General features: G+C 36.1%; 11 protein-coding genes and 1 non-coding gene across 16 annotated transcripts in view; 6 read left to right on the plus strand and 6 right to left on the minus strand.

Annotated features, from left to right (window-relative positions):
- The window catches only part of LOC140820243 (calmodulin-binding protein 60 D-like), a 5,087-nt gene extending 1,320 nt beyond the window's left edge, over positions 1-3,767 (minus strand). For both annotated transcript variants that reach the window (XM_073180580.1, XM_073180581.1), the window contains exons 1-4: positions 3,664-3,767; positions 705-856; positions 165-634; positions 1-65 (exon numbers count right to left, since the gene is read on the minus strand). The exon at positions 1-65 is cut by the window's left edge and continues 96 nt beyond it. In XM_073180580.1, coding sequence (XP_073036681.1) covers positions 1-65; positions 165-634; positions 705-856; positions 3,664-3,693 — 717 coding nt within the window. In that variant the 5' untranslated portion in view covers positions 3,694-3,767. The remainder of the gene's footprint in view (positions 66-164; positions 635-704; positions 857-3,663) is intronic.
- Positions 3,768-22,932: 19,165 nt separating this feature from the next.
- On the minus strand, positions 22,933-23,823 carry LOC140820244 (uncharacterized). 2 transcript variants are annotated; one of them, XM_073180584.1, is made up of 4 exons: positions 23,714-23,823; positions 23,570-23,617; positions 23,408-23,450; positions 22,933-23,258 (listed from the first exon to the last, which is right to left on the minus strand). In XM_073180584.1, exons 1-4 carry the CDS (start codon positions 23,765-23,767, stop codon positions 22,972-22,974), a joined length of 432 nt encoding a protein of 143 aa, XP_073036685.1. In that variant the 5' UTR covers positions 23,768-23,823; the 3' UTR covers positions 22,933-22,971. The 2 variants fall into 2 exon arrangements, with proteins under 2 accessions (XP_073036685.1, XP_073036684.1); XM_073180583.1 differs by having other exon boundaries at positions 23,408-23,453.
- A 9,711-nt stretch (positions 23,824-33,534) lies between these two features.
- LOC140820282 (uncharacterized) lies at positions 33,535-36,372 on the minus strand. The gene has a single exon (XM_073180621.1). It carries the CDS (start codon positions 35,960-35,962, stop codon positions 33,989-33,991), a length of 1,974 nt encoding a protein of 657 aa, XP_073036722.1. The 5' UTR covers positions 35,963-36,372; the 3' UTR covers positions 33,535-33,988.
- A 17,704-nt stretch (positions 36,373-54,076) lies between these two features.
- Positions 54,077-58,344, plus strand: LOC140820240 (putative late blight resistance protein homolog R1A-3). 2 transcript variants are annotated; one of them, XR_012115386.1, is made up of 4 exons: positions 54,077-57,155; positions 57,262-57,305; positions 57,480-57,666; positions 58,073-58,344. XR_012115386.1 is itself a non-coding variant. In XM_073180577.1 (3 exons), exons 1-3 carry the CDS (start codon positions 54,514-54,516, stop codon positions 57,530-57,532), a joined length of 2,739 nt encoding a protein of 912 aa, XP_073036678.1. In that variant the 5' UTR covers positions 54,077-54,513; the 3' UTR covers positions 57,533-58,344. The 2 variants fall into 2 exon arrangements, 1 of the variants encoding a protein (XP_073036678.1); XM_073180577.1 differs by having other exon boundaries at positions 57,480-58,344.
- A 1,629-nt stretch (positions 58,345-59,973) lies between these two features.
- LOC140819572 (uncharacterized) lies at positions 59,974-63,081 on the plus strand. 2 transcript variants are annotated; one of them, XM_073179711.1, is made up of 7 exons: positions 59,974-60,358; positions 60,478-60,670; positions 60,794-60,903; positions 61,682-61,760; positions 61,856-61,923; positions 62,176-62,242; positions 62,824-63,081. In XM_073179711.1, exons 1-7 carry the CDS (start codon positions 60,107-60,109, stop codon positions 62,934-62,936), a joined length of 882 nt encoding a protein of 293 aa, XP_073035812.1. In that variant the 5' UTR covers positions 59,974-60,106; the 3' UTR covers positions 62,937-63,081. The 2 variants fall into 2 exon arrangements, with proteins under 2 accessions (XP_073035812.1, XP_073035813.1); XM_073179712.1 differs by lacking the exon at positions 62,824-63,081 and adding an exon at positions 62,536-62,814 and having other exon boundaries at positions 59,975-60,358.
- A 1,773-nt stretch (positions 63,082-64,854) lies between these two features.
- Positions 64,855-66,461, minus strand: LOC140820315 (protein JINGUBANG-like). Its single transcript, XM_073180663.1, has one exon. It carries the CDS (start codon positions 66,366-66,368, stop codon positions 65,148-65,150), a length of 1,221 nt encoding a protein of 406 aa, XP_073036764.1. The 5' UTR covers positions 66,369-66,461; the 3' UTR covers positions 64,855-65,147.
- A 9,638-nt stretch (positions 66,462-76,099) lies between these two features.
- Positions 76,100-79,079, plus strand: LOC140819850 (endoglucanase 5-like). Its single transcript, XM_073180088.1, has 10 exons — positions 76,100-76,309; positions 76,404-76,616; positions 76,724-76,924; positions 77,038-77,124; positions 77,254-77,418; positions 77,612-77,735; positions 77,825-77,991; positions 78,088-78,424; positions 78,520-78,576; positions 78,674-79,079. The coding sequence occupies exons 1-10, from the start codon at positions 76,100-76,102 to the stop codon at positions 78,961-78,963; spliced, it is 1,851 nt and encodes a 616-aa protein (XP_073036189.1). The 3' UTR covers positions 78,964-79,079.
- Positions 79,080-85,054: 5,975 nt separating this feature from the next.
- LOC140820019 (alpha-N-acetylglucosaminidase-like) lies at positions 85,055-92,113 on the plus strand. Its single transcript, XM_073180317.1, has 19 exons — positions 85,055-85,541; positions 86,136-86,212; positions 86,571-86,782; positions 86,854-86,975; positions 87,614-87,699; positions 87,844-87,938; positions 88,085-88,166; positions 88,471-88,577; positions 88,688-88,718; positions 89,217-89,334; positions 89,493-89,540; positions 89,666-89,775; positions 90,079-90,181; positions 90,315-90,413; positions 90,526-90,636; positions 90,781-91,028; positions 91,110-91,347; positions 91,430-91,508; positions 91,582-92,113. The coding sequence occupies exons 1-19, from the start codon at positions 85,269-85,271 to the stop codon at positions 91,884-91,886; spliced, it is 2,544 nt and encodes an 847-aa protein (XP_073036418.1). The 5' UTR covers positions 85,055-85,268; the 3' UTR covers positions 91,887-92,113.
- Positions 92,114-92,178: 65 nt separating this feature from the next.
- LOC140820385 (U12 minor spliceosomal RNA) lies at positions 92,179-92,338 on the plus strand. Its single transcript, XR_012115460.1, has one exon. It is a non-coding gene; the product is annotated as a U12 minor spliceosomal RNA (small nuclear RNA).
- Positions 92,339-96,476: 4,138 nt separating this feature from the next.
- On the plus strand, positions 96,477-107,558 carry LOC140819397 (pyridoxine/pyridoxamine 5'-phosphate oxidase 1, chloroplastic-like). Its single transcript, XM_073179478.1, has 14 exons — positions 96,477-96,636; positions 96,741-96,938; positions 97,027-97,065; positions 97,666-97,833; positions 97,918-98,023; positions 102,381-102,547; positions 102,659-102,901; positions 103,218-103,306; positions 103,485-103,535; positions 103,640-103,730; positions 104,162-104,266; positions 105,722-105,792; positions 106,349-106,444; positions 107,361-107,558. The coding sequence occupies exons 1-14, from the start codon at positions 96,487-96,489 to the stop codon at positions 107,425-107,427; spliced, it is 1,641 nt and encodes a 546-aa protein (XP_073035579.1). The 5' UTR covers positions 96,477-96,486; the 3' UTR covers positions 107,428-107,558.
- Positions 107,559-107,810: 252 nt separating this feature from the next.
- Positions 107,811-110,924, minus strand: LOC140819399 (E2F transcription factor-like E2FE). Its single transcript, XM_073179481.1, has 11 exons — positions 110,511-110,924; positions 110,291-110,358; positions 110,125-110,177; positions 109,937-110,014; positions 109,768-109,821; positions 109,564-109,672; positions 109,383-109,453; positions 109,222-109,297; positions 109,070-109,133; positions 108,531-108,913; positions 107,811-108,197 (listed from the first exon to the last, which is right to left on the minus strand). Exons 1-11 carry the CDS (start codon positions 110,609-110,611, stop codon positions 108,106-108,108), a joined length of 1,149 nt encoding a protein of 382 aa, XP_073035582.1. The 5' UTR covers positions 110,612-110,924; the 3' UTR covers positions 107,811-108,105.
- A 1,993-nt stretch (positions 110,925-112,917) lies between these two features.
- LOC140819398 (E2F transcription factor-like E2FE) lies at positions 112,918-116,244 on the minus strand. The gene is made up of 11 exons (XM_073179480.1): positions 115,917-116,244; positions 115,684-115,751; positions 115,517-115,569; positions 115,329-115,406; positions 115,172-115,225; positions 114,840-114,948; positions 114,658-114,728; positions 114,497-114,572; positions 114,347-114,408; positions 113,806-114,190; positions 112,918-113,471 (listed from the first exon to the last, which is right to left on the minus strand). The coding sequence occupies exons 1-11, from the start codon at positions 116,015-116,017 to the stop codon at positions 113,380-113,382; spliced, it is 1,149 nt and encodes a 382-aa protein (XP_073035581.1). The 5' UTR covers positions 116,018-116,244; the 3' UTR covers positions 112,918-113,379.
- Positions 116,245-122,221: the final 5,977 nt, after the last annotated feature.

Genomic DNA, 122,221 nt, shown 5'->3' on the forward strand with positions numbered 1-122,221 from the left:
TCTTTGTATGTTTTTCAGTTCCCAAATCTTAGACTCCAGATTTGGGAACTCAATTTTCTTGGAATCTAAAGATCAGATGTAACAAATCAAGTGATAGTAAAGAGAAAGAAACCGACGATTTGTTCAGATTAAGGTGGGATGACAGTTCAAAAGACGAAACTTACATTTTCTGCGATAACTCTCGACTTCAAAAGATTCAGTCTTGGCTTCTTTCACAATGATCCCATCAAATTTTTCAGCAACTCTTGCCCCTAATCGGAACACCGGTGGCTTCACATCGGTCGCATGATGTCTGAACTTGACATTCCTCAAAACACCTCTGCCACCTTCTAGTTTGCACCCATTTCCTACAAGAAGAGGCAACTTCCCTTCCACTCTCACAATTTTTTCTTCGAATTCTCCTGCTGTCGGATCATCGGATCCATTTTCGAGTGCAACTATTTCAACACTCGAAGATGCTATGGGTCCAGCATCGACTATGGCCCGAGTGCTGCTATCAAGTAGAACCAGTTCAATAAAAGTGGAGTCCATTCCTTTTATTTCTTCACCTGTGGAGATCGGCTGACAAATCTTGTTCAAGAACAGGAGCTCCATGTTTTTCGGATTGGGTACTGGAATCGGATCCTGAAGCATCCTGTGGATTGAATGGAGGCCATTTCATTATTTTATCCACAATTTGTATTGTTCCATATATAATTTCTTACCTCATGGCTTGTGTTAAAATCCCAGTCTCAAATTGTTTCCATCGATTTTCGAGCTCAATCCTTTCCAATCTCATTGTTTCTTGCATCCTTGTTTCTCTCAACTTCCATTGTTCTTCTATACTTGCCCTTTCCAATTTGATCTTTTCCTCCACCTGGTTGCAGAAGTTTTTAATTTTGCTGAGGTACACTATGAATATAAAATTGAAACGAATATTGTATTCCGAATTCAATTAAGATATTATTTCGATTTTGCACTTCTAGACAAATTTAATATATTTGTTTTCCGAGATATATTGAATCCTATTATTATGAATTATTTAATTAATTTGGAAACTTATCTATAAAATATAAGGTATTTGCTTTGTATTAGAGTTTGATTCCTATTAAACTCTAGTTTTCTTGTTTATAGGTGGGGAAGGATCTATGAAGATTTAGGTCAGAAAGGGAGTATAGAAAAGTGGGTCAATGATCAAATAAAAGGTAGAGGAGTCGCAGGAAAGTACTTGGATGGCTACATGAGCTTTGCTGAAGCATTTTCAGTTCTTGAAGATTGGCACAAGGAGCAAGGGTGGTTCGTCTACCTTGTGACTGTGTTGTTGATCGGTGTTGTCAACACTCAAGGACAACACTGTCGCAGAGTGTTGATCGAAGAGTGGACTTCGTTTGGTTTTATGCAACACGCTTTTTGTTTCATGCATCTAGTATTTACTTTGAGTGTTTGATGCATGTTAATTCCTTGGAGTGTCAAGGAATTTAGTTTTGTTTCTTTCACTAGTATTGTTTTTGGGTGTAAACAATTTACATAATTTTTCTAGTGAAATTTTTGCCATGAGGCATCGCACAAGTCTTTGTACTTGTGCAAAATTTAATCCAAGTGTTTATTTAGTAAAGTTATATTTGTGTTAAATAATAAATTTCCGTTGCCGCGTTGTGTACAGTGTTGACAACACCTGACACAACACAAAATTCTGATAAACTAGTTTTAATATATTTACTCTCTACACGTTTATGCGCAACAATCCTTTCAAAAATATTATTGCTTATTATGTTGATGATATCTATCTATAATATGTCACGCTTTGAGACCGGGGGTAGTCGATATCGGCCACACAATTGAAAACAAAAAGTTTCTTGGTATACAGTATAAACCAAAAACTAGTTTATTTCTTATCATCAATCATAAAATTATCTTTACAACACAAATTTTAAAAACGACAAAAATATGCAAAAACGTTTACAGCTTATTAAACGAAAACTAAAATAAAATTCTTGATTCAATTAATATCATCCCCAAATCTGTCTTGTTCATCTTCCTCGATTTCCTCTTCTGGCTTATCTGGGGAGGTTAGAGTAAGAGGTGAGTGATATCGTCGTCACTCATTAAGTGGGGACCATTCGAGCACATACATAACAAATACACATAAATTTCGAAAACCACATATCATATCATGCAAAACATGATTTTCATAACATGTCATCATCATAACCATAAGCATAATTTTGGCCAAGGCACTGAGATTCTCTATTTTTCACGATTTAATGATATCAGTATCTAATTTTTACTTCTCTAATGGGACGACGCCGTATAACGGTCACAATCCCACCGTTTAAGGGCCATAAACATATTATGCATATTGAGATTCACACACATATCCAGTTGAATCATCACAGTGCTCAAAACATACATAATGGTATCAAGAAGAAGAATTGCCCTTAATCGGAACACCAGTGGCTTCACATCGATCGTGTGCTGTCTGAACTTGAAAACTAGTTCATAATCGGCCGGACTGGTTCTTTATCGAGTTTGACCACTAAAATGGTTTTTAAAAGTGTTTCAGACAGGAATTGTGACCGGTTTTCGGTCAAACAAGTCAAACAAACCAGTCTAGGTTATGCCTCGTAGTCTAATAAAAATATAAATTAATAATAATTCAATAAATAAAATATAATCATTTTTCTTTTTGATAGAATCAAACCAAAAAATATAATTATTTATATTAGAGACGAATGTACGAGTGTTAGTTTTGATATTAGAAAGTTGCACCAAAATTTAGTTAGGTATCTCCCTTAATTAATGGTATATATATAAATACTAATATTTCTTTAATTATTAATTAAATAAAAATCTAAAACCTTAAAAAAAAACATTGTTAATGATAAGTCGGGTATCTGAACCCGATCGGATACTAATTTTAGTACCCCAAAAATAACCGAGTTCGGATTTGTTCCCTAACCCGACGTTTTTGAAAAATACCGCTCGATCAAGTGGTTCAAGTACCCATTGTTGGATCGCGGTTTATGGGCTTTCCCCAACACCCATTACTAGAACCCGAAGGTCCACCCCCCCGCTCAAGCTTTCTTGCAAAATGAGGCTAGGTCATAGAATGGCCCAAATCTAAGTGGGCTATCGCAATCTGTCAAACGAGTCGACCCGTAAAGTATGGGTCTTATCTGGGCTATTTGGATCTTGATCCGATTGAATAAAAAAAATCTACCGGAATAATTCGATACTCGAGTATATGACTCTTCCTCAAAACCTATGATAATGTGCTCTAAAATATAAAATTAATTATCATAATAAGTAGATATGGTAAAAAAAACTATATGGTTTTAATAGAAAACCAAAACCAATATATAGAGCTGTCAAAATAAGGTCGAACCTGGGGCCGGCATCCCCTCGCCTCAGGTAGTGGCAGAGCCACATGCATGTATACCCGGGGTAGATCAATTCAAAATATTAAAGGATTTTAGAGTTCAAAATTCTAGTTCGGACATAGTCATATTTTTGGCTCCGCAATTTGCCGCAGTTCATGGGGATGGGGTCGAAACTCGAAAGTAAATGTTTAGGGATCAAAAGTATTTTTGCTCGTAAAATATAAGTGCTAAAATTATATTTTTCCCTTTTTTTTATAGATATCTAATTCTAGTTATTTGATATGCATGAAATACACGTACTCACCATATTATAGATCCACTGTTCATCCCCCATAGCTAGCTAATTGATTTCCTGATAGATTTTTACCAGCATGCCTCAGTCATCCTCCGCCCCTCTCCAGAAAAAACCTCAAAATGCAGAAAACGAAAGATCTAAACAGACAACAGATTGAGATTGAGATCAAGATCAAGCCGATGACAAATTCAAGAACTTAATATCACCATGGTTTTAATAGAAAACCAAAACCATAGAGCTGTCGAAATAGGGTCGAACCTGGGGCCTCCTCTCGCTGCAGGTAGTGGCAGAACCACATGCATGTATACTCGGGTAGATCAATTCAAAATATTAAAGAACTCTAAAGTTTACAATTCTAGTTCGGGCAGAGTCATATTTTTGGCTCCGCTACTTGCCCCGCAGGTCTAAGGGGATAGGGCCGAAAGTAGAATGTTTAGGGATCAAAAGTAATTTAGCTCGTAAAGTATACGTGCTAAAATTATATTTTTCCCTTTTTTATATAGATATCCAATTCTAGTAATTTGATATGCATATAATACACGTACTCACCATATTATAGATCCACTGATCATTCCCCATAGCTAGCTAATTAATTCCCTGATAAATTTTTACCCGCATGCCACAGTCATCCTCCAGTACCCCTCTCCAGAAAAACCTCAAAATGCAGAAAACGAAAGTTCTAAACAGACAACAGATCGAGATTGAGATCGAGATCAAGTCGACGACATATTCAAGAACTTAATATCACCATGGACAGACGGATCGAGGCAAGGGTGGGGAAGTTTTAAAAAGAATATATATATTATACGTATAGTTTTTTGTGGGAAAAAAAATTATATTTAGATATGATATATATATATATTTTGGAGGTATTTTTGCCAAGAAGTTCGTGTGATGTTTCCACATTCACACAACGCACACAAAGACAAATTCAGGCGACATAGATATACAGAAGGTAATAAGTATTAATTTTCTCTTTTTAAGGATTTGACAGGATGATCAACAAATATTTTCGTCGTAAAAATTCTTATGAAATCGTCAAATGTAATTTTGTGAGACGATTTTCAATCCGACTAATAAAAATAGTTATTTTTTGTTTGTAGTTTTTGTTCTTGTCATTCTATATGTCAATACTCTGTTTTCACGTAATTTAAGAAACAAATAATCATAATTTATGAACATATCTGATTATGCAATGATTTTAATTTTTTGTAAAAAAAAAATTATATATAATCATAATTAATGTTAGAATATAATAGTAGAAACTGGTTTTTTTTTTTAAAAAAAAATATTTCTTAAACTTGTCTTCTTGTTCGCAAAACACACGGTTTCTATTTTCTAAATATTGACAAAATTTATCAAAAAACAGAAAAGCTCATATGAGATCGTCTCACTTACGGATCAATTTTATCTGACCTATGAAAAATATCATATTTTTGTAAAAAAATATTACACTTCACTATAGATATAGACCAGTTCGACAAATCACGAATATATATCCATGAGATCGTCTCACATAAGATCTAACTAATAAATTTAAAAACTGAATCGGTAATTAATATACATACGTAGTATTAAGTATAAGAAGACACTGTTTGAAACTGAAATTATTTTATTGATTGAGCTTTGTTTATAGTTATGCATCAAAAGATAGATTTCTAGATATATTTGAATTCAATTATTTAGCGAATTTTCCTTTCGTTTTTGAATTATATTATTTCAAAGTTAACGTCAAATTTCGTCTATATTTCTCGACTTTATGACAAGGGAAGTTTCCTACATTATATATTGTTCCATTTAAAGTAAAAAAAATATTATATATGTGTGGAAAATGGAAATTACTCTAGAAATCACCAGGATTCTTCATTTTTTGGCTGAAATTTTAATGAGCGATCGAATTCTATGACCTTTCAATTTGTCAAAGAGCCCCACTCTTGATTAGATAGAATCTACTCGTTTAAAATAAAATATCAAGGCAAAAACTTGTGTGAGACGGTCTCACGGGTCGTATTTGTGAGACGAATCTCTTATTTGGGTCATCCATGAAAAAATATTATTTTTTATGCTAAAAGTATTATTTTTATTGTGAATATGGGTAGGGTTGACCCGTCTCACAGAATAAGATCCGTGAGACGGTATCACATGAGATTCACTCAAAAATCAATCGCATACCCTACTGATACCCTTGAAAGGGCCCGGGTCATGAATGACCCGGGAAGTCTCATTGCATGGCCCGTGTGAGAACCAAGGGGCCGGGTATTTTCTACATGACCCGAGATGATTAACTAGGACCCGGGTTCTCATGTCAAAGCCGAGGGCTCAATACCCGAGTAACTTCCTTAGAGGATCTTATAGATTATAGGAAAGAAAGGGACTGGGCGGGAATTCAACGTCCTTTAGTCTGAACGTATCCCCGAAAATATTGAGAAGAAAGGGACTGGACATGCAGTCAACGTCCTTTATTCTTGGAATACCCACGAAGCTATCGGGAAGAAAGGGACCAGACATGCAGTCAACGTCCCTTATTCTTGGAGTACCCACGAAGCTATCGGGAAGAAAGGGTCCAGACAAGCAGTCAACGTTCGAGGGTACAAGTAGTAGGTGAGCACGCGTATCAAGGTAACCCTAGCCTTCCCTCCTACAAATAGCAGGTATGGTTGTCATTTAGAAGGGGCTAGAATCTCTTCATTCTCAAGCATTCATACATATTACTCAAGTTTTCTTCCTTGACAACCCTGCTGACTTAAACATCGGAGTGGTCACGCTAGACACCCCTCCGGCGCCCATTCACGAGTTCCTTTCATTGTTTGCAGGTCACAGTGGAAGCCATCTACCTTGTTCATTTTCCTAAACAACACTATAAATTCTTGATTTGATCCGGTGGAGCACCCAACCCTGCTCATCCATTTCACCCGGATCTCATCATCGGCGCCGTCTGTGGGAAAATTGAGACTAAGGCGTTGATATGGCTCACACGAGGAAGACTAGCCAGATTACTTCCCGGGTTCAGGGAGTTGACGCAAATCATTCAAGACAAGAGGATGCTCCTCCTGATCTTATTACTATGACTCCAGCGGAGTTGGATAAGCGTATTAATGAAGCCGTAGAGAAATCTATGGCTAGGCGGGAAGCTTCTCACCATGATATACCACTCGAGAAGGAACCAGAAAAAGAGCAGGAGCAGCAGCAGGAATTGAGGGAGGAGGAGAAGAGGGGAGAAGTGGAGGAATCCTCTGCTGGATCTAAGTCACCAACGATAGTCGAGGAGATGTTGGAGTTAAAGCAGAAAATGAAAGTCTTGGAAGGACAGCTGGAAAATCGTGGAACTTCTCGAGCGTCTGTCAAGGGACGCCCGTTTGCCGAGGCAATTATTCGGGAACCTCTTCCCGGGAACTTTAAGTCTGCCAAAGTAGGAACGTATGATGGAAACGAAGATCCAGAGGAACATTTGGCCAGATTCGAGAATATGGCTATGTTGCATTGCTACACCGATAGGATCAAGTGTAAAGTGTTTTTGACTACGCTGGTAGATTCGGCTCAAAGATGGTTTGATGGGTTGGCTCCATTGAGTATTAAATCGTTTGACGATTTTCAGAAAATCTTCTTGCATCATTTCAGTAGCAGCAAAAAGTATAAGAAAACTGCTTTCAGTTTGTTCGAATTAAGGCAAGGCCCGGAGGAGAGTCTGAGGATGTATATTAAGAGGTTTAATAAAGTGGCTTTGGATGTGCCTACTTGTGCTGTGGAGACAAAAACCACTGCCTTCACTCAAGGCTTGAAAGAGAGTGAGTTTTTCAAATCGTTAACAATGAAAGTGCCTGAGGACTTTGAAGATTTGTTATCTCGGGCAGAAAAATACATTAATATGGAGGAAGCCCAGAGGCAAAAGAGGGAAGCCATCAGAAAGGAGAGAGGGGACCGGGCATCTAAGCCCGAGGAGAGAGGACCAAGGCGGGGTAATCCAGGGCACTTTTCCCAGCACGTGCCTCTGAAAATTATCCGGGAGAGAGAGGTACAGGAATGCAGTAGGGACCCAGTTCCCGATCACCCGTTGTCTCAGCCCGAGAGAAGTGGAATTTGTACTAGGCACGGGGTATGTCAGCACAGTACGGAGAATTGTAAGGCTTTAAAGAGAAATTATGTTCCACCCACCAGTCAAGGATATAATCAATCGGTCAAGAGGTCGAGAGGTCCACTCTGGACACCTCGACCACCAATGCCTAACACCCGGATAAACGCGAGAAATAGCCCGAGGAACGATGTGGGTAGGAGGAAGGAGCCGGAGCCCGAGAAGAAAAGATCTTCCTCCCCTGCGGCGGGACTGATCAAAATGATTTCGGGAGGATCTACTGATGGAGATTCAAATCGAGCCAGGAAGTCGAGAAGTAGGCGGGAGTATATGGAGGTGGAAGGATCTAGGAGGAACGAGGCCGTGATCAGTTTTGGTCGGGAAGATCTAAAGGGAGTAAACATGCCACACAACGATGCTCTGGTCATCCAAGCCCGGGTGGCCAACTACGACATTTTGAGAGTTTTTGTGGATTCAGGCAGTTCAGTCAATGTGATTTTTAAAGATGCCTTAGCACAGATGGATTTGCAAGGGTTTAAGTTGGAGGTTGTGGAGACTGCCCTTTTCGGTTTTGCTGGACATGCGGTTTATCCAGAGGGAGAAATTGTTCTGCCACTCACTCTAGGCTCCCGGGATGTCAAGAAAACAGTCATGACCACCTTCACAGTGGTGGATTCCCCCTCATCTTACAATATCATTCTGGGGAGGCCAACCATGAATGAGTTGAGGGCAGTAGCATCTACTTACCATCAAAAGATCAAATTTCAGTGGGCAGTCAAGTAGGAGAGGTCCGTGGAGATCAGCCTTCTTCCCGGAAATGTTATGTGGAGGGTATCCGGGCGGATCAAAGCAAGTCTAGAAAGGAGGGGAAGAAAGCCATGACGGAGGAAGTCAGGGGGAGAGTGGTGGAAAAGGGAGAAGTACACTTTGTGGCAGAAGAGGAGCCGGAGGCTGTGGAGATAGGACCGGGCCAACAGATCCGGGTAGCTCGGGACCTCAATATATCCACCCGGGTCAGTTTACTTAAATGTCTAAAAACTAATATTCACGTGTTTGCCTGGTCCCAGCAGGAACTAACATGGATTTCACCCCTGATATCTGAGCATCGATTAAACATTCTCCCTGGAGCTCACCCGATCAAGCAGAAGAAGAGAAACTTTGGTCCCGAAAAGGACAAAGTTATCGATGAACAGGTGAAGGAGTTGCTGCAAGCCGGCCACATTAGGGAGGTACAATTTCCTACATGGCTCTCGAATGTGGTGCTGGCACCCAAAGCCACCGGGAAATGGAGGATGTGTGTTGATTTCCGGGACCTCAATAAAGCCTGTCCAAAAGATCATTACCCATTGCCCCGGATTGATCAGTTGGTGGATTCTACCTCAGGTTTCGAGCTGCTCAGTTTCATGGATGCCTATGAGGGATATCATCAAATTCCTTTGACAAAAAATGATCAAGAAAAGGCCAGCTTTATCACCTCGGGAGGTACATTTTGTTATGTTGTAATGCCTTTCGGGTTGAAAAATGCAGGGGCCACGTATCAACGTTTAATGAATAAAGTCTTTGAGAAGCAGCTGGGAAGAAATCTGGAGGTTTATGTGGATGACATTCTGGGAAAATCAAAGGAGATGGCGGATTTTATTGTTGATTTGGAAGAGACCTTTGCCACCTTAACATCTTATGGAATCAAGCTCAATCCTGCTAAATGCATTTTCGGAGTCAGGAGTGGCAAGTTCTTGGGCTTTATAGTGACAGAGCGGGGGATCGAAGTCAATCAAGAAAAAGTAAAATCCGTGCTATGTATGCCTTCTCCTCGATCTGTCAAAGAAGTGCAGAAGTTGACCGAGAGGATTGCCTCTTTATCTCGGTTTATATCTCGGTCAGCCCACAGAAGCTATCATTTCTTTCAGGTTCTCAGAAAAGCCCAGAAGTTCGGTTGGGATGATAAGTGTGAGCAGGCTTTCCAGGATCTGAAAAATCATTTGGCTGAGCTCCCAGTGCTGGTAAAACCCGAGCCCGGGGATAAATTATTTGTATATTTGTCCACCACAGAGTATGTCGTTAGCTCAGTGTTAATCAAGGAAGAAGATTCTGACCAGAGGCCTGTCTACTATGTCAGTCATGCCCTGAGAGGTCCCGAGCTACGGTACAGTGAAGTGGAGAAGATGGCCCTGGCTTTGGTTGTGACTGCTCGGAAGTTGCGGCCTTATTTTCTGTCACATCCCATTATCGGCCTTACTAACAGCCCGCTTGGAAGAATTATGACTCATTCAGAAGTGTCCGGGCGGATGATTAAATGGAATGTGGAATTGGGGGAGTACGATATTGAGTACAAACCCCGGGTGGCCATAAAAGCGCAGGCTTTATCCGATTTCCTATCTGAGATGATTCAACCAGCTGAGAAAGAAAGATGGAGAGTGTTTGTGGATGGGGCTTCTTGCCTGGCTGGATGCGGAGTCGGAGTGGTGATAATATCCTCGTCGGGAGAGAAGATTAAGTTGGCAGTAAAAATTGATGCTCGGGTGACGAATAATGAAGCAGAGTATGAGGCTGTTCTAGCCGGTATCCGAGCCACCCGGGAAATCGGAGCGGCCAGAATTATATTGTACTCCGATTCGCAGTTGATTACTCAGCAGATAAAGGGGGTGTATGAAGTCAAAGATGATAGGATGCTCAGATATTTGCATCTCATCAAAACCCAGGCAGAAGTATTCATGGATTGGAGTATTGAGCAGATACCCCGAGAGGAGAATGGAGAAGCAGATGCCTTGGCAAAAATGGCCGCCTCTTTGTCAGAAGACAGTACCCGGGAAGTTTTGTTCGTCTCCCGAGTAATTTTGGCTACTGAAGAAGAGGAAATGTTGACAGTACCAGAAGATTCGTGGATGGTTCCTCTGATAAAATTCATCCGGGACGGTGAATTGTCCGAGGAGAAAGCTCGAGCACAGAAGATAAAAAGACAAGCTCCCAGGTTTGTTCTCTTAAATAATGTTCTATACCGGAGATCATTCCAGGGACCATTATTGAAGTGTTTGAGCGGGAAGGAAGTAATTTATGTTCTTCGAGAGATTTATGAAGGATGCTGTGGTGAGCATTTGGGAGGAACATCTTTGGCTCAAAAAGCGATGCTAGCCGGATTCTGGTGGCCGACTCTTCACCATGATTCCGCCCGAGTAGTCCGGACTTGTGAGGGATGCCAACATCATTCCAACTTTCAACACAGCCCAGCCACTCCTATGAAGCCTATCTGGGCATCTTGTCTTTTTGATCAATGGGGTATGGATATAGTGGGTCCATTTCCGGTTGCCCGAGCTCAGAAAAAATTCTTGCTGGTGGCTGTTGATTATTTCTCTAAGTGGGTAGAAGCTGAGGCCTTGGCCAAGATCACCGAGCAGGAGGTTCTAAAGTTCCTATGGAAGAATATAGTTTGTCGTTTCGGCGTACCCCGGCGATTGATCTCAGATAATGGAAGGCAATTTCAGGGAAAGGAGATAACATCTTGGTGCCGGGAAATGAAGATCACCCAGTCCTTTACTTCTGTGGCGTACCCTCAGGCCAATGGTCAAACGGAAGTTGTAAACAGAATTATTGTGCAAGCCTTAAAGACCAGACTGCAAGGCAAAGGGAAGGACTGGGTCGAAGAATTGCCCAGTATACTGTGGGCATACAGGACTACTCCCCGGGCACCAACTCAAGAAACTCCGTTCAGCCTGGTATATGGATCCGAGGCCATCCTTCCTGTTGAAATTGGGCAAACATCTGCCCGAGTAGAATCTTATCCGAGCAATAATGAGGATAGCCGTGCAGTGGAACTGGATCTCTTAGAAGAGAAGAGGGATCAAGCCATGATTCGGATGGAAGCATATCGAGGCCGGGTCATGAAATCCTACAAAAAAAAGGTCCGAGTTCGAGATCTACAGATAGGGGACTTGGTTATGAAGAAGGTCAATCCGGCTGGGGATGTGGGCAAGCTGGAAGCTCGATGGGAGGGGCCTTACAAAATCATTAGGAGAGTTAGTTCAGGATCTTTTTATCTGGAAGATGCTCAGGGGAAGCTTCTTAAGAGACCTTGGAATGTACTTCATTTAAAGAAATATTACCCTTAGCCAATGCGCAGATGTAATTTTCGTTTTTCAAGAAATAATAAAGGATCGCTTTTCTCATATTTCTGTCTACTTTAAGTTATTGATACATCCAACCGAGAAGAATTAAGCCCAGGACATTACACCCTGGCTCGGGGCTCCGTACCTCGACCATTCCAAAGTCCCGGGACCTGTTCCCCGGCCTGAGGTTCCGTACCTCAGCTTTACATAAGCCCAGGGCATTACACCCTGGCTCGGGGCTCCGTACCTCGACCATTCCAAAGTCGCGGGACCTGTTTCCCGGCCTAAGGTTCCGTACCTCAGCTTTACATAAGCTCAGGGCATTACACCCTGGCTCGAGGCTCCGTACCTCGACCATTCCAAAGTCCCGGGACCTGTTCCCCGGCCTAAGCTTTTGTTTGTTTCAGATAGTTGCATCACAAATGTTCAGTTAGTATACAGGGGATCGGTGCCTAATTTTCTATCTCGGTTGAGTTTTTAACACTGGAAAGATTTCTAAGACTTGTTAAATCTGGAGTATCCTAGTCCTGCTGAGATCGAATGACTAAATTTCTATGAAGATGGCGAAAAAGGATAAAAGGAAAGGAAGTATTACATTACTAATAAGCCCGAAGGCAGGAAGTGAATCCAAAAATAAGAAAGAGATTACAATCCTACTTTATATCAACAGGATCGGTGCCTGGCTCTTTCTCCTCTTCCGTCGGCCGCTCCTTTTCTTCTCCTTCCTCTTCTACAGGTTTCTCTCCTCCTTCCTCCTCTCCGGATTCTTCTTCTCCTTTGTCTTCCGCCCCGGCTCCTGCAAGGGACGCAATGGCTAGCCCGAAGTCTGGAAAGTTGGCCCTATCCTCGGGTATAAGCCCAGCTTCCTTAAATTGTTGACGACATCTATTGAAACCGACTTTAAAGAAAGGATAGGCTCTGTGCTCGACTGCGGCCTTGAATTCTGGGGATTCCAGGAAGGAAATCCTCAGTTGCTCCTTTTGGCTCTCAGACTCGGCCAGGGTCATCTCCGTTTTCTCAGCCCGGGACATCTGCTGTTCTATGGTGTCCATCAGGGAGAGGTTCTTGCCTTCAAGGACCGAATTATGTCCTTGGAGAGTTTCCTCCCTGATGTGACCTTCATTTATTTCATCCCGGGCTTTGGCCAGTTCCGCCTGGGCATACTCTACAGAACCCCGAAGAGCAGCCACCTCTTCTGCATGAAGTCCCTTCAATCGGGAAAGTTCCTCCTGGAGGCGCTCATGTGCTTCCCTAATGGCTTGGAGTTGGGGAGCCTGCCGATTGGTTAAGAAGGTCACTTCTTCGTGGGCCGACATTATCATGTGAGCACCCTATTTAAAAGAGAAGACAGATCAAAATAAGTAAATAAAGAAAAACGATAAACAAGGAGAAAAGAAGCTTACAGCCAGGAGCTTGTTTACGCCCTCCTGGTATCGAGGGGTCGGCGGCACACTCTGGAGGAAGGCCTCATCAGTAGGAAGGAGCATCTGCTTGAAGAGGTTTGCTACGACTCTAGAATCTTTTTCAGTAAAGAAACTAGCCCGAGCAGATGGCACAGAGAGGAGAGGCCCTTGCAAGGGCTCTTGGAGAGGCCCTTGGAGAGATTCCTGGGAAGGTTCTTGGAGGGGCGCCTGGTCATCGCGCGGAAGGGGAAGCGTGTCTGACTGAATCGCTTGAAAGGAAGCCTGGCCTCCCGCTTGATCATCTTCACTAAGAGTCACCACCGGGATGGTCATGACTCTTCGTTGCCTTTGGCTAAGGGGGAGGAGGTCTTCATCATCTTCCCTGGATTCAGGCGCCGCTCTCTTAAGTTCAAATGGCACCCGGGCCGTCTCCTTCGCCCGGGCAGCCACATCCTCCGCTCTCTTTTCAGCAGCAGCCTTTCGGGCTGCCCTTTTCTTCTCCTTGGCTGCCTTCTCGGCTGCCCATCTTTTGGCAAAAACCTCTTCCATTAAATCTGCATAAAGAGCAGGAAAGGGTAAAATCCAAATGCAAATATAAAGCAAGGGAACAATCGCATAACAGGTAAAGAGAAGTTACCGGGTTGAAGGTCCGAGCCAGCAACTTCATCAATCACTTGGTCAATCGGATCCTCAACTCGGGCACTTAAATGATGAGTAACCAGGTGCTCTTGGGCAATAAGGACGGAGGAAAAAAACTTTCTACCCTCTACCAAGACGAGGCTTCGGGTATAAAATTCTTCAGATTTATACGCCTGAGGAAGTTCTGGCTGAGGGGGAAGAGAAGGGAGGAACTCGGTTGAACAATCAAGAGAACCCGGGAGGCGAATGAAAAAATATCTTCCTTTCCACCCTTTTTGAGAGGAAGGGATGTCATCAAGAAAGCGGGCATTAAGCCGGGCAGAAAGGGAAAAGGCATTATCTCCTAATCTACAAATAAAGAAGTAATGCAGAACTTTGGAATTTATTACCAGATCATGCGTACGGAAGAGAACAAAAACCGAAGCCATGATCTGGAAGGAGTTGGGGTGAAATTGATTAATAGGTACACCAAAGAATTTGGCAACCTCGATGTAGAACGGAGCAATTGGAAATCGAAGACCATTTCGAAGCTGGTCCCGAAAAAAGGTAATATAACCCGAGAGGGGTTGATCCGCCCGGTCAGAAGATCCGGGTATGAGAATAGGATAAGAAGAGGGAATGACCCCTAGGGTTCGAAGTTCTTTCTCTGCTCCGGGGCGCAAGGAGCTTCTCAGAGAGGAGAACCATGGAATCTCGGGGACCTCGGTTAAAGGGCGGTCGGAAGCTCGGACCCTGCATTTACCCTTATCTTTTTTAGGGATCCGGGAAATGCCCGAAGAAGAGGGTTTAGCAGGTCTGGAAGAAGACGGGGGTCTAAGGCTTATAGGTTTTCTGACAGTCTGGAGAGAAGGGCGGCGAGAGGTGGGAGAAGGAGACGAATCAGAATGAAGTGCGGCAGATTCATACCCTGACGAGCCTCGAGCATTGGCCCCGGAAGTAGAAGAAGTAGAATTAGACATAATGAAAAGAGGAAACTTACGAGTATTTAGGGCGGAGATGGCGGGAGATCGTCGGAATAGGGAGGCTTCGAACGCCGGAAACTGCGAGAGAAGAATTGGCAAGGGCTTCGCCGACAATGGTGATTTAAAAGTGATTTTTGAAAAAACCTTGGGTTGCTATATATAAGGGACGAAGGACGATCTGAACCGTCAACTGAGTGAACACGTGTGCGGTTTCGATGCGCCTCGAAAGTCGCGACGGGCAGAACGAAAAGACAGTTACACGGATTGAGACGTCATGATGGCTTATCTCCTCGGAATATGAAACGCTACTAGCCGTTGGGATGGACAAACACGTGTCGTTATAATGCTGTGTGGGTAAGCCGGGAGGATTGGGAGAACCCGGCAGGTTTGTTTCATAGCTCGGGAAACTTAGAGTCCCGGGATGGGGATTTCTAAGTCCGAGTAGTCCAAGACCCCGGCAGCTTGTTACAGTCGAAAGATTTAATAGCCCGGGATTATATTCTAAGTTCAGGGGGTGCCAGATCCGGGAATCATATTTTGATCAGGAATGTCACAAGGGCGGTTTCAGTTTTAAAAAGATCGGGTTATTACAAATAACTGTAAGTCTATTGTTTCGGTCCGCATAAATTCGCACAAGATTTATTTGCAGAAGAGTAATAAAGCAGTAGAAGTCGATAAAATTTCCATTACATAAAATAGCGGCGAAAAGTTATGGGATCCATTATGTTAGATATAGAATCCTGCCACTCCGTTATCCAATTAGTTAATTCATGAATGCGGAGGTTGATGAAGGATTCATTCTTCATTATCTTGTTCAGGGCATGCCACTCTTTCCACAGCATCATATGCAGCAGAACTTCTTCATCAACCAGATCTGTCACCCGGTCTACTACGAATTCTCGGATATATTTCCTCGCTTTGGCTCTTTGCGCTCGAGTAGTGGCCAAACGGTTGCGGTAGGTATAATCCAAGTCATGAGCCTTGTCCCGCACGGCCATGACCTTCGCCCATATGCGTTCCTCAATTTTCTTCTTCAGTTCCTCCACATGAGGACGCATCTCCGGGGTCACCAGGACATGTGTACTGCTGCAGGCACTGGAACCGCTTGAACTCGACATTTTGAATTGAGGGTCACTTTGCATCTATCCCCTCTTATTTATAGATGAACGTCTTTAAATGTGGAGGAAGTACAAGAGTCTCAGCCAGCTGAATCGTCACCTCTATGATTCAAAGGTAAGAGTTGATTAAAACCGTCGAATCTAGACATGTGTACGATCAGGATGCCCTTCGTAAATTGTGCGGGGCAGGTGGAGGGTCTGAGCGGTTATCCAAACGTCAAATCTGATGTGTCTTGGAATACGGAACGTTTAGCGCTTGACAGGAGTTTAGTAAAATGCATATCATCACAACACCACGTCAACAAACTGAAAGATTTTCATTCCCGGCTTATTCCTTTTCTAGGATTACAAGTTCGGGACTCGGGCATGCTGGTTGGCAACCCGGGCGGTTTAAGACCCTGGAAAATTATTTTAAACCCGGGAAGTTCAACGCCCCGGCATGTTGTTTTTAAGTCCGGCGGATATACTTGAGTCGAACCTATTAAGGTATTATAAATAATCATTCTCAGAATGCTAAACGGTGGTGACAGTCAGGTGGGAGAGGAGCGTGTCATTAACACATCAATTAGTACGAAGCAACGTTTTTTACGCCCGGGATGTTGCATCCCCCGGTCTTTTTTCATAAGACTTGAAAGGATGATGCCCCGGCATTCCATCCGAAACCCGGGAGATGCGAGGCTCGAGCATCCTTTTTGTTGGTGATACGAAACCCTTACGTCCCCGGTTGTTACGTATTATTAGTTAATCTTGTTAGTTGAGTTATGCAGCTCGGGGAATATGCATTAAATCAAGTAGTACAGAGACGGTAAATTCAAATAAGATTTTATTTGAAAGAATTATTGCGCATTACAGCAAAATACTCCTCCTCTACACGGGCTTTCCACAGATGCATACAGCGTCTTACTTCTCTGGTAGCCCCCCTTGCGTAACTCTCGGTGTTCGTGATGTTATTCAAAATGCTCCTCTCCTTGCGAAGCATCAATTCGTAGATACGATCCTCTTCTAAAGGATCCGATGTCTTGGGAATGTTTAGGTATTCCCGGTATTTCTCCAACTTCGCCGCCAGCTCGGGAGTGGTAGCTTCGCCCCAGTTGTAGAGCAGTTGTAATCCTTGCAATGCCTCCCAGAAGACAAGGATCTTTTCGAAGACCTCATCTTCTATTGCGGCCTTGTGTTTTTCCGCAGCCATGTCCATGAATTCCTCGGACATATCTGGAACTCTTGAACTGCTTGCATCGGCCATTACTTTTCTTTTTGGATGATAGTTGTTGTTGGAATGATTGCAAGGAAAGCGGATGATTATTTATAGAGGCAAGGGGATAAAAACCACCGTTGATCTACGAATGTGTAAAGGGTTAGGATGCATACTCGGAAATTGTGCCGGAAGATGAAAAGACGTGCGCAATTATCGAAATGTCAGACTTATTCATTTCCTGAAATACTAAGCATTTTCAGACAGGAATTAATGCTGACACCTTTCATCATAATGATCGTGACATCCAGGGAAGCTGGATAACAATTTATTCGGATCCGGGAGACACACCATTTCGACGTGACATCTCATCTATGGGACACATCGGTGATACCCTTGGAACGGCACATTATTTTAAGTCCGGGAGGTTTAAGGCCCCGGCACATTATTTTAAGTCCGGGAGGTTTAAGGCCCCGGCACATTATTTTATGTCCGAGAGGTTTAAGGCCCCGACACATTATTTTAAGTCCGGGAGGTTTAAAACCCCGGCACGCTATTTTCAGTCCGGTAAATTCAAGGCCCCGGCATTTTATTCCAAACAGAGCTCTAATACTTTATTTAAAGTAGGTGAGATTTTTGGTCTTGATGATCCAATCGAAGATTTACGAACTATATTCGGTTTATCATTGATTGACGTGCGAAGAAGAAAATGAAACAAATAAATAAATTTTATTAATAAAGGAATCGCTCATGCCTAGCACCGATTATTAGTACACCTACGACATCCTGCCACTCGTGGATCCAGTGGGTTAGTTCAGGAAGCTGGATGATGTTAAAGGACTCAGAAGATGAAATTTTTTCCAGTTGACGCCATTCCTTCAGCAACATCGCGTGAAGCAGGACTTCATCAGTAGCTAGCTCTGCAACATGGTTTACTTCAAGCTCCCGTTTATACCTCCTCGACACCGCTCTCTGTGCCCGAGTGAAGGCCAAGCCCTCCTGGAATGTGGTATTAAGATCTTGAATCTTATACCAAGTAGACATTACCTTCGACAGGACCAACTCTTCAATGGTCCTCTTCAGGTCCTACAGATGAGGATGTAGTGTATTGGGCGCTGGGACGTATGTGCCACTGCAGACCGTGGATTCACTCGAGCTTGCCATATCGAAGGTGTTATTTCTTACCTCCCATTGTCTTCCTGTATTTATAAGCACGTAGCATTTATTATTGAGGTAGGCGAAGAGGTTATTACAAATATCGAGGTACTATAGTACTAATCATCAGAAGACGAAAGGACATACGCGATTCTCGAGGTGTCAGACTTATCCATTCCCGAAAAACGAAGCGTCTCCAGGAAGGAATTAAGGTTGACCCTTGTCATCATAACAATCGGGACATCCAGGTAAGCGGGATAACAAATTATTCCGGTAAGCCCGAGAGACATGAGGCTTCGGCACCTCGTCCCGTCTCTGGGATATTTGAAGGCTTCGATGCTGTTATTCGCCGCAGATTACTGTAGACTAATCGGGACAGCGAGTAAGACTCTAGCCCGACTATTTTAGGGATGGGTGGTGATACCCTTGAAAGGGCCCGGGTCATGAATGACCCGGGAAGTCTCATTGCATGGCCCGTGTGAGAACCAAGGGGCCGGGTATTTCCTACATGACCCGAGATGATTAACTAGGACCCGGGTTTTCATGTCAAAGCCGAGGGCTCAATACCCGAGTAACTTCCTTAGAGGATCTTATAGATTATAGGGAAGAAAGGGACTGGGCGGGAAGTCAACGTCCTTTAGTCTGAACGTATCCCCGAAAATATTGAGAAGAAAGGGACTGGACATGCAGTCAACGTCTTTTATTCTTGGAATACCCACGAAGCTATCGGGAAGAAAGGGACCAGACATGCAGTCAACGTCCCTTTATTCTTGGAGTACCCACGAAGCTATCGGGAAGAAAGAGACCAGACAAGCAGTCAACGTTCGAGGGTACAAGTAGTAGGTGAGCACGCGTATCAAGGTAACCCTAGCCTTCCCTCCTACAAATAGCAGGTATGGTTGTCATTTAGAAGGGGCTAGAATCTCTTCATTCTCAAGAATTCATACATATTACTCAAGTTTTCTTCCTTGACAACCCTGCTGACTTAAGCATCGGAGTGGTCACGCTGGACACCCCTCCGGCGCCCATTCACGAGTTCCTTTCATTGTTTGCAGGTCACAGTGGAAGCCATCTACCTTGTTCATTTTCCTAAACAACACTATAAATTCTTGATTTGATCCGGTGGAGCACCCAACCCTGCTCATCCATTTCACCCGGATCTCATCACCTACCTATTTGAAAATCTCGATATTTGTAAAACTCGTGGGAAAAAATGATTTGTTAACTCACATATTTTCAAGTTTTGAGTACACACACTCTTATTCTGATATGTTTTCAGGATACATGTGCTCAAAATTTGAAAACGAGAGAAGTTAATAAATTTTTTTTTTTCACGGGAGGTTTTCAGCAAGACAAAATTTTGTGTGAGACGGTCTCACGGTCGTATTTTGTGAGACAGATATCTTATTTGGGTCATCTATGAAAAAATATTACTTTTTATGCTGAGAGTATTAATTTTTATTGTGAATATCGGTAGGGTTGACTCGTCTCACAGATAAAGATTCGTGAGACAGTCTCACAAGAGACATACTCATCCAGCAAAATCCTGATTTAATAAGATAATGCATGCAATTACCCTTAAAATAAATTTGTGTTCAAGAGATAATATTGAAGTACAATTTAATTAATTTAGCAAGATTTTATATTTTTGTTGACAATTAATTAGTTAATAGCATTGTTATATATTTTATATATGAATTTTATAAATAAATAATGGAGTGTGATTAATAAGAATTGGAATGTAATTAACATCACTTGTAGTTGATGGTTGAAGAATTGATATTTGACAAGGCCCTTGATAATAGAACAAAAAATTCAGGATGTTTTCTTTAATTCCAAAGTCAATTGTTTTTTATTAATCGAAACTATTTTATAAGACGAAAGTACAAATGAAAAATTTTATTTTAAGAATAAATATTACTCGTCATGACCCAATATTCACTAATTTTTTGTCCAAACCAAATCCAATTAACACGAAAAAGATGAATCATCGCCCATGAAGGATATTCGAGTTAGTAGAAAATGTGAAAGTTTGATCAATAATAGAAGTTTGATTCTACTTACCAACACTTTATTTGGTGACTCTATTATACATGATTTGCTTAGCACTGTTTACTTATTTAGCATGATTTGCAGACTACTTACGTTAAATTTCCTCCAATGAGAGGAGCTCCTTATGCGCGGCGTAGCATAAGATCTAGCTGTTGTTGGTTGGCTGAGTCACCATGATTTATCTCCTCTCACAATCCTGTCGGGCCGGGGTGAGGGGCGCCTAAGGTGAGCGATTTCACTTTTGGAGCAATAAAAAGAAGAGCAATAGTTCTTATTTACATATTCCGAAATAAAATGGATATCTAACTAATTAAGGAAGAACTGATAGAGCCGACGAGAATATCTTTGCTGGATTTCACATTAATTTCTCAATCTTTATATTTGACTAGAAAGAATTTAATTTTGGAGTTCTAAGAGTTTGGGGCAGATGATAATTACGTTTGTCAATCATAATCAATCCTACTTTCCAAGAAGATACCTCGGAATTCCGACATCGCCCTTTACAATATTGAGTCGGTTACAAAAAGCTAGGCTACTAATTCGCATTTAGTAGCCAACCAATGAAAGGAAGAGCAACCATTTTTTAAATACAAAACTACTTGTAAGACTGTATCACGAGTCAATTTTACAGGACAAATCTTTTATGAGTAGGTCTCTTGTGAGAATGATTCACGAATCTTTATATGTGAGACGGTCAACTCTACCGATATTCACAGTAAAAAGTAATACTCTTAGCATAAAAATTTATATTTTTTCATGGATGATCCAAATAAGAGATCTGTCTCACAAAATACGACTTGTGAAACCGTCTCAAACAAGTTTTTGTCATCTTTTTTTTGTGTCATTCATAAAAAAAATTATTTTTTATATCAAAAATATTACTTTTTATGTCAAAAATATTACTTTTTATTATAAATGTAGGCAGGTTAACCCGTCTCATGAATAACCGACCAACTGTTCACGGTTCAACCCGAAAAAAATCAGGTTGGGTTTGGGGTTTTCGGGTTCGGGTAATATCGGGTTGGACCCGATAGCTGACCCAAAAAATGATCGAGCGAGGTTGTGTTCGGGTCGACCCGAGTTGACCTGAAAATTTTAATTTTTTAAAAAATATAATTAATAAATATTGTTACATTTTTATATAATGTATGTCTGAAAAAAATTATTTTATATTTATATCATAAATTTTTATAATTTAATATTTATTTCGAACATTTTTTATTATTTAAATAATTGTTTATTTGATTTAATAAATGTATTTTATTTTTTACAATTAAACTTCAAATTTTAAATTATATATACGAGGGTGATTTTGTTATCATGTGATTAAATTAAATCATTATTTTTTTGAATTTTATTTAATTTTGTATACAAAAAAATTTAAGAAAAATTCAAAATCGGGTTGATTCGGGTTCGGGTTGAGAGTTTTCGGATTGGCTCGGGTTTGTGTTGGGTTCGGGTTGGGCAATTTTTGAATAATACTATTATTCAACCCGATCCAACCTACCCGAATTGACATCCTTAGTTTTATGACGAATTGTTTTCATAAAAATGATATGTTTCATGAATTCAATTCTTTTGAAGCTCTAAAGATCCATTATGTTAAAAAAAAAAAAGTATAACATATATTTAATTGCGGCTTAAATGTACATTTATTTAATATTTATATCACTTCTTTCATATATTAACTAATTATAACATAGTTAACATACTAGAAAAAATAGTCTAAATTTTATGTCATAAAAGAAACCAACAATAAAACTTATGAATTGTTACCGAAAATCGATCAAACATTTTAAAAATAATTATTTTTGCAATTTCGTTGGCAACCTCTATAATAGCCACTTTGCTCTTACCAAGCTTGGGGTGGGGACTCTACAATTTACTTATTTATTTTATTTAAATTCTTCGTGTAAAGATCGAAGACAATAGTTTAGAGAGAATGAATTAAAATACAAATTATGTAAAATAATGCTAAGCTTAAATTATGTTAACAGCTCAAGTCAATATTCCAATTAGATTGAGTAATTTGAGCTACTAGAAATGTATTCTAAGTACGGAATCTGTTAAGATTACTTAATGAGTAAGGTATTAAAAAGGAAACAGCTCAATTTCCTTCAGCTCACTTATCAGAACAAATGATAGTCTTATCAGAACAAGTAAATAGTAGTAAATAAAGATGCAAAAAGTTGTTTATGGAAGTTCGAAGGCTAAGCAGTGTAGGTTGATCATCGTACTTGTAGTCTTGTTTAGTTCAGTTTAATAATTTACATTAATATGACCTTACGTTATATCAATTTAGTTTGTGATCACAAAAACTTAGATATAAATTTTGTCTTACAGTTCGAAATTTGAGGCCAGGGTTCGACGTTTGAATCCCGCAAACGTCTTTTCCGCTTGAGCATGTATGCCATCTTTTGCAACTTTACTTGCTGGAACAATAACATAATATTACATACTTACGAGTCGACAAATTACAGATTTAATCCAATCCCACAATTTATATTGTACATCAAAATTTGAACCAAATCCATTTTCATATTTCTTTGCACATCAACATTATCTACACACTTTATTTTATAATAATAATAATAATAATAATAATAATAATAATGTCTTTAATCAAATTAAGGGCACTTGGTCTTGTTGTGATGGGTAATCATGTCAGTGTAACAAGTCCCACACATCTCCCTATTGCCAAAAGTCCCCGGGGGCACGCAGTTGCACCTCGCACAACATGTTCCACAAGCCCTTGTGCACAAATTTGGTCTCGAGTTAAGGCTACATCTTGTTTTGCATAGCTCGTCGCAATGGATCGTGGTAGGACTCGGAGCAGGAGCAGGAGCAGGAGCAGGAGTTGGGTTCGGCTCGAGAGTAGGAGGAACAATGACATCCTTGAAATAGCTCGGGAGGTCTATTATATATATTTTTAAAAAATTCATGACGATTGATGTGAGTTTGAGAAATTATTTTTCCGGACAGTTATGTATAATTGAAGCCATTATTTATATCTTATTTAAAAAAACTCACACAATAAAAACATTTCTAAGTACAACAATTTACCTGTACTTTTATGCAGCAGTTTCCTCTCTCTTTTGCTTAGCATCTTCTGAGAAATAAATAAATAAATATTAAATGATGAAAATAAAAATCGATTAATTTTTCGACCTGGGAAAATTAGACTTTATGCAAAGATTTTATAGAGATGGAATATTAAGAAGTGACCTGGATCATAGGGCTTGTTTCTTGATGCAACTTGAAAGCAGAGGATACCTGTGAGGATAAAATTTAATTTTTTTTAAAAAAATAAAATAAAATAATTGTTTTTTTAAAATAAATAAATAAAATAAAAGTGTCTAAAAATTTTACCTTAGAAAGGCAGAAAAGAGAAAGAAATAGAGCAAGAACCACTTGTGTAGCCATATTGTGAGCTTCAAGTATGAAGAATTTTGGTTCTGCTTCTATATTTATAGGTGGGACTAAATTAATTAAAAGGTTCTTCTTATTCTATTCAGACACTATTTGGCTAAATAGTTTATAAAATATTTCACAAATAAAAAAACTTATAATTTTTAAAAACAGCTTAATAATATTTTATGTAAAAAAAAATAATAATATTTCAGATCGTGTTATTCAGTCGTAAAAGTTTTATAACAAAAACTTGTGTGAGACGATCTCACAGATCGTATTTTGTGAGACGTGTCTCTTATTTGGGTCATCCATGAAAAAGTATTGTTTTTTATGCTAAGAGTATTACATTTTATTGTGAATATCGGTAGGGTTGACCTGTCTCACAGATAAAGATTCGTGAGATCGTATCACAAGAGACCTACTCAAGTTTTATTCTAAATATTTTCAAAAAATTTTTCTTTATGTAGGTATTAGAATTTTGATTTCAAAAAATGACGATCGAGTCTGAATGAGTGTCTGAGTCAATAGAATAGACGGATATTTGATAAATGATTATAAATTTGATTCTTTTTAATATTTTTCAGACAAACATGTTACATACAATTTCCTCCATTACTTACCTAAATTAAATTCCATCCTCAACCAATTTTCGCTCTGTATTTAATCCTTTGGATGTACATCTTTCCCTGGACAAATGTAGACAGAGATCTTGTTGGAGTTGGTGGTGACAAAAATATGAAATTTCAGAAAATTCAATCGTGGCCAGCTGTGAATTGAATGGAATAATAATTAAATATTTTATGTCAAAAATTTATTAAAACTATAAAAAAAATCTTACTTCGAATAAATAATTAGGTTTGTCGGTGTAAAATTATCAAGTTTAATTTTTATATGCTAAAATATGAATAAATTACTAAATTTTTATAGAATATGAACTCAAAACCTTTGGCTACAATATTAGTGTATTAGAAATCAATCGGTTGAAGAATTAAATGTCACGCCCCGTGTCCGAAGCGTCGATGACATCCGATATTGTTTAACAATTACTTGAAAACAATTAAGCCTCGTATCGAAATGTCAAACACCGGTCTTTTTCATAAAAAAATATTGTCTTTACAATGACAACAAAATGAAAATTACATCAAAATTGTGGAAGCGAAATAAATACAAAGTCTTGAGTCTAGATATTTTGGTGTGATCACCAGCCCCAGAACGTCTCATTTTCATCCTCGTTCAATTGTTCTTCATTCTTATCTGTGGAGAGATGTAAGGGTGAGTGTTTTGGGGAAACACTCAGCAAATAGAGGTCGATCGATTACCACAAATACATATAAACAAAATTTTAAAACATCTTTTCACAGACTTTCAAAACTTATCATATCAAACATCAACCGAATCAGACTCAAAAGGATGAAACAGAACTTATCAGAACAGATTAGATGAGAACAAACGGAACACTATTATTCATCTTGTCCTCCATGGTCAAATTCTCCCTCATATGTTAGTCCTCTAAGGGGTGAGACCAAAACACAGTTTTATACCCACTGATGGGGGCCATAACACAGTTTTATAGCCACTAATGGGAGCCATAACAGAATTTACAATCGTCTTTCCATATCCAACTCGAATCATAACAGTATATTACAAAAATCAGATTCATCAAACAGTACTTATCAGAATTATGAGAGGACTCGCCAGATTCAAAGAACGTCGAGACCAGAAGAACATATCCTACATTGATCGAGATTTTTATCATACATAATATAGCATTTTTCGAAAATGATTTGACACACATACAGGCATGTAAAATCCGAGATCTCGATTTTATCGTTATAGTAGTTGTAATTTTTTTGATCGGATAATTCTACCGTGTACAATAATTTTTCTCAAGAATTTAAATAATACCGTGTATATTATTTTTCAGATTTTGAGATATGCAGAATTTTACCAGATATTGACCTAAGATTTGATATACCGGGATAAAGATTTAAGCAGGAAGATAACACAATCTTGGATCTCGAAATCCTGAAAGGGCCCAGTGTCTCGAAAATCACACCTCTCTTTACTCTCATATTTTCGAGAATTCCCCTCCCCTAGTTCCTTAGGATTTTCGAGCACAGCGAAGCGCTGCCGCAGTCCAGCCACCGGAGTTTTCACGTTTTTTCTTCAAGAAAGTTAAGGTAAGTGGGCTTGTTTTAAATGTTGAATTTTCGTGTGATGCATTTGCGGTTTTATAAAAATTCGGTCGAGTACAATTCTTCTTCTACCCCTTCTGGTTATGATTTGTGCATAAGTTTTATGTTGACACTGTGAGGTTCCAACTGGATATGGGAGGGAATCCCAACTATGACATGACCCTCATACGGTGGGGATATAACCGATTCGGCCTCGCCCCCTTAGAGGAATAAAAATTAGGGACTGACGTCAGTAAACCATTGAAAGTAGAGGAATCTCAATGTCAGGTCAAGGATATGAATGTGGTATGAGTCAAAGTATGCATGGTGTGTGTGTGTATGTGTTTCGAATTTTCTATGCATTTTGTTGTGTACTCGAACGGCCCCCACTTGCTGAGTATTTCCCAAAATACTCACCCTTTACAACCTTCCCAGATAAATCCGAAGATAAATCAGAGGAGCAGGTTGAGCAAGAAGAGTCGGATAAATTTTGGGGCTGATGAAATTATTTTAATACCGAGAATTATGCTGCAAAGATTTTAGAATTTAGTAGGTTTATTCAATTGTAAACGCTTCCGCAATTTATTCAAATTATTCAGTTGTAAAGACAATGGCTAGTTTTTTGCGATTTTATGAAATAAACTGGTTTCGGTTTATACTGTGCTACGAGGCTGGTCGTTTTTCGATTTTGTGATTGATAAGCGACGCCGGTGTCAATCCCAAGTTTTGGGGCGTGACAAAGCATGTCATACTTATACAAATTTTAAGTTACAAAGAAATACATAGCAAAAACCCATTTACCGAGTTTGAAGGTGTAGTTTTCGAAATTTCCAAGTCCGGACGTACAACTCCTGTTGAATCTCGGTTAGACGGTGACTGAAACCTTGTGGTATTTTGCCTAGATTTATAAAGCAAATCTAGCAGCACTTCGACGTATCTTCTGATCACTCGGACTGCACGAAGCCTTCTCCCTTTTCTTCTTGCCTTAGACGCCAAAATGGAGAAGAGAAGAGAGAAGAGGGACAAATTTTTGTGATGATTTTGGGTGTGGTCTCTTTTTACATACAATGGTGTATTTATTGGTGGGATTTTGCCCTTTGAACTTCCTCATGGTCAACCCCTTGCATTCGAAGCAAGCGTTAAGTGCATTCATTCATTCATCCAAGCACACCAAGAGTCACTTTGGTATATCAAGGGTCATATCTTTCGCAATAAATTCATCCAAGCATACCAAGAGTCACTTTGGTATATTCAAGGGACATTTCATGCATAATGAATTTGTCTCATCCCTTTGGTTGTATTCGCAAATTTCGGGTTCTCACATTAATACATTTAATTTAATTATTTTAAAAACTACAATTAACTGTGACGATTCAACTTAAATATTTAAAGAGTATGTCTCTTGTGAGACGGTCTCATTAATCTTTATATGTGAGACGGGTCAACCCTACCGATATTCACAATAAAAAATAATACTCTTAACATAAAATGTAATATTTTTTCATCAATGACCTAAATAAGATATATGTCTCACAAAATGCGATCCATGAGACCGTCTCACACAAGTTTTTTTCCATATTTAAAATCATCAATAGCTCAAACTGTCAAACATCATGTATTGATCGCTCTCTTTACATGGTAATTCATTGTTGCTTTCTAACAATGACATTTAAACTTGTATTTTGTTTCGGTAAGTATTCAAATTTAAGTTTTGATATTTTCAAGTTAGATTATGTTTCATTTTTTTATCCTTTTTTTATGAAGTGCTTATGTATCATCTAACACGTCGGTATTTTTTGGTCCTAGGTAAGAATTATCCAACTCTATGTTAACACTCCATAAAAAAAGACCAAAATTCAAAACATTACTCGATTTACATCACCAAAAAACAAAATATATTAACTTAGAGGATCATTTTTGTTACATTCTGTTATATTTTAAAGTAGGTCTCATGCGAGACAGTCTTACGGATCCGTGAGATAAGTTGACTTGGTTCATACTCACAGTGACAAATAATATTTTTAACATAAAAAAATTATATTTTTTAAATAAATTGAATCAGATCAGATATATGTCTCACAAAATTGACTAACGAGACAATTGTCTAATAGTGTTTTTGTATATATTTGATTTTAATTTGAATAGACTACTCAATTTCTTATCTTGATCGATTATATATTAAATTGAAAATAGATTTTATTCGACATCTCCTTATCTCCTTGCAGAGGGGAAGGTACAATTTCCTTTGGATCCCCTATTAGCAGATGGGATATCGATGATCCAGCTGTTCTCTCCTTTTGGTGGTGCATTCCAACTCAGTTTGACGGAAAGAGACGTTCAATGTCATTCGTATACCATGGGGTGGCAAACCCCGAAAATCCATATCCAACCTGAATCTCGTTTCACTCTCACCTCGAAAAAATTCAAACCCTAATTTTTTTCGTTTTAACCAATGTCGGGAGAGGGATTGGGAAATTAATACCCACCAGACGCGATTCCCGACTCGACCCGACCTGACTCGAGTTGATTATTATAATTTTTTTTAAAAATATTATTATATTATTAACACATTGCATCCTAAGATTTTAGGCAAAAACTTGTGTGAGACGGTCTCACGGATCGTATTTGTGAGACGAATATCTTATTTGGGTTATCCATGAAAAAATATTATTTTTTATGCTAAGAGTATTACTTTTTATTGTGAATATGCGTATGGTTGACCCGTCTCACAGATTATGATCCGTGAGACGGTCTCACATGAGATCCACTTAAAATTTTAATTTTAAATCAAATAATATCGGTTCAAATATCATATAAACATTGACTAACTTATTTAAAAAGGGTTAGCCCACATATGACGATTAAGGGTTTAAATAAAAATTGTTAATTGATTCATCCAAAAAAAAAAATCACATAGAAAATATTATAATTTAAATAAAATCATATATAATAAAAGATAGTTTATCATAATTATCTTTTTTTCTGTCTAACTTAGAAGAGTAAGAGATCAAATTGTTGTTTACACTCCTACATTCATCGGGATATCATTTTCTTACGTGAGGAGATCTTTAACTTTTGGGATATCCTCTCCCTACCCGACTAGATCCTAAACTTTCGGGTCCCGATGTTTTCAGACACATGATTGGAAGAAAAATTTGTTTTCAATTCTTATATGGACGATTGGGTAAGGGGTTCAGGATGGGTCCCGACCCGATTCCACACCTACATATAATCTACACAAAAATATATATTTTTGACTCATGCAACGGTCTCATAAAAGTTTTTGTGTCTGGTCAGATACCTATTTCACAAAATTAACATATGCGACGGTCTTGTTAAGAAATTATTATTACCCTAAAGTTTTGGTGATTGACAAAATCAAAATAACACCTAACTGTTTCAGGAAAACAACCGCAATTTATTTTGTATAATAGGAACACTTCAAATAGTTTGGGCTCAACCGCCTTCATCATTTCAGCAGCTTGAATAAGTTTCGACCGTCAGAAGATTTCCAACCAGCTGTTCAAAGTCTTCAACCGTTTCATTAAATAGCCATTCATTGTTCACTTAATGAAAGAAATTTTATAACCAGCTCAGGACATTCAATAGTTTTACACTGCTACAAGTCAATCATGTCATGTTGCAATCCTGAGTCCTGATAAAGATCTTCATTAATGTCACTATCCAAGAATAAAAGGATTGATTAAACATCCTACAAGTTATGATGAAGTTAACAATTACTACAAAAGGATGCTCAACAACAACTCTTCCAATGAACGAGATTCAAAGCTGCACAAGTAAAGAGAACATTAAATGTTTACTTGAATTTAATGTTGTTGCAGCTGATAGTGATACATTAGTCAATGCTACAGGTTTACGTTACACATTTTTTCGACCGTTGGAATGATAGCTTATAAAATAAGAGTTGAAGAATGGAGAATACAACATCGATCAACTAAGCTTTTCAACCGCGCGATTGCTATATTATTAAGCTTGCATACTTGAAGATTTAGAGTGCACCTCAAGTCCATACACTTCATCGCTCATCAAAGCACACACTCAATAGAAATATATCTGATCATTCAAAGATCATCTTCGTGCTACTAAAACATATTTTCTTTACATCAGTAACATTTGGTTATTTGGTTGATTATGTTGTCTGGTAAACCGATGGTTCTTAAAATCCAAAAGTGTAAAATGATTACTAAGAGTTCTAAAACAGGCAGTGTGATAAGTCTTGATTGGAGTGGAATGTTGCAATAAGTTTGTAAAGTCAAATCTTTTAGTGGGATGCTTCCTAAAGAGGAAGAAGCGGTGACATAAGAGTTTTATCTCTGAACATCCATAAAAATTTTGTGTCTTTACTTTCCGTGAGCACTTACATTTCAAACATTTTCTTGTTAACAAGTCAGCCAACCAGTTGAAGCCATCATTAGAAATTTTAAATCGTTTTCCGTACTTTTCAAGTTGTTCATATTTCTAACTGTTCGAGAAAAATGTTCAAACGTCTAAAAATATTTGAAAACAAATTTTAAAATCAAAATTTTTTAAAGAGTTTTTTCACCCCCTCTAAACTCTTTACCAATTCTAACAGGTCTCACAAAAGTATTTGTGCCATAAAAAATATTGATACAAGAATCCGGTGAAATATATAAATATTAATATTAATTAAACAATACACATATAATAACTTTAATTGTTGTTGTTGTTGTTATTATTACTATTATTATTATTATTATTATTATTATTATCGGACCGAGTTCGAAAATAGGGATATCATCCCCTTACCTAATCCAATCTGCTGCGAGAATTTTAAAAAATCCTGGAACCCACACACCATTATACGCCTCTTGAAGTATACCTTACCCGTATACCAAAAAATTAGAGATGACAATGAGTCTGGGTTGGGGCGGGTTTGACCAAACCTGGGACCTGCCCCGCGAATTCGACGAGTCCAATCCGGGTTGGACATGTTGGATCCGTCGAAAATATATAATTTTATATGTATTTAATAAAAATTTTAAAAATTAACAAATCATAAAATTTATGTCTTAATTTATACTTTTAATATTCAAGACAAAAAAATATTATCACAAGTTAAAATATATCGATTTATATTCAATTAGTAACAAAAAAAAGTTGTAATAATATATTTTAATATAATAATAGTAAAATAAAATAATTTCAATCCAAAATTTTTAAAAAACTAAAATTATAGATAATATATTAATTATTTAGTATAAAAAATATAATCATATCATTAATAATATATATTATATTCTTAAATATATATGCATATTTTGAGGGGACGAGTCTGACCAAACTCGAGACTTAGTCCAGACCGGCTTGTAGACTCGTTAGTCCGAGTATAAACCTGTTCCTTGGGACGAGACGGGTTTGATACAAACCCGACCTATTGCCATCCCTACCAAAAATTCCTCCTCTACTCCTATATAGCCATGGGTTATTCAAGTTGGGTTTTTATTTTTGGATATGCGTAACTAAAACTCCCAAGACCTTGAATGAACTTTCTTTTTACGCAAACAGTTGGACCAATCTCTTTCATAGGCCCATATATGAAAACCTTAGTTTGGTACAAAAACCATTTTACACATTCTAAAAATTAATAAAAATAAACATTTTACACTTTGACCATATCAACCAAAGAAAAATATAATATACATGCATAAAAAATATTTTGTAATATTCAATAGTGTTTTTCAAGAATTTTTGGAAAAAACTTTAGAAAATACATATATTAGTAGATTATATTGAAATATATGACATATTCTTGATTTCGTCTTTTTAGAATAGATATGTATCAGATCGTCCCAAAAAATTTATTGAATGGTGACGTCCTGCTACACATTTAATTATTTTGTTATATGAAGTATTTTAATATTTGAGTAAGTCTCTTGTGAGAGACGATGTCACGAATCTTTATCTGTGAGACGGGTCAATGCTACCGCTATTCACAATAAAAAGTAACACTCTTAGCATAAAAAATAATAATTTTTCATGGATGACCCAAATAAGAGATCCGTCTCACAAAATACGATCCATGAAACCAGTGGTGGAGCCAGTAATATGGTTAGGGATGGCAATTTCCTCCGAATCCGTTGGAGGATCCGATACCCGACCCGAATAGAAGAGGGTATGGAGGGATTTTTAGACCCGATTAAATAATTGGGTAATCGGGTATGGGGATTTTCGGGTTTGGGTATGGAGGCGGGTTTGATATAATCCGACTCACACCCAACTCGAATACCTGTTTAAATTAAATATATATATATATACATATATATATATATACACACAATATATATGTATATATATAGTAATTATATTTATTTATATTAAAAATTTATCTTCTCAAATCCAAGTAAATCATACATATATAGTAATTATATTTATTTATATTAAAGATTCATCCTATCAAATTCAAGTAAATTGATACTTTTTCTTTCATCTTTCATTTCGCTTTCACTTTTACCTTTCAAGGTTTTACCGCTATTTTATTTTTCATTCAATTTTTCATCTTCTTCATTGGTAAGTTTATTCCATGTTTGACTTCAAAAATTGAAAAATATTTTATTTTTGTTGAATTGCATATTTTTATTCAACTAATATAAACTATTTTTAATATTTTGTTATTTTTTCTATATATAAAGTTTATTTTGCAAATTTTTATCATTAATAATTTTTCATATTGTTCATTTAAATAATTTTTTAAATATTCATAACTTCATTGAAACAATTTAAATTTGAAAAAATCAATTGTATATGATAATAGGGTATTTGGGTAAGATATGGGTATCCGATAATCCGATGGGTATGGGGATGAAGATGAAATTCAATACCCGATGGGTATGAGGATGGGTATGAGGATGAATTTAATAAATGAGTATGGGGATGGATGTATGAAATCCGACTCATACCCTACCCATTGCCATCCCTAAATATGGTTCTGCCCGGGGTAGAATTTTAAACTCTAGAATTTTTTAATATTTTAAATTGATCTACCCATGCTAATATCATATTATTCCAAAATTATACAAAATTTACATATAAATTTTTTTTAAAAAAATTGGGCCAAACCCGAGTACAAGGGCATGTGTCTCCGCCTCTGCGTGTGACCGTCTCACAGAAGTTTTTTCCTTAATATTTTAGGTAATAGATTTGAATGAGCTGATTTCAAGCTACTCCTATAATTTTATTAAGTGATAAAAAAATCCCAAAGTTTTTTAAATCTATAAATAAATATAATATAATAATCAAATTATGAGTTCGAAAAACCATTACTTCCCTCGATCCAAAAAAAACGCAAGTGAGTTTTCTCACATATCACCTCCTTACCTAAAATTACAAATTAATTTATTATGGTAATTTACCTTTCTCAATCACATAACTTTTTCTTCCATATTTTTAATATATTATCATTTGTACATTATTAGCTAAATTTTGTGGCTCCCACGAGTACCATAATGTTTGGAATAACAAACCAAAAACATAGAAATATTTACGTGAAATATATTTAAAAAACAAAAGTTGAACTAAGGCAGTCATTTATCATCTTTCATAATTCATAGGGAAGACAAGTTAAAAACATTTGTTTCAAGTTTCAACGCAAACTATATAGTCTTTATTATCTAACAAAATTTACAAGATACAAACAAAGTTAAAAAAATGAAAAATGTTTCTACGCCCCAATGGGTAGTTTGGATGATAGGATATGATGAGTTCCGACAAGAGATCAAAGGTTCAGTACCGACTGCTTCTATCATCTCAGCTTTGAGTTTGTCACACAAGTAGAGCTTACCTTGTGTGGTTTTTCTGTCAACAAGATTTGCAAATTATTGCGTCGACCCTTTGGGTTTATCACATCGTACCAAAGTTAGCAGCGGCGATTCCAAAAGTAAAAAAAAGAGATTGTTTGTACGAATGAACTTGGTATGGCTACATGCCTATGCTGAGATTACTACAATACCCTTCGCGATTTGCGGCGGCGTCACATGGGAATGTGAAGAAACTATTGTGACTATACAAAACTTGAACACAATCAATGGTAACCCTTTGATCCTCTAGACTGGTAGAGTTCCAACCTCTTCTTCCCTTCATATGCCAAGGTTTCGATTTCTTTGTCTTGCATTAGATTGGCTTGCTTTGTAGCCCATTCCAGCACGATCAGCACGTCATCCTGAGCCAACGTCTCGCTATCAGGGACATGCAATGCGAGGTAACAGAGCAATACGAAGGAAGGGACCTGCACCATTTGCTCGCCGAAGTAGATCAATGGGATCAGATGTTTAGTTCCAGATGCACTGATTATGGCCTTGGAGTGATTAACATGCAGGAAGTTGTCGCTTGAGGCGAATTTGTTAAGGGCTATAGCCGCCTCACTTGTCACTTCAGGCTCCCTATCATCCAGCAACTTTACTAATGGGGCGATGAATCTTGTCTCTGTTGCACGAAAAGTTCTTGCCAAGTTTCCTATGGACCTAATGCTGGGAATGAGGAGTTCCGAGTCTGCTTTTTCGATGATTCTTAGGAACTGGTCCACGACAGCTTTGGCAGCAGGTGTGGTAGGTTTAAAGGCAGAGCGCCTCAGTTCAGCGTCTCGTTCGGCTACTGCTGTGATCTCCATTAGTGCCATTGCTGAATTGTATTGAACTTCTTCAGGCCCTTTCTCCAATAAAACAGCAAAGCATAGAAGGGCTCTTGATTCAGTTATGCTCCGACAGATGGTTATATTACCGGCACAGAGGTGGCGTAGAGCTCTAGCTGCCATGGCCTTCATCTCTGCCTTTGTTGCAGGATCTTCGAATTCCCTTCCCTTGATGCTGTTTCCAGTCAAGGCAAAATGGTGCTTGTGTTGTTGATGGTTAGTTTTCGAGTTTTTGTTGGTAGGTTTCGTGTTGCTTTCGTGAGAATGCTGGGTGGCCTTGCCTTTGAGGTTCATGCTCGATTTCATGGCAACTGTGTTTGTAACCAGATTGTGCATATGACTGGTGCTTTCATTCCCCATCGGGTGCATAATCTGGCTTTGAAACTGCTTGTCCTCGTCTTCATGCCTAATGCTACTACCATCATCATTCTTGGTTGTGTTGGAGTTGGAATTCGCCAGCACAACCGTGTGAATCGACATATTTTGCTTACTTATGAGATACTTGCTATGTTCTTGAATCGTTTCAAAGGCAAGATGACTAACCAGCAATCGAATTGTGTTGTTCTGCGCGAAATGATCCTGGCATTTGGGATGATGTGCGGCCAACTCAGAGACAGCCCAAGCAACCACAACCTGAACACTCATATGTCCTTCTTTGAGGATTTTCGCAAACACTTGACAAACTCCTGAATTCACAATGTGTTCGACGCTTTCCGGATCCCTTCCGAGCAACCCTATGGCTCTAGCTGCATTTTCTTGCCCTTCTTGTCTCCCTTCCTTAGCCAATTTCAGCAATGGAGGTACGCCTCCTTCCTCAACGATCAATTTTCCATACCGATCATTATCCCTTGCCAATGATACGAGCGACGCAGCAGCATCTGCACGTTCCTCCAAACTACCCGAGCACAAGATCGCAATTTGTTCCCATATCAAGCATAAAATTGGCTCATTCGCAGCAATAGGCGGGAGTCCAAGATACTCATCATCGCGATCATCAGCCGGGGTCGATACACGAAGCAGCCACGAGACATCCCCGATCGAGTTTTCGAGCTGTTGGGAGATTTTTCTGAAGGCAGCTGCAGGAATGATGGTGAAGATGCGCCTGAAGCCATTGGCACGGCACTTGAAAACGAGGGTCAGGGCCTTGTCGAGCACTTGCTCGGTGTCATCGATGATGCGGCGGGTGGGGCGCTCGTAGAGGTCGCTGCTGGCTCGCGCTGCCTGCCGGAGGAGGCCTGCGAGCTTCTCGGTCTTGGCCTTGATTTCCAGGCAATCTTGGCGAAAGGAGCTGGCGCCGTCGGACCATTTTATCACCTCGTCCGCCAACTGTATCGGCTTCGCGAGGATTTGTTTCACAATGTCCGCCATTTGTCACAGCGGACTCCTCAGCAAGAATCCAAGATCACCCTCCGACAAAATGATGCAAAAAACAAGAACACACAAATCCCGCTATTACACAAATCTAACCAGAGACTCTTTCACACTCGATTCGTTTCACGTGACTATATTACTTCTCTAAACACCAAAATTTTCCTTGTTCATCAGATCGAGGATCAGACTCACGAATTCCCGCTAAAAGGGTGCCAAGAAAATGTAATGACAGATTCTGGCTTGTGGGCTGGACTCTGCATGGCGATGGCAGCCACGGGGTTGGTGCGATACGGCGGCGTGACGGTGGTGGGGGAGATATTTAATGGTGAAACGCATACATCTCAGAGTCTTTTGGTTTTGCATTGCATCAAAAAAAGAACGACTGTTACATCCTTAATAATAGGATACCCTTTTGATTGGTCGACAAAAAGCATGGAGCCAAAAACCCGCGAATCCCGTGGATCCCCTACGGTGGGCATCCCACAGTAGGGAATGATGTGTCAAAATTTTTTTTTTAAGTTTTTTTATATTTATTTTATTTCTTTTTAGTTTTAATTTTTTAATTTTGAGCTTTTTGTTTTCATCTTTTTTTACTCACTCCCAAATTTACATTTTTAATCTTATTTAAAATATATTATAATTTTTTCTTTTGCTATTTTTCTTTTTGTTTCCCTCTATCTTTTTTTTTCACATTTTATTTAACTCATTTGTTTTGAAAGTAAAACATATTAATGTATCATCCCACAGTAGAGGATGTTGTGACAAAAAATTTAATTTCAAAATTGTTTTACCGTGGGCATCTTCACAAAAGAGACTGTGATGTCGTTTTACAGCCACAATCACAATTTTCTATTCTTTTATTTTTTTTGTCTTTTTATATATTTTAATCAATACTTTCTTTTTAAATTTTTTTTGTTTTCTTTTTGACCTTTTGTGTATATATTCTAATTTTTTAAAAAGTATTTTCTATTCTCTTTTTATCTTGTCAATTTTTATTGTATTGTTTTTTTTGTTATAATTTATACTTAACTTATATATTATATACTAATGTACCAACCGATTAAATATTTCAATATGGAAAAAAAATATTATATATTTTATTTCCTAAATAAATAAATTCGGTAGTCAAAAAATTAGAAAAGAACTGGACATGATCAAAAAAATAGAAATTTTTATACTGAAGTTCTCTCTTCCTTTATTTTAATTTTTTAAAAAAATTAATGAGAAAAAAAAAAGAAAATTGACGAATCAAGCGTGTGAAAGAACTAAAATTGAAATATAAATATGTTTTACTTTCAAAACAAACAAGATAAACAAAATGTGAAAAAAAAGAAAGAAAGAAGGAAACAAAAAGTCCAAAAATGGCAAAAGAAAAATTATAATATATTTTAAATAAGACTAAAAATGAAAATTTGAGAGTGAAAAAAAGAAAGATGAAAACAAAAAATTCAAAAAAAAATTAATACTAAAAAGAATTAAAATAAGTATTAAAAAAACTTTTAAAATATTTTTTTTGCCACATCATTCCCTACTGTGGACACCCCCACAGTAGGGGATCCATTCCCATCCCTTTCGGAGAGACTGACTTTGGCACACTTTATTTTTTTTTTATCTTATTCGGAATTTTCTATGCTTACACCTTATTTTTCACGTTCTCAAATGTTAGCTTTTCATCTCGATTTTTAAAAAAATTTGACAGAGTCGAATAATCTAATTAAGGCAAAAACTTGTGTGAGCGGTCTCACGGGTCGTATTTTATGAGACATATCTCTTATTTGAGTCATCTATTAAAAATTATTACTTTTTATGCTAAAAGTATTATTTTTTATTGTGAATATCATTAGGGTTGACCATGTCTCACAGATAAATATTTGTAAGATTGTCTCACACACACACACACACATATATATATATATATATATATATATATATATATATATATAAGCTAATGTAGAATGAATAATGGTTAAAAATCAAGTGATTACAAAAATTTAAATTACCATAAATAAATTTTAGATCAATGTTATTCAGACGCTACTTGGTATTTACCCACAGTTTTAATGTACAAAATTTATGCACGAAAAGAAATGTATAACAAAACATTGACGACAAATAACATCGATCTAAATTTTAATAACGACATATCTATTTATTGATTTGAGATTATAGCAATGCATCATGTTTGTTTGCTTCGTCAGAATTAACTAGGTCCTAGTCATGTATCTTTTAATTTATTTTTTTTTGCAGTTTTAGTCGTTTTTTGTCAAGAATATTAATATTGTTGAAAATAATATATTTGAATATTGAAAAAATAATAGTTGAATATTTGAATGTTGAAAATATGAGTTGTAAAGTTAGAAATTTGTGTGTGATGATGTAGGTAATGATGTATTTTATTTTTTGGATTATGTGTAATGAAACTCTATAAATAGATTTCTCATTTGTGAAGAAAATTACGATTGAGTAGAGAGAAAAATATTATAAAGTGTGTTGGTTGGTAAATTTTGAGAGTTTGAGATTTTTACTTTTTACCATAAATTTTTACTTTTTCACAACACGTTATCAGCACGAAGCTCTAAAAGTACTACATACTATTCCAAGCTCCAAACAGAAGAAAAAGGTAACAAAAGTAATAATATTTATTTTACTGTTATTTATTTATTGTGTATTTATTTTATATACAATATAATGTTATTACTAGAAATAATAAAAATAAATTTTTCATAAACTTGTTATAAATCTGGGAGGATGTTAAGACGACATCCCACACTCCCGGTAAGGGATACGACAAGTATAAAAGCCTATAAGGTTTTTAAACAAAAAGTAATAATATTTATTTTACTGTTATTTATTTATTGTGTATTTATTTAATATACAATATAATGTTATTATTAGAAATAATAAAAATAAATTTTTCATAAACTTGTTATAAATCCTGGGAGGATGTTAAGACGACATCCCACACTCCCGGTAAGGGATACGACAAGTATAAAATCCTATAAGGTTTTTAAACAAAATAAATTATGACACTCATTATAATATTATGATATGATATACATAATTATTTAAACATGTCTAATATTATATATACCATATTATTACCATAAAATTATACAAATACATACCTTTATTTTTTTTTTGTACACCAACGGTCATAAATGGTAAAAAACGGCTAGTTTTTGCCCTATAAATATGATCTCACAAACACATTCAATCACTCCAACTTTTTCTTCTTCTCTAAAAATTATTCATCATCAAATTTTTCGAAGAAAAAAGAAGATGGCTTTCTCAAGGATATTTTTAATTATTTTGGTTATCATACTCACGAGTCTTGTATTTATCGGAGAATATCCTCCTCGTGCGTTTTCTTTATTTTTACAAATACTTGTACTTGTTGTTTATCCGTTACTTTGTATTGCAATATTTATTAACTAATAAAATGCATCGTAATTTTTTTTAGTACCACCATGTCAAATTTAACAAAGCTCGAATTTATTGCGCTCGACATCACGGGAAAGAATTATATGCCATGGACTCTAGATGTAGAAATGTATCTTGAGTCATTGGGTCTAAGCGAGACCATTAAAGAAAATGGCTTATGCACGTCACAAGAAAAGGCAAGAGCCATGATATTTTTGCGTCGACATCTTGACGATGGATTGAAATGTGAATATCTGACTGAAAAAAATCCCATGGCTTTGTGGAAGGGATTAAAAGAAAGATTTGAACATATAAGGGAAGTTATACTTCCGACCGCCCGGGATGAATGGAATACACTCAGATTCCAAGATTTTAAAAAAGTCAGTGATTACAATTCGGCGATGTATAGAATAATCTCGCAATTAAAATTTTGTGGACATGAGGTCACAGAATCTAAGATGCTTGAAAAAACATTTTCCACATTTCATGCATCAAATATTACTCTACAGCAACAATATAGAGTACGTGGATTTGCGAGATATTCTGAGCTCATCGTCTGTCTTCTTGTGGTGGAAAAGAACAACGATCTATTAATGAGAAATCATCAGTCCCGACCCACTGGATCAACAGCATTTTCCGAAGTAAATGCTGTAAGTAAAAATGAATTTAAACCTCGGAACCAAAATCAAATTCAAAGACAAGATTTTGGTCGAGGTCGAGGTCGAGGTCGAGGTCGAGGACGTGGACGTGGACGTGGACGTGGAATTGGCCGTGGTCGTGGTCGAGACCGTGGTTTTGAAAATAATAGAGATAGTTATTTTTATAACTCATCTCAAAAGAGCGTCTCAAACCATCCACAGAAAAGGCATAATGAGAATACAAGTATTAATGAGAATCACTCAAAAAGATATGAAAGTTCTTGTTACAGATGTGGTGCTCCAGGACATTGGTCCAAAGTTTGTCGAGCCCCTGAGCATCTTTGTAAACTTTATAAAGAATCATTAAAGGGGAAAGAAAAGGAGACCAACTTCACTGAACGCAGTGACCGTTTGAGTGATTCAACTCATTTTGATGCTGATGATTTTATTAATGATTTCTCTGGAAATGATCAACATGTTGGTGGGATAGAAATGAACAATTTTGATGCTACAGATTTTCTCAATGATTTCTCTGAAAATGAACAATTTAATGGTAGAATATAAATGTACAATAATTTATTTTTCATGTATTCATGTAATAATGTTTTATTGTATAATTATGATATGTGTTATATTTACATATGTATTTTCAGTAATTTTATTTCATTGCATATTTTTTTGAAGTTCAAATATGGAAAATGCTATGAGCAAAGCTGAAGTTTGCATACCCGATAGTGGTACAACGCACACTATCCTCCGAGATAAAAGATATTTCTTGGAACTAAAACCAACAAAAACAACGGTGAATACAATATCAGGTCCTGTAGACTTGATTAAAGGATGTGGTAAAGCACAATTTTTGTTACCTAATGGTACAAAATTTTTGATCAATGATGCTTTATATTCACCACAATCGAAAAGAAATTTGTTGAGTTTTAATGATATATATTCCCATGGGTATGATACTCAAACAATGAATGAAGGGAATGAGAAATATATATGCCTTATCACATATAAATCAGGAAAGAAATATGTGATTGAAAAACTACCAATGCTCCCTACTGGATTGCATTATACACATATAAGTCCCATTGAATCAAACATGGTAGTTGATCTTCGATATTAACCAATTGGCATGATCGATTGGGACATCCTGGTTCAACAATGATGCGAAGAATTATAGAAAATACACATGGTCATCCACTGAAAGACCAGAAGATCTTTCAGAATAATAAGTTTCAATGTAAAGCATGTTCTCTTGGAAAACTTATTATAAGATCATCACCAGTCAAAATCCAAACCGAATCACCAATGTTTCTTGAACGTATTCAGGGTGATATTTGTTGACCAATCCATACACCATGTGGACCATTTAGATATTTTATGGTATTGATTGATGCCTCCAGCAGATGGTCACATGTATGTTTATTGTCAACTCGAAATGTTGCATTTGCAAGATTACTTGCTCAAATAATAAAATTGAGGAATCAATTTCCCGATTATACAATCAAGAAAATTAGACTTGATAATGCTGGTGAATTTACTTCCCAGACTTTCAATGATTATTGTATGTCTATGGGAATCATTGTTGAGCATCATGTTGCTCATGTAAATACACAGAATGGATTGGTTGAATCATTGATTAAACGTCTGCAAATGATTGCTAGACCAATGATTATGAAAACAAAGCTCCCTATTTCTATATGGGGACATGCAATTTTACATGCTGCTTCATTAATTCGCATCAGACCAAGTGCATATCATAAATACTCCCCATTGCAGCTTGCATTTGGTAAAGAACCAGACATTTCTCATCTGAGAATTTTTGGATGTATGGTGTATGTGCCTATTGCACCACCACAACGAAAGAAAATGGGACCTCAAAGAAAGATTGGAATTTATATCGGTTATGATAGTCCATCAATCATTCGATATCTTGAACCTCAGACAGGAGATGTGTTCACAGCACGTTTTACTGATTGTCATTTTAATGAGGAAATCTTCCCAATGTTAGGGGGAGAACAGAAACATACCGAAAAAGAAATTACATGATATGTATCATCATTGTTACATCTGGATCCAAGAACAAAACAATTTGAAAAAGATGTACAACAAATTGTACACTTGCAAAGAATAGCAAATCAAATACCAGATGCATTTGCAGACACAAAAGGGGTAACTAAATCATATATACATGCTGCAAATGCCCCTGCTCGAATTGAAATTCCAAAGAAACAAATGGAAGATACTCATGATGTCATTAAACGCCTGAAGCGTGGAAGGCCAGTCGGTTCCAAGGATAAAAATCCTCGAAAAAGAAAATTCATAGAGAAACGCGATGATCACAAAATAAAGAATGATGTTTCTGAAGAAACGCATGATGATCACAAAATAGAGATTGGTGTTCCTGAAGAAACACATGATGATGAAAATGTTCTGTCAGAACCACAAACTGACGAGAATCATGAAATCTCTATCAATTACATTAATACTGGAAAAATATGGAACCGAAAAGATATAGATGAAATTGATGATATATTTTCTTATAATGTGGCAATTGACATCATAAATGATAACGAAGATCATGAACCAAAATCTTTTGGTGAATGTAAAAATCGGCAGGATTGGATAAAATGGAAAGATGCCATCCAGGTTGAATTGGATTCGCTAAATAAACGTAATGTTTTTGGACCTATAGTCCTTACACCTGAAGGTGTAAAACCTGTTGGATACAAATGGGTTTTTATTCGAAAGCGAAATGAGAAAAATGAAATAGTAAGATATAAAGCTCGACTTGTTGCACAAGGTTTTTCTCAAAGGCCTGGAATTGATTATGAAGAAACGTATTCTCCTGTGATGGATGATAGTAATATATATATATGAAAATCCCTGAAGGATTTAAGATGTCTGAAGCACAAAGTTCAAAACCCAGGGAATGTTATTCTGTGAAATTACAAAGATCATTATATGGGTTAAAGCAATCAGGTCGAATATGGTATAATCGACTAAGTGATCACTTGATGAAAAAGAGATATGTAAATAATTCAATATGCCCTTGTGTTTTCATTAAGAAAACAACATCCGGATGCGTAATTATTGCTGTATATGTTGATGATTTAAACATCATTGGAACGAATAAGGAAATTCAAGAAGTTGTGTCATACTTGAAGGAAGAATTTGAAATGAAGGATCTTGGAAAAACCAAGTATTGTCTGGGTTTAAAAATTGAACAAAAAGAATGTGGAATGTTTGTTCACCAGACAAATTATACAGAAAAGATCCTTAAACGTTTTAATATGGATAAAGCAAATCCTTTAAGTACTCCAATGGTTGTTAGATCATTAAACATAGAAAAGGATCCATTCCGTCCATGTGAAGATGATGAAGATATTCTTGGTCCAGAAGTACCATATCTAAGTGTCATCGGTGCCCTTATGTACCTTACAAATTGTACAAGGCCTGATATATCTTTTGCCGTGAATCTGTTGGCAAGATTTAGCACATATCCAACAAAGAGACACTGGAACGGAATTAAACATATATTCCGTTATCTACGAGGAACGACAGACTTGGGACTTTTGTATTCAAAAGATGCTAATCCAAGTATAATTGGTTATGCTGATGCTGGATACTTATCTGATCCACACAAGTTACGTTCCCAAACTGGATATGTATTTACTCGTGGAGGCACTGTAATATCTTGGCGTTCACAGAAACAAACGCTCGTAACAACTTCATCAAATCATGCCGAGATTATTGCACTACATGAAGCAAGTCGTGAATGTGTGTGGTTAAAATCAATGACCCAACATATTCAAATTTCATGCGGATTATCATTCGATGAGAAGCCTGTGATACTATATGCTGCATGTGTTGCTCAAATGAAAGAATGATACATAAAAAGCGACAGAACTAAACATATTCCTCCTAAGTTCTTCGCATTCACCAAGGAGCTTGAGAAGAATAAATGTATTGATGTTCGTCACATTCAATCAAGTGAAAACTAATCAGATCTCTTCACAAAGGCACTACCTACGTCAATATTCAGAAAGCACATATATAATATTGGGATGCGCAATCTACGAAATTTGTGAAGAGTTGTTCATGTCAATATGAGGAGGAGTTTACGTGACTGCACTCTTTTTCCCTTACTATGGTTTTTATCCCAATGGGTTTTTCCTAGTAAGGTTTTTAACGAGGCAGTACAAAACACGTAATGAAGACATCATCGTATCATGATCATCATCACAAGGGGGAGTGTTGAAATTAATATATTTGAATATTGAAAAAGTAATAGTTGAATATTTGAATGTTGAAAATAAGAGTTGTAAAGTTAGAAATTTGTGTGTGATGATGTAGGTAATGATGTATTTTATTTTTTGGATTATGTGTAATGAAACTCTATAAATAGATCTCTCATTTTTGAAGAAAATTACAATTGAGTAGAGAGAAAAATATTATAAAGTGTGTTGGTTGGTAAATTTTGAGAGTTTGAGATTTTTACTTTTTACCATAAATTTTTACTTTTTCACAACAAATATGATACTATATACTTGAACACTACATTAATATTAAAACATAGCTATGTCGGTGCCACGTATTCTCAAATTAATTTATATAATTGTAAATATCAAATTTCAATGTGTATACATGTACAAGTAACGATGCATGGATATAATAATTTTAGTATTAGTTAAGTCTTTTGTCAATTTAACTAATTTTACTTTTTCTTTTTTTTTTAATTAAAAAATTAAACTTAAAAAGTAATTGGATTTATAAGTTAGGATAAATGGGCTTTTGGTTATTTGAGATATTTAGGGTTGATTTTGATAAATTAGATAAGTCTAATGTTTTCATCTTGGCAATTTGAGTTGGAATTTTGGAGTGTTAAATTGGATGAAATAAAAAATAATTATTTGGATGATTATTAAATTGTATTGAAAAATCTAGGAATTAGACTTAACACAAAAACTCTTGTGAAACAGTCTCATATGTCAATTTTATGAGACATATCTTTTATTTGGGTTACTAATGTAAAATTATTACTTTTTATACCAAAAATATTAATTTTTATTGTACATATGAACATTGCTGACGCGTCTCATGAAACCATCTCACAAGAGACCTATTCTAGACTTAATTTGTACAAAGATGTACAAGATATTATCAAATGAGTGCAATTCAATTTTTTAATAAATAGTAATATAGACATCACATTTCAATTGTTATGCAATATATATAAATAATCAAATTTGATAATGATAATAATTACTAATCACAATTCACAAACGATTTTTCTACGAACACAAGCAATAATAAAATTTATTAGGCTCGAAGACGATTGAGATATTCATCTGAGTACAGAAAACATAAAATTATAATTTTTTAAAATTTCTTCGTTAAAAAAATTAAGAAATTTTATTCGTACCATTAACTTACAAGTGCTGATAAACGCTTATGTGTAATAGATAATTCACAATATAAAGGGGGGAAATCACAATATTAGAAAAAAAATTCGATCAATATTATATAATGCCCTTGGATTCTCGTCAATATTATGATGCGATTTCATTTATTTTATATATAGAAAATTGTATTTTTGTTCCGAAATCTTTGTCTCTTTATGATTTTTTGTCTTCTAAATTATAAAATTTCAGTGTTGGTCTTGTATTTTTCGATTTTATGCAATTTTAGTTATTTTTCAGATATAATATTTACGTGACTCTAAACATTACTGGTCATATCAGATTGCATTGGTACCACATCAACACCATGTTAGAAAAATAAATAATATTATAATAAAAAAACACAATAATAACGAACTAATATTGAAATTTGACAATATAGATGAAAAAAAAAATACAAAAAGAGAAATATACATATATAACCAAAAATCTAAATTTTCCTTTTGTATATTTATGTTTGGAATATGTCAAACATTACACCGTCGCTAATTTTAACCACGGATATAAAAATCCGTCGTTAAAAATAGCGACAGTTTTTAAAACATAGTCGCTACATAAAGATTAGCGACGATGTTTAGGAAACCATCGCTATATGTAGTTACGGTTTTTAATAATCCGTCGCTAATGTAGCGACGGTTTTTTAAATTCTTCGCTAAATTAGCGAAGTTAAATGTTTGTTTCCAAAATGAGAGCTTTATATAAATAAATAAAAATTAGCGAAGGATTAATAAAAACAGTCGCATTAATGCTTTAGCTACAGTTTTTGTAATAGTCAAGCCTGGTGAACGGTACGGTTTAAGATTTTTTGTGATTATTGACTATCTGGTTAAGTTTAAGTATAGTTTGATGTTAAGAGTTGCGATTTATGGTTTATAGTATTGTTGATATTAGATGATGTGTAGTTGTATTGTAGCGTTGTTGCGATTTAATTCATGGTAATTCGTATGTTGAGCCAATTGATATGAGGCCAATTGTAGTGGTTAGATAAGATATAGAGATGCAACTTTCTTGTTGGGAGTGTTGTCAGATTGTGAAGAGAAGTGACGTTGTGATTCGATTTTAGTTGCAAAGTTTATTGTTGGCTTCAGGTGTCGCTGCACCCGCGCATGAGAAGACACCGCACCTGCGGTGGTGGGACAGAAGCAAGACCGCACCCGTGGTGTTTGGGCAGAGCCTTCAGTGCACCCGCGGTCTGTTGAGCAGCGCACCCGCGGTCGTCACTTTGGATTTTCGGAAGTGTTATGCCTAGCGCACCCGCGGTGTATTTTGGAGCGCACCCGCGGTGCGTGAATAGTAAAAGCGTGTTTTCGGTTTTAAGTGATTAAATACATGAGTTGGTTCACTTTTCTCTCATTTCTCTCCACTTTTTCGGTTTGCAGCTCAAGGGAGACTAGGGTTCCTACATTTCTTTCCTTCCTTTCTTTGATTCAAGCTTATTGTTGGATTATTGTAGTGGGAACAAGGTTCTTTTGGGTTCAAGGAGCTAAGGTAAGCTTTTGGTTTAGTTATTCTTTGGATTTTTTGTGTTGGGGAGAAATCATGGGTTTGTTGATGGTGTTGGTTTTATGCATTTATTGGTATGGTTGTTTGATTATTGGGTTATTTATGGTGCAATATATGGTTTATTGTTGTAGGAAGTGTACCAAGAGAATAGAATCAAATCCAAGTGTAGTAAGTGGAATTCATTTCTTTGTGCTCACGTGATAATATATGTATTGTGTTTCAATGGTTTTAACATGTTATTCCTTCCATTTCATTCATGCTATGTATTAATACATTTCGTTGTATATTAGAGGCATTTTATGTCTCAATTATGTCAAAAGGAAATACAAAAGAAAAGAGTATGCAAAGTGTTTGGTTTAATGCCTAAAAGAGAGTTCAAATGATTTATTTGATTGATAGATACATAGTCAGAGATTGCATGCAATTAGTTGATCAATGACCATAGGCTTATATCCCAACAGAGTATCGATTCATATCGATGGGATATAGGTACATAGACAGAGATGCTATTTAGATATCAATCTATCAGAGAAAAGAGAAATAGCATCGTTATTGTTATTCATGCTATGATATTTACGTTTCAGAGTTAATGGTATTCAATGTTTTCAAAGTCATGTTTTTCAGAGTATGTTGTGTATTCATTGCTATATAAGAGTTCCACTTGCTGAGTTTTATACTCATTTCAGTTATTTCATGTGATGCAGATAAGAGCGACGAGCCTGGACGTTGATTGGAGCCGGAGTCATTTGCATAAGAGAAGGAAGGAAGAAGGCTATTTTGCTAGCATATTGGACATGATGACAAAAATGATAATTTGTATTTTGGTGTACCATTTTATTGATCATGTATAAACTTTTGATTATATATTGAAATGTATTTTAAATCCTTCTTTCTTTTAAGAAAATTTTAAATTCCGCTGCTATTTTTAAAATTGGTCAAGGGGGTTAAAGTTTTTAAAATAATTCTGTTGCTATTTGCGACAAAATTTTAGAAATAAATTCCGTAGCTATTTTGAATTTTGCGACAGATGTTTAAATCTGACGCTAATATCCGTCGTTAATTAACGACGAACGACGGAATTTATAAGCAACATTTTTGTTAAATCCGTCGCTAATTAACCGTTGTTAAGTCATAAGTGCCTATATATACGCCACTCCATTTCATTTTCCTTAGCGAATTTCACCATTTTCTCTAATATAGGCGATTTTTTTCTTTTTTCTCCCCTCAAATTTCATGGTTTTTAATTACTGTAACTTGTTTTTTTGTTTAAATTTTCAGATCTGGCTCTCATATTCAACTTTATTAGTTCACGCATCTCACAGGTATTTTTAATATATTATGTTATATTAAAATTCTTTATGTTAGATCAATTAATTTATGCATTATTTAATTGTAAGTTAGCTAGATAGATGCATGAATATATATGTTATAGATGCATTATTTAATTGTATGTAGATAGATGCATGCATGTGTTATATTATATTTATTTATGTATGTTAATTTGATGATAATTATATAAATTTCCATATCAAGTTTTGGAGCTATGGAATTTACGCTACATAGCTTTGAGATATGATGGTCATACACCTGCGTCAATAACAAAGCTATGGAATCTCCAGACTCTAATTATTTTAGGAGATTCTTGGGGATTTATTAAAAATCGCTCACCTGTGGACATTTGGATGATGGCGCATTTAAGGCATGTAAGGTGTCATGGAGCTTATTTGTTTGGTTCCCTTGCCGCCAAGTTCGATTTTTACAGAAAACCTTTAGTTCTTGAAAACCTTCAGACTCTAGCAGGGTTATGGAATTTGAGATTCTCCGAGGAAATGTCGCAGAGCATTCCGAACATCCAGAAAATTAATGTTTTCTATGACATACGCTTGAGGAAAAAGAAATGGCCGGACTACCAACTTGAGAATCTTGCCAACTTACATCAACTCAAAGCATTGAAGATACGGGTAATTTCATTCAGAGATGCCTATGATTACTTGAATACATCCCCAACGTTTAAGTTTTGTTTCCCACCGTCGCTTAAAAAGTTGGCTTTAGGCGGGGTTGGAATTCCATGGCATGATTTGGCAATCATAGGTTTATTACCCAATCTTGAAGTTCTTAAACTGTTCGATCGTGCATGCCTTGGGACAGAGTGGGAGCCAAACGAAGAGGAGTTCCCTAAACTAAAAGTTTTGACACTTCAAAGTTTGAACTTGGAGCACTGGCGAGATTCTGGCCACTTTCCTAGCCTTCAGTGCCTCATTATTCGGTGGTGCTATGGATTGGTTGAGATACCATCCGCAATGGGAGAAAGCTCGACACTTACTACGATTGAGTTGGAAGGTTGCAAAGATTCTGTCTTGAATTCAGCATGTGAAATACGGGAGAAGCAAAAGAGCGATGGCAATGATGCTTTTCAAGTTATTTACCACAGAGATCAATTTGGCGCAATCTCACTAAAGAGGTTAAACACATGCAGGTGCCTTCTTGTGACTATCTTATTTCTACTGGCTTTAAGCACATATGTTGGATTATGTCGCGTGACGCGAATGCATCTTGATGTTGAATAAGGCTCCTACTCTGTTTGATAGGCCTGTATTTGAATCGAATTCAAGCTCTATCTAACTTTTGGATGAAGAGATGTAGCAGGCCTGTATTTGAATCGGATTCAAGTTCTAACTAACTTTTGGATGAAGAAATGTAGCCATTCAAACTTGGATTATTTCGCAACATGCGTCAGTCTCTTATACGAACAAAACAGTAAGGGTGTCAATTCGAGTGGGTTGGGTCGGGTTGAGCAACAGTACTATTCAAAAATTGCTCGATTTTGCCCTCTCAATCTACAACAAATTGGAAAGACAATTGCACACAACTGTGGAGGACTTCCCCTTTCAATTGTGGTAACTGGTGGATTACTCTCAAAAGTAGAAAAGACACAAACGGCAAGGCAATCCATTGCTGAAAATGTAACCTCATTTGTGTTTTCAAGTGATGGTGGTCAATGTTCAGACGTACTAAGATTAAGCTACAGCTTTTTACCCCGATATTTGAAGGCATGCTTCCTTTATATGGGAGTTTTTACAAAAAGTTTCAAGATCCATGCATCCAAACTCACCCAGATGTGGGTCGCAGAGGGTTTCCTACGACAAGCTCATGGTCAAAGCTCAGAAGAGGTGGCAGAGAGGTGTGTGGAAGACCTCCTTGATAGAAGCCTAATTTTAATGTCTAAGAACAACTCTGAAGGCAAAATCAAAGCTTTTAGGATCCATGATTTCTTGCATGACTTCTGCGTCGAAGAAGCCAAGTATGAGAAGTTCCTTGAAATAAAAAAATAGGTGCCTATCTACTTCCAACAAGTATAGCAAGCGAGCGTCGCATAAGCATTCATTCAGTGGAAGTATTGGAGCATAGTCAGTTTTCCTTCCATTTCATCTACTAGTTTACATGTCCGGTCACTTGTTTGTGTGGGACAATGCTCTCTTAGCTCAAGTGTGTTCTCAAGATTCAAACTACTCAGGGTACTGGATGTTATTCAGTTAGAGTTTCGTGAATTTCCATCTCAACTTTTGGAGCTTCTGAATTTACGCTACATCGCCTTGATATGTAATGGTGATATACCTGCATCAATAACTAAGCTATGGAATCTCCAAACCTTGATTATTGTTCGAAATTGGTCCCGGAGTAGCCAACACTACTTACCAGTGGAAATATGGACCATGGCACATTTAAGGCATGTAAGGTGTGATGAAGCTCATTTGCTAGATCCCAGCGCTGCCAAATACGATATTTGCAGAAAAACTTTTATTCTTGAAGAACTTCAAACTCTTTCGGGGTTGTGGAATTTGGTATTTACTGAGGAATTGTTGCAGAAAATTCCAAACATCAAACACTTTCCGGTACCCATCAAAATCCATCCACATCCGCACCGGCAAAACATCCTTCACACGCTCTTGCTCTGCCTCCGCCGCGCTAGAAGGCCGTCATTTTCTGACCAGAGACATCAAATTGGTCTCTACGTGGTTATGCATACGATTATAATTTATTATCAATGATTTCAAAAGTCTTGTAATTTACTGAAAGTTCATTGGCAGTAAGATCTTTTAATTGCCATTTTCTTGAAATTCTAGTAGTCGTGGGTGTATTGGTTATAAATTTTTAATAATTTTTATGATGTTTAAAAGTCGAGATGTATTGAATTTATACTTTTATTTACTTCAAAAAGTTAAATGGTATTCGATGCAAAATTTTATAGAGTTTAAAAAAATCATATGATATTCAAACTTATTTTTAAAAACTCTACAAAAGTTCATAGGTTTTCAAAATATCAATATATTTTAACGACTCTATGAAATTCTAATAAGTATAGGAATTAAAGCCTAATGTACCATTATAAAAATGTAAAAAAACGTCTTTGATTCAACCTAAAGATTTGGACGTAGATTTAATTGAAAAATCTCTTAAACTCGTATAGTTGCTTTTATTTCAATTAAAAATAATATCAATACAAACACTAAATTTTCATTATTTTCTCCTCCATGTATTTTTCCTTATTTTTAAAAACATATATTTTTTTTGTTGTTAACAATAGTTCAAAATTAAAATTATTAACATCGTTTATTTTATTTTTTTGAGTTCCAGTTAAAAAAAATCGTAAAATTTAAAATTATATTTATTAAATTTTTTTTAATAAAAATATATTACACTACATAACAAAAAAATTTATATTATTTTATTGATCTGTAAATTGAAAATAATAATATTTTTAAAAATAAAATTTAATTTTTTTATTAATTATTATATAACATTTGATGTTTAATTATATAATATTAGTTCATTTATATCTTAATTTTGATTATAACACAAAATTCTTGCACATGATTGCGATTAAAAAAAAAATTATTAACTTGAATGCATAAATGTGTGTGTGATTGATACATAATTTTAAAAGTTTATCAATATATATATAAGAATAACTATAATAAACTAAATATATTAATTTTTTATACAGTTAAACTAATTGCAAATATTTTAACATATTTTATTATTTATTTTCAAGTACAAATAATTTTTTTGTTTGGCATATTGTCAAAAACAAAATTGATATATATTTTTACAAATATTTATTTACAATGAATGAAATACGTATTTACGATAAAAATTATATTTTAAAATATAAAAAAAATTATATTTTTTTATGAGTGATTTAATTAAATTATTCGTCTCACAAAATTGAACTATAAAACCGTCGTACTGTGTTATTTATTTATGATCACTGTTGTTTAGTAATTAATGGTTCTACATTTTTTTCCATTTCAGTAAATATTATATATAATTTTCTCAATCAGTACCATCAAATTTAATGAATTGACTAGGAACTAATTTTAACATTAATTTATTGTCCGATTATGTGAGAGTGCTCACTCTATTTTCAGATGCATTGGCCATTGAAAAATGTAATCTGACATCTTTGATTGAGGGATAAATTGTGCGCATGGATTAACTTTCATTACGTTCTCATCAACATTAGCTCGATCTTGTATGTTTGTTTAACATCCATAGAGTGTTTAGATCGTATACATGCGCGTAAATTACGCTGGACTCCAAACCAACATGAAATTAGCTGAGATGACCCTTCTTGTATCTCCCTTCGAACAGATCTTCGCCTTTTGATCGTTAAATTAGGTCAACGATTAGAGACTGTGTTCTTTATTTGGATTGCACTAGTAATCACAAATAATTTGTGAGTTCAGAATGTGACGTCGTCTGAATTTTCAAAATCTGGAGTCGGTGCAGCATCGGCCGGATGCGGCGGCCGTTGAAGAAGTTGGTCGAAAACTTTTCCACCAATTTATGCTGATGGCCGAAACTTCGTTGGATGAGGAGGAAGGGTTTTTGGTGAACTTTTATGATTTATTTGTGTGCAAAAACTCGAGAGAGGAATTTATTAAGGTTGATTCATGATCACATCAGGAGTTCTTCTCCCATCAGGATTCTTGTCTCACCATAACTCTTAATTTTCATTAAATAAAATTTTCATATTATTATCATTATAATATCATGTATTTATCAACGTTTGATAATGCATTATATATTTATAATATATATACATGTATATATCTCCATATAAAATGTATATATAAACATTAATATACTTACACATGCATTTTTAATACACGCATATATATAAATTTAATTAAATAAACTATTATTTAATTTATCTAATTAACTTATTAGCTAGGAATACACATGCACATGTAACATGGAAATTTTAGTGCTGATATCGACTAAGAACATGTTTAGAATATACGGTATATTTCCTAATGAATTTCATAATCTTATGTTGCGAAATAGATCTCATGATAATTATTATATATTCAAGGAGTTTATATATGTTGCTTACATGTGTATATAGATAAAGCATAAAGTTATAATTTGATAAAACCTTAAAATATTATTAAAATAATGATTTTTTATATTAGAGTCAATAAAACTCAAACCACAAGTTAACTTGTTGAGCAATTATTCTAACACTCTAAATATTCCCCTTGCCCAACTAAAAAAGTTACATGTGTGATCTTATCTCAAATCTTAAAAATTAAAGATTTAATAATTAGTTTATAATGAGCTACAATGGACTTCTATAGCAACTTGGGTTAATCATTTTCGTAAAATGAAGACGAATACGAAGTAGTTGCTATAGGAGCCCATTGTACAATCGGAACGGGCCTGGGCTAGGGACATGACAACATGAATTGGTCATTGAATAATAACATAAGATCGAGCATCATTTCCAAAGAGATCAAAGGCGAACACTAGATGAAAACAATTTTATTATAATAATTTGTGTGTTATAAGTCATAGCCTCCATCTACCAAATAATTTTTTTAAAAAAAACAAAATCTGAAATATCTATTGATAAGAGAAAATTGCCTCACAATATATCAAACTACAGCTCTCTAAATTTTGGATGGTAAAATGAGAGAATGAAGAGTTAGGAACAAAAAAAAAATGTCTTTTTTTGTCTAGCAACTCTTCTCATTTGATTTCTGATAAATTAACTTTTCGAAATTTGATTTCAGCACAATAAAGTTCGTTTCCAAAGTTTCGTTTTTGGAATTACATTCGATATCATATCAGCAATTAGACCCAAATAATAAAAATCAAAAACTTAATGAGCTAAACCTAAAATTAAAAAGTTAATAAACCGAAAAAGTCATCATCCTGAACCATTCAAAAAGAGGCTGCTTGAGTGTGAATACTAAACAATTTTCCATCTATTCACATGGAACTACTCAAAACAAACAGCTTAAAAGTGAACCAGACAAACGACAAATCCAGCCAATTTTCTATTCATTGTCTGAATCAGACACAATTATCCAGCAAATTTTCTATTAATTGTCAGAATCACACACAATTATCCAGATTATTTTAATCATGTCTACCCAATTTATTCCCTTAACAAATTATTAGTTTATAGCAAACTTAATGCTTTTGTTGCAGGCTTCCGTTTTGTATGTAACTGAAGATGGCTTATGCTGCTATGATCTCGCTTAAGCTGACTCTTCAGCAAATCCTCATTCACCCTTACATATTTCTCAGACATCGTGAGAAGAAACATATTGAATCCTTCCATGAAAGACTTGAGTTCTTGCAGCGGTTCTTGGAAGAACATCCATCCCATGCAAGCGACGAGAATGAAACTTTTCTGGGAAGAAGAATTAGAGATGCAGCGTATGAAGCAGAAGATTCCATGGATCTTCATTTGGACCATCTGTGTAACTCGGAGGAAATGATTTGGCAAATGGAAATTGAGCCTGTGATGAAGCAAGTTGATTCCTTAGTTGGAGAGGTGACACAGATTGAGGGACAAATGGCCGGGTTGGAGATCAAAGGAAGAACACGTTCCTTTAAGGAAGAGAAGATAAAGACCTGCAAAGAACCTCCGAATGCTTTATGTAACGATTCATCAAGTTCTAAAAAGAACTTAATGGTGGGATTTGATGAGTACTTGATGCAGATTAAGGATCAACTAACAGGGCAATCATCTGCACTCGAGGTCATCTCGATTGTAGGGATGGGAGGTATCGGTAAGAGTACATTGGCAAGGCATGCTTATAATGATCCATATGTTTTACATCAGTTTGATATTCGTGCTTGGGTCACTATATCTCAATCATATAGTATAAGAGATATCATGTCAAGTATACTAGACTCGATGAATAAATCGTCTAAGGGTGATCAATTAGGACTTGATGTTTACCAAAACTTGAAGGGAAGAAGGTACCTCATGGTGATAGATGATATTTGGGATACTAGTGCCTGGGACGACTTGAAAATGATGTTTCCAGATGACGAAACTGGAAGCCGGATCGTGTTGACCACTCGGATTGCCGATGTGGCTGCATATGCTAGTCCTTCTGGGACTCTTCATCAAATTGGTTTACTAAATAATGATCATAGTTGGGAGCTGCTATGTGCTAAAGTTTTCGGTGATGATACTTGCCCTCTAAATTTACAAGAAATTGGAAAGACAATTGCACAAAATTGTGGGGGACTTCCCCTCTCAATTGTTGTCATTGGTGGATTACTCTCAAAGTTAGAGATGACACAAGAGGTGTGGCAATCTGTTGCTGAAAATGTAACTTCATTTGTGTTTTCAAGTGATGATCGATGTTCGGCTATACTACGGTTAAGCTACAACTACTTGCCTCAATATTTGAAGGCATGCTTCCTTTATATAGGAATTTTTCCCAAAAATCAAGAGTTGAGTGTTTCCAAACTCACCATGATGTGGGTTGCTGAGGGTTTTCTCGGACAAGCTCACGGTCGAAGCTTAGAAGAGTTGGCAGAGAGGTGTGTGGATGACCTGCTTGACAGAAGCCTGATTTTAAAGTCTCGGAAGAACTCTGAAGGCAAGATCAAAGCTTTCAGGATCCATGACCTCTTACTCGACTTCTGCATAGAAGAAGCTAAACATGAGAAGTTCCTTCAAATAATAGGAAGTCCGGCATATCTATTTTCGACAACTCCAGCAAGTGAGCGTCGTGTAAGCATTCATAAAGAGTTCAGGCGATGTCGGTTTAATATTGACTCCATGTTATCGACTTCATATGTTCGCTCGCTTGTTTCTTTAGGACAATGGCCACCTTCCCCGGATTTGTTCTTAAGATTCAAACTTCTTAAGGTACTACATGCTACTGATGTAGTATTTTCTCAATTTCCATGTCAAGTTATGGAGCTTTTGAATCTACGTTACATCGCTTTGGCTTGTAATGGGGATATACCTGCTTCAATAACAAAGTTATGGAATCTCCAAACTTTAATCATGGTTCCAGATATCAATCTATGTGGTGAAAATTACTTGCCTGTGGAAATCTGGATCATGTCACATTTAAGGTATGTAAGGTGTTACGGAGCTAATTTTCTTGATCCTACAGCTGCCAGATTCGACATTTACAGAAAATGTGTAGTTCTCGAAGATCTCCAGACCCTTTCAGGGTTATGGAATTTTAAGTTCACAGAGGAAATGTTGCAGAGGATTCCAAACATCAAGAATATTGACATTTCCTATGATCGTCGCTGTTTGATGGAAAAAGAATGGTCGTACTACCAACTTGAGAATCTTGGCAACCTGCATCAACTCAAAGCATTGAAGATACGTGTAGTTCCAGACCCAAGTTGCTCAGTGAAGTCGATGTTTACGGTTCATTTTCCAGCATCGCTTAAGACTTTAACTTTAGGTGGGGTTAGAATTCCATGGCAAGAACTGGCAATTATAGGCTCGTTACCCAATCTCGAAGTTCTCAAACTGAAGGATAACGCTTGCGTAGGGACAGAGTGGGAACCAAATGAAGACGAGTTCTGTCAACTAAAAGTTTTGGTACTTGAAGGGTTGGAGTTGAAGCATTGGATAGCCGAGTCTGATCACTTTCCAAGCCTCCAGCGCCTCATCATTCGATGGTGCTACTGTTTAGTCGAGATACCATCTGGGTTTGGAGAAAGCATGACACTTACCACAATTGGGTTGGATGAGTGCGATGATTCTGTCTGGGATTCAGCACACGAAATACGTGAGATACAACTGAGCTATGGAAATGATGATTTTCAAGTTATTAATGTGTATTCTGCAGAGAGGCATTCTAAACGTATGTTTTTTGAAGCTTTCAGGTATGAATCTATTGTAGCAACTAATTTATAGCTTTCGTGTGTCCTACATGAAATAATATCGTTTTCCGGGTTCGATGAATTTATTCTATTATCTTGCTGCTCATAGGATCATGAAAGACGCAGCAGATGATTCTGAATCATCACAGACAGGTATTAACATTGAATCATTTCAATTGCATTTTGTAAACTATTTAGCCTCACACAATAGAATAATCATGAATATGCTGGAAATTGGTTCAGAAGCGCAATAAATCAGATATGACATATGCTTGCAGATCGGACTATTGTAAGAAAACTGATGGTGTTTACCTATTTTAATCACAGATGAGGATGAGGATGAGGATGAGGATGAGGATGAGGATGGGACGATCCCATGAAAAAGACTCTGAGATAATGAGATGGCAGAACTGGCTACAAGAAACACCATGCTGAATTAATTCGGAACAACAGCTGGAGTTGATATCACTTACAAATCCAACTAACATCTTTGTGGCATAGTCAGTCTCTTGAGGTTTCAAGTATTCCAAGTCATGTTCATTGCCCCAAGTTCTGTATGTCATGCTATGAATGTCCTAAAAAAATTGCATTTATGATAGATTAATAATATAAGCGCTGCGCCGCAACAAAACCAGGGGATTGCGTGATGATTAGCGTCATGGGGCAATCTCCAATGAAGCCATTTAGCTCTGCTTCTCATTATTTGCAAACTTGTTTTTTTTATCTTATTTCTTGACATGATTATACAGACACGGAGACACTGGATTTTACTGTTTTTTTAAACTGGAAAACAAACCGATATGCGGCTTTTAAAAGCTTTTAGCTTGCTTGTCCTTATACCGGCAGTGTCTCCATCTATATCATGTTCTTTTGCTCGAGTACTCCGAAACGGAACATCCTAACTTTCAGGTCTATCCCAGATGATATCGGTGACAGTTTGATGGTAGCAGTCATGATTCTTCGTGTATCTGAACATGGGAGTCCTCCTGTAGATTTGAGTTTGTTGACATATTTTCGCTGTCGAATAATGTTGTCTGTTGCGCGGCCTTTGGAACGATGAGCCGTGATGATCATGAGAATGGGGACGGAATGAATAAGTTCCAGCATATTCTTCTTGAAGCATTTGGCTGCAGAAACCGGGAAGACAGTTGCACATAATTGGTGATGAACTTTGCCCTCTCAAATTACAAGAAACCGGGAAGACAGTTGCAGATAATTGCGGGGGACTTCTCCTCTCAATCGTGGTAATTGGTGGATGAGTGAGTCTCATGTGAGACCGTCTCACGGATCTTAATCTGTGAGACGGGTCAATCCTACTCATATCCACAATAAAAAGTAATACTCTTAGCATAAAAAGTAATACTTTTTCATGGGTGATCCAAATAAGAGATTCGTCTCACAAATACGACCCGTGAGACCGTCTCACACAAGTTTTTGTCTTGGTGGATTACTCTCAAAGTTGGAGATGACACACAAGATGTAGCAATACATTGCTGAAAATGTAACTTCATTTGTGTTTTCAATATTCCATACCTTGTGAGAAACAAACATATCGAATAGAAACTTGAATTCTTGTAGAAGTTCTTGGAAGAATACGCATCCCATGAAGCCAATGAAGAAGCAACCTGCAATTTTCCCTAGTTTATATTAGAGGATTTGGACACGGACAGGGGTGTCAATCGGGTCGGTGGGTCGGGTTTCGGGTCAACCCGCGTATTTCTTTTTTATTTTTTTCTCAACCCGAACCCGAAGCAACCTGAAACCCCCCAATCCGAACACGAATCCGTCTAACTCGTCTCAACCGGCCTAACTCGAATTTTATTTATTTATTTTTAAAAAATCAATGAAAAAATTCGAAAAATAAAAAATAATAATATTTTAATTTAAACACATAATAACAAAATTTCCGATTTAACAATTTTTTATTTGATTTAGTAAATATACTTTTAATTTTCTATAATTAAACTTTCAAATTCAAACATACAATATATAAAAATATAGGTAATATTTTCAAAAAAAAATTCGGGTCAACCCGCGACCCAACCCGAAACCCGTCTAACCTGGCACTAACTCGAACCCGACCCAAACCCAAAAAACCCTAACCCGAACCTGATTTTTTTCGTGTTGGGTCATATCGAATTAACGGGTCGTGTCACATTTTGCTACCCTTTGACAGAGATTTGTATGTATAATTTTGCAATATCTGATGATATCAGCTCATTTACTCCCAGAGAGAGCTGGGAATGAGCTACAAAAGAGGACTGTGAGACGATTCCTCAAATATGGCTAACATCAATCAAATCATTGAAAGTAAAATTATAATTTATAGTTTTTTTATTAATATTCATCGATTATTAAAAAAAGATAATTAAATTATAGTTTATCGTCTTATGCCAAATTTATTGTTATGTTGTCAATTGTTATTCAACATCTCATTCATACATTTTAAACGATCTCACAATTTTTTATCACATCCAATCTCAGCCGTCCAAAGAAACCGATCTTATAAAATATTATTTTAGTTTTCAAAATTTTTAACTTCCGATAAGTTGCTGATTTTTTTTGTTTTGTTTTGCGAATATTATTATACTTGTAGATAGAAAATTGTTTTTTTTGTTGTCTATTTGTGATCTTTATAAAATTTAAGTTTTAGTATGATATCTTTGTTTTTTCTCGTAATTTTAGTCTATTTTCTGACTTGTCTTTACTATGGAACCAATGCAGTGATGATATGATGCTGACATGAAAATTAACATATTTATATTTTATGTTCCAATAAAAATGACTAAAATCGTCCAAAATCGAAATAGCTGCAGTTCTAGTTGTAAATACACTTTGTTACACCAAAAAATTCTTATGAAAAGTGTGATGATCGTGATTAAAGTCATCACCTTTGAAAATTCCATATAAACCTCGTTGCTGGAGAATTTTAAATTTGCCTGGCGGCTGGCGCCATGATGATTGTCACCCTCAACCGCGGATTTTTGTCCGTTTCCTCTCCAGTTTCTGTGGGAACTTTCATCAAACATTTTTCGAACCCAAAAACACCAGTCTTCAAATTCATCCACATTCCAACCGGGAAAAAGATCTTTACACCCACCGTCTCTGCCTCCGCCGCCCTTGACAACCCCCATTTCCAGACCTTGACTTCTCACCAGAGACTTCAAATTGGTCTCTACATGGATTCCCTTCTTCAGTGGAACCAGGTTATGCATATTTGTAATAATATTATTTTCAAATGAAGAGGATTTCAATACTTGTCTAATTTTTTTAACCATACAAGATTAAATCATGAGCTGAATCATTGGTTTCATCCCTCGTGTAGAAAATGAATCTCACAGCCGTGAAAGATGAAAATGAGGCAATGGAAAGACACGTGGAGGATTCCTTGGCGTTAGTCGAGCCCATTTGCAGTTCATACATGTCGTGTTGCGGGAGCTCTTTCCAGAATTTGAGTGTGATTGATGTTGGAAGTGGTGCAGGGCTACCTGGACTAATTCTTGCCATTGCGTGTCCTGGTTAATGCTAAAAAATTTCTTGACACGGGAATTATTTTATTATGATTTTATATACACTACATCATATGTAAAAATTGGACCGAATTTGTAATCATTTCTTTTGTTTTAAAATTTGGTTCTTAGGTTGGAAGGTGACGCTATTAGAGTCCATGAATAAGCGTTGTGTCTTCTTGGAGCATGTGGTTGGCTCCATAGGGATGCAAAATGTGCAAGTTATACGGGAACGGGCCGAGGTGTGGATTTCATATCTTACTTAATATTGCATATCCCTGCTCTGTTTTTGCTTTCGGTTTTTATTTACTTTTTGTTTTTTCCACTAAACCAGCTGTGTGTGACATGGTAAGTCAAAGCTGAAGCCTTTTTTACTAGCATTCAGCTATATTGAAGAATATCATTCTCCTATTTTATGAGACAAATCACTTAGAACTCGTTAACAAATTTGGGTCATATTGCTATTATTTTCCTTCATAACATGTTTTGCTTTGATAAGAGGAACCACGTTGGATTAATACAGAACCAACAATGGGCGTTGTTATTGCTAATTAATTAAATTAACAACTCTATGGAGCAGTCAGTCTCCTGTGGTTTAAGCATTGTAGGTGATATTAACGAGCTCTAGTTAGTATATGTCATGCTATGAATTTCTTAGAAAATTTTCATTCATGATAAGCTAGTAACAGGAGTTCAACTGGATGTTTGTTACAGAAAACAATGGGATGTGTTTATTTTTGCATGATGATTAGCATTGTGAGGCAATCTCCAATGAAGCAATTGAGGTTCGACACTATACAAGAAGTCCCGTGTAACCTCTCGATTGTTTTACTTGAGCATTCATAATGGAATTTGTATATTCTTATGACGTGGTTTCTTTCTTAGTTCTTACTGTGAGACATTGTTGCCAGTTCCCTATCGGATATTACTAACATTGAATATTTTCACATGTGATCTGCTTTAGATATTTCACTTTTCCTCATATATCGCCTGAGCAGTGTGAACCTTTATGTAGGACAGAATTTGGGACAGAATCCTGCCTTCAGAGAGAGTTTCGACATTGCAGTTGCTAGAGCAGTTGCAGAAATGAGAGTTCTGGGTAAACAAAAATAAAATAAATAAATAACAGAATTTTTTGTGCTTGAATTGGAAGTTATACCTTTTTCTGAGCATCTGATTTTCTTTGGCTCACAGCTGAGTACTGTCTACCTCTGGTCCGTGTTGGTGGTTTGTTTCTCGCAGCAAAGGGTCATGATCCTCAGGTATTCTGCTACAAAGGGGAGTCTGTTAAATTACTTTTGCTATGTACTATTAAATGCTTGAGCTTGAATATTTGTTTCTTTTATGTTTTTACTTTTGAGTTTCAGCATCTGCGTGAATATTTGTGTTTTTTTACTGTCTTCCTGTGTGTTTATGTTGAGTAGATGATAGATGTATCATATTTGGATCTTTTTAAATGTATGTAGCATTAGTATGTAAGAACTGATAATCCCTTTGCAAAACCATGTTTCTAGGAGGAAGTTACAAGAGCTGAAAGAGCTATTCATTTGATGGGTGCTTCTCTCTTGCAAGCATGCTTTGGTATGTTTCTTTGAACCAAGTTTGGCTATTTTTTCTTGGCACGGCCTTGAAAAATAATTTATAAGAAGTTGTATGGTACTTCTTCCGAAACCTGATATTTTGCTCCTAATTTTTTTAAAAATTGTTCTTAACATTTTATTTATTCTTGCAGTCATGAAGTTTAAAGACTAATTGTAATCCATCACTCTTGTGCGACACTCTAGTACCTTGATTTCTTAGTAATGTGTGTGAATATGTCTTCCAAGTATTATAATTGAGTATTGCATGAGCCCCTTTTTCCCATCGCTCTTTAGGTTGTCTGGACCACTACGAACATCTCTTATCTGTCGTCCCACGATCCTACAACAACCAAAAGGAGTCTCAAGCACTTGCTATAGGGTCTTGATTATGATTGCAACCACAGCATACGGCCTGATATTATGCTTTACATTCAACTGATCATCCTTAAAAGTTAAAAAGTTGCCAACTGTTAAATCTTGTCTTCCGGCAACATTGGCCTGTCAAAAGTTAAAGCATTCTAGTGAAGTCTGTTGTATTGTCAACTGCTTACACTATTAACAGAAACTTTTTATTCTCTCCAGTGGAATCACATAGCAAATATGGACAAAGAACAGCAATTATATGCCGAAAAAATGGTCCCACTCCAAAAAATTATCCTCGTGTTCCAGGCACTCCATCCAGGGCACCGCTGTGAACCAGATTCTCAATTTGTATGATGTGAGCTTCCCTCATGTTGTTTGTTAGAAATTATAATTTCAAAATTATATAGGGACAGAATTTTTCTGTTTTGTAATTTAACTGGGAAACAAACTGGTGACAGCTTATAAAAGTTTGTACTTTGTCCCTTCATCGCAGCTTCTCCACATTTTCTCCCTCTCTGTTATTGTTCTCGATTACTCCGAAACAAATATAGAACATTCCGACTTTCCGGCCTATCCCACGTAGTAGCAGAGATAAATTTGTTGTGATAATTTATCTATTTACGAAATTTGATTCGAATATCCTCTTGGAAGCTAATTTTTTCTCACGCTTTAAATTTTTTGGCTGATGGCTATGTAATCTCATTTCTCAATTTCTGCTCGAAATCCCATCTTCACATTAGGTAATAAATATAATGGTTTTTCTGCTGGATAACTAAGGGGGTTTGCCTCTGTATGAATTCGTCTGCTGACACTAACTTTATAGCGGATGCAGATATATATGTGAGTTACCCTCTCGACGACTATGTCTCCGATTAGGACGTAATTCATGTTGGCAAGGTTAAAAAAAAAAATTACAGGCAAAGAACTACGTCCTGTGATAATTATATGTCTAGACGCAAACATGAAAGTGTGTATTCAAATTTTAAAGATAATGTGATACCATCCAATCCCAGCTGATATAATCTTTGAATCTTTACACTCTCTCAAGTTAAAAATATGTAAAATGGAAGGTTAATTTCAAACACGAAAAGGTGTTCTTTTGTTGAGCAATACCAAATAGTCGTTCTGATTGTGCCCGTCGGAGAACAGGCAAATGAAACTAGTTATCATAACAACAACGAGCTCGTTGTTGTTTAAACGTGAAAAATAGATGAATTTTCTTTGTTACAACACAAGCAACATAAATAAAATCTTAAATTTTGATTGTGAGTATCTTCACAATCATGATATTCGATAATGAGGTGAAAGAAAATCGAAAACCCAAGTTGCTTAATGTTATTGCTGTTTTGCTCTAACTTGGAATGTAAGATATTTATCTTACTTCTACATGTTATTGGATTTTAAGGCAAATCATTAAGCCTTCAACTTGTCGAACATTCTGTAAAAATCATTGAACATGCCAATTCTGGTTCATGTTTACATCAAGTAGAGGTGGCTGAATCATTTTCTCCCGAGAGTGAACAATAGGAGATATGTTTTCTTGACTGATTTTTGTCATTATTAGGAACATGAATTCTATAATTAAAATTTCCTGAGCTTAGATGATAAAAGACTTTAAAAGCAGGTCAAGTGACTATAATATATATTAAGTCGATGTCCAGTAGTTCTATCAGCTGGAAAAGATGAATGCTTTTAGCCAAGAAAAGCAAAAGATGAATGCTAAAATTGCACATCATAATTCTATAACTTTACTTGCCTGTATCTCCTTTTTTCCTAAAATTAGTGTATTATTGTGAACTGCTTTTTGAAGTGGACTTTTGGGTCTGCCCAAATTTTACTTTAGCCTTCCACAAATTGGATTTCTCCTCTCTTTATGATCACCAGTGAACTTCATACTATTAAAGTAAGATAACTGATCTTCCATCATCAGTTTTAGAAGTTGTAGAAGCAGAGTTGATTAATTGATTAGTCTTCTTTGTACTTGGATTAGCTTAAGATAGTTCCCAGCAGGAATTTGGAAACATTATTCTGAGTTTTAGGGTCTGTTTAGATGTTTATGAATAACAACGAAATGTTATTTAAATACATACTTTAATACATGTTCAAGTATTAGCGGAATCTGTTTCCAAGTTTGTGGCCATGTTTTGAGTTTTTATTAAAGAAATAAGTAAGGTGGCACTTTTATTAAGACGTTTGGGAATAGAAAGACTGCGAATGAGAGAACATTGTAATTGTTATTTTGCGCAAGTGTTCAGTTATATGCATTCATTAAGGTTTATATAGATAGTATAATCCCATTTTTGAGACATCCGCATTTTGGGGTGACTGGAAACTATTGACTTTAAGCCCTGGAAAACCAACTGCTTTGTGGAGTAATTGGTTGCTTACATAATTACATTCTACTCTTAGAATTACTCCTACATATAAGATGTTTATACTCGATCAGTTATAAAATATATATGTGGGATAGGCCTCGAAAAATCCGGAAACCCCGATAACAGGAGTGCTTTCTTCTAATTACAGGTTAAAAAATCTACCACAACTTATTCCGGGGGTAGAAAAATCTGCCAGACCTTAATGTCGAAATCCAGACTTGCACTATATAGGAGATATGTTGATATTGTTTCTGATGTAGGATCAAATGCCACAGTAATGCACTTGACTGGCCCTTTGTGGCCTTCAAGAACCGCTACACAAGAGTATGAATTCTCAGTCCCCCTCCAAATTCTCACTGTGTTATCAGCCGAACCACTGCACACTAAATCCGATACAGTAGCCAGACACAATATGGACTTAGTGTGCCCCCTCAGTGCCCCTACTGCCGCCATGTAGCCGCTACCGGCAGTTTTTGTCCAAACTAGGATTGATCTATCACCAGCTCCAGAGTACAGTGTCGATCCATCTCTGCTTAGCGCAAGTGCATTAACCCCAGACTTGTGTTTCTCTAGTGTAGCCACTAGGTAATGCTTCATATCACCTGGAGTCTGTTTCCAAACTTTGATTTTCTTGTCTGATGATCCCGTGTAAATATGGTCATCGCTCGATGTAATGATGGTGTTTATTGCATCATCATGTGCTTTGGCTATTGATTCCAAGCACTTGAAATCTGTTGTCCTCCAGATTTTCAGTGTTCGGTCCCAAGAAACTGAGTATAATAAGGATTCATCACTTGATATAGCTAGCGCCGAAACTGTGTCGACGTGGTGAACCCATGTGCATGTCTTGTGCCTTCTTACTTGGACATGGTTCTTGGGCAAGAAAATTTTGAGGGCACGGTCACTTAGTGTTGGGAGTGTGGCTAAATGTGTGAACTTCTGGTGATCGTTATTAAGTTTATCGACTTTCCATACTCGGATTTTATGGTCCTGATGAGCACTGATGATTTTATCTTCTGCTGCTACTAGAGCTTTAACTGCACCTTTTCCTGCCACAACCATGTTATCATCAGTCAGATTCTCAGAGTCCATCGTAGACCTTAGAGCATCATGTTTCCATAACCGAATTTCTCCATCCGAAGAGCCGGTGAAGAAGAATCCTCCGTAAAGAAGAAGGGATGATGTGTAGGAGTTTTGTCCCTTAAGAGTTGCCACACATCGATGGTTCATGTTTAGGACGTGACATTGGTTTTGGGGCGACGTTGCAAGGGACGGAACCGAGGCAAAGCTCAGCTGGGAATCCAAGAAACTTGCCTCCTGTGATAACGGATGGCTAGAAAAGACTGAGGAATCATTGCTTGAGGTACAAGTTTGGTCACATGGCTTCATTTTCTGTGGGAAGAAACATGGAGAAATAGATAAATATATAGAGAGAGGAGATGTACTTAGTGAAGTGAAAGCTGTTGGAGTAGCATGTTTTTTCAAGTAAGATGGCCCCGTTTTGATAGCGAGGGTTGGGTATTATCACAAAACAACAAGGTAAAATATAAATATTTTGTACATGTTAGTTAGAGCGGAGCGAAGCAGGTTTGCCATCTTTTTTCCGTCTCCGAATTCTATCAACACCCTCATATCCGTCTTGATCCTCACTTTTTCGTGTTCGAGGAATTCCTGAACTCGAACTTGTGGAGATTAAATCATCATCTCACCCTATTTTTGTTTTAAAAATGTTAGTGGGGCAGAGATTTCACGAACTCAAATTTATTATTATCAATTATTAGCAATGATAAAATTAATATTAATATCAATATTATTATTAATATTTTCAAAAAATATTATTATTATATTATTACTATTAATGATAATAATATTATTAAATATTATTTTTGGGGATGGGGATACTCCCCAAAAAATCGCGGATCTTCATCTCCGTTTTGGATTTTTCTCACGGAGCTTCGAATCCGTGGTAAAAATTGTCAGCCTGTGAACAAATTTTTACATGAAAATTGAGTTGAAATCGAAAACGATTATGCTTGAGAAACATGATATCAAAGCCTTGTGTGCGACACTTATTCCTACGTATAACAAAATATCACACAAAGGTTTGTATTTATATCGACTTTGATTTTGTAATATATTTTATTTATTGATTGAAAAAAATAACACACATAATTTAAATTAAATAAAAAATACTTTGTCTAGTCAAATAGACAACACAAAAACTCATATGAGACGGTCTCACGGATCAATTTTGTTAAACGGATATTTTATATGGGTCACCCACCAAAAAGTATTACTTTTTATGTCAAATATATTAATTTTTATTGTAAATATGGACATGATTTATGTGTCTCACGAATAAAGATCTGTGAGACCGTCTTATGAAAGACCTATTAAATAGACAAACATTCCCTCAAAAGTTGAGCCTATTAAATTGAATCTAATTAAGCCAAAAGTATCTCCCCTGCCTCTGTTGTATGTATATGTGTAAAAAATAATTTAATTGACATGATTAAACAACATAAAACCCGACTCGATACCGACTCGACTCGGCTTGCCTCAAAGGGAACAATGGAGGATGAAATGGATGCCAAGAAGACAGACACCCCATGTTGAATCAGTAACTCATCTACCTCTGTTGTATATGTATAAAAAAATAATAATCTAATTGACATGATTAAACAACATAAAACCCGACTCGATACCGAATCGACTCGGCTCGCCTCAAAGGGAACAATGGAGGATGAAATGGATGCCAAGAAGAAGGACACCCCATGTTGGATCAGTAACTCACAACGAAAGAAGATTTTACCAAATTCCCGTACATCATATTTGACTTCTAAAGTGGAAGACAAGTCTTTTCCACTTATGTCATGCCAACTGCAATAATTCCAATCCAACCAGATGTCACATTGTTTCTTAAAAACAAAAATTTGTGTGAAATGGTCTCTTATATAGTATTTTCTCAGACGGACCTCTTATTTGGGTCATCCATAAAAAATTATTAATTTTATGCTAAGAGTATTACTTTTTATTGTGAATATCGATAGGGTTGACTCGTCTCACGAGTCTCACGGATAAAGATTCGTGAGACTGTCTCACAAGAGACATACTCTTCTTAAATTAGGACTTTATTATTTAAAAATTATAAATTTATTTGATTATTAAGTTTTGAGAAATTACCCTTTCTTTTTCTGGTGATAGCTTTCAATTTTCACCATTTAAATAATTAAATAAATCACACTTTCAACTCCAAACAGAAAATTCAAGAAAAGATTAAAAAATAAAACAAAGTGTCTCTTCATGCACTTTCTTAAAATGTCCCTTTGCAATTCACATGCACTCTATTTTATTTGCCCCCAATTGATTGGTTTACTAGAGGTAAATAAGATTATCTTAAATTGAAAATATTTAAATTTTATTGATAATTATTACATGATAAAGATCTTTACCAACCTTACCAAACAGTTAGTCACAAACCTCTAGGTATGGTGGCACCATATATCACTAAAACGGCCGAATTTCAAGTTCGAGATTAATTATTTATATCATAGTTGGAGATTTAAAAACTATGTTATATTAATGAATAATGCTAAAGATACAACAAAGATATCATATATCGATATTTATAACAATTATATCAGAGATTTTGTATTGAATTTATCTTGAGATTTTGATGAATGAAATTTTTATATTGAATTTTTCGTGTTGTGAGAATTATAGTGCAGATCTGGTTGTACATGTAGCATTATTATTATTTTTTTTGCAATAAGCATTTTAGGTAGTCATTATGTTACTTAATTTTTTTTATAGTACTATAATTTAGGGTGAAAAAATGCATAACCATAAGAGTATTTTGTTGTTATCAAAATGATCACTTCATAAATATAATATAGTAAAAGTTTATGTTGAGAAAATTAATAAAATAATGTTGTGTGTGGTTAATTAAACATAATCAAATGTTTAGTTTCAAATCTATATATCGATAATTTATTTTACATCAATCAAATCATTATTTATTTATGACATGTTAATCAAATCATAAAACTAACATTACAAAATTTATCATTTTTATCTTTCATTTATTTATATTCATTAATTATTAGAAAATAATAAATTATAATTTATTATTTTATCCCAAATTTAATCAGTCAAACCAAATAATTTTTTATTATTCAGTATCATTCTGCATCTCATGTAAATATTTTAATAATCACAATATTATTTATCTGATCAGTTTCATCGATTCAATGACACGACCTTATACCTGAAAGTCACAAACCAAGAGACCAATTCAGTTTTATAGACATCTCTTGTCTAATAAAGATTCGTAATTGACAAGACAATGTTTGTAATTATCCAAAACATTAGAGGACTTTTGGGTATTTTAGAAGTAATTTGTCGATTGTTAATTTGTTTTTTTAGGTTAATTAGGCTTATAATTATGATTAATATAGTGATTTAGACTTTTACCATTCGCCCAACAGATGGGATTATTTCACCCTACCCCTACAGGCAGTGTCTGCAGGAGTACATCCAAATACCAGAATTTTTTCTGGCCCAATTTTTTTTTTTTAAAATTTTTTATTCCCCATGATATGAATCTCAACCCTTGATCCTGAGTGTGGCCCACACCACCCAGATCGAACCTTCCCAACAGATGTCTCCTTTAGTCAAGTTGCGTTTGGCTTTGACAATTAATATAATACTAATCAGAATTTCGACTTGTCTTTGTCAATATAATCTAATCAATATATGTAATTAAAGTCACTACAGCTGTGCATATTGATGGATTAATGCTTTAATCACACATTCGAATTCTGGTTGAACAAGCAAACTTGTCAGTCTTTTTATTTTTTATAATATTTGTAAGATCGAGCGATTGCCGCTTTACCAAAAGTTATAGCTAGTAGTAATGATGTAACTCAAATCTTTTAAACCGCACAGCAGCTCAAGCACCACGGTTCGATCGCTCTACCAAGCAAGGACAATTATTGTACCCAACAATCTCCCTCCTAATAATTGCACTCCTTGCAATCAATGAGAATCGAACCCGTAACCTTGGCTCTGATACCAATTTTGAGCACACACATCCATGTTTTAAAATACTGAGCGGACATAATCTCGTACGTATGTGTTTTTAGGAGTACATGTATTCAAGATTTGAAAATATGAGGATTTAATTGATAATTTTTTCACGAGATATTTTTAATAATATAGTGGTTTGTATATGATTAGTGATTACCCATATTTTTAAACTTTGTCCTCCCAGAAGTATTTTTGTTTTATTGGTTTATTTTTTAGGAGTATATTAAACTAAGACTAGAACAGGAATGCAAATTTTGTTGTACTCCATTAATATTTGTGTTAGGATACAATAATTATCTTTACTAATAGAACAATCGATACACACGGCCCTTAGTTTATTCACAACTTAAAATATTAGAGTTACTCTATTACCACAAACAATAGTTTTTTATATATAAAAAAACAATTTTTCAGTCCTATAATTGATATCAGGGATAAGATCTTGTATTATATTATCATATAATATTGTAAGAAGTACAATTATTGAGACGTAGATTGTTGAGATGTAATAATAAAAAGAGTACAATTTTTGAGATATGGAATGTTGAGATACAATAATAATCTCTAACATCGAGAATTTTAGTGTTTGAGCTACTATAAAATGTAAAACATGTCTTTTATAAACCGTTACCACAAATTATAATTTTTAAATAATATATTTTTTCGTAATGAAGAAAGGGCATGAATGAAAATAAATAGAAGATTTAGAGTAGATTTTTTTTAAGATGGTCTCACGAATCTTTATCTGTGAGAGTGGTCAACTCTATCGATATTTACAATAAAAAGTAATACTATTAGCATAAAAAATAATATTTTTTTCATCAATGACCCAAATAAGATATTCATCTCATAAAATACGACGGGTAAAACCGTCTCACACAAGTTGTTGCCAAAGATTTATATAGAATTTTTTTTTTTGTCTGATCTATATTATATATGATATTCCACAAAACTTTGTCATATACAGTACTGTTGTGATCTCACACCAATATTAAAGATAATTGTGGAATAATATTATTAATTTCAGATATTTTTCTGTCTGAACTATTTCGAAGCTACGCAAAGATTAAAATATTTATTGCTTTTTAACTTTAATTTTAAAAAGCCACACTTTACTTAAAATGACACTTTCGAATGTGAATCTTGACATCCGTCAGCATATCTAAGCTATGATATTACTTCTTTTAGAGATATAGTCGGGTTTAAGCTCGAGATCTCGTATCAAATTTATGATTTTGATGCCAGATAGACTAAAAAACATTGGCCGCAAAATGATTTCATAATTTACTTGTATTGTAGAAATGATTATTTTTATATGTATCAAGTATTAATTACGAAGATCTAGATATTATAAAATCGTCTTTTCGATGTTAAGAAAATTATGTTTTTGGTCATGAAACTTGCATGTTTTTAATTTTGTTCTTGTTGTTGGATGGTTAACGATATTAGTTCATTAGTTTGTATTTTTTTTTTTCAAGTTAGCCTTTTATGTTGTTCCATAAAATAATAATGTGGTGCCGGACATCGTTGACATGTCCGATATCATATTAACACTCTAATAAAATACAAATTAATGGACTAATATCATGATTTTCGACAATAAGATAATGACTCAAATAGGAGATCTGTCTCACAAAATTACTTGTAAGATTGTTTCACAAAATCTCATGAGACTATCTCACAAATTTTTTGCGTTAATTCTATATATAAAAAAAAAACGTGTCACCTTAATTGAGCTTGACTTTATATAAATGACCTTTAGGCATAAAAGGTGCTCACAACTTGAGGAACATGACATCTCGACCAAGGGCGGAGCCACCTTATGACCCACTCGGGTTGTACTTCGGGCTGATCTTTCTATTTTTAATTTTTTTTAATTAAGTTCGGATGGTTTTTCTACTTTTAATTTTTTTTATATAGATTTTTTGGTTCAAACTTGTATTTAGTCCGAGGTCACTGATCTCGCATATCTATATTTTTAGCTTCGTCACTGATCTCGCGGACATATAAACGTGCTTTAATTCAGAAATCGAAGTTATTGGACGTGGTCCAAAAGTGTATAGAGACGAAGAACTATGTCATTGTAATAATTTTATTGAAGAAAAGATGTAATTTCGATATTCAATATTATAAATATACATCCAAATACAAAATTCAATTTCCAAATTGAAATCATTTTGTTTATTAATAATTTCTCGTAAATTTGCTGACTCAGTGTCCTATATCTAAAGCTAAATTTGACATGACCTTAATCGACGTTGTAGGGTATTGTTGTCCTGTAAATGGTGGATAGTAATAAAATATATTGGAATATCCCAACCACTGCATTTTGAAAATAAAGATAAATGTCAATTTCAGTAGTGTATATATTGTATTGTTGGTGGGCACGGGTCGGGTTTTTTCGGGTTTCGGATAGCTCGGATCGGGTACCCGATTTTTTCGGGTAGCATTTTCATTACCCGAACTCGATCCGATTCTGGACACTACCCGCGTTTCGGGTACCCGATAAGGTTGGGTTCGTTTTTTTTTTTTTGTGACAAAATAGCATTTTCTCCCAGGACTACTGCTCACAATCACCGACCCTCATTCAAAGTAGAGGTCAGTAATTGCGGTGCTTTGGAATGAGAAACGTATAGGTACAGATTTGGAAAAGAATGTAATAATTGATTAGTTGCGGTGCAACATTTTCCAATTTATTAAACTGGACCGATCCAATTATAAGCTCATATTTTATTATTTTTATTTTTTAAAAACAATCGGGTACCCGATCCGACTAAAATATAGTCGGGTTCGAGTAGTACCCAAACCCGACTAGTTACCCGATTTTACCCGAAAATTGCACCCGGTCGGGTTCGGGTCGGGTAGAACCCGAAAAACCCGATCCGATTGCCCGCCCCTATATATATTGTATGGTTATATTTTTTTGGTTATGTATATTTAAATTTTAATCGTGTATATATTGTATCGTAATATTTTTTTGTTCATTATTTTTTGTTGAATCAATTATGATAATGTATGTAATTATGTCTTGACATTCAATTTTAGTCATTTTAACAAAATTTACATAAAAAAAATGATTAAAATCATTATTAAATTTTTATAATTACATTGATAAACACATTTACATGTCAAGAGAGATTTTTTGATACCGTAATTATAAAATTTTAACAATGACATCACTAATTTAATAACGCGCGTTTAGGGAAAAGGAGATAAGATTGATTATCAAAACATATTACATGACTATAATAGATTCGACATAATATACATGATTAAAAATGTCATGACTCAGTACATACATGACTAAAATTGATATTTTGTCGAAAAATAAATATATTATTATATATATTTTTGAATTTTATGTTTTTTTTTTGTCTTTAGGTTTATTTAAGTCTTAAATTTTATATTTTCAACCTTATGGATTTTTTCCTATTAATATAAGCTCTCTAAGTTTCTTTATCATTATTTTTTTTAAGGTATTGCATTGCATGTTTTGGTATAGTACTAAAACAATCCGGTTTAAAAGGTCATGGTGTTTTCTTTTTTTTAAAAAAAAAAAAAATTGACATCTTCGTTTGTATTTCAATACATAAGTGAAGGCTAAATCCACTGGCTATATTTATCTCGAGTAGGTCTCTTGTGAGACGGTCTCACGAATTTTTATCTCTGAGACGGGTCAACCTTACGAATATTCACAATAAAAAGTAATACTCTTAGCATAAAAAGTAATACTTTTTCATGGATGATACAAATAAGATATCCGTCTCACAAAATACGACCCGTGAGACCGTCTCACACAAAATTTTGTCACTTATGTACATATGAAATTGAACAAATTACAAAACGATTATATATTATGCATTTATGGTTATCTCTATATGCCATCTCAAACTAGAAAAGAATCTATCGGATAAAACCTTGAATCCGTGTGTGTGTGTGTCTATATATATATAAGTTTTGATATGATATACACATACAATGTACACTTATGTGAGCATCGATGAGGTGTGTACAACATATCAAAACTAATATATAAATATGATATGACGATTTATATAAAACATGCTCACATCCTCGATGGTCATATAAGCTAAGATCATAATCGTCGTGTCATCGTCGACACAAAGTTATAAATCATAGAATAAATCATGACTTGAAGGCATATCATGTTGCCGAAAGGTTTGCTTGGTCAAATACATTATTGTTATCCTATATAAAAGAATTTCAAACTCTAATTATCCTAAACCCTATAACCTATGATCTCATAAGTCATAATTATTTCATAAACAAATCAATCAATTTCATATTAACACGTGCCAATATAAATTTGTGGGTTAATTAAAAAAATGAACTAATTTATATAAAATGTTTACTAATAATTTTTTTCTTTGAAAATAAAATTATTAAGTCGGATCCGGATTCAATCTGGGGCATATGAAAGAAGGCCCAATTAAATATGATTTTGGACCGGTATTGTAGCCCAAAACTCAGAATAATAAGTGGCCCAGATGTTTTGCACTTCAAACATGCAAGCACGGCCCAACAGCTCCCTGTAATAATTTTCGACATTTGTGGTGTAAATTTGTAGACAAAGTGGGTAAACATTATACACCTGATTCATATATATTTTTGTTTACGACGATGGAGTTCGTAGTCAATATTTTTCGATACATATTAGATAAATCTCAAGCTAACATAGTAGTCTGCAAGTCACATTAGGCAAGTAGACTGTATAAACAAATTCTATGTGATAGATTCGTCCAAAAACGTTAAATTTTTATCATTTAGATTTTCATTATTACAATATTTATTTATTTTTTTATAAAAGCCACCCTCTCCAAGATTTGTAGTTCTCGAACATTTTTTTTAAAAATCCTAACAAATTGGTAGTATTAGAAAGATACAAAATACGGAAAATAGAGGGAAAATATTTGGTCTCTTGGCATTGTCCCTATCAAGTTTCATTAATTATCAAATTGCTCTGACCAATTATTAGTACGCCAATTGAATTTCACAAAAATATATATTTCAAATTAGAGTAGGTGTCTCAAAAATATATATTTCAAATTAGAGTAGGTGTCTTGTGAGACGATCTCACGAATTTTTATCTGTGAGACGCGTCAACCCTAACGATATTCATAATAAAAGTAATACTCTTAACATAAAAAAGTAAGGCAAAAACTTGTGTGAGACGGTCTCACGGATCGTATTTTGTGAAACAGATATCTTATTTGGATCATCGATGAAAAAATATACTTTTTTATGCTAAAAGTATTACTTTTTATTGTGAATATCGGTAGAATTGACTCGTCTCACAGATAAAATTCGTGAGACCGTCTCACAAGAGACATACCCAAAAAGTAATATTTTTTCATAGAATACCCAAATAAGGGATCTGTCTCATAACATATGTCTCGTGAGACCGTCTCACACAAGTTTTTGTCCTCAAATTAATGATCGCTTATAAATAAATAAACTATACAAATATGCCCCTTATTAAATCACAAAAAACCCATGAATTTTTTTTTAAAAAAAATACTTTATTAAAACATATTAACACATTCTCCATTTCGGCTATAAAAAAAATGCCCCTATGAAATCACAAAAAACCATTATCTCTAAAAAAAATTACAAAAATACATTCAATAAAGAAAATAAACTATTTAAATATATATTTATTTTGCATAATTATTTATTATATGAAAATATCATAAATGCATGTAATCTGTGCTCCCTCATTACACTTTCCCCTCTAAGGGTCAATTTAATAAATAATTTTAAACATAAGAGGACAACGTGGGGAGCTCAATCTTGAAAATGAATTCCAATTCTTTATTTTCCACGAACGTGGAGGCTACCACCCATTGGACTCCCCTACCTTATTATTATTATTCTTTATTTTATAATATCAAATTAATTACTAATTTTCCAAAATTCTTACATTCTCCTTAAAATGTGTGTGTGTATATATATATATATTGTCACATTAGGAAGAGTGCATAGTTAACTAAAGACATACAAGAAAATTAAACATGGTGACTTTGGCACCAGGATATGTCATTCTTGCCTTGTTAGTTTGCTCATTTGCTTTGGATGTAGCCACGGTACAAGCTTTCGACTATGCCGACGCCCTCGACAAGAGTCTCTTGTTCTACGAGGCACAACGGTCCGGTAAATTGCCTATGAGCCAACGCGTGAAATGGCGCGGTGACTCGGGGCTACGTGATGGTTATGATCAAGGGGTAAAACCTCCTCCATTTTTTTTTTTGTTGTGGCTTTGAAATGAATATAACAACATGATAATTTTGACTCCATCTGTGTGTGTTTCATGGGCAGGTGAACTTGGTTGGAGGGTACTATGATGCTGGAGATCATGTAAAATTTGGCCTACCAATGGCATTTGGTGTGACAATGCTATCATGGGCAGCCATTGATTTCAACAAAGAGTTGCTCTCTCTCAACCAGTTGGGACACACTTTGGAAGCTATCAAATGGGGAACTGATTATTTCATCAAGGCACACACTCAACCAAATGTTCTTTGGGCACAGGTACCAATTTTTTTTGCATTTTCTTGGTCACATAGTTGCTTTACAAACGACTTATATCTCAATCATTTCATGAGTTTATGATGATATCGACTACTTTTCGTGTCTAGGTGGGAGACGGGGTATCAGATCATTACTGTTGGGAACGCGCCGAGGATATGAGCACGCCAAGGACTGGATACAGGCTAGACCCTGAACATCCAGGATCAGACCTGGCCGGAGAAGCTGCAGCCGCCTTCGCTGCAGCCTCTGTTGCTTTCTTGAAATATGATTCTGCATATTCTAACCTTCTGTTAATACATGCAAAACAGGTTAGCAGTTTATTCTTTTTTTTTTTTTGGTTTTTAGATTCAGCTGAAATGTAAACTTAAATTCAAAATACATGGTGTTATCTGATATGTTTTCTGTGTTTTGTTTTTCCCAGCTTTTCTCATTTGCGGATAGGTTCAGCGGATTCTATCATAATTCCATTGACTCAGCCAAGCAATTCTACCCTTCATCTGGTTATTTTGTGAGTTGTGATCTCTCAGTTTTTTCGTCAATATCGGTCGATTTAGCGAAAAATTAATCGGGTTTTCTGTTTCTTGTTTATTATTAGATTTTTTGGGGTCTCTAATCTTTTTCTTGATATTGTGATTAGGATGAGCTTTTATGGGGGGCAGCATGGCTGTATAGAGCTACTAATGATGACTATTATTTGAAATATGTTGCGGATAACTGTGCCTCCTTGGGGGGAACTGGAATGGCTGTCAAACAATTTTCATGGGACAACAAGTATGCTGGAGTCCAGATTCTTCTCTCAAAGGTAAGTCGAGATACTTAATATCCTCGTATTTCGAGCACATGTGGATACCATTCAAAATGTGCTGTTTAAACTGTTTCATATAATTTTTTTAGAATCAGCTTCATATTTAACTACTGCGACAAACATTCGATCCTATTACCAGAATTGAAGACCAAGATTCTTGTATCACAGTGAGTTAGTTTATTTTGTGCAGATTTTGTTAGATGGAGCTGGAGGACAATACTCTTCGATACTCCAAGAATATCGCGCCAAAGCCGATTACTTCACTTGTGCTTGTCTTCAAAAGAATGATGGCTACAATGTCCCTTTGACTCCGGGTGAGTATTAATCGTAAAAAATTTACATATAAAATTTCAATAATTTTTAGTTAAGAAATGACTTTCCCTAACTCAACCATGATTTTCAGGTGGCCTTGTCTATTTAAATGAGTGGAACAATCTGCAGTATTCTTCCTCTGCTGCATTTCTCCTTGCTGTTTATTCTGACTATCTTGCAAAAGAAAAAAGTGTAGTCAACTGTCCTGATTCCCCACAAATCCAACCTCAAGATCTCCTCAACTTCGCAAAATCACAAGTATGAATACTACATCGCCCCCCTTTCGTCGTTTTTTTTATAGTTCTTTCTTTCTTCTAAACTCTGTTGATTTCATGCCTATGACTACCTGCACAGGCTGATTATATTCTTGGCAAGAATCCTAAGTCACTGAGTTACTTGGTGGGTTATGGACCGAACTATCCGGTGCATGTTCATCACAGAGGGGCTTCTATCGCCTCCATTTCCATCCTCCAGACCAAGGTTGGATGTGTGGAAGGATTCGAGACTTGGTACAAACGCCCCGAAGCAGATCCCAATGTTATACATGGCGCATTGGTTGGAGGACCGAATGCTAACGACGAATTCACAGACGACAGGTCTAATTATCAACAAACTGAGCCAACTATATCAGGCAATGCCCCTCTTGTAGGACTTTTCTCCAAGCTCCACAACCTGCCTCAAGATTCTGCAGGTAAATTACATCCAGAAACTGTCAGCAAAAACTAAATTTTCAATCTCAACATTAATGTAACGATTTTTGACCGAACGGTTGGCCTCAATCACCAGGTTCATACCATCAAGAACAACCAAAACCATACAATCCTCAGAACAACTCACCCAAAGGTAAAAAGCATACAGCATTATAACTTGGAGCCTAAGCAACATCTTACATCCGAATCAGGTGAATATTCATAGGCAACATATCCATTGTTTCTTGCAGATATCCCTGTCAAGTTTCTTCACTCCATAACAAACTCATGGGGAGTAGGCAAAGAGACTTATTATCGACACCAAGTGATAGTCAAGAACGTTTCGAAGCAGCCGATCACAGAGCTGAAGCTTGGCTTCGAAAAGTTAACAGGGCCATTGTGGGGGCTGTCTCCTACACAGGAGAAGAACACTTACCAGTTCCCTGAATGGATCAAAGTATTGGAGCCTGGTTCTCAATGCACTTTTGTATATGTCCAAGGTGGTCCTCAAGCCAAGATTTCAGTTCTGAGCTATCATTAACAAAATCTTTATAAAAATTTTAAACATGTATAATTTGATTCCCATGATTTTGGATTGAGTTTCTTAACTTTTTTCTTATTGTTATGATGCTGGAAAATGTATGAAATATTATGATAATTAAGAGACTGTATATGTAATGAAATGTTGGGATATCCAATTATATATCCTTGAGGGTTTCCTTGAGACGTCGAAAAATTACTGACATAACACCAAAATATACGGAGATAGAATTATATATATATATATATAATTCTATCGTGGATAGACAATTTTAATATGATTTATTATATATAATAGATACAGAAGTGTGTATGGTTGGCACACACCATATATAAAAATATAATATATATATATATATATATATATATATATATATATATATATATATATATATATATATCAATTAAATATGATATTATTAGGTGGAGTAGATTTTCCAGCTTGGCATAGTTTTATTTCATTTGATTTCGAAATTAAAAATTAAATATGATATTATTAGGTGGAATAGATTTCCCAGCTTGGCATAGTTTTATTTCATTTGATTTCGAAAAAAAAAAATAACACTTATATATTTGGTGATTAGATTAAGGGTAAATTTCAAAAAAATACATCTGTCATTGTTTCACTTAAAATTCAGTACCTAACCATAATTTTGTAGAAATCAATAACTGACAATCAATACATTTAGTTTTGACTACCCATAAAGCAAACTTTATATTTTTACCCTTTATTATTTAAATAAATATATTATTTTATCCACAAAAATTATATCATTTTTCTCCATTTAAAATATAATTTTAACAAAATATTGTTTCTCAATTATCATGGAATAAAACTAAATACTTATTTTGACATACAAAGTACCTATTATGGGGTTTCAGATACTTGATTTTGCTCTTTGAATACTCCAAACATATAATAAAATACTATATTTTCGAGCATTCACCATAAATTCAGTCATTGTTGCATTAGGATAACTTATTCATGTCATTTTATTTTTTTTAAAAAAAACATATGTCATCACTCATCTTGAAATAAAATTAAGTATTTATTTTGACCTACAAAATACCTATTTTGGTGTTTCAAATTCATGATTTAACTATTTGAATACTCCAAATGTGTAAGAAAATACTAGATCTTCGAGCTATCATAATAAATTCAATAATTGTTGGTCTTTTCATTGAAAATGCATTAAGATTACTTACTCATGTCATCTAATTTTTTAAAAAACATAGTTTCTCACTCATTGTTGAATTAGAAAAATTACTTATTTTGATCGATAAAATACCTATTTTCGGGTTCCAAATATTTGATTTGACTATTTGAATAATTCAAATGTGTATGAAAATACTTAAGTTTCAATTAATATTAAGTGATTTTTGATTGTGTCATTTGTGGAGTTAAAATGTGATATTTAAATTGGTACAAAGAGTATCTAATTAGAGTATATAAATACATGATTTTACCCCGTAAATTCTCATATCCAATTATTTGAGGATGCCAAAATATAATTTGAAGTTAATATTAAGTGATACCGATGATGATATTCGTGAAGCAAAAATGTGATACCTAAATTGATATACATAATTCGAGTTCACAAACACTTGATTTTACCTTTTAAATACTCAAATTCGATTGAGTATGTCAAAATATATAATTTGAAGATAATATTGAATATTTTTTGATGATGAGATTTGTGAATAAAAAATGTACTACCTAAATTGGTACAAATAGTACCTAATTTGATTTCACATGTACTTGATTTTACCCTTTTAAGACTCAACTTTGATTATTTTGGGATATAAAAAATAAAGTTTCAACTAATATTGAGTGATTTTTTATGTGTCATTTGTGAAGTTAAAATCTGATACCTAACTTAGTACAAAAAATATCTATTTTGAGTCTACCAATACTTTATTTCACTCCCTAAATGAGAAGTATTTTAATTTGAGTTTGCAAATACTTGATTTCGTAAATTAGATTCTCACAATATGTATTAAAATACTGGATATTCGAATAAGCAACGTAAGTTCACCAAATGTTGGTATTTTATGGAAGATACATTTGGATGACATATTTATCTCATTTAATAATTTAAAAAAATTCTCAACTAAGAAAAATTAGTTTTACTTGAGAAGTATTTAATTTGAGTTTGCAAATACTTGATTTTGTAAGTGAGATACTCACAATATGTATTAAAATACTAGATATTCAAATAGACAACGTAAGTTCACCAAGTATTGATATTTCCATGGAATAAGCATTTGGATGACATATTCATATCATTTAATATTTTTTCTATAAAAGAAAAAACAAATTCCCAACTGAGCATAAAAATTTTAAAGTATTTGTTTTTATTTGAGAAGTACCTAATTTGATATTGCAAATATTTAATTTGGTACATGAGATACTCATAATATGTAATAGAATACTGGATATTCGAATATGTAACGTAAGCTCACCAAGTATTTATCTTTCCTTGGAATATGCATTTGGATGACATATTCATCTCATTTAATATTTTTTTTGTAAAAAAACAAATTCAACTAAGTATTGAAATTTTAAAATACTTATTTTTACTTGAGAAGTATCCAATGTGATACCTAAATTAATACAAATAATGCCTAATACGAGTCCACAAATACTTGATGTTACCATTTAAATACTCAAATTCGATTATTTGATGGTGTCAAAATATATAATTTGAAGTAAATATTGAGTTGCCTTTGATGATGAGATCCGTGAAATAAAAATGAGATACCTAAATTGTTACAATTAATATATAATTAGATTCCACTGATAATTGATTTTACCCTTCACAAACTCAAATTTGATAATAAATATAATGAAAGAATATTGATGCATATAATGAATGATTACCAATAAATATTATGAAAGAATACTAATGAGGATGATAACAAATGAAGTATTGCATTGTCATTTAATGAATACCAATAAGTATTGTGAATGAATATTAATGATATTATAAATTAATAATCATAAGTATAAAGAAAAAAATACTAATAAATATAATGAATAATTACCAATAAGTATTATGTCAAATAAGTATAATTTTCAAATAAATCATTCAATGAATATAAAAAAGTATTGTCAATTAATATTTATGTGTATTTTATAAATCATTGATCTAAGAATCGATAGATATGCTTAAAGTGCAAACTTCAAGCTCATTTACGAACTATGTTCATAATGCATCTCCCAATTAGTCCATGATGAATAATGAACTATGTTTATTTATTTAAATGATATGAATAAGTATCCTACCCCTCGCTAATCTACTTAAATCGTTCGACAATGATTTATGCTTTCGACGAGATTTCATATCCAATTGAACACGCCCTCTTAAGCTATGTCAAACTAATTCAACTCAGTAAAGTAATTAAATCTCTTTAATTATTTATCAATGGTGAATTGCATGTCATTTTATTAAATCCCATAGCTTTCGACCTACTGGACTATGACTATCGACGTGTATTCGACTTCATATTTCTCTGTAAATTGTAAATCCACGGATTATGCTACTCGTTCCTATCACGGGATATTCTCTCGAAGAACATTGTCCGGAAATCTTCAAATCTTCGCTCTAAGCCTTTTCTCTCTTTCAAAGCTTTGTGGCTGCTGAAAAGTCTTGAACATGTCATCCAAATGCATCTTAAATGGAAACTCGAGCACTTGGTGAATTTACGTTACATATTCGAATATCCAGTATTTTAATACTCATTATGAGTATCTCATTTACTAAATCAAGTATTTTAAAATTGAAATTAGGTATTTCGCAAGTAAAACTAAGTACTTGAAAAAGTTCAATACTTATTGCGAATTTGTTTTTTTAACAATTAAAAAAACTATTAAATGAAATGAACATGTCATCCAAATGTATCTTGAATGAAAATGCGAGCACTTGGTGAACTTACGTTGCATATTCGAATATTCAATATTTTAATTCACTCTGAGTATCTCATTTACCAAATCAAGTATTTTAAAAGTGAAATTAGTTATTTCGCAAGTAAAACTAAGTACTTGAAAAAGTTCAATGATTAGTTGCAAATTTGTTTTTTTAACAATAAAAAAATAACTTAAATGAAATGAACATGTCATCCAAATGTATCTTCGATGGAAATTCGAGTACTTGGTGAACTTACGTTGCATATTCGAATATCTAGTATTTTAATACCCATTATGAGTATCTCATTTACCAAATCAAGTATTTTAAATTGAAATTAGGTATTTCGCAAGTAAAACTAAGTACTTCAAAAAGTTCAATGCTTAGTTGCAAATTTTTTTTCTTTTAAAATTAAAAAAAATATTTAAATGAAATGTACATGTCATCTAAATGCATCTTGGATAGAAATGTGAGCACTTGGTGAACTTACATTGCCTACTAGGCTATCGAGTACTTTATTAACTTTTATGAGTATCTCAATTACCAAATCAAGTATTTAAAATTGAAATTAAATATTTCGCAAATAAAAATAAATACTTCAAAATGTTCAATACTTAGTTACGAAAGTTTTTTTAAAAAATAATTAAATGAAATGAACATGTTTAGGGAAGTTACGTTGCATATTTGAATATCCTGTATTTTAATATCTATTCTGAGTATCTCATTTACCAAATCAAGTATTTTAAAATTGAAATTAAGTATTTCGCTAGTAAAACTAAGTACTTGAAAAAGTTCCATACTTAGTTACGAATTTGTTTTTTTAACAATAAAAAAATAATTAAATGAAATGAACTTGTCATCCAAATGAATCTTGGATGAAAATGCGAGCATTTGGAGAAATTGCGTTGTATATTCGAATATTCAGTATTTTAATACACATTCTGAGTATTTCATTTACTAAATCAAGTATTTTAAAATTGAAATGAAGTATTTCGCAAGTAAAACTAAGTATTTCAAAAAGTTCAGTTAGTTGCGAATTTATTTTATTAAATAAAAAAAATTTGAATTTAATTTACATGTCATCCAAAAACATTGGGAATGATGAGTTGAAAGAGAAGATGACCAACATAAATAGGTATTTATATAAATTTGTATTAATTAAAAGGGTAAAAAGGTAAAAATGCATTAAACATGTAGTAAAAACTAAGTTGATCTTTAATCAGGTACTAAAATACCAAAAAAAACTGATGGATACTGAATCTTAAATAAATGATTGACAAAGGCATTTTTCTCCAAATTACCCTTAGATTAATTGGTTACCCCTATATCTATGAATATTATAAGGATTATTTTGATAAATTTAGCATTCCTTGTACCGTGATCGTGATAATTCGGTCAAGAGTAGGTCTCTTGTGATACTGTCTCGCGAAGCTTTATCTATGAGACAAATCAATCCTACCGATATTCACAATAAAAGTAATACTCTTAACATAAGAAGTAATATTTTTTCATAGATAACCCAAAAAAGTATCTGTCTCACAAAATACGACCCGTAATACCGTCTCATATAAATTTTTGTCTTCAAACACCAGTCGATTACTTTGGTCCAATTTAATCCAATTTAAATTCCAAAATCAACATATACTTTGTAAAATAGACATGATCCTTTTTTAACATATATACTGCAGAAGAATGCATCAACATTAACTACCTTATATATTTTAATAAATTGACAAAAATATGTCTTTTATTCAATAAAAATTATCATGAGAACTTATTTTAATATATTCGAAAATATAATTAAATACTTTTTTATTATACTAAGAACTTAAATATTTAAAAATATGTAGGTATCTTGTGACACGATTTCATAGATATTTATCCGCGTGAAATGTAAAAAACTGGCTCGTAACAAAAGCTTTTGTGTTTAAAAAAATAATCGACTTTGTTAAAAAATATGTGAATGTGGGTGTCTACTGTAGTATGTATAATCTGATCTAACAGTTATTTATCCGTGAGACTTATCAAAAAACTGACTCATAACAAAGTTTTTGTGTTTTAAAAAATAATTTACTGTGTTAAAATATGTGAATGTGAGAGGCTATTCTAGTATATATAATCTCTACACTTTTTGTATATGATTCTGGGAATTGGAATTACATATTGTGTATATATATTTGAACAACATTATGTAAACAAGGTTCAGTCATAGTTTTTTGGTGGTTGATTGTCCGAATTCAACGTAAGAATCCAACAACTCTCTCTCTCTCTCTCTGCCGGCGTGCCCATTTGTCTCGTTCTCCGCCACCCAACAATCGTCACCTCCATTTTTATATACGATGATCGGCAACCTTTTGAATCATCAACCACTGTTTGGAAGCCTTTCTACGCTTCCTCGACAATGGCCGTCTCTTCCTTTTCTTCTTCTCTCCCATTTTCCAGCTCTGTTTCAGCTCCTCGGATGATGGGTTTTCTCTTATTCATCTTCTTGTTTGCGTTGGCGGTGCCAATGGCCGATTCCTCCACGTTGGGTGTGAAGTACATGTCGAGGCTTCTGGAGATTCAAGACAGAGAGAGAGAGCCGCCGTCTGTGCAACTCTCTGCTGTTTACGCCGCCGTCAACCGCATCGTTCCTTCCCATTCTTCCAGCTTTGAGTTCAGCATCATCTCCAAGGTACCCGATTTTGGTCCCGAACTGGAGTTTAATGTACTTTTTGTTACTGTAAAGTTGTAATATCTACTCACTTTTTCTGTTCTTGGGATTAACGATGATGAAAATGTAAGTTGCTAAAAGAACATTTCAAAAGTTCACTTTTTTGTGGTCCTTTGTTATTTCTACATGCTGAAACAGAAATGCAACTGTATATTGGTTTCCATTTGCATGTGGATTATTGGAAGCAAAAAACACAATGGCTCAATGCCTGTGGCTGTGGAAGAAAAAATGTATGAGAGTAGAACTTTGTTGTTTTGGCATTTTTTCCAACTTCTTTCTTTTTCTTTAAAATTGACTTCATAGTTTGGTTTGAGGGGCAAAACGCTACATTTTTTTAAAAAAAATCAACTGTGCTAGGCTTGCTTTTATATACCTCGGTGGTAGAACAGGACCACATAATTTTACTTGGATTGCTCTAGTAAAAACACTGCTTCACTTAAAAGCACCAGATTTTACTTGAATATGTAATGTTCATGAAGTGCTTATTTCAAGTCATGGAATACGTCTCACCCTTCACATTTATTTTACCCTCCTGTTCCTCTTTGTTCTTTGCAGGATTCCTGTGATGGAGAATCTTGCTTTAAGTTAAACAATCATCCTGGCGTTAGCCCCATTGGTTCTCCGGAAATTTTGTATGCATCAGTTGTTTTTCTTTTTGTGATGTTTTGGACCGAATAAGGAGTTTGGCACATTCTATCCTGTCATCATCAACCAAGTTGGAAATGCTATTGTATAGATTTGTGTTAATGTACTTGAGCTTAGTGGAAAATCATTGCAGTTTTTTTAATTCACGTAATTGGAGTAGAAATAGATGAATATATCAGGATGTTTTAAGTTTTGTGTAGAAATAGCCTCTCTTTTGTCGGAATTGGTGGAATTCTGCAAGTTAAGTTGCAATGTTACAATATCTGTGGTTCTAAAAATGTTTTGCTGTCTTCAAAAGCCTGTTTATTGCACAAAAGAAACTATCTTTACTGTTTTTTCCCACAGCATAAGTGGAACTACTGGGGTGGAGCTTTTGTCTGGTCTTCACTGGTACCTGAAATATTGGTGTGGAGCACATATATCTTGGGACAAAACAGGTGGTGCACAATTATCTTCGATGCCGAAATCTGGATATTTTCCCCGTATTCAAGATGTTGGGATAACAATTAAGAGGCTCACTCCTTGGAGCTACTATCAGAATGCTGTTTCCTCGAGCTGTAAGCCTTCATCCCCATCATATTTTCTAGCTGCTAAATATGCTCTGATAGGTGTTGGTATTCTTATAAAGATACATTTGCATGGTGGGACTGGGAAAGGTGGGAGAAGGAAATAGACTGGATGGCTCTTCAGGGTATTAATCTGCCATTGGCATTTACTGGTCAAGAAGCCATCTGGCAGAAAGTTTTCCAGGTACTTTTATCATCTATTTGGCTAATGTTCGGAAAACATCTATCGTATAATTAAAAAGAACAAAAGTGTAAAGAAAGAAGAATAACAAAGAATAACTCGTCAGATAACTTATGATATCCAGAAGTTTGTTCAAAAGTTCTGCCCATATGGATATTATCATATTATCCAAAAAACATATATGAGAAACAATAATATTTTTTTTCGTAACTTGGCAACCTGAGTTGTCAAAATCTATTATGCATAAAATAAAGCTACAATGATCAAATAATCAGTTGAGAATAAAACAACGTGTATTGGCAACGAATGTTTTTCACGTCATCTTAAAATTCTCGATCACATCCCTAGGAATATTGTTTTCATGAAGTCTAGCACATGTGGTATTCATTTTTGTTTGATATCCTATGATGTTAACAATGTTGAATAGATATAGACCTCAGATCTGATTGCTCGCAACAACAAATCATTTGACTTCATTCTACATATAAAAATATTCTTGAAAATCCCAAGTTTAAACCATAAAAACAAATTTGTCTTTTTCACTATATGCATGATTTTATTTAAACATGATGCTTATGTATCACTCTTTTCATTCTTCTTTCTCTCCTTTAAGGTTAACAATTTGCACCATCTTTATGCAGAATTTCAATGTAAGTGCTACAGAATTAAATGATTTCTTCGGTGGTCCGGCATTTCTTGCATGGTCGCGCATGGGAAATCTACATGGGTAAGCTTATAGATTCAGACTAATTTCTGAAGCAGACTGTTATGCCCATCACTGTTTTAAACCTGATAGCACGATTAGCTCGATTCCATTTGCCACATTAATTTTCTCCATCCCATCTAATGAGAACTTTCTTTTTTATCACAGATGGGGAGGACCGCTTCCACAAAGTTGGTTAGATCAACAACTGATACTGCAGAAGAAAATTCTTGCTCGAATGAATGAGCTAGGAATGACTCCAGGTACAGTAAATTTTAAAAGCACAAATGCATTTCTTTTTAACGAACGAACGTAATTTGCAAAATCTGCTGGTCATTGTATTTTCGCTTTTCAGTGAATTAAAACAAGCTTTTGATCATATTTTTCGCTATTTATACCTCCATTTCAGTCCTACCAGCCTTCTCCGGTAATGTTCCAGCAGCTCTTAAGCGTGTATATACATCGGCAAAAATAACACGCCTAGGAAACTGGTAAGTGCTGCCTCCTGAATGACATATATCATGCCAACAGACTGTTTCTTGATCTGTGTGTTTATTTCGTTGATAGCTCTGAAATAGGTCTCTAATGTTACGTGAATATGTGATTATTGGACATTGGTAGAGGGGATGATAAAATTGTTGAAGTCTAATGCATGATATTTATTGGTGATTGTTTGGTTTTGAAAATTTATCATTTCTGCTGGATCCAGTCTTATGGGATACTTTTTGAAACCTATTTATTTGTAAGTTAAAAATGTACGTGCTTTTAATTCAAGAATTCATTTTCATTCTTTAGGTATACGGTTGGGAGTGACCCCAGATGGTGCTGTACCTATCTGCTTGATGCAACAGATCCCTTGTTTGTTGAAATTGGGAGAGCTTTTATTCGCCAACAATTGAAAGGTACACACAACAAATTTCACTGGCTTACTTCAAGTAAATATCCCATAGGTCTACTCGTATAAAAAAGTTCCATATTTTTCCTGACATTTGGATATCCCCATGTTGTGCAGAATACGGAAGGACTAGCCACATTTATAACTGGTAAATTTGCTTGATCTTCTACAATCTAAATCTAGCTCCTATATAAGTAGGTGACTGCATTTTTTACAAATCTAAGCGTCACCAGGTCATAAACTTCTCTTGTACTGAGCTGCAAAAGTTGCAGCATGCGGAAAAGTTAGCATCCTGAGGACATGTATAAGTTTTCTTTGCATGAACAAAAAAAATGTAAGACCACACAAAAAAATGGAAAACTAATTGTGAACGACTAAAGAAAAATGATATTCTTTCCGTGGCTACTTCATTTAATCTCATGACCCTCATAGACGTGTCTTAAAACACCTCATTTCTTCAAGTTTTAACATATAGCTTTCGATATCGTGTAGCTCATCTCCTCCCCCTTCTTGAGGTTTGCTTGATATCGTAGCCTGATCATTATCGATTAAAATATGAGTTCACTTGCATTCTTTTCACACTGGTTATCTGCTCCAAACAGTAATTAATGGTTGTTTCATGAATTTTCATTACAAATTAATGCAGTGATACTTTTGACGAAAACACTCCTCCGGTTGACGACCCGGAATATATATCTGCATTAGCTGCTGCAATCTTTAAGGGCATGGAAAGTGGTGATGATGATGCAGTCTGGTTGATGCAGGTGACAATATACAAGTTTCATCACTTCGATTACTTTCCGATCAAATCCCTGCATCCTAAGAATGCTATTCAATTTGATTCCTAAGAGTTTGTTATTTACTTTTACTTATGTGTGATACACAAGTCTCGCTATGGTCTAATTTCTTTCATGTTCTGTAGGGATGGCTTTTTACTGATGATCCATTTTGGAAGCCTCCACAGATGAAGGTGAAATATGTGTCTTTCATAATGTGAATGCCATTCTTTTGAAGGCCATGCTCGAAAAATTCTGCTTTTTATTCTGTGTTTTTTTGGGTCTTTCTATCTAGAATGAAAATCTATCCCATTTTTAGGCACTTCTGCATTCTGTTCCTGTCGGAAAGTTGGTTGTTCTTGATCTGTATGCTGAAGTTAAACCAGTATGGGCTACTTCACAGCAGTTCTATGGGGTTCCTTACATATGGTATGGCTTCTCTTTTCGGTTCTGTGTGGAATTCGACCGAGATTGCTTTGTTTGCGTATCATGCCCATGATCTTACTCGATAGAAATATACTATATTAAAATGGGGTTTTCTAATTTAGTGCCAAAATCGTTTAACTGCTCTGCAGTTTCTTTTTAAATGGATATTGGTGTTAAGATTATTGGTTGAACGTGTGACTGCAGATAAGGATCGAACACCAGCAATAAAAAGTGTGAATAGGTTCAATCAGCCTCTCTTTTTGGCTTAGTTTTCGTTATTTTCTCTCACTTGTAATAGCTGTTCAGGTGTATGCTGCACAATTTTGCGGGGAACATAGAAATGTATGGAGTGATAGATTACGTGGGATCTGGACCTATAGATGCTCGCCTCAGTGCTAACTCAACCATGGCAAGTCCACTAAATTTTTTTAAGGAACTGAAATTTTACCTAGTAGAACTGTCTCCTCTGCATGACAAGCCATATGACCTTTATGATGTCACTATTCGTATCTTGCTCATCTTACTCTATTCCCATCTGTAAGGTTGGTGTTGGGATGTCAATGGAGGGTATCGAACAGAATCCCATTGTCTATGATCTTATGTCTGAAATGGCATTTCGAAACAAGAGAGTTGACGTCGAGGTAAGAAGGCTTTTCTGTGCCTTAGAGACTAAATATCCGTAGCAGATTCATCTGTTATGCAAAGTACCAGGTCGCTCCTGTCCATGACTGTGATTCCATTTTATTTTTTCAGAATTGGATAAGACTGTATGCCCAGAGACGATATGGAAAGTTGGTCCCATCAATACAAGATGGCTGGAACATTTTGTATCATACGGTTTATAACTGCACAGATGGATTAAATGTATTAGTGTCTTAACAACTTTGCTAGTTTTCATTTTCATTGGTGAATTGCAAGTAGATGCATCAAAGACATCACATATCAATTTTTATTTGGATTTTGTGGTCTGATTCATACTAAACGACTGTTATTTCTAATTTTTGACAGGACAAAAATAGAGATGTAATTATGTATTTCCCAGATGCCGATCCTAATTCAATTTCTACATCCCTTCATTTACCTCTATCTGGACAACATAACAAAAATCACCAGATTCTTGGCCGGAGAGCTATTTACGAACAAACAAGCTACTCCTACACTCATCCTCATCAATGGTATTCCACCTCTGAAGTGATACGAGCGCTTCAACTTCTTATAGCTGGCGGGGATCAACTCCACGAGAGTAACACTTACAGGTTCCTAATAATCGGATCCATATCATACTTAATTACTTAGTTTTTTTTTTTGTCTGAAACTGGCTTATTTGGCAATGTAAGGTACGACCTCGTGGATCTGACTAGGCAAGTGTTGGCAAAGTATGCAAATCAGCTTTTCTTAAAGGTTGTTGAAGCATATCAGCTAGGTGATCTGCAAGGAGTGGTAAACTTTAGCCAAACATTTCTTAAACTCGTGGAAGATATGGACACACTTTTGGCATGCCACGAGGGATTTCTTCTTGGACCCTGGCTCGAAAGCGCAAAGGAACTTGCACAGAATGAAGAACAGAGAAAACAGGTATAGGTTTCATCTCCTCCGAGGAATCTGAGCCTAAATAGTTTACTTGGTTCTAATCTGATGAAATGGTAAACTTTCACAGTTCGAGTGGAATGCAAGAACTCAAATCACAATGTGGTTTGACAACACGAAGGAGGAAGCAAGTCTGCTTCGCGACTATGGTACTTTGAATCCCTCTTGTCATTTTCTTGTTATTCAACCACTGGTCAAATGCTTAAGCGGTTTTTCTCGTAGGAAACAAGTACTGGAGTGGGCTTCTGAGGGATTACTACGGTCCTCGAGCTGCTATTTATTTCAAGTTTCTGATAGAGAGTTTAAAGACGGACAGTGGTTTTAGCCTGAAAGAATGGAGGAAGCAATGGATCAAACTAACAAATGAGTGGCAGAGTAGTAGGGACATTTTCCCAACAACTAGCAATGGCAACGCTCTCAACGTATCCCGGTTGCTCTACGAGAAGTATTTGAAAGATCCCGAATCGCACGAAATCAAGAGCCAAGACCACTCGAGGTCCGACATTTTTTATACTAGTAGTACTTAAATACAAGAATATTGAGCTAAAATATTGCTGTACTTTTGTTATATTAAGTCAATTAATAATTCGAGTTCGAGCATGGAATTTACTCGTACATGTTTCAAGCAACTTGAGAAAGGAGTAGGCGAGTAGCAGATTTGAGTCATTTGACCGAACTGAGCAGCTCGGTTTGTTTGCTCCTTCTTCGTGCGTGAGCCATTTGAACTATGAAGTAGTTATTTTGTCCCACATCGGACAAAAGCAGAAGGGAGTTGAAGGGTGAGTATTATATATTGTGAGATGCTGTCAGCGTTAAAACTTGCCTTAAACTAATGAGTAAGGAAAACAAAGTGGTCGGTGAGAACTGACCGCAGCACCCGTATTATACAATACAATGGTGCAAGAATTTATGGAGGGGTTATAGGCTGGCCGAGTGTTGACGCTGCTTACTTCGCAGAACTCGCTTGTGCGGGCCTCCCAGAAACCCACCCCCAATTCAATCCGTCAAATTTTAATGAAATAGGACTGAATTACAAATTATTATTATTAATAACCCTGTTCAAAAATTAAAGAAAGGCTACGTCGTGTACTTGTGAACAGTTATAATAACAAGTGAATTAAATTAAAATGGGTTATTATATTTTCTTCAGGGGATGATTGTCAAATTCATAAACTCTCGAATTTTACAAGACATTTTAGCTGCCGGGGCTATAACCAAGTCTGATCTTTCCTACTAAGAGAATTCCGAATCTGTGTATACAACTTTTAAAAACTTAATTCAACGTCTAACAATAATATGTATAACAAATCTAGAAACTTTAATTTGTAAGTATATTTCATTTGTTAAAAGTGGATAGAAAGAGTATGATACATCTTGTCTCATATTTTAAAAATTAAAGATTTAAAATGAATTTATAATGGGTTTACAATAAACTTCTATAATAACTTGAGTTAATTATTTTTATAAAGTGAAGATGAATAAGAAATAGTTGCTATAGAGCCCATTGTACAGTCACACAGGCGCGCTCGAACTTGGGGCGTGACGAAGAGAATTATTTATCAGCATAATGGGAATAGATCAATTTAATTATCATAAATTAACTTAAATTGACAATGTAACCCGCACACACAAAAACAGCAAAAATCGAAAAGTTATTTTACTTATAGCTTTTACCACATTAATTGTCGTGAATAAATAAATACTCCACTTTAATAAAATATTAGTCCCTTTTGCTCGTCTTATTCCACTTTAATAAGTGGAGAAGCTTCTTGCTAAATTATATTTTATATTATTATTCACAACAATTGTTATCCAAAATATATGCACAAACAAAGGTACACGAATAAATGAGAAACATCAAACTAGTATTGCGAAGAAAAAGTTAGGACAATGCTCAAAATAAAGCCAATCGAGGCCTGTATGAAATACAGTGTCCTTAAAACAGATTCGTCCTTTCCGGTGTGCTTCGAGGATGAACTTGGACGTCTGTTTCCCAGGATACAACGGAACAACCAGCAGTACCTTAGCACGAGATACCAAAAAGGCGAACTGAAATGTACCTGAACGTTATCACGAGACAGAATAACGAGAAAAAGAGCAGCAGCCGAGACAACAAAACAAGCAAAGTTTCGAAATATGAGAATGTAGGAGAGTGTGTTGGGTCATATTGAAAGACTTGAGGCTGCCTCTATTTGTAGGCACTCGTAAGGACAGTTATGGCTGGCCATGCGAATGGCCAAAGGTCTGGCTAGCTGAAACACCAAAGGTCATTTCAGTTGGAACACCAAAGGTCAACTGAAACACCAAAGGTCATAGTCCATAATATAATTTTTTCGAAAATAAAAAATAGCAAAAGGCAGGTGGGAAATTTTGCTTTGATCGGTCCGACATTCGACGCACCCAGGTCGCGCTCGTATACAAGTCAAGCCTTTTTCCACTGCAAATCGGGCCCATGATTTGCACCCCCTGCGCCTGTGTACGCGAGAAAGAGCCTCTTGACCAATCATTGTTACACCTCCCTAAAGTGCAACTCAATATAATCTCACCAATGCTATGTTTATTTCCCTGTGTGGGACATTTCCCACTTAACAACTGTTGGGCATTGCTAGTCCAATTTCCCATTCAATAGACACAAACCCAATATGCCCCAATAAGTCTCTTAGTCCAACAACAATAACATTTAGCAACTTAGTTTTTCCGATTTTCATTCAATATCAGTCTTCTTCCATATTTTTCATACCGACGGACAATGGCTGAACCCGTCACGAAAAAAAATAGTACTACTAATAATGTAATTAAACAGTTGACATCCAAGTATTAAGGATGATCAGTCGAATGTAAAGCACAATATCAGGCCATATGCAAGCAAGATTGAAATATCTAAAGCAGATCACATGTGAAAATGTTAGTAATATCCATTAGAGAACTGGCAACAATGTCTCATAGTGAGAAAGAAACCACGTCGTAAGAAGATACATATTCCTTTATGAATGTTCAAGCAAAACAATGGAGAGATGACAAAGGACTTCTGGTACAGTTTAGAAGCTTAATGGCTTCATTCGAGATTGCCTCACGATGCTAATCATCATGCAAAAATAAACACATCCCCTGGTTTTCTAGAACAAGCTTCATGTTGAACTCATGTTACTGAAAATTTTCTATGAAAATCATAGCATGACATGCATGTACTAACTAGAGCTAGAGCTAATGAATATCACCTACAATGCTTAAAAACATCAGAGAACGACTACAAAATGAATTTCAAATCCATTCATCTGTTTATTTGAAACGTGTAATATGTAGATATAGTGTTTAGCATCGGTGCTACTAACTGAGTTATTCACCTGAGGATAATAGATTCGATCTACCCCAATTCCTGTACAATTCATGATGGCCTTATGAGTTTAGAAAGATCAATGAACTTGTGCAGCAGTCAAGAGATGAAAAGGTGGAAATTGATGGTGGCATTGTAGCTGCAGGTTTGGAGAATCTGAAACATGGCTCATGTTGAAAGGTGGTCATTAAACATCTGTCCAAAGTTTAAGTGCCCGAACCAGAAAGAGTCAGAATTCGGAAAAGGCTTTTGGCCAATATCTGACCGAAAACATACAGCAGAGACATCCAAGTGGTGAAAGACTACACAAGTCACATTTTCCCCGTAACCATATAAAAGCAAAAGATTTTCCAACAAAGTTAAAGAAGACACGTGACACAACCACTCCATTAATGAAGAATGAGCCACTCAACCACCACAATATGACAGCATTGACCACCCAATTGCTAAAAAAAGACAATAAAAAATGAAACTGGGATTCAGCATTTAACTTTAAAAATGGTCCACTCAACATGATTGAATCATGCATCTCCAGGTTTATTTCATGGAAAATAATCAGGGAAACCATGTAATAGTATTTATCAACTTGATTTTATTATCTTTATGAAGGAATGAAAATGCAAATAGTAGCTAACATTTATTTAAACTCATTATGTTCTGTTTTATTTGGTCACACCTGAGAAGTTTAAGCACAAGAGAATGACAGCTCATAGGTTCAGGATGCACATAAATAACTTGAAAACCATCATTTCCATAGCAGACAGAAGCATTACACTTTTACAACCAAATTGTGGCGAGTGTTGTGATTTCTCCCATCCCAGAATCTCCACCAAGTCGTCGCACAGTCGGACAACGAGGCGCTAGAGGCATGGAAAGTGGTCAGATTCAGCTTTCCAATGCTTCAATCCCAAAAGTTAAAGTACCAGAACTTTTAGTTTACAGAACAACTCTTCATTTGGTGTCCACTCTGTCCCTAGGCAAGCAAAATCCTTCAGTTTGAGAACTTCAAGATTGGGTAATGAATGTACGATTGCCAAATCATGCAATGGAATCCCAACTCCACCTAAAGTCAAAATTTTAGGTGAGGGTGGAAAATGAAACATTGGGCTGAACTCAAGTTTAGAAAGTCTAGTGGAGTTACACGTATCTTCAATGCTTTGAGTTGATGTAAGTTGCCAAGGTTCTCAAGTTCATAGTCCGGCCATTCTTTTTCCACCAAGCAACAAGAATCATAAAAAAAAAAAATTGATTTCTTGATGTTCGGAATGCTCTGCAACATTTCCTTGGTGAATCTCACATTTCATAATCCTGAAAGAGTCTGAAAGTCATCAAGAACTCAATGTTTTCTGTAGAAATCGAATTTGGTAGCGGTTGTATCGAGCAAATTAGCTCCATTACACTTTACATGCCTTAGATGTGGCATAACCCAGATTTCCACCGACAAGTTACTTTTACTTTATTCAAATTTCCAATGTTTGGGTCGGACAATATTCACTTAGAAGAGAAATCTGATGATGAGTCCCAGAAGGGCTAGCATACACAACACAGCTTGGTGGGAAAAGTGGAAAGGACCTGTCTGCCACTTTATGTGTTAAACAGGAGATATAAGCCGAAAATCAACACTTAAATTTGATAACACAAGATCAAAGATAAAGATACAGAACTAATATTATTTCACATGCCATGCACATAAATATCAATTTTTTTGGGTGACGTAATAAAAACATTATATTATAATTATAATTACAAAAATTATGAAATTCAATGTGTGTAATTTTCTTTTGTATGATAAAATGTTGGCACAGACATTGATGCGAAGTAGGAGGACCATGAAATGTCTCCTCACTCAATCACTACTGCAATTTCCTCTCCCCAATATTCCAATTTCGGCTGCTAATTTGGCTGCTACCAACCAAATTCTCAAGCTTCCTCCTTTTTCCTGTGTAATTTGCACTCTCGCGCATCATCATACACTCCAGCATGCTTGAAGATTATTGCTTTTCGCTACAATATATAGGTTAATTGGAGTTTTTTTTGTCGATGTTAGGTTCGGGGTTTTTTGGGTTTCAATTCGAGGATTAATCTCAGAGGGTATTGTTCTAATTCTATTATCGGGTTGAAGTCGATGGCTACTGCGAGAGTTGTGCAGGACCCAGAGTCTATTTCATATTTGAATCAACGAGAGGCAGCGGAAATCGATGAAATTCTCATGGGCCCACTTGGGTTTAGCGTTGATCAGCTAATGGTCGGCTATTTTTACGCTTTTGTTTAGCTTTGATTGTGTTTGAATGAATAGGTTTTTGGGGTTGAATCTTTGAATATATCGATTGCAGGAATTGGCTGGTTTGAGTGTAGCTGCTTCGATAGCTGAGGTAAGTTTTATGGTCTCGTCTTTGTAAACCTTCCTGTTTTATTCCTTTTTGGCGGCAGTTGTTTTTATAATTGCCTAGGAGCATCAATCACATCTTAACTTTGGTTGTTAGCTGATGAGGTGCGAGTGCTTATTAGTAGGGGCTCTTTAGAATGGTTGCTCTCTTTCCAAAATTAGATATCATAACCACTGGCGGACCCTTTTACACTGCTAACTAGTTCAAAGTGCTACAACTGGATGAAATACTTAATGAATTCAAGGGAATGATGGAAAAAGGCTGTTGATATTGAAAGTTTTGCAATGAAAACTCACTCATAATGGTCAGCTGGTTTTTATTTAGGATTGTTATATCTGAGACTGAAGTCAAGCCCACACCGGGGCTTTAGATATGTAAGCTGTGTGTCTAGTTAAGTGGGCTCATCCATAATAATGTGAAGGTCTCTCTCTATTTTCTTTTGGGTTAGCTTTTGGAGAAAAAAATTTAATGGAGACTTCATAGCTGTTATGTACACTATTATATTTGAATTAAAACCATAGGGATAATTATACCAGGGAGATGTTTTATGTGGACTGGACTCAAAAGAATGCTCTTCTTATGCAGGTCTATAAACCAACCGAATGTAATCGTGTTCTTGCTATATGTGGCCCGGGGAATAATGGAGGTGATGGCCTTGTAGCTGCTCGTCATTTGCATCATTTTGGTTATAAACCAGTTATTTGTTATCCAAAGCGCACTGCTAAAGCTCTTTATAATGGGTTGGTAACACAGGTATCACTGTATTGGATATGGCTCAAGTTTACTAGCGCGCATAACCTAACCTAGCAGCATTGCTTATGCATTAATTTTTTGTAGTTGGTGTCACTTTCCATTCCTTTCCTATCAGTGGAAGACCTACCTCTGGATTTGTCCACAAGTTACGACGTCATAGTGGATGCAATGTTTGGGTTCTCATTTCATGGTACTTATTAGTTTCTTTAAGTTGTATCTTTCTTTAAACTTTGGCGTTGATTGAGCAGATATTACTGTTTGGTGGAGTTTTATCGTGGGAATGCTTCGAAGAAGGAAAAACAATTAATCTTCTTTAAATAAATCTTTCATGACTAAGAATTGAATGAATGTATTATGAGAACTACTTTATTTGATTCTTTCTCTGTGACTTGGGTGAAAAGTTGGGTATGTCGTGGACTAACTTCTTTGGGTCTGAGCAAAAGAGAAACCTTTTTTTTTTTGGGGGGGGGGGGGGGGGGGGGCTGGTAGAATCAGATGGCGATGGTGATTGCCTTTTTAAGATGGGAGTAGAGAAGGTGGATTTACTGCTTGAAAAAGGATGCGGGACGAGTATGAGCGGTGAAACTGTTTTAATAAAGCTGGAAGTTGGGAGCAATATCGAGAAAGGATCGTGTCAAGGGGTTGTGCATTGATTAGATGAAGATCTGTTAATATCAGGGGCGGAGGTTCGGCTACATGAAGGGGACTCATTCGAGCCGTTCTACGAATGGAGAGGCCAAACCTAGTTGTTCTCCAATAAATTAAAAGAGAGGTGGTAGACTGAAGTTTTATTGCTAGTGTGTGGAAATCCATGTTGGTGGAGTGGATTGCTTTACCGGCAGTTGGCCGGTGAGGGGATATCTTGGTTATGTGAGATCCAAGATTGGTTTCCGTTAGGGACAAACTGATTGGGGAATCCTCCGTATCTGTTCCCATTGAGAAGGATAATAATATTATGGCGGTGTGCGGCTCATGTGAACCGCGAATGAGACCATTTTTGGAATAAATTGGCAAGATTGAGAGTTTTGTGTGGGAAGAAATGGTGTTTATGTGGAGATTTTAATGTCGTGAGATTGTTAAGCGAAAAACCAATTTGTTGTTGATTAGATAGATTCTTATTTCTGAGAGGATGGGTGGAGATATACCCTTGTTATAGACAAATAGTTTTACCCTGAATTACTTCGGTTCATTTTCCAGTTATTCTGAACACGGAAAAGGTTAAATGGGGATCATCTCCTTTTAGATTTGAGCATGTGTGGTTGAAACACAAGAGCTTTAAATCATCATTTTAGTCATGGTGGAACAATGCAGAATTTCATGGATGGGAGCAGTATGAATTTATGAGGAAACTTAAAGCTATTAAGTGTGATCTTTGAAGATGGAATGAAGAGGTCTTTGGGTTGGTAGAAGAGAGGTTGTCTGAATTGAGAGAAAAAATTAGAAGGCTGGACAAGATGCAGACTGAGGGGCTGGGATCCGAGGCGGTGGCAACTGAAAGAAAGGAAGCGAAATGGGTGTTAGAAAAAATAGTGCGTCGAAGGAATAAGATGAACAATCAAAAAACGAAGGTCAAATGGGTCATGGAAAGGGAACGCAATACAAAGTTCTTTCGTTCTCTCTTGAATCAGCAGAAGAGTAAGGCTACCATCAATAAACTAGAAAGGTCTGACGGGTCGGTTATTGTTGGTGAGGATTAAATAAAATCAATCATAGTCAAATTTTTCAAAGAGTTGTCTAGTAAACCAAGGACGAGGGCTGGGTATTGAAGGAGTGGATTGGTGCCCCATTGATGGCGACTTGATACTAGAGCTTGAAAAACTCTTCTTAGAATATAAGGTCAAGAAGGCAGTGTTTGAGTGTGACGGTTGTAAGGCTCTGAGACCGGATGGATTTACCTTGGCGTTTTATCAGGATTGTGGGATATTGTTAAAGGAGATATAATGAAAATTTTCAGTTAGTTCTTCGAAGGGGGTGTCATAAATGGTATTACTAATGAGACATACATTTGTTTGGTTCCAAATAAACAAGATTCGATCAAGGTTAAAGATTTTAGGCCTATTAGTCTTAATACTAGCCTGTACAAGATTATAGTTAAGTGTTGTCAGCACGGCTGAAGAAAGTTTTGTTATACAAAATATCAGAATCTCAGAATGCCTTCATTGATGGGAGACAAATTCTTGATTGTTCTCACATTGCGAATGAGATAGTACAAGAATGTCTTCATTGATGGGAGACAAATTCTTGATTGTTCTCACATTACGAATGAGATAGTGCAAGAGGGTAGGTGGAAAAAGAAGAAAATGTGGGTTTTTAATGTTGATTTTGAGAAAACATATGATAATGTGGACTGGAATTTCCTGGATTTGTGCTAAGGAAGAACGGGTTTGGTGAGAGATAGAGAAGGTGGATCAAGGGTTGTGTTTCGAACATGTCATTCTCGGTTATGATTAATGGGAGACCTAGGGGTAAATTTCAAGCACAGTTTGCGGATGACACTCTTTTTTTGTCAAGAAAGAGGACCACATCAGGTTGTTGGTGGACATTGTGAGGTCGTTTTGTGACATATCAATTATCAGGTTTAAAATTCAATTGGGAGAAGGGTGCTTTGTTGGGTCTCACCTGCAAAGAAGATGAAGTGGAAGAGTTAGCCCAATAAACTGGGCGTGGTGGAGAGAAATGGCCAATTAAGTATTTAGGGTGCCTTTAGAACTCTCGTTTTAGGAACCGATTATGACTAAGTTGTCAAAGAAGTTTGCAAGCTAGAAAAAAGCATTTATATCAAGAGGGGGAGCTTAACGTTGATTGCAGCGGTATTGAATACTTTGTCGACGTATTTCATGTCTTTTTTTTAGGGTACCAAAGGGCATAGCAGAGGCAATGAAGAAGACTATGATGGATTTTCTTTGCGATGGAGCTGGAGGTGACTCGCATTGTCATTTAAGTGCATGGGAGCAGGTGTGCAAACGAAAAGATAGAAGAGGATTGAGAATTGGGAACATTTGTTTGAGGAATAGGGCTCTGTTGGGAAATGATGGTGGAGGTTTTATGCAGATGACGAGTTGTTGTGGAAGAAGATCAGAGAGTAAATACGAGTTATAACAGATTGGATGAGATGCTGGTTCAGCAAGGAACGTTACTTTCAGATACCCGTGGAAGTTTATTTCTAGATCTTACCCGACTTTTCATCAATTATTTATTTCGGCTATCTTTGGTACATAGTATGCCTATATCTCTTTGTTTGAGAATTCATCATTTTCCCCTTCACGGGACTTGGATTTTCGGAGGGTTTTGAGGGATGTGGAGTTACATGAGTTGAGTGTGTTATTAGGATAATTAGATAAGATCAAATTGATTGAAGGGGTAGATGATGTTAGAGTGTGGGGTGGGGATCCGTCATTTCTCTTTTCAGATTAGTCTTTCTTCGAGTCATTCTTTTCGAGTAGTAGTTTTCCCTTTTTTTTCTTTTTTCCATGTTATTTGATTCCGGTCCCAACAAAGATTCAAGTATTTTCATGGATAGTTGTTGTTCTGGATAAGTAGCCGACTTCGGCTATGATGCAAAAGAGACGACCCACATGTGCTTTGTGCCCAAATTGGTGTGTGTCGTGTCGGAATGAGAGGGAGACGCGGGACCATATGTTGATTCATTGTACCTTCACGAGTGGTTTGTGGGCTAGAGCTTTGGACAAATTGAGATTGGTTTAGGTGGTGCCAAGAACAACGCAAGATTCATTTTCCACTTATCTTGACATCTTGGAAAGAAAGGGGCAGAATTTTTTGGAGAGTGGTGGTTCATAGCATATGTTGGTCTGTGTGGTTAGAGAGGAATAGAAGACTTTTTTACAACATTGAAAAGTCGAGTGACGAGTGCCGGGAAAAGATCAAGATTCAAATTTCTACTTGGATTAAGTTTCATGTAGAGTTTGTGACATGATCATGGTCTTGTTTAGCATTGTATCATGAGGGGATCACTAGACCGCTTAGTGTAATTAATTGCCTTTACGTATATAATAAAATATCACAAATTTGAAATATTTGGATTGTAATCAAATGTTCAGAGGGAAGTCATAAGATCAGTGAATTGGTAAGTTTGTGAGAGCACCTGTGTATGAGCCAAGTTCCTACCACCCTTACACGTGGAGATGTCAATAATTGTAACCAGAAAATGTCTGGCTACCTGTTGGGTATTATGTCGAAGGACTACTGAGATCTTCTAGGAAGATGTTCACGTTTAATTGTTAGCTCGCTTTCAGCTGTCATATCTCTGTAAATTATACTTAATCAAACTTAATTTTCCTTACCAAGTGATGCTAATTTAAATAAATAAAAGCAAAAGAGTTGTGTGAGTATTGTTTTATTTTTCTGATGATTAATTAATTGACTAGTCATTTATATGATTTAATTAATTGACTTCGTTTATATGAGACAGTTACATTCACTCTATTGAGTTCAAGATAATGCAATTTAGAGATTTATTTACCTTGGGCTACTGCAGCAGCTTTCATATAATCCAACTATGTTTGGTAACGCCTATTGTACTCATCCAGGTAGTCCTAGGCCTCCTTTTGATGGTCTGATACAGAGGTTTGTAGACTTAGGAAATCTCAAGCAAAAGCAGCAGAAATTACCTGCCATAGTCTCTGTAGATATTCCATCTGGATGGCATGTTGAAGAAGGTGATCTTAGTGGCGAAGGAATCAAACCAAATATGCTGGTATGTATTTATTTTGAAATTTCTATACTTTATCACTAAACATCTTTAAGATGGCATTTTTCTTTTCCTCTCCTGTCGATGAGTATTTAAAACGTGGGTAGCTGTGTGTAGGTTTCGTTAACTGCTCCTAAGTTGTGTGCCAAAAAGTTTTCTGGTCCTCATCACTTTCTAGGTGGCAGATTTGTTCCCCCATCCATTGCAGAGAAATTCAAGCTTAACCTGCCAGAATATCCTGGAAGTTCTATGTGTGTTCGAATTGGAAAGCCTCCACGAGTTGATATATCCACTCTTAGAGAAAACTATATCTCTCCCGAGTTTTCTGAGGACCAAGCTGATGCTGATCCCTTTGCTCAGGTATTACTTCACATCAAACTGGGTGACTGTTTTCTTTTTCACTTAAACACCGTCTGTGTCCAGAAATGGATTTTGGCCTGGACCATTACTAGTATAGAACAGAAGAAACGGAAGTACCGGGCCATCAGTTAGCAGATTCTGGTATGCATCAGCCATCGAGAATCTGCCAGATTTTAAATTTATTAGAATTCTGAGAATCCAGGAATCTTGTTACTTGACCATGACATTTATGTCGAGCTGAATGTAGATCGAGATGAAATTTCCTAACAGTATTACACATGCTTTTTGTGATTTGTAGTTTTTTGTGTTGCTGTAGTTCCAAAAATGGTTTGATGATGCTATGGCGTCCGGATTGAAGGAACCTAATGCTATGTCGCTTTCTACGACCGGAAAAGATGGAAAACCGTAAGTTTCTTAAAAATCTGATTTTATCGGCGCTATGACACGCAGCTATAAACTTTTACAACTAGTTTGAGTGGTTTGGTTCCTGCAAAATCACTTTATTGTCTTTCACCGTGTTGCTGTTACTCGTTACTTCTGTTGAATTTTCATTAAGTCTGCGTATTTTTATATGTTGCTACAGTTCGTCAAGAATGGTCTTGCTGAAAGGGCTTGACAAAGATGGTTTTGTCTGGTGAGTTCTGCTGTATTACATCATTTTAATATACAGTATATTGCTTTGATGAATTTTGTCTGGTTTTTCAATTTAGAATTCACAGCCTCTCATCTTTTGGACAGGTACACAAATTATGAAAGTCGAAAGGCTCATCAACTATCAGAAAATCCTCATGCAGCGCTGCTGTTTTACTGGGATGCTTTGAATCGTCAGGTATTTCTTATATTTTTATCCATTTTTTATAAAGTGGTCAATTCACAAGTACTATTGGCACCATTTTCTTTATCTGAGGGAATTTCGTTGTTTCCTGTCACTATTTTAAAAATGAGTAGTAAATAAAATTGTGGTTTTTGCACTGTAACTCTGTAACGTCCTTGCCTTGAGAAGAATTCACAAAGGTCATAACTGGAATCAACGCCTTCTAGTCTCCAAGGTGTTTAAAACATCATTTTTAATTCTAAATACCAAACCCCCAGAACTAGGTTGCACCTTGAACTAGACCTTACCATTTGGCTAGCTTGTGCTGTCAGAGTCTAAGATTCTCAAAAAATGCTTAGTACCATGAAGAACAAAATGCTGCAACATTATTTTTGTCTCAAATCTTTCTTGGATGAGCAAAGGTTCAACATGCATTGTTGCTTCAGGTAAGAATTGAAGGGCCAGTGCAAAAGGTTTCAGATGAAGAATCTGAGAAATACTTTCACAGCCGACCAAGAGGAAGCCAGATTGGAGCAATAGTTAGCAAACAGGTTTCTTTTTTGCCATTCTTAGGTTTGATTTCTTGCATCCTGTCAATATCTCTGTTATTTTACTACACTAGGAATGTACACGTGCGATGCACGTAGGTGACTAATAATGAAAAATATAATCACGAGAATTAGATAATGTTTAAAGTCGTTTGAATAACATAATGTTTATAAGTATTTATCAATCTAAATATATCAAAACACAATACATAAAAATACAGCATGACAATAAATCATATATATTCACTTATTTATATGACATTTGTCAATCCGCGACATAATACAGCTCTCTTAAATGATAAATCAGCACAAATATTTTTCTTTCAAAATGAAAAAAACAATAAAAATAAAATTAACAGAATAATGAATTTTATAAAATCAAAACTAAAATTTACTTAAACAGAGTACACATAGACAAATATCAAATAAAATTCTCTTATTTTACTAAATATCATAATGATGTTAAAATAAAATTATTAAAATTATTATTAAGATAAATATCACTTTTGTTTTTGCTTACTTTTAACACATTGCGGATTTTATTTAATTTCTATGTTTTTTTAGAATACATATTATAGATAATTAATTTTATATCAGAATCAATCATTTATAAATTAATATTGGTGATTAATAATTTAAGAGAAATAACATTTTAACATAATACCACTCAAATAAATATATATAGTAAAAAAACATATATAAATAAAATAATATGTAATACTCAGTTAAAAAATTTTATATGTAAAATTGTAATATATAACAAATGATAATAAACTATCAATATAATTCATATTTATTATAAGGATTATATTGAATATTTTTTTTTAAAGATTATATCATAAATTTAGTTTAAAATTTAGAGAAAAAAAGAAGAATGTGTATTAATGTCCAAATATATCTAAAATGGACAATGAATCACAAAAATTGACTAAGAAATGTAGTAAATAATTTTTTACATAAAATTTAGAAAATAAAGAAGAATGTGAATTAATGTCCAAATCTATCTAAGATGGACAATGAATCACAAAAAAACCCTTAAAATATATTAATTTAATTTGCTAACTTAAATGAACAAGAAAATGTAAAAAAATAATTTTTTTTGCATAAAATTTAAGAAATAAAAAGGAATGTGTATTAATGCCCAAATTCATTTAAGATGGACAATGAATTAAAAAAAACATTAAGATAACCTAATAATTTAATTGGTCAACTTAAATGAACAAGGAAATGTAAAAAAAATAGTGTTTTGGCATAAAATTTAAGAAATAAAGAGGAATGTGTATTAATATCCAAATTCATTTAAGATGGACAATGAATTAAAAAAAAACACTTAAGATAACCTAATAATTTAATGGGCCAACTTAAATGAACAAGGAGATATAAGGAAATTCACAATTGAAGTGGTATATTTATATGTATGTTAGATATTGTCTAGATCTGTCTCTTATTTTCCTTCAGAGCACGGTAATATCTGGAAGGCATGTTCTCCACCAACTAGAAGAAGAGCTGGAGGCTCAGTTTGCTGATGGGTTAGTTATTCATGCTTAACCACGAAGACCTAATTATTATATACATTCTGCATGGATTAGCGTGGGACGGTGGGTGGAGAGTATTATCATGGATAAGATGCATTTCAGCACGCATATCATTCATGCATTTCTAGATTTAAATGTGCGAACTAATCCATTTGCATCCATACTGATCAGTTTGCCTGCATCTGAGGATCAGGGATAATACGCGGTCATGTTGCTATATGATGGATTTCTCATGACTGGCTTCGTTATGATAATACAACAATTTTTACATTCTGGCATAGAATCTCCTCTTTTGGCAATGCATTGTCGAAAGCGGATATAGAAACTCGGCACTCCACACTTCACCTAGTTGATCATGATGATTATATGTGGTAAACCAACTTCATAAATTTTTTAGCATGTAATATGGATGGCTAGAGGAACTAGCCTACAGACATCCTTATTTTCAAGTATTGTGTCAAATACCATGTTAACACCGTGCTATCTGGCTTGATTATAGTCTACGAAGCAAAGTGTTCTATTTTAACATTTTCTTCATGTGGCAATGCAGAAGCCTGATCCCAAAACCAAAATATTGGGGAGGATATAGACTCAAACCGCAGCTTTTTGAGTTTTGGCAAGGACAGCCATCTCGCTTGCATGACAGGTGTGTTATTGAAAGTAACAGTGTTTTTGCAACAGTAGAACACGCTAGGTGTTTATTCAGTGAATTTCATTTGTATTGAAAATATTTATATTTGTATCCATCCTTAATACATAAATATATATTGGTAGTGTTCTAAAAATCAGTAGACAGCGGGCAGGTGGCTATCTAGGCTGTCATTAAAAATTAATTTTTATAGTATTTAGTAACATTATATATTAATATCTTTAACTTAATTTTTATTTTATTTTTATTGTAAAATCATTATTTGATATAGGTGGGGAGAACATAGCTAATAGAAAAATAAGATGAAGTTTTCATTTTAGGATATTAAATAATTGTTTAAAGAAACTTAATATCATCATTGAGAACATGGCTAATAAAAAAATAAGATAAAAGCTTTTTATTTTAGGATATTAAATCATTGTTTAAAATAACTCAATACCATCATTGTGATATTCCTCTTGGTCGGATGAAAAATTATCCTCATGAAGTTCTCTATCTAGATCGCAGACGAAAAAGAAGTTTGGTGTGTTAAGACAGGCCAACAAATCGCATTTCTTGTTGGACTATGGTTTATGACCTATAAAATAGTTATCTTTAGTTATTTTTATTGAACTTGTAATTTAAATTAAAAGACCAAAATTTAAAAAAAAAAATTAAAAACCTAACTGCTAGGGTCGCCTAGAATTTTTTCTATGATGTCCGCCGCATCTATCGCCCAGGCTGATTTTAGAACAGTATTATGTACATAAATATGCATTCATTTGTGTGTGTGTCAACAATTATTTATTTTCCTTTTTTGATGATGTAATAAATGTATATGCATAAATATACATTCATTTGTATGTATCTATGTGACAACAATGATTTATTTTCCCTTTTTGGTGATATGCCCCATGTATTACAATGTTTTCAGGTTACGTTACTCTCCAGAGGTGATGGATGGGAAGAATGTGTGGAAAATTGATAGATTGTCTCCATGACTAGTATTCTCAGTATCTTCGTTATGAGATATCAATTCTGAAGTTCCTTTTGTTTCTTAGTTTTTTCTTCTTCATGTCGATAGCAATACAATGCACACTATCCAATGTGGTGAGACGATATATGCACATATAATTACAGCTCCGGGTTACATGAAATCTTCTTCTCTGTGCAATTGGTTTATTGTGGCAATTGAAATATTCTGTGTGATGAGGATATTATCAATCACTTGCAAAATGGGCCACTGATTGAACAGTTTTATCACTACAAAACCAGCCAGACAAAATAAAATTCAGGTTCACAGATTGAACTCTCCAGTTATATCATTCTCCTGTTAGGGGTTACATGGAGCCTAAGAAGTAAAAAACAAAAAACGGGAGGGAAAAAAAATCGCCAAAAGATGCAAATTACTGGTTGATATTAAGGATAACAACTAGTATAAACTCAGTCAATGTACATGGACATCCTCATAAAATCCAGAGATTAATTGTGAATTCCAGAAATTAATTGTGAATAAAGTTGCATAATTGATTGTTACTGATGCATGATTCCTGCGAGGCCGCCAGAGTGCATTGAGTATATGCACTCTTCATCAGGGGCCATTTACTCTTAAGTCAACAAATGTAGCTCTATTCTTACGAAGTCAGGTGTACCACTGCTGTTTGAATAGAAACTGCGTGTTAGGATATTATTTGTATATGGTTCTTGCCATCAACTTCGGAGTACCATGATTTCCATGCTTCAGCATAGTGCGAGAACAGGTCTTTCAAAGCTGAGAAAACAACCATGAAGCAAGTTCTGGTAAGCAAAATTTGGGACAGCATTACAGAAAAATAATGAGCATGTATTTTAAGAGTAGTGTATATGTGCGTGCACAGAATTCTTCTGTTTTGAAACCACAACTAAATAAATTGAATAATGCAACTTAATGAGGAGTCTCCATTTACTAAGTGTGGTTAAAGAATGGAAGGCTTTTTCTTCTTTCCCACATGTATAATTGATTAATAGACAATAAATGGTTCATGTAATTTTAAGCACTGGACTAAACAAATAATCAGTTGATGATAACTCTTCTAATATGACTGAAATAAATCGAGTAAAGTACCTTGACTATGATATTGAGGCAGATAAGTGGAGGCTAGACTTTCCCGATCTATGACCTGTTTTTCTTTTTCATCTTGAGAAGCTCCAACCTCGTGCTCATTTGCAGGAGCAAAAGGACCGAACTGGTAACTCTTGCCTCCTGTTTTTGCCCTTTCAACCTCGTTATCCAAAGTCTCCTGTTTAATTTGAATTGGTATATGTGGTTTGAGGAAACTAGGTGCATCCCCATCCACCTTCAACCTCTTTACAGTAGCATTAGTAAGGTCGGTTCCAAAAACCCTCTTCCTGGATTCACTCAAAACCAAGGACTCCACATTTCCTTTATCAGGTTTTCCATTCAGCCCCAACCATCTGAAAGCTGGTTTCCTTGTTTCAGGATGATGCGTCTGAACATCATTCAAGAGATAGATAAGCGCTAGAGTTACATACATTTTAATCTTTTTGAACTTGTCCATGCGAAAGTGTATTGATGAGAACAAAATATGGAAGTTTTGTACAACAGTTTTGGTTTTATAGTCCTATCACTCAATAAGATGTCTCAACTTCTCAATAAAATTCATGGAAGACAGAACATTAGCTATATCATACAGCCTTCTAACTTTTGCTGCAGAGTTGCAAAAAGTAAACATTAACCAAAGGAGTCATACATATTTTATTTCAGAAATAACATAACAAAAGTGAAGGTACGCTACTTCTTGTATTCATTGAATTGCGGCTTCCATCCCCAAGCAGTAGCTTTGCAGCAGCATCAAGAGAAATCATATCCATCTAAACAATAACTGTAACATTATAAAACTGCATAGATTACAAATAGAATAAACCACAATTGCAAATAATTTAAACATTATCTTACATCAGTGCAAAGAAAAAGCTTAACAAAATTCTGAGTCAGAAGCCCAAGAGACTTCTCTTTTCTATTTTCACCTAAATATGGAAATAAATAAATCAATGATTCAGCACTTGCCATGTCCAAGATTAGGAATCAGCCACAATCCACATCGAACAATGAGGAGAAAATGGCCAAGATTGATTACCAGATCTGTTTGACAAAGAGCATTTAGGAACAGAATTAGAGTCTGATTTATCAGTTTGACTTAAGTTGTTAAAATCTGAGCACATCTCGTCTTCTTCATCATCTGAAGTCTAAGGAAAATAATAATGTCAAATAAGATGATAAAGAATCCTGCAATCTGATGACACCCAAGATTTCATTGGTGATAAAACATCAAGGAGCATACTTTCTCAGAGCAGCTTGTTTCAACAGCAGAGCCATTCTCCTTTAAGCCCTCTTTCTGCCGCGGGGGAGGGGGGGAGTGGAATATCAAAAGATCTTGAATATATAAAATCTACAAGTTCAGCCAAGCCTCGAGGAAAACAACAAAATCAGAGAAGAAAAGTGTTATTTACTTTTAGGTCTTCCAAAGCCTTGGGGATTGCCCCAAACCCTTTCCATGTATAGCGATTCTTGGCCTTCCGAGCAAGGATCTGAGATAAGAAATGCAGAATCCTAATTTCCAGGTCTAGATTAAAATCCCATGTAAACTCCCAAATAATTCATTAAATTATGAAGAGGTTCAGATTTTAGAACTTCTTACGCCAATGCTTTCCAGAACGTTCACGATGTCATAAATTCGTCGCCTTTCCACCCCTGCAACAAAATGAAACGAAATCCCAGATCCAGATTACCAAGCAATGTTTTTATTGAGAAGCTCATTAAAATAGACTCGATTAAATTTCAAGAGGTGCATTGCCGATCCATACCGAGCCGTGAAGCTGCATCGTCGAGGCCAATTGTTTCGACACCATCTCTATTATACAAGCTCAGGAAACTGAACAAATAAAAAAACAAAATCAACCCACAAATTTTCCAAACTATAGCTCGTGCACAAAATTATGAACTTGAAATTTCAGCAACACGCACACAAGTTGAAAGAAATGGGAAGAATGGGTCCTTGATTGAAAACGAAAGATAGAGAATTACTTGGTGCACAAGAGACCCAGAGATTTCTGTTTTCGGCAATATGGGACATCTTTATATCCAGAATCCATGGCTGCCGCTGCATGGAACTCAGGTAAAGCCATATGAATCTCTTCAAACAAGTATATCGATCTGTAAGCAACAACAAAGATGTATATACGACCAAAACACACACAATATAGCGTATCACTGCGTGTTCTTGGAGACCGTTAAAAAGGGTTCCATTGCAGTGGCGGCAATCGGATGAATCAAGGGTTTGTATGTGCAATATGATTGCGATAATTTGTCGATTTGGGGGAGGGAATTCGAATGTTTGAAAATAGGCCATGCAAAAACAGCGGGAATTTGAACATTATCTTTGAATGCTGAGACGCGCCGGTTAGAACGAAATTACTGGTTTGACCTCGCTGGAGCTGGTTTGTGTCCGTAACGGTTATCGTCGCCGAATCGAAACGATCGGACAGAGCCGAAAACTTGAGCCGTTGTTTAAGTTTTGAATCTAAAATAAAATCGAGAACTAACGACTCTATTTTGGCTCCCAATAATCCCATAAATTAGTTTTGTATTTTAAGTTGTTTTTCTTTCATTGTTTGATCTTTGTTGTTTTACTAATTTAAATTAATTTCTCGTTTTATTCGTTGATCCCATTACAATTCCGTTCACCTAATTAAAATGATCGTCCAAAACCGAAAACTGGAATAGTTTTTCGTTTTCAATTCTAGAATGAAATCAAGAACTAACAACTCTTGCCTTGGCTGCTGCATGCAGCAGCTTTCATGTAATCCAACTATGTTTGGTAACGCCTATTGTACTCATCCAGGTAGTCCTAGGCCTCCTTTTGATGGTGTGATACAGAGGTTTGTAGACTTAGGAAATCTCAAGCAAAAGCAGCAGAAATTACCTGCCATAGTCTCTGTAGATATTCCATCTGGATGGCATGTTGAAGAAGGTGATTTCAGTGGCCAAGGAATCAAACCAAATATGCTGGTGTGTATTTATTTTGAAAATTTCTATACTTTATCACTAAACATCTTTAAGATGGCATTTTTCTTTTCCTCTCCTGTCGATGAGTGTTTAAAACGTGGCTAGCTGTGTGTCAAAAAGTTTTCTGGTCCTCATCACTTTCTAGGTGGCAGATTTGTTCCCTCATCCATTGCAGAGAAATTCAAGCTTAACCTGCCAGAATATCCTGGAAGTTCTATGTGTGTTCGAATTGGAAAGCCTCCACGAGTTGACATATACACTCTTAGAGAAAACTATATCTCTCCAGAGTTTTCTGAGGACCAAGCTGATGCTGATCCTTTTGCTCAGATGTTACTTCACATCAAACTGGGTGACTGTTTTCTTTTTCACTTAAACACTGTCTGTGTCCAGAAATGGATTTTGGCCTGGACCATTACTGATATAGAACAGAAGAAACTGGAGTACTGGGCCGTCAGTTAGCAGATTCTGGTATGCATCAGTCATCAAGAATCTGTCAGATTTTAAATTTATTAGAATTCTGAGAAGCGAGTTATGATATTACAGCAATTTTTGCATTATAGCACAGAATCTCCTCTTTTGGCAATGCATTGTCGAAAGTGGATATAGAAACTCGGCACTCCACACTTCACCAAGTTGGTCATGATGATTATCTGTGGTAAACCAACTTCATAAACCATAAAATTTTGAGCATGTAATATGGATGGGCGACAAACATCCTTATTCTCAAGTTTTGTCAAATACCTTATTAACACAATGCTATCTGGCTTGATTATTGTCTGAGAAGCAGAGTGTTCTATTTTAACCTTTTTCTTCCTACGGCAATGCAGAAGTTTGATCCCAAAACCAAAATATTGGGTAGGATATAGGCTCAAACCGTAGCTTTTTGAGATTGGCAAGGAGAGCCATCTCACTTGCATGACATGTGTGTTATTGAAAGTAACAGTGTTTTTGCAACACTAGAACACGCTTGGTGTTTTTATTCAATGAATTTTATTCGTACTCAAAATATTTTTAGTTGTATACATCATTGATACATAAATGTATATGCACATAAATACACACATTTGTGAGTGTATCTATACCAACAATTATTTATTTCCTTTTTAGACAATATGACCCATGTAATACAATGTTTTCAGGTTACGTTACTCGCCAGAGGTAATCGATGGAAAGAATGTGTGGAGAATTGATAGATTGTCTCCATGACCAGTATTCTCAGTATCTTCATTCTGATATCTTTATTCTAAAATTCCATTTGTTTCTTAGTTTTGTTTTTCTTCTGTCGATAGTAATACAATGTAAGTTGTACGATGATATGAGACAATCTGCACATATAAGTACATCCCCTGGTTAATTGAAATCGTCTTAATTCTCAGTGCAATCCGCATACTGTGATAGTTGAAATCTTCTCGATGTAATCAGGATATTATCAATCACTTACAAAATCGACCACTGATTTAACAGTTTTATCACTACAAAACCAGCCGGACAGAATCACATTCTCATGTTAAAAGTTCAATGAAGCCTCAGAATGAAAAAGAAAAAAGAAAAAAGAAGGAAAAAAGATTCCCCATACGATGCAAGTTGCTGGTTGATATTTAGGATAGCAACCAGTACAAACTTTCAGTCAATGTATATGGATGCTCAAATTTGAGAAGGGGTCAAGGATGCCAACGCAGATCCTAGAGTCTATCATGAGAAAATCCAGAAATGAATTGTGAATAAAGTTGCATAATTGATCGTTACAGATGCATGATTCCTGAGAGATCGCCAGAGTGCATCGAGTATATGCCTTCTTCATCAGGAGCCATTTACTCTAAGTCAACAGATGTACCTCCGTTCTTAGAAAGTGAGGTGTACCACAGCTATTTGAATAGAAACTAGGGTGTTAGGACTTCAGTTGTATATGGTTCTTGCCAGCAACTTCAGAGTACCATGATTTCCATGCTTCAACATAGTGCGAGAACAGGTCTTTCAAAGCTGAGAAAACAACCATCAAACGAGTTTCTGGTAAGCAAAATTTGGGACAATATTAGTGAAAATTTATTGAGCATGATTTTAAGAGTGGTGGTGTATATGTGCGTGCACTGAATTCTTCTGTTTTGAAACCACATACTGAATAAATTGAATAATGCAACTTAATGAGCAGTCTCCATTTACTAAGTGTGGTTAAAGAAAGGAAGGTTTTTCTTCTTTCCCACATGTATAATTGATTAATAGACAAGAAATGGTTGGTGTAATTTTAACCACTGGACTAAACAAATAATAAGTAGATAGCTCTTCTAATGTGACTGAAATAAATAGAGTAAAATACCTTGATTATGATACTGAGGCCGATAAGTGGAGGCAAGACTTTCCCAATCTATTATCTGTTTTTCTTTTTCATCTTGAGAAGCTCCGTCCTTGTGCACATTTGCAGGAGCAAAAGGACCAAACTGGTAACTCTTGCCTCCTGTCTTTGTCTTTTCAACCTCATTATCGAAATTCTCTTGTTTAATTTGAATTGGTATATGTGGTTTGAGGAAATGGGATGCATCCCCATCCACCTTGAACCTCTTTATAGTAGCATTAGTAAGGTCAGTTCCAAAAACCCTCTTTTTGGACTCACTCAAAACCAAGGAATCCACATTTCGTTTATCAGCTTTTCCATTCAGCCCCAACCATATGAAAGCAGGTTTCCTTGTTTCGGGATGATGCGTCTGAAAATCATTCAAGAGACAGGTAAGCGCTAAAGTTGCATACATTTTAATTTTTTTAAGCTTGTTCAAGCAAAAGTTTATTGATGAGAATAAAATATGGAAGTTCGTGACAACAGTTTTGGTTATATACTCTTCTCACTCAATAAGATGTCTCACCTTCTCAATAAAATTCATGGAAGACAGAACATTAGCTATATCATACAGCCTTCTAACCTTTGCTGCAGAGTTGCAAAAAGTAAACATTAACCAAAGGAGTCGTACATATTTTATTTCAGAAATAACGTAACAAAAGTGAAGGTACGCTACTTCTTGTAGTCATTGAATTGCGGCTTCCATCCCCAAGCAGTAGTTTTGCAGCATCATCAAGAGAAATCATATCCATCTGAACAATAATCTTAACATTATAAAACTGTATAGATTACAAATAGAATAAACCACAATTGCAAATAATTTGAACATTATCTTACATCAGTGCAAAGAAAAAGCTTAACAAAATTCTGAGTCAAAAGCCCAAGAGACTTCTCTTTTCTATTTTCACCTAAATATGGAAAATAAATCAATCACTCAACACTTGCAATGTCAAAGAATAGGAATCATTCACAATCCACGTCGAACAAACAACGAGGAGTAAATGGCCAAGATTAATTACCAGATCTGTTTGACAGAGAACATTTAGGAACAGAATTAGCGTCTGATTTATCAGTTTGACTTGAGTTGTTCATATCTGAGCACATCTCGTCTTCTTCATCATCTGAAGTCTAAGGAAAAGAATAATGTCAATTAAGATGATAAATAATCCTGCAATCTGATGACACCCAAGATTTAGTGGTGAGAAAACATCACGGTGTGAATTTAATATGTATATAAAAGAAAGAAAAACTTTTTTTCAGTTGAATCTGTCCACGACAACATAACGATAATCATCCAAATTAAAACTTTCAATCAAGAAATAGGCAAATAAATCTTTAGATGGGAGCATACTTTCTCAGAGCAGCTTGTTTCAACTGCAGAGCCATTCTCCTTTAAGCCCTCTTTCTGCAGGGAGGAAAAGATCAAAAGATCTTGAACATATAAAATCTACAAATTCAGCCAAGCCTCATGGAAAAAGACAAAATCGGTGAGAAAAAATGCTATTTACTTTTAGGTCTTCCAGAGCCTTAGGGATTGCCCCGAACCCTTTCCATGTATAGCGATTCTTGGCCTTCCGCGCAAGGATCTGAGATACAGAAATGCAGAATCCTAATTTCCAGGTCTAGATTAAAATTCCATGTAAACTCCCAAATATTCATTAAATTGTGAAGAGGTTCAGATTTTAGAACTTCTTACGCCAATGCTTTCCAGAACGTTCACGATGTCATAAATTCGTCGCCTTTCCACCCCTGCAAACAAAATTAAAGAAATCCCAAATCCAAATTACCAAGCAATGTTTTTATTGAGAAGCTCATTAAAATCAGACTCAATTTAATTTCAAGGGGTGCATTGCCGATCCATACCAAGTCGTGAAGCTGCATCGTCGAGCCCAATTGTTTCGACACCATCTCTATCATACAAGCTCAGGAAACTGAACAAAACAAAACAAAAAAATCAACCCACAAATTTTCCAAACTACACCTTGTGCACAAAATTATGAACTTGAAGTTTCAGCAACACACACACACACGCACAAAAATTGAAAGAAAATGGGAAGAATGGGTCCTTCATTTAAAACGGAAGACAAAAAAATTACTTGGCGCACAAGAGACCCAGAGATTTCTGTTTGCGGCAATATGGAACATCTTTAGATCCAGAATCCATGGCTGCCGCTGCATGGAACTCAGGTAAAGCCATATGAATCTCTTCAAAAAAGTATATCGATCTGTAAGCAACGACACAGATGTATATACGACCAAAACACACACAATAAAGCGTATCACTGCGTGAGCTTGGAGACCGTTAAAAAGGGTTCCATTGCAGTGGCGGCAATCGGATGAATCAAGGGTTTGCAAGTGAAATACGATTACGATAATTTGCCGATTTGGGGGAGGGAATTCGAATGTTTGAAAATGGGGCATGCAAAAACAGCGGGAATTTGAACATTGTTTTTTGGATGCTCAGACGTGCCCGTTAGTAGTAAATTACTGTTTTGACCTCGCTGGAGCGTGGTTTGTGTGAAACTGGCGGGGTTTAATCGTGGAATTTCGCATGGGGTTGGGTGTGTGCGAGGAATCGTGTGATGTAATTACTCATCACGTGGGTAGATTTGCTCTTAATCCGATGTTTTAATCATTTGATTTTACTAATTTTATTATTTCTTTTCATATTCGCCAACCCAATCACGGTTATCTTCGTCGAATCGAAACAATCGTACATAATCGATAATTGGAAACAGTTCTTTCAGTAGTGAATCTAAAATAAATCGAGAACTAACGACTCTACTTTTGCCTCGAGATAACGAGAAACTGTCATTAAGATCGGAGACGGTAGATATTAAATGAAAATATAACGGGTATCATAAATTAGTTTTGAGTTTCAATTTTCTTTTACTAAAAATAAAATTTCTTGATTATATAAAATAGGTTATATTGTTTTTTTTTAATGAAAAATTTACTGAACTTGTATAATTGAATCGGATTTGAAATTCACTTGAATTACATTTGGATTTTATGAAAGATTTGAGGATATGATTATAAATAACTCCATGTTGAGATTAATTTGATTTCTTAAAAATCATAGAAAAAATAAGAACTTATATGATAGGTGATGTCAACCGGGCAAATCGGGTAATAGCCGGGTGGGCGATTTGCCAAGTCAAGTGTTTGGATATATGTGCGGATGTTCTTACAAGTTACTGATGGTCCGGGGTGGTTGAGTTCCCTGTCACTTGGAGGACAGTGCCCGGGATGATTTGAGTAATAACCCTGAAAACACAGAACGTTAGGGAAGCGCCGGAAGTTGTTCCGGCGTATCCACTCCGACGCTCAAGTCAGTAATGTACGCAAAGGAAAACTTAGAGGGAGTAAGAATATTTGTGAGTGCTTGTGAGTATTCCAAAAAGAGTTACCCCCTCTCTAGTACTTACGGGGGGTCTTTATAGATGAGGCAGGTAGATGACTTACCCGCCGAATTCGGATAGTGGTCCATGATTCGGGGTCATGGGCCATGTTGTCAAGTAGTGGGACACGTACTAAGAGTTGACCCGGTCATGGAATGGGGTAAAATAGGCTCCGCGATGTCAGGAAGACGTGGTGATCAAGGAGAGAATGCGTCTTTTTCTCGGGTGTTTTCCACCCGAGTGCCTCTGAGGTGTTTCTTGAGCCGGGAAGTTTTTACCCCGGATATTAGCTGATTACTCCCCGGGCGTCCTTCCCACCAGGTCACTGAAGGTAATTGTACTTCAATATCTTTTCCCCGTTCTGATCTTGCCCGAGTTCGAGAACCTTCCGGGTCAGGGTCCATACCCGGGCCCGGGTTCTCTTGGGGGCATCACCACTCCCTCCTAAAAAAGTCGGGCTAGAGTCTATCTCGCTGTCCCGATTAATAAAAGATGTTCTCCTGGTGATACAGGAGTCTTCTATGACTCTGCAGATGTGGATACCCTTGCTGATGTCGTCGTAAGCCCTAAAATTCAAATTTATTTTCAACGTTCCGCGTTTCGAGGGCTGTTACAATATCTCGATATTGACGCCTGTCTTTTCGCCTGCCCTGCGCAACTTCCAATATTCACCCTAGCCGTAGATATATTCGAGAATCAACGATCGGGATATATTCCTCTTTCCTATATATATCTGGTATCCCCTATCCCTTGCTAATTACTTCCATAAATATGGCCGATGCTAGCAGCTCGAGAACTCCCGGGATGACCGAAGCCCTTAGGGAGCCCAATCTGGAAGTTCAAAAGTCCATCATAGAAGATGAAGTACTGAACGAAGTTCTTGGCTATTGGGAAGAGCTTCAAGAACTGAAACTTCTTTACGATTCCGGGGAAGCCACCACTCCTGCCCTGGCATCCAAACTAAGGAAAGTGCGCAAACAACTACACTTAGCTGAGTGGGTGGACATCTTCACGGATGGTCATGTATATCAGCTGATGCTTCGGAAGGAATTGAAGCTCCTGAAGAACATTCTCGGCTCTTCCAGCTTCATGCAAGGCTCCACTCCCCCGCTGTCGGCTTGGTTGAAGATACGAATAATTGTAATAGAAGAGAAATATGACGATGTAGTATGCGCCAATGTATATGGTTGAATAAGAATTTATTTTAGTTCCTTTTCCTCTATCACCACTCGGCTTATAACCACTGTAAATCCAGTGACACATCATGAACGGGGCAAAACCATCTGAAATAATTTACTAAAAACTTCTGGACTTGATATCTCCCGGGCGATTAACCCCAATGCTGGGGCCTTGCGTTCCCCGGGCTGTGAATCACCTGCGGGAGCCTCGGGCTTCCCGGGCTTCATGAAATGCCGGGGACTCGTGTTCCCCGGGCTTGGATGAGTGCCGATACCCTAAGACTTCCCGCCCCTCGGTATGGTGTCCCCTACACAAATTTCAATCTTTGATACTAAAGTTCCGCCGAGGGACGCCCCATTTCCCAAGGTAATAATGACGCTGTGACATTGATATTTGTTCGCGTCCCTTTGACTACCTGGAACAATTTTTCAGGCGTTTCCTGATCCAACACGCATGCTTAAACCAACGGTCGCGATTAATCTCTCCTCCATAAATGCGTAGTCGTTTCACATGGTTGGAAACTTTTCGGTTTCCTCCAGACTACCGACCTTTTGCCTATAAATAAGTAGATGAAGGCGAAGTGAGAGCGATTGTTTCGATCATGCCGAGTTCAAGTGAAACTACTGTTAACAGCAGTCCGTATGGTCACTTGCCACCCTCTACGCGCGTTCATTTAGAGTCGTTGAAGAGGACCATCGAGGAGTTTATTCTGGCGAAAGTTATGTCCACTTGGCATAAGATTCATAATCTTGTGCAATCCTTCCAAGACGGTCTGGCCTTTACCAGGCCACAGAGAGCATTGGCCAGGAGATACAAACGGATATTTTATGTGACGCACGTGATCGAGCTAGCCACTGATCAAGTTCTGCTTCAGGCGATGCTGCGGAAGGAGTGGAAACAGCTGCGCAAGCTTGCCGCTACCGAGTCCTTTGCCAACCTTCCCCTCCCTGAGCTTCATAGCTGGATGTCGGACTGGGAGGATCATGTAGGCTCTAGGCTGGCTACTGCGATATTTCACCGATTTTATTAATAAAATTTTATTTTGCGCACTTCGCTTGTGCTCTTCCTTCAAGTTTATGGATTTTAAAGTAAAAAACCGGGGTTTAAAACCTTTCGGACTAACGATAACTTGCCGGGGCCTCAAACCTCCCGGGCTCAAAATAACTTCAAAACTTTCCGGGTCTAAAATAACTTGCCGGGGCTTCAAATCTCCCGGACTTAAAATAACTTGCCGGGGCTTCAAACCTCCCGGGCTTAAAATAACTCGCCGGGGCTTCAAACCTCCGGGCGAGTTACGGGGCTTCAAACCTCCCGGGCTTAAAATAACCCGCCGGGGCTTCAAACCTCCCGGGCTTAAAATAACTCGCCGGGGCTTCAAACCTCCCTGGCTTAAAATGACTTGCCGGGGCTTCAAACCTCCCGGGCTTAAAATAACTCGCCGGGGCTTCAAACCTCCCTGGCTTAAAATGACTTGCCGGGGCTTCAAACCTCCCGGGTTCGAGGTAACATGCCCGTTATCTTTTTTGAGGGACATGTAGGATGTCATGATGACACGTGTTCCTTTTTCCTTTCTAACGGTCGGCAACGTTCCGTCTCCCGAGGACCCGATAAGTCTGACACCTTCATAATTACACGTCCTTTCACCTGCTAGGTGCGACTTACGATGCGAATCTGATCATTCATATCCCCCCAGATCAACGGCGGAGATCCGTGATCCGGGTGTGTTTTTCTGAACCGACGCGGACCTTTGGATCATGGCTAGATCTACGGCCCAGGTCGTTTTTCTGCTCCTATATATATCTCCTTCCCCAACCCGTCATTACTTTCGCCAATTTTCACTAAGCCTCCGCGTCTGCAACTCTGTCATACTGCCGATCAATCCCCAGCGATCAAACCACCACTTCTCTTCCAAACACCGCGTAAGTTCCCCTTTTTCCATTATGTCTTCCTCCCGTACTTCTTCTACTTCGGGTAATATCTATCAGGGCTCCTCGGAATTTGAGTCGGAGGCCCTGCGCGATAGTCCCCCGATTTCTGCCTCCCCCGTTTCTACTTTTCGTCCTCAAAATTCAACTCTTCCTTTTCCTCCCCTCAAAAAATCTAAAACTTCTCGCGGAGCTGGGCCCTCCCGTCCCCAGAAGAAAAAGAAGAAGGTAACTTCTTCGAAACCTTTAGCCCGGGCTATTCCTTCTCCTGCCCGGGCTACTGATTCTGGCCCCTTGCCATGGTTTTCTACCATGGTGAGCTCTCTCCGAGCCAAATCCGCCGAGGAGATCCGCATCCTTGGCTCCATCCCTGTTGACCATGCTATTGTCATCCCTGGTCCCAGTGATCGGGCTGACAAGCCACCAGAAGGGTATCTTACCTTCTTTCGAGACCAGGTCATCAATGGCCTCAGATTTCCCCTTCACCCTTTTTTCATTGGGATATCTTCCCTTCTTGGCATTCCTCTCAACCAATTTCACCCTAATGCCATTAGGATGATGACCTGTTTTTTTACCCTCCTCTCCATGCACCCCAACATTCCCCTTGAGCCTTGCCTTTTTAATTTTTTCTTTATCTGCTACATTGGCGATTACGCCTTTTCGTTCAAGACCTGGTCTCACCATAAACTTTTCGGAGATATTTCTTCTTCTGTCAAGGACTGGAAACGTCGGTTCTTTTACATTCGTCCTGCTAAACTCCCTGAATGCCCGATTGGGTTTATTTCTACCCTTCCTGATCAACCGGGTCTTCCTGAGAACCACCGCATACTTGACTCTTACACCCAGTGTGAGGAGGTGGTAGGCGGTAAGGTGTATAGCTCCTCTGCCCTCCTTGGTGAAAATTTATTGGTGACTTACGGTCTGAGCCCCGGGGTGGAGGAGCCTACCGATCGCATCATCGAAGAGTTCGATGCCTTTCGCCCCGGTAGGTTCCTTTCGCTAACCCTTATTGTGCTGCCTTTCCCTTGGTAGATCACATAATCTAACGGGCTGTTTTATTTCCTGCAGACGCTGAGATGAAAGAGGCCTTTGCCCAAAAGTTGGCTGAGGAAAAAGCGGCTAGGAAAGCTGCCCGGAAGGCCGCTGCTGCTGAAAGGAAGGCACGAGAGCAGCGGGGGTCTTCATCCCAGGCGGCTACTGAAGACCGGGTCGAGGAGGAGCTGGCATCCCTGATGCCTGTCGAAAAAGGGACCTTGGCTACTGCTGAGGCCGGGCAGGCTGGTACCTCTCCTAACGTCCAGACTGCCAAGACCTCCGAGCCCAAGGAGCGAGGGGTTATTCTAATCGAAGGGGAGGACGAGTCCTCAGACCGGCCCCTCCAAACCACTAAGAAAAGGAAAGCTTCAAAAGAGCTTGTCCGTGTTGAGCCCCGGGTGGTTCAGGGGTCCGGGCTTGTCCCGCCAATGTCTACAGATGGCACTACTTCCCCCTCCCCCGCAGTGCCCGAGACCATTTTCTCGGCCGGAAGTTCGTCGATAGGCTTCCACACGCTGAAGCGAGTGGCAACTCCTGCCGATGAGACCATGCTTCTGGCTTCGAAGGCCGGGGATCTGATGATGGAGAGTTTCAATCTCCTACTAGCTGTAAGTGTTTTCTTTCCACCACTCCTGCTTCTTTGCTTCATCTGTATACTTTCTTCCTTATGCATTTCTTGGTTTATTCCCAGAGCGGGCAAATGGCTAGAGCGGCCTTTGAGAAGATGGGTGCTTATCAAAAAAGCACTGAGGCCCGGGCAGCCTCCGCCCAGGCTCTCCATGATGAGGCCCAGGCCCGCATAGTTCAGCTCCAAGAGCTCCATGCGGATGCCCTCCTTGGCCAGAGCACCACAATGACTGC

This window comes from Primulina eburnea, chromosome 18 (assembly GCF_022965805.1).
Source record: "Primulina eburnea isolate SZY01 chromosome 18, ASM2296580v1, whole genome shotgun sequence".
Classification (NCBI taxonomy): domain Eukaryota; kingdom Viridiplantae; phylum Streptophyta; class Magnoliopsida; order Lamiales; family Gesneriaceae; genus Primulina; species Primulina eburnea.

What these genes read in the sequence shown, in the direction of transcription:
- LOC140820240 (XM_073180577.1), top strand. Translation starts at nt 54,514, where the DNA reads ATGGCTTATGCTGCTATGATCTCGCTTAAGCTGACTCTTCAGCAAATC. An exon ending in ATGTTTTTTGAAGCTTTCAG is followed by an intron (nt 57,156 to 57,261) that starts GTATGAATCTAT and finishes TGCTGCTCATAG; the next exon opens with GATCATGAAAGACGCAGCAG. An exon ending in TTCTGAATCATCACAGACAG is followed by an intron (nt 57,306 to 57,479) that starts GTATTAACATTG and finishes TTTTAATCACAG; the next exon opens with ATGAGGATGAGGATGAGGAT.
- LOC140819850 (XM_073180088.1), top strand. Translation starts at nt 76,100, where the DNA reads ATGGTGACTTTGGCACCAGGATATGTCATTCTTGCCTTGTTAGTTTGC. An exon ending in ACCCTTCATCTGGTTATTTT is followed by an intron (nt 77,125 to 77,253) that starts GTGAGTTGTGAT and finishes TATTGTGATTAG; the next exon opens with GATGAGCTTTTATGGGGGGC. An exon ending in TCAACTTCGCAAAATCACAA is followed by an intron (nt 77,992 to 78,087) that starts GTATGAATACTA and finishes CTACCTGCACAG; the next exon opens with GCTGATTATATTCTTGGCAA.
- LOC140819397 (XM_073179478.1), top strand. Translation starts at nt 96,487, where the DNA reads ATGTTGGCACAGACATTGATGCGAAGTAGGAGGACCATGAAATGTCTC. An exon ending in TAGCTGCTTCGATAGCTGAG is followed by an intron (nt 97,066 to 97,665) that starts GTAAGTTTTATG and finishes CTTCTTATGCAG; the next exon opens with GTCTATAAACCAACCGAATG. An exon ending in ACCGGAAAAGATGGAAAACC is followed by an intron (nt 103,307 to 103,484) that starts GTAAGTTTCTTA and finishes ATGTTGCTACAG; the next exon opens with TTCGTCAAGAATGGTCTTGC.
- LOC140820282 (XM_073180621.1), bottom strand. Translation starts at nt 35,962, where the DNA reads ATGGCGGACATTGTGAAACAAATCCTCGCGAAGCCGATACAGTTGGCG.
- LOC140819398 (XM_073179480.1), bottom strand. Translation starts at nt 116,017, where the DNA reads ATGGCTTTACCTGAGTTCCATGCAGCGGCAGCCATGGATTCTGGATCT. An exon ending in CGATGCAGCTTCACGACTTG is followed by an intron (nt 115,570 to 115,683) that starts GTATGGATCGGC and finishes TTTTGTTTGCAG; the next exon opens with GGGTGGAAAGGCGACGAATT. An exon ending in GCCTCAGTATCATAATCAAG is followed by an intron (nt 113,472 to 113,805) that starts GTATTTTACTCT and finishes TTGTTTTCTCAG; the next exon opens with CTTTGAAAGACCTGTTCTCG.
- LOC140819399 (XM_073179481.1), bottom strand. Translation starts at nt 110,611, where the DNA reads ATGGCTTTACCTGAGTTCCATGCAGCGGCAGCCATGGATTCTGGATAT. An exon ending in ATGAATTTTATTGAGAAGTT is followed by an intron (nt 108,914 to 109,069) that starts GAGACATCTTAT and finishes TGATGTTCAGAC; the next exon opens with GCATCATCCTGAAACAAGGA. An exon ending in GCCTCAATATCATAGTCAAG is followed by an intron (nt 108,198 to 108,530) that starts GTACTTTACTCG and finishes TTGTTTTCTCAG; the next exon opens with CTTTGAAAGACCTGTTCTCG.
- LOC140820019 (XM_073180317.1), top strand. Translation starts at nt 85,269, where the DNA reads ATGGCCGTCTCTTCCTTTTCTTCTTCTCTCCCATTTTCCAGCTCTGTT. An exon ending in GGAAGCCTCCACAGATGAAG is followed by an intron (nt 89,541 to 89,665) that starts GTGAAATATGTG and finishes TCCCATTTTTAG; the next exon opens with GCACTTCTGCATTCTGTTCC. An exon ending in TCAGTGCTAACTCAACCATG is followed by an intron (nt 90,182 to 90,314) that starts GCAAGTCCACTA and finishes CCCATCTGTAAG; the next exon opens with GTTGGTGTTGGGATGTCAAT.
- LOC140820244 (XM_073180583.1), bottom strand. Translation starts at nt 23,767, where the DNA reads ATGGCTACACAAGTGGTTCTTGCTCTATTTCTTTCTCTTTTCTGCCTT. An exon ending in CTCTTTTCTGCCTTTCTAAG is followed by an intron (nt 23,618 to 23,713) that starts GTAAAATTTTTA and finishes TTATCCTCACAG; the next exon opens with GTATCCTCTGCTTTCAAGTT. An exon ending in ACTGCTGCATAAAAGTACAG is followed by an intron (nt 23,259 to 23,407) that starts GTAAATTGTTGT and finishes TATATATAATAG; the next exon opens with ACCTCCCGAGCTATTTCAAG.
- LOC140819572 (XM_073179711.1), top strand. Translation starts at nt 60,107, where the DNA reads ATGATGATTGTCACCCTCAACCGCGGATTTTTGTCCGTTTCCTCTCCA. An exon ending in TTATACGGGAACGGGCCGAG is followed by an intron (nt 60,904 to 61,681) that starts GTGTGGATTTCA and finishes TATGTAGGACAG; the next exon opens with AATTTGGGACAGAATCCTGC. An exon ending in CAAAGGGTCATGATCCTCAG is followed by an intron (nt 61,924 to 62,175) that starts GTATTCTGCTAC and finishes CCATGTTTCTAG; the next exon opens with GAGGAAGTTACAAGAGCTGA.
- LOC140820315 (XM_073180663.1), bottom strand. Translation starts at nt 66,368, where the DNA reads ATGAAGCCATGTGACCAAACTTGTACCTCAAGCAATGATTCCTCAGTC.